A 144,179-nucleotide genomic window follows, 5' to 3' on the forward strand; every position below is an offset into this window, starting at 1 on the left:
AGGTAATGGAGCATTGTGATGACAATGGCTTGGAGCATTGTGATGACAAGGTTCAGGGAGCATTGTGCTGACAAGTGCATGGAGAATTGTGATGACAAGGGTCATGGAACATTCTGATGACAAGCTTGTGGAGTATTTTGATGACAATGGCATGGAGCATTGTGATGAAAACGGCATGGGGCCTTGTGATGAAAAAGGCATGGAGCCTTTTCGTGACAGGGTTCAAGGAGCATTCTGATGACAAGTGTCAGGGAGCATTGTGATGACATTTATATTGAGAATTGTGATGACAAAGGTCATGGAGCATTGTGATGAAAAGGGCATGGAGTATTGTGATGACAGGCATCATGGAGCGTTGGGATGACAAGTGTTATGGAACATGGTGATCACAAAGGTTTGGAGCATTGTGATGACAGAGGTCATGGATCATTTTGATTTCAAGGAGCATGGAGCATTGTGATGACAAGGGCATGAAGCAATGTGATCCCAAGGTTCATGGAGGATAGTGATGACAATGGTAATGGAGTATTGTGATGACAAGCGCATAGAGCATTGTAATGACAAGGTCATGTAGCATTTTGCTGACAAAGGCATGGACCATTGTGATGACATGTGTCATGGAGCACTGTGATGACAAGCGTCACGGAGCATTGTGAATACAGGGTTCATGGAGCATTGGGATGACAAGGGCATGGATCATTGTGATGACATGGGTCATGGAGCACTGGGCTGAAAATATTCATGGAGTGTTGTGATGACAGGGGTCATGGAGCATTGTGATGATATTGGCCATGGAGCATTGTGATCAGTAGGTCGTGGAGCATTGGGCTGAAAATGTACATGGATTATTGTGATGACAGTGGTCATGGAACATTGTGATGACAAGGGAATGGAGCATGGTGATGACAAGTTCCTGGAGCATTGTGATGAGAAGACCATGGAGACTTGTGATGACAAATCTCATGGAGCATTCTGATGAAAAGGGGCATGGAGCATTGTGATTACAGGGGCCTTGGAGCATTGTGATGACTAGGGTATGGAGCATTGTGATGAGAAGGCCATGAGGCATTCTGATGACATGCGTCATGGAGCTTTTTCTTGACAAGGGCATGGAGCATTGTGATTACAGGGATCTTGGAGCACTGTGATGAAAAGGGCATGGATTATTGTGATGAAAAAGGCATGGAGCCTTGTCATGACAGGGTTCAAGGAGCATACTGATGACAAGTGTCAGGGAGCATTGTGATGACAAGTGTATTGAACATTGTGATGACAAAGATCATGGAGCACTGTGATGAGAAGACCATGGATAATTGTGATGATGAGCATCATGGGATGTTGTGATGATAAGTGTTATAGAACATTGTGATCATACGGGTTTGGAGCATTATGATGACAGAGGTCATGGAGAATATTGATTTCATTGTGATGACAATAGCCTGAAGCATTATGATGATGGGCATGGTGCATTGTGATGCCAGGGTTCATGGAGCTTTGGGATGAAAAGGGTCATGGAGCATTTTGATGACAGAGGTTATGGAACATTGTGATGTCTGGGGTCATGGAATATTGTTATGATAAGGGGATGTAGCAGTGTGATGACAGGGTCATGGAACATTGTGATTACAGGGGTGAGGGAGTATTGTGATGACTAGTAATGGAACACTGTGATATCTCTGGTGAGAGAGCATTTTGATGAGAAGTGCATGGAGCATTGTGATTACAAATTTTATGGAACATTGCAATGACAAGGTTGTGGACCGTTGTGATGAAATGCGTGTGGCACATTGTGATGACAATGGTCATGGAGCATTGTTCTGACAAAGACATGGTGCATTTTGATGACAATTGTCACAGAGAATTGTGATGAAAAGTTCTTGGAGCATTGTGGTTACAAAGGTCACAGAGCCTTGGAATGACGCGGGCATGGACTATTGTGATGACAAACATTATGAAGCATTGTGATGACTGGAGTCATGGAGCACTGGGCTGAAAATGTTCATGGAGTGTTGTAATGACAGGGGTCATGGAGCATTGTGATGACTAGGGAATGGAACATTGTGATGACAAGATTCCCGGATCATTGTGTTGTCAGGTGTCATGGAGTGTTGTGATGACAGTGGTCATGGAGCATTGTGATGATATTGGCCATGGAGCATTGTGATGAGTAGGTCGTGGAGCACTGGGCTGAAAATGTTCATGGATTATTGTGAAGACAGGGGTCATGGAGCATTGTGATGACAAGGAAATGGAGCATGGTGATGACAAGGGCCTAGAGCATTGTGATGAGAAGACCATGGAGAATTGTGATGATAAGTCTCATGGAGCATTCTGATAAAAAGGGGCATGGATCATTGTGATTACAGGGGTCTTGGAGCATTGTGATGACAAGAGCATGGAACATTGTGATGAGAAGGCCATGAAGCATTCTGATGACATGCGTCATGGAGCTTTTTGATGACAAGGGCATGGAGCATTGTGATGACATTTGTCATGGAGCATTGTGATGACAACGGAATGGAGCATGGTGATGACAAGGTCCTGGAGCATTGTGATGAGAAGACCATGGAGACTTCTGATGAGAAGTCTCATGGAGCATTCTGATGAAAAGGGGCATGGAGCATTGTGATTACAGGTGTCTTGGAGCATTGTGATGACTAGGGCATGGAGCATTGTGATGAGAAGGCCATGGAGCATTCTGATGACATGCGTCATGGAGTTTTGTGATGACAAGGGCATGGGGCATTTGTGATTACAGGGATCTTGGAGCATTGTGATGAAAAGTGCATGGATCATTGTTATGAAAAAGGCATGGAGCCTTGTCATGATGGTTCAAGGAGCATACTGATGACAAGTGTCAGGGAGCATTGTGATGACAAGTGTATTGAGCATTGTGATGACAAAGATCATGGAGCATTCTGATGAGAAGACCATGGATAATTGTGATGATGAGCGTCATGGGGTGTTGTGATGATAAGTGTTATGGAACATTGTGATCACAAGGGTTTTGAGCATTATGATGACAGAGGTCATGGAGAATATTGATTTCATTTTGATGACAATAGCCTGAAGCATTATGATGATGGGCATGGTGCATTGTGATGACAGGGTTCATGGAGCATTGAGATGAAAAGGGGCATGGAGCATTGTGATTACAAGGGTCTTGGAGCATTGTGATGACAAGGGCATGGAGCACTGTGATGAGAAGTCCATGGAACTTTCTGATGACATGCGTCATGGAGCTTTGTGATGACAAGGGCATGGAGCATTGTGATTTCAGGGGTCTGGAGCATTGTGATGACAAGTTTCATGGAACCTTGTGATGACTAGGCCGTGGAACATTGTGATGGCAAGGGTCATGGTGCATTGTTATGACAGGTGTAATGGAGCATTTTGATGAGAAGGGCATGGAACATTGGTCTGAAATGTTTCATGGATTATTGTGATGAGAGTGGGCATGGAGCATTTTGATGAAAAGGGCACGGAACACTGTGATACATGGGTCATGCAGGATTGTAATGACAAGGGCATGGAGCATTGTGATGAGAAGGGCATCGAGCATTGTGATGACAAGTGTCATGGAGCTTTGTGATGACAAGGGCATGGAGCAATGTGATGAGAGGGTTCATGGAGCATTGTGATGACAATGACATGGAGCATTGTGATGCCAAGTGTCATGGAGCTTTGTGATGACAAGTCATGGAGCATTTTGATGACAAGGGCATGGTGCATTGTGCTGAGAAGTGCAGGGAGCATTTTGATGACCAGGTCATGCAGCAATTTGATAAAAAGTGTAAAGGAACATTTTGATGGCAGGGGTTATAGAACATTGTGATGTCAGGGGTCTTGGAGCTTTGGGATGAAAAGGTTCATAGAGCATTTTGATGACCGGGGTTATGGAACATTGTGATGTCAGGGGTCATGGAACATTGTGATGATAAGGGGAGGTAGCATTGTGATGACAGGGTCCTGGAACACTGTGATTACAGGGGTGAGGGAGTATTGTGATGACTAGAGATGGAACAGTGTGATATCTCTGGTGAGAGAGCATTTTGATGAGAAGTGCATGGACCATTGTGATTACAAGGTTTATGAAGCATAGCAATGACAAGGTTGTGGACCGTTGTGATGAAATGCACGTGGCACATTGTGATGACTATGGTGATTGAGCATTGTTCTGACAAAGACATGGAGCTTTGTGATGACAAGGGCATGGAGCATTGTGATTACATGGGTCATGGAGCATTTTGATGACAAGGGCGTGGAGCATTGTGATGAGAAGACCATGGATAATTGTGATGACGCGCGTCATGGAGCACAGTAATGACAAGGGTTATGGAGCATTGTGATGACAGTGGCCGTGGAGAAATGTGATGACAAGTGTCATGGAGCATTCTGATGACAAGCTTGTGGAGTATTGTGACGACAATGGCATGGAGCATTGTGATGAAAAGGGCATGGAGCATTGTGATGAAAAAGGCATGAAGCCATTTCATGAGAGGTTTCAAGGAGCATTCTGATGACAAGTGTCAGGGAACATTGTGATGACAAGTGTATTGAGAATTGTGATGAAAAAGATCATGGAGCATTTTGACGAAAAGTGCATAGAGTATTGTGATGACAGGCATCATGGAGAGTTGTGATGACAAGTGTTATGGAACATTGTGATCACAAGTGTTTGGAGCATTGTGATGATAGAAGTCATGGATCATTTTCTTTTCAAGGAGCATGGAGCATTGTGATGACAAGGGCATGAAGCAATGTGATCCCAAGGTTCATGGAGGATTGTGATGACAATGGTAAGGGAGTATTGTGATGGCCAGCAAATGGAGCATTTTGATGACAAGTTCATGTAGAATTTTGCTGACACAGGCATGGAACATTGTAATGATAAGGGTCATAGAGCACTGTGATGAGAAGCATCACGGATCATTGTGATTACAGGGGTCATGGAGCATTGGGATGGCAAGGGCATGGATCATTGTGATGACAAGTGTCATGGAGCATTGGGCTGAAAATGTTAATGGAGCATTGTGATGACTAGGGAGTGGAGCATTGTGATGACAAGAGTCCCGGATCACTGTGTTGTCAGGGGTCATGGAGCGTTGTAATGACAGTGGTCATGGAGCATTGTGATTATAGGGATCATGAAGCATTGTGATGAGAAGTTCCTGGAAAATTGGCCTGAAAATGTTCAGGAAGTATTGTGAGGACAGGGGTCATGGAGCATTGTGATGACAAGGGAATGGAGCACTGTGATGAAAAGTTCCTGGAGCATTGTGATGAGAAGACCATGGAGCCCCGTAATAAGAAGTCTCATGGAGCATTCTGATGAAAAGGGGCATGGAGTATTGTGATTACAGGGGTCTTGGAACATTGTGATGACAAGGGCATGGAGCATTGTGATTACTGGTGTCTTGGAGCATTGTGATGAAATTGGCATGGATCATTGTTATGAAAATGGTATGGAGCCTTGTCATGAAAGGGTTCCTGGAGCATACTGATGACAAGTGTCAGGGAACATTGTGATGACATGTGTATAGAGCATTGTGATGACAAATGTCATGGAGCACTGTGATGAGAAGACCATGGATAACTGTGATGATGAGCGTCATGGGGCGTTGTGATGATAAGTGTTATGGAACATTGTGATCACATGGATTTGGAGCATTGTGATGAGATAGATCATCGAATATTTTGATTTCATTGTGATGACAATAGCCTGAAGCATTATGATGATGGTCATGGTGCATTTTGATGACAGGGTTCATGGAGCATTGAGATGCAAAGGGGCATGGAGCTTTGTGATTAGAGGGTTCATGGAGCACTGTGATGACAATGGCATGGAGCATTTAGATGCCAATTGTCATGGAGCTTTGTGATGACAAAGGTCATGCAGCATTTTGATGACAAGGGCGTGGTACATTGTGATAAGAAGGGCAGGGAGCATTGTGATGACAGGGTCATGGAGCATTTTGATGAAAAGGATCATGGAGAATTATGACGACAGGGGTTATGGAACACTGTGATGTCAGGGGTCATTGAGCATTTTGAGGAAAAGTGTTATGGAGCATTTTGATGACAGGGGTTATGGAACATTGTGATGTCAGGGGTCATCGAACTTTGTGATGATATGTGCATGTAGCATTGCAAAGACAAAAGTCATGGAACATTGTGATGACAGGGGTGAGGGAGTATTGTGATGAATAGTGCTGTAACATTGTGATATCAGTGGTGAGAGAGCATTTTGATGAGAAGTGCATGGAGAATTGTGATGACAAGTTTTATGGAGCATTGTGGTGACAAGATTGTGGAGCACTGTGATGAGAAGCGCAGGGTGCATTGTGATGACATGGGTCATGGAGCATTGTGCTGACAAGCGCATGGAGCATTGTGATGACAAGGGTCATGGAGCATTGTGCTGAGAAAGGCATAGAGCATTGTGATGACAAGGGGCAAAGAGCATTGTGATGAAATGTTCATGGAGCATTCTGGTTAAATATGTCACAGAGACTGTTGATGACGAGGGCATGGACCATTGTGATGAAAAAGGTCATGAAGCATTGTGATAACAAGGACATGGAGCATTGTGATGACAAGGGAATGGAGCATTGGTCTAATAAGTTTCATGGATTATTGTGATGACTGTTGTAATGGCGCATTGTGATGACCAGGTCATGCAGTATTGTGAAGACAGGTGTCAGGGAGCATTGTGATGACATATGTAATGGCCCATTGTGATGACAATGGCATGGAGCACTGTGATGCCAAGTGTCATGGAGGATTCTGATGACAAAGGTAATGGAGCATTGTGATGACAATGGCTTGGAGCATTGTGATGACAAGTGTCAGGGAGCATTTTGCTGACAGGTGCATGGAGAATTGTGATGAAAACGGTCATGAAGTATTCTGATGACAAGCTTGTGGAGTATTTTGATGACAATGGCATGGAGCATTGTGATGAAAAAGGCATGGGGCATTGTGATGACAAGTGTATTGAGAATTGTGATGACAAATGTCATGGAGCATTGTGATGAATAGGGCATGGAGTATTGTGATGACAGGCATCATGGAGCGTTGTGATGACAAGTGTTATGAAACATTGTGATCACAAGGTTTTGGAGCATTGTGATGACAGAGGTCATGGATCATTTTGATTTCAAGGAGCATGGAGCATTGTGATGACAAGGGCATGATGCAATGTGATCCCAAGGTTCATGGAGGACTGTGATGACAATGGTAATGGAGTATTGTGATGACAACCGAATAGAGTATTGCAATGACAAGGTCAGGTAGCATTTTGCCGACAAATGCATGGAGCATTGTGATGACAGGGGTCATGGAGCACTGTGATGACAAGCGTCACAGAGCATTGTGAATACAGGGGTCATGGAGCATTGGGATGACAAGTGCATGGATCTTTGTGATGACAAGGGTCATGGAGCATTGGGCTGAAAATGTTCATGGAGTATTGTGATGACAGGGGTCATGGATCATTATGATGAGTAGGTCATAGAGCATTGGGCTGAAAATGTTCATGGAGTATTGTGATGACAGGGATCATGGAGTATTTTGATGACAAGTTCCTGGAGCACTTTGATGAGAAGACAATGGAGACTTGTGATGATAAGTCTCATGGAGCATTCTGATGAAAAGGGACATGGAGCATTGTGATTACAGGGGTCTTGGAGCATTGTGATGACAAGGGCATGGAGCATTGTGAGGAGAAGGCCATGGAGCATTCTGATGACATGCGTCATTGAGCTTTGTGATGACAAGGGCATGGAGCATTGTGATTACAGGGTTCTTGGAGCATTGTGATTAAAAGGGCATGGATCATTGTGATGAAAATGTCATGGAGACGTGTCATAACAGGGTTAATGGAGCATACTGATGACAAGTGTCAGGGAGCATTGTGATGACAAGTGTATTGAGCATTGTGATAACAAAGGTCATGGAGCATTGTGATGAGAAGACCATGGATAATTGTGATGATGATCGTCATAGGGTGTTGTGATGATAAGTGTTATGGAACATTGTGATCACAAGGGATTGGAGCATTGTGATGACAGAGGTCATGGAGCATATAGATTTCATTGTGATGACAATAGCCTGAAGCATTATCATGATGGGCATGATGAATTGTGATGACAGTGTTCATGGAGCATTGAGATGAAAAGGGGAATGGAGCATTGTGATTACAGGGTTCTTGGAGCAATGTGATGTCAAGGGCATGGAGCATTTTGATGAGAAGGACATGGAACATTCTGATGGCATGTGTCATGGAGCTTTGTGATGACAAGGGCATGGAGCATTGTGATTACAGGGGTCTTGGAGCATTGTGATGACAAGTGTCATGGAGCCTTGTGATGAAAATGCCGTGGAATATTGTGATGGCAGGGGTCATGGAGCATTGTTATGATAGGGATAATGGAGCATTGTGATGAGAAAACCATGGAGCACTGTGTTGACAAATCTCTTGGAGCACACTGATGAAAAGGGGCATGGAGCATTGTGATTACAGGGGTCTTGGAACATTGTGATGACATGGGTATGGAGCATTGTGCGGAGAAGGCGAAGGAACATTCTGAAGACATGCATCATTGAGATTTGTGATGACAAGGGCATGGAACATTGTGATTACAGGGGTCTTGGAGCATTGTGATGAAAAGGGCATGGATCATTGTGATGAAAAAGAAATGGAGCCTTGTCATGACAGGGTTCAAGGAGCATACAGACAACAAGTGTCAGGGAGCATTTTGATGACAAGTGTATTGAGCATTGTGATGACAAAGGTCATGGAGCATTGTGATGAGAAGACCATGGATAACTGTGATGACGAGCGTCATGGGGCATTGTGATGACAAGTGTTATGGAATATTGTGATCACAAGGGTTTGGATCATTGTTATGACAGAGGTCATGAAGAATTTTGATTTAATTGTGCTGACAATAGCCTGAATCATTATGATGATGGGCATGATGCACTGTGATGACAGGGTTCATGGAGCATTGAGATGAAAAGGGGCATGGATTATTGTGATTACAGGGGTCTTGGAGCATTGTGAAGACAAGTGTCATGGAGCCTTGTGATGACAAGGCCGTGGAACATTGTGATGGCAGGAGTCATGGAGCATTGTTATGACAGGGGTAATGGAGAATTGTGATGGCAAGGGCATGGAGCATTGTGATGAGAAGGCCATGGAGCATTCTGAGGACATGTGTCTTGGAGCTTTGTGATGACAAGGGCATGGAGCAATGTGATGAGAGGGTTCATGGAGCATTGTGATGACAATGACATGGAGCATTGTGATGCCAAGGGTCATGGATCATTCTGATGACAAAGGTCATGGAGGATTTTGATGACAAGGGCGTTGTGCATTGTGATGAGAAGGCAGGGAGCATTGTTATGACAGGGTCATGGAGCATTTTGATGCAAAGGGTCATGGAATATTTTGATGAGAGGGGTTATGGAACATTGTGATGCCAGGGGTCATCGAACATTGTGATGATATGTGCATGTAGCATTGTGATGACAGGAGTCAGGAAACATTATGATGACAGGGGTGAGGGAGTATTGTGACGAATAGTGATGTAACATTGTGATATCAGTGGTGTGAGAGCATTTTGATGAGAAGTGCATGGAGCATTGTGATAACAAGTTTTATGGAGCATTGTGATGACAATTTTGTGGAGCACTGTGATGACAAGTGCATGGTGCATTGTGATGACTTGTGTCATTGAGCATTGTGCTGACAAGCGCTTTGAGCATTGTGATGAAAAGGGTCATGGAGCATTGTGCTGAGAAAGGCATAGAGCATTGTGATGACAAGGGTCAAAGAGCATTGTGATGAAAAGTTCATGGAGCATTATGTTTAAAAAGGTCATAGAGGCTGTTGATGACGAGGGCATGGACCATTGTGTTGACAAAGGTCATGAAGCATTGTGATGACTGGAGTCACGGTGCATTGTGATGACAGGGGTCATGGAGCATTGTGATAACAAGGACATGGAGCATTTTGATGACAAGGGCATGGAGCATTGGTCTAATAAGTTTCATGGATTATTGCGATGACAGTTGGAATGGTGCATTGTGGTGAAAAGCCATGGAGTATTGTGATGACCAGGTCATGCAGTATTGTGAAGACAGCTGTCAGGGAGCATTGTGATGACATATGTAATGGCCCATTGTGATGACAATGGCATGGAGCATTGTGATGCCAAGTGTCATGGATGATTCTGATGACAAAGATAATGGAGCATTGTGATGACAATGGCTTGGAGCATTGTGATGACAAGGGTCAAGGAGCATTGTGCTGACCAGTGCATGGAGGATTGTGATGAGAAAGGTCATAGAGCAATCTGATGACAAACTTGTGGAGTATTTTGATGACAATGGCATGGAGCATTGTGATGAAAAAGGCATGGAGCCTTTTCATGACAGAGTTCAAGGAGCATTCTGATGACAAGTGTCAGGGAGCATTGTGATGACAAGTGTATTGAGAATTGTGATGACAAAGGTCATGGAGCATTGTGATGAAAAGGGCATGGAGTATTGTGATGACAGGCATCATGGAGCATTGTGATGACAAGTGATATGGAGCATTGTGATCACAAGGCTTTGGAGCATTGTGATGACAGATTTCATGGATCATTTTGATATCAAGGAGCATGGAGCATTGTGATGACAAGGGCATGAAGCAATGTGATCCCAAGGTTCATGGAGGATTGTGATGACAATGGTAATGGAGGATTGTGATGACAAGCGCATAGAGCATTGTAATGACAAGGTCATGTAGCATTTTGCTGACAAAGGCATGGACCATTGTGATGACATGTGTCATGGAGCACTGTAATGACAAGCGTCACGGAGGATTGTGAACACAGGGGTCATGGAGCATTGGTTTGAAAAGGGCATGCATCATTGTGATGACAAGTATCATGGAGCATTTGGCTGAAAATATTCATGGAGTATTGTGATGACAGGGGACATGGAGAATTGTGATGACAAAGGTCATGGAGAATTTTGATTTCATTGTGCTGACAATAGCCGGAAGCATTATGATGATGGGCATGATGCATTGTGATGACAGGGTTCATGGAGCATTGAGATGAAAAGGGGCATGGAGCATTGTGATTACAGGCGTCTTGAGCATTGTGATGAAAAGGGCATGGAGCATTGTGATGAGAAATCTTTGGAACATTCTGATGACATGTGTCATGGAGCTTTGTGATGACAAGGGCATGGAGCATTGTGATTACAGGGGTCTTGGAGCATTGTGATGACAAGTGTCATGGAGCCTTGTGATGACAAGGCCGTGGAACATTGTGATGGCAGGGGTCATGGAGCATTGTGATTACAAGGGCACGGAACACTGTGATACATGGGTCATGCAGGTTTTTAATGACTAGGGCATGGAGCATAGTGATGAGAAAGGCATCGAGCATTGTGATGACAAGTGTCATGGAGCTTTCTGATGACAAGGGCATGGAGCAATGTGATGAGAGGGTTCATGGAGCATTGTGATGACAATGACATGGAACATTGTGATGCCAAGTGTCATGGAGCTTTGTGATGACAAGTCATGGAGCATTTTGATGACAAGGGAATGGTTCATTGTGATGAGAAGTGCAGGGAGCATTTTCATGACCGGGTCATGCAGCAATTTGATAAAAAGTGTAATGGAACATTTTGATGGCATGGGTTATAGAACATTGTGATGTCAGGGGTCTTGGAGCTTTGGGATGAAAAGGGTCATGGAGCATTTTGATGACAGGGGTTATGGAACATTGTTATGTCAGGGGTCATGGAATATTGTGATGATAAGGGGAGGTAGCATTGTGATGACAGGGTCATGGAACATTGTGATTCCAGGGGTGAGGGAGTATTGTGATGACTAGTGATGGAACATTGTGATATCTATGGTGAGAGAGCATTTTGATGAGAAGTGCATGGACCACTGTGATAACAAAATTTATGGAGCATTGCAATGACAAGTTTGTGGACCATTGTGATGAAATGCGCGTGGCACATTGTGATGACAATGGTCATGGAGCATTGTTCTGACAAAGACATGGAGCATTGTGATGACAAGGGTCACAGAGAATTGTGATGAAATGTTCATGGAGCATTGTGGTTACAAAAGTCACAGAGCCTTGTGATGACGCGGGCATGGACCATTGTGATGACAAACGTTATGAAGCATTGTGATGACTGGAGTCATGGAGCATTGTGATGACAGGGGTCATGGAGCATTGTGAGGACAAGGGCATGGAGCATTGTGATGACAGGGGCATGGAGCATTGGTCTGACAAGTTTCATAGATTTTTGTGATGACAGTGGGCATGGTGCATTGTGATGACAAGGGCATGGAGCACTGTGATGACAAGGGCATGGAGTATTGTGAAGACAGGTGTCAGGGAGCATTGTGATGACATATATCATGGTCCATTGCGATGACAATGGCAGGGAGCATTGTGATGCCAAATGTAATGGAGGATTGTGATAACAAATATAATGGAGCATTGTGATGACTAGGGCTTGGAGCATTATGATGACAAGGGCCATTGAAAATTTTCATGACAAGGTCGTGAAGCATTGTGATGACAAGGTCCTGGAGCATTGTGATGACAAAACCATGGAGCCTTGTGATGACAAGTCTCATGGAGCATACTGATGAAAAGGGGCATGGAGCATTGTGATTACAGGGGTCTTGGACAAGGGCATGGAGCATTGTGAGGAGAAGACCAAGGAGCATTCTGATGGCATGCGTCATTGAGCTTTGTGATGACAAGGGCATGGAGCATTGTGATTATATGGGTCTTGGAGCATTGTGATGAAAAGGGCATGTATCATTGTGATGAAAAAGGCATGGAGCCTTGTCATGACAGATTTCAAGGAGCATACAGACAACAAGTGTCAGGGAGCATTTTGATAACAAGTGTATTGAGCATTGTGATGACAAAGGTCATGGAGCATTGTGATGAGAAGATCATGGATAATTGTGATGACGAGCATCATGGGGCATTGTGATGACAAGTGTTTTGGAATATTGTGATCACAAGGGTTTGGAGCATTGTTATGACAGAGGTCATGGAGCATTTTGATTTCATTGTGATGAAAATAGCATGAAGCATTATGATGATGGGCATGGTGCATTGTGATGACAGGGTTCATGGATCATTGAGATGTAAAGGGGCATAGAACATTGCAATAACAGGGTTCTTGGAGCATTGTGATGAGAAGGGGCATGGAGCCTTGTGATGACAAGGCCATGGAACATTGTGATGGCAGGGGTTATGGAGCATTGTTATTACAATGGTAATGGAGCATTGTGATGGCAAGGGCATGGAGCATTGTGATGAGAAGGACATGGAGCATTCTGATGACATGTGTCATGGAGCTTTGTGATGACAAGGGCATGGAGCAATGTAATGAGAGCGTTCATGGAGCATTGTGTTGACAATGACATGGAACATTGTAATGCCAAGAGTCATGGATCTGTGTGATGACAAAGGTCATGGAGCATTTTGATGGCAAGGGCATTGTGCATTGTGATGAGAAGGGCAGGGAGCATTTTGATGACAGGGTCATGGAACAATTTGATGAAATGGGTCATGGAACATTTTGATGACAGGGGTTATGGAACATTGTGATGTCAGGGGTCATGGAGCATTTTGATGAAAAGGATCATGGAGCAGTTTGATGACAGGTGTTATGAAACATTTTGATGTCAGTTGTCATCGAACACTGTGATGATAAGTGCACGTAGCATTGTGATGACAGGTGTCATGAAACATTGTGATGACGGGGTGAGGGAGTATTGTGACAAATAGTGATGTAGCATTGCGATATCAGTGGTGAGAGAGCATTTTGATGAGAAGTGCATGGAGCATTGTGATGACAATTTTATGGAGCACTGTGATGACAAGTTTGTGGAGCATTGTGATGACAAGTGCATGGTGTATTGTGATGACATGTGTCATGGAGCATTGTGCTGAGAAAGGCATACAGCATTTTGATGACAAGGGTCAAAGAGCATTGTGATGAAAATTTCATGAAGCATTGTGGTTAAAAAGGTCACAGAGACTGTTGATGACGAGGACATGGACAATTGTGATGACAAAGTTCATGAAGCATTGTGATGACTGGAGTCACAGAGCATTGTGATGACAGGGGTCATGGAGCATTGTGATAACAAGGGCATGGAGCATTGTGATGACAAGGGGATGGAACAGTGGTCTATTTAGTTTCATGGATTATTGTGATGACAGTTGGAATGGGGCATTGTGATGACAATGGCATGGAGCATTGTGATGCCAAGTGTCATGTAGGATTTGCTGACAAAGGTAATGGAGCATTGTGATGATAATGGCTTGGAGCATTGTGATGACAAGGGTCAGGGAGCATTGTGCTGACAAGTGCATGGAGATTTGTGATGACAAGTGTCATGGAACATTCTGATGACATGCTGGTGGAGTAGTTTGAAGACAATGGCATGGAGCATTGTGATGAAAACATCATGGGGCATTGTGATGAAAAAGGCATGGAGCCTTTTCGTGACAGGGTTCAAGGAGCATTCTGACGACAAGTGTCAGGGTGCATTGTGATGACAAGTGTATTGAGAATTGTGATGACAAAGGTCATGGAACATTGTGATGAAAAGGGCATGGAGTACTGTGATGACAGGCATCATGGAGCGCTGTGATGACAAGTGTTCTGGAACATTGTGATGACAAGGGATTTGAGCATTTTGATGACAGAGGTCATGAATCATTTTGATTTCAAGGAGCATGGAGCATTGTGATGACAAGGGCATGAAGTAATGTGACCCCAAGTTTCATGGAGGATTGTGATGACAATGGTAATGGAGTATTGTGATGACAAGCACACAGAGCATTGTAATGACAAGGTCATGTAGCATTTTGCTGACAAAGGCATGGTGCATTGTGATGAGTGTGGTCATGGAGCACTGTGATGACAAGCGTCACGGAGCATTGTGAATACAGGGGTCATGGAGCATTGGGATGACAAGGGCATGGATCATTGTGATGACAAGTGTCATGGAGCATTGGGCTGAAAATGTTCATGGAGTATTGTGATGACAGGAGTCATGGAGCATTGTGATGTCTAGGGAATGGATAATTGTGATGACAAGAATCCTGGATCATTGTATTGTCAGGTGTCATGGAGTATTGTGGTGACAGTGGTCATTTAGAATTCTGATGATATTGGACAAGGAGCATTGTGATTATAAGGTCATGGAGCATTTGGCTAAAAATATTCATGGAGTATTTTTATGACAATGGAATGTAGCATGGTGATGACAAAGTCCTGGAGCATTGTGATGAGAAGACCATGGAGACTTTTGATGATAAGCCTCATGGAGCTTTCTGTTGAAAAGTGGCATGGAGCATTGTGATTAGAGGGGTCTTGGAGCATTGTGATGACAAGGTCATGGATCATGGTGATGAGAAGGCCATGGAGCATTCTGATGACATGCGTCATGGAGCTTTGTGATGACAAGGGCATGGAGCATTGTGATTACAGGGGTCTTGGAGCATTGTGATGAAAAGGGCATGGATCATTGTGATGAAAATGGCATGGAGCCTTGTCATGACAGGGTTCAAGGAGCATACTGAAGACAAGTGTCAGGGAGCATTGTGATGACAAGTGTATTGAGCATTGTGATGACAAATATCATGGAGCATTGTGATTAGAAGACCATGGATAATTGTGATGATGAGCGTCATGGGGTGTTGTGATGATAAGTGTTATGGACCATTGTGATCACAAGGGTTCGGAGTATTGTGATGACAGAGGTCATGGAGCATTTTTATTTCATTGTGATGACAATAGCCTGAAGCATTATGATGATGGGCATGGTGCGTTGCGATGACAGTGTTCATGGAGCACTGAGATGAAAAGGGGCATGGAGTATTGTGATTAAAGGGATATTGGAGCATTGTGATGACAAAGGCATGGAGCATTGTGATGTGAAGGCCATGGAACATTCTGATGACATGCGTCAGGGAGCTTTGTGATGACAAAGGCATGGAGCATTGTGATTACAGGGGTCTTGAGCATTGTGATGAGAAGGGTCATGGAACCTTGTGATGACAAGGCCATGGAACATGGTGATGGCAGGGGTCATGGTGCATTGTTATCACAGGGGTAATGGAGCATTGTGATGGCAAGGGCATGGAGCATTGTGATGAGAAGGCCATGGAGCATTCTGATGACATGTGTCATGGAGCTTTGTGAAAACAAGGGCATGGATCAATGTGATGAGAGCGTTCATGGAGCACTGTGATGTCAATGACATGGAGCATTTTGATGCCAAGGGTCATGGATATTTGTGATGACAAAGGTCTTGAAGAATTTTGATGTCAAGGGCGTTGTTCATTGTGAAGAGAAGGGCAGGGAGAATTCTCATGAGAGGTTCATGGAGCAATTTGATGAAAAGGGTCATGGAACATTTTGATGACAGGGGTTATGGAACATTGTGATGTCATGGGTCATCGAACATTTTGATGATAAGTGCATGTAGCATTGTGATGACAGGAGTCATGGAACATTTTGATGACAGGGGTGAGGGTGTATTGTAACAAATAGTGATGTAGCATTGTGATACCAGTGGTGAGAGAGCATTTTGATGAGAAGTGCATGGAGCATTGTGATGACATGTGTCATGAAGCATTGTGCTGACAAGCGCATGGAACATTGTGATGACAAGGTTCAAAGAACATTGTGGTGAAAAGTTCATGGAGCATTATGGTTAAAAAGGTCACAGAGACTTTTGATGACGAGGGCATGGACCACTGTGATGACAAAGGTCATGAAGCATTGTGATGACTGGAGTCACGGAGCATTGTGATGACAGGGGTCATGGAGCATTGTGATAACAAGGGCATGGAGCATTGTGATGACAAGGGCATGGAACATTGGTCTAATATGTTTCATGGATTATTGTGATGACAGTTGGAATGGCACATTGTGATGACAAGGGCATGGAGCATTGTGATGACCAGGTCATGCAGTATAGTGAAGACAGTTGTCAGGGAGCATTGTGATGACATATGTAATGGCCCATTGTGATGACAATGGCTTGGAGCATTGTGATGACAAGTGTCAGGGACCATTGTGCTGACAAGTGCATGGAGAATTGTGATGACAAGGGTCATGGAGCATTCTGATGACAAGCTTGTGGAGTATTTTGATGACAATGGCATGGAGCATTGTGATGAAAATGGCATGGGGCATTGTGTTGAAAGAGGCATGGAGCCTTTTCGTGACAGGTTCAAGGAGCATTCTTCTGACAAGTGTCAGGGAGCATTGTGATGACAAGTGTATTGAGAATTGTGATGACAAATGTCATGGAGCATTGTGATGACAAGTCATGGAGCATTTTGATGACAAGGGCTTGGTGCATTGTGATGAGAAGGTCAGGGAGAATTTTGATGCCCGGGTCATGCAGCAATTTGATGAAAAGTATAATGGAACATTTTGATGGCAGGGGTTATAGAACATTGTGATGTCAGGGGTCTTGGAGCTTGGGATGAAACGGATCATGGAGGATTTTGATGGCAGGTGTCATGGAACATTGTGATGATAAGGGGATGTAGCAGTGTGATGACAGGGTCATGGATCATTGTGATTACAGGGGTGAGGGAGTATTGTGAAGACTAGTGATGGAAAACTGTGATATCTCTTCTGAGAGAGCATTTTTATGAGAAGTGCATGGAGCATTGTGATTACAAGGTTTATGGAGCATTGCTATGACAAAGTTGTGGACCGTTGTGATGAAATGCGTGTGGCATATTGTGAAGACAATGGTCATGGAGCATTGTGCTGACAAGCGAATGGAGCATTGTGATGACAAGTGTCATGGAGCATTGTGCTGAGAAAGGCATAGAGCATTGTGATGACAAGGGTCAAAGAGCATTGTGATGAAAAGTTCATGGAGCATTGTGGTTAAAAAGGTTACAGAGCCTGTTGATGACGAGGGCATGGACAATTGTGATGACAAAGGTCATGAAGCATTGTGATGACTGGAGTCACGGAGCATTGTGATGACAGGGTCATGCAGCATTGTGATAACAAGGGCATGGAGCATTGTGATAACAAGGGCATGGAGCATTGGTCTAATAACTTTCATGGATTATTGCGATGACAGTTGGAATGGTGCATTGTGATGACAAGGGCATGGAGCATTGTGATGACCTGGTCATGCAGTATTGTGAAGACAGGTGTCAGGGAGCATTGTGATGACATATGTAATGGCCCATTGGGATGACAATGGCATGGAGCATTGTGATGCCAAGTGTCATGGAGGATTCTGATGACAAAGGTAATGGAGCTTTGTGATGACAATGGCTTGGAGCATTGTGATGACAAGTGTCAGGGAGCATTGTGATGACAAGTGCATGGAGAATTGTGCTGACAAGGCTCATGGAGCATTCTGATGACAAGCTTGTGGAGTATTTTGAAGACAATGGCATGGAGCATTGTGATGAAAACGGCATGGGGCATTGTGATGAAAAAGCATGGCGCCTTTTCGTGACAGGGTTTAAGGAGCATTCTGATGACAAGTGTCAGGGAGCATTGTGATTACAAGTGTATTGAGAATTGTGATGACAAATGTCATGGAGCATTGTGATGAAAAGGGCATGGAGTATTGTGATGACAGGGATCATGGAGCGTTGTGATGACAAGTGTTATGGAACATTGTGATCACAAGGGTTTGGAGCATTATGAGGACAGAGGTCATGGAGAATATTCATTTCATTGTTATGACAATAGCCTGAAGCATTATGATGATGAGCATGGTACATTGTGATGATAGGGTTCATGGAGCATTGAGATGAAAAGAGGCATGGAGCATTGTGATTACAAGGGTCTTGGAACATTGTGATGACAAGGGCATTGAGTATTGTGATGAGAAGGCCATGGAACATTCTGATGACATGCGTCATGGAGCTTTGTGATGACAAGGGCATGGAGCATTGGGATTTCAGGGGTCTTGAGCATTGTGATGACAAGTGTCATGGAACCTTGTGATGACTAGGCCGTGGAACATTGTGATGACAAGGGTCATGGTGCATTGTTATGACAGGGGTAATGGAGCATTTTGATGAGAAGGGCATGGAACATTGGTCTGAAATGTTTCATGGATTATTGTGATGAGAGTGTGCATGGAGCATTGTGATGACAAGGGCACGGAACACTGTGATACATGGGTCATGCTGGATTGTAATGACAAGGACATGGAGCACTGTGATGAGAAGGGCATCGAGCATTGTGATGACAAGTGTCATGGAGCTTTGTGATGACAAGGGCATGGAGCCATGTGATGAGAGTGTTCATGGAGCATTGTGATGACAATGACATGGAGTATTGTGATTCCAAGGGTCATGGAGCTTTGTGATGACAAGTCATGGAGCATTTTGATGACAAGGGCATGGTGCATTGTGATGAGAAGGGCAGGGAGCATTTTGATGACCGGGTCATGCAGCAATATGATAAAAAGTGTAATGGAACACATTGATGGCAGTCGTTATAGAACATTGTGATGTCAGGGGTCTTGGAGCTTTGGGATGAAAAGGGTCATGGAGCATTTTGATGATAGGGGTTATAGAACACTGTGATGTCACGGGTCATGGAACATTGTGATGATAAGTGGATGTAGCATTCTGATGACAGGGTCATGGATCATTGTGATTACAGAGGTGAGGGAGTATTGTGATGCCTAGTGATGGAACATTGTGATATCTCTGGTGAGAGAGCATTTTGATGAGAAGTGCATGGACCATTGTGATTACAAGGTTTATGCAGCATTGCAATGACAAGGTTGTGGACCGTTGTGAAGACATGCGCGTGGCACATTGTGATGACAATGGTCATGGAGCATTGTTCTGACAAAGACATGGAACATTGTGATGCCAAGGGTCACAGAGAATTGTGATGAAAAGTTCATGGAGCATTGTGGTTACAAATGTCACAGAGCCTTGTGATGATGCGGGCATGGACCATTGTGATGACAAATGTTATGAAACATTGTGATGACTGGAGTCACAGAGCATTGTGATGACATATGTCATGGTCCATTGCGATGACAATGGCATCGAGAATTGTGATGCCAAAAGTAATGGAGGATTCTGATGACAAATATAATGGAGCATTGTGATGATTAGGGCTTGGAGCATTATGATGACAAGGGCCATTGAAAATTTTCATGACAAGGTCGTGAAGCATTGTGATGACAAGGTCCTGGAGCATTGTGATGACAAAACCATGGAGCCTTGTGATGACAAGTCTCATGGAGCATACTAATGAAAAGGGACATGGAGCATTGTGATTACAGGGGTCTTGGAACATTGTGATGAAAAGGGCATGGAGCATTGTGAGGAGAAGACCAAGGAACATTATGATGGCATGCGTCATTGAACTTTGTGAAGACAAGGGCATGGAGCATTGTGATTATATTGGTCTTGGAGCATTGTGATTAAAAGAGCATGGATCATTGTGATGAAAAAGGCATATAGCCTTGTCATGACAGGGTTCAAGGAGCATACAGACAACAAGTGTCAGGGAGCATTTTGATGACAAGTGTATTGAGCATTGAGATGACAAAGGTCATGGAGCATTGTTATGAGAAGACCATTGATAATTGTGATGACGAGCGTCATGGGGCATTGTGATGACAAGTGTTATGGAATATTGTGATCACAACTGTTTGGAGCATTGTTATGACAAAGTCATGGAGCATTTTGATTTCATTGTGATGACAATAGCAGGAAGCATTATGATGATGGGCATGGTGCATTGTGATGACAGGGCTCATGGATCATTGAGATTGAAAGGGGCATAGAGCATTGTGATTAGAGGGTTCTTGGAGCATTGTGATGAGAAGGGTCATGGAGCCTTCTGATGAAAAGGCCGTGGAACATCGTGATGGCAGGGGTCAAGGAGCATTGTTATGACAGGGGTAATGGAGCATTGTGATGGCAAGGGCATGGAGCATTGTGATGAGAAGGCCATGCAGCATTCTGAAGACATGTGTCATGGAGCTTTGTGAAGACAAGGGCGTGGAGAAATGTGATGAGAGGTTCATGGAGCATTGTGATGACAAAGACATGGAGCATTGTGATGACAAGGGTCATGGAGCATTCTGTGGAGAAGCTTGTGGAGTATTTTGATGACAATGGCATGGAGCATTGTGATGAAAACGGCATGGGGCATTGTGATTAAAAATACATGGAGCCTTTTCGTGACAGGGTTCAAGGAGCATTCTGATGACAAGTGTCAGGGAGCATTGTGATGACATTTATATTGATAATTGTGATGACAAAGGTCATGGAGCATTGTGATGAAAAGGGCATGGAGTATTGTGATGACAGGCATCATGGAGCGTTGTGATGACAAGTGTTATGGAACACTGTGATCACAAGGGTTTGGAGCATTTTGATGACAGAGGTCATGGATCATTTTGATTTCAAGGAGCATGGAGCATTATGATGAGAAGGGCATGAAGCAATGTGATCCCAAGGTTCATGGAGGATTGTGATGACAATGGAAATGGAGTATTGTGATGACAAGCGCATAGAGCATTGTAATGACAAGCTCATGCAGCATTTTGCTGACAAAGGCATGGAGCATTGTGATGACATGTGTCATGGAGCACTGTGATGACAAGCGTCACGGAGCATTGTGAAAACAGGGGTCATGGAGCATAGGGATGACAAGTACATGGATCATTGTGATGACAAGGGTCATGGATCATTGGGCTGAAAATGTTCATGGAGTATTGTGAAGACAGGGGCTAAGGAGCATTGTGATGACTAAGGAATGGAACATTGTGATGACAAGAGTGCCGAATCATTGTGTTGTCAGGTGTCATGGAGTGTTGTGATGACAGTGGTCATGGAGCATTGTGATGATATTGGCCAATGAGCATCGTGATGAGAAGACCTTGGGTAATTGTGATGTCGAGCATCATGGAGCACTGTAATGACAAGGGGCATGAAGCATTGTGATGACAGGTGTCAGGGAGCATTTTGATGACAGGGGTCATGGAGCATTGTGATGACAAGGGCATGGATCACTGTGATCACAAGTGCATGGAGCATTGTGATGACAAGTGCATGGAGCATTGCAATGTCAAGTGGATGGAGAATTTTGATGACAAGAGCATGTAACATTTTTCTGAGAAGTGTCATATAGCATTGTGATGACATGGACGTGGAGAATTGTGATGACACTTTAGAAAACACTCTAACGCTTGCTTAAGGGGAAAGAGAGGTGGGGAGATGCAGAAAACATAAGATTGATATTATCACAGATACCAGGTACTAAAACTCTACTACTTTTTTCTCTACTTGTGCTCCAGTTTTATATTCCAACTGCTTTACTATCAATCTCCCAACTTGGAAAGTCAGCCCCTATAACCTCCTGGTTCGCACAGTTGGCAAATTGTGCAGAGGATATAAGGGAAGAGAGAGAACCAATGAGAGAGTAGCTGTTAGGCATTTGGACGGGCACATGTCACTCTTATTTCCTGGGAGGAAGAAGAATTAACCAAAGTCTCAGCCACACACCGAAAACAAGTATAGGTTCTGAACCAAAATTTTGGACTTGCGTTCAGCTCACAAAAAACGAATTAAAAAGTGGAGCTCAGGGGCACAGCAATTCAAAAAATGGCAGAGTAATAAAGGGCAACTATCGTCCAACAATCTGTTGAGGGAAGGCAACGAGGAGGACTTGAAAGCAAGGGAGAAGAGCAGTAAAGAGATTTCAAGAGGTATGTTGGAATCGCCTTTAAAGCACAGGAAGAGGGGCACAACTTCGACAATGATGCACTTGGCCAAAAAGGGTGTATGCGTTTTCTCCTGAATATATTCAGGAGAAAACGCATACGCCCTTTTTGGCCAAGCAAGCAAGCGGGCAATGCAAATCTGCACTACAAAGAAGTAACACTTCCCACCGGTCAAAAGGGACATCCACAAAATGTGTAAAAACCAGAAAGGCAAGACAGGCCCTGGAGAACCGGAAGCCTTGTTATGCTGATGGGCGGCATGTAAATTGCCAACTGCCTCCCTGGAGGAGGCATTGTGTTCCCTAAAACAAGTAAACAACAGAGCTACAGAGCCAAGTGCACTTTCAGTCTAGGGAATATACCTTGGGAAAACTGAAAATCAATAAGACAGAACCACCCCAAAATTTAGGGCTGCACTACTTACAAGAACCTCATCTTGGGTACACCTTAAATATCCCAGGAAAGATAAAACTGGTTCAAAAATTTGTGGTACTTACGTATGATGGAATATCCCTCAGCCATGAAATCAATGTCATAAGACCAGTAGCAGCAAAATGAGTGGATTCAGGTACGATGATTCTAAGTGAAATAAGTCACACAGAAAAAGAAGCTTATCATAAGATATCAGTTATGAAGTTCCTGTAAACATGGCTACACATGAACTGAGTTAGGAAGGAGAACAGACTCGCACATTTAGAAAACACTCTTATGCCTGCTTATGGGGGAAGGAGAGGTGGGGTGACGCAACAAACCAGAGTTTGATATAAGCACAGGAACCGTTCCAAAAACCAACTATGGAATAGACAAGACCTACACCTTCCTCAGTGAAAGGGACTCAAAACCACATATTTCACGCAGAGGAATAGATCTGACTAGTAAGAATCTTAAAACCTATGTATTGATATGTCTCCGTAAGGGAATCAAATGTGTCTAGACTGGCACAAACATGGCAGCGAGAATCAGCTCAAACCCAGTATAAAAAGGAATTTCAAAAACAATACATGAAAACAGAGAAATTCTTTACAATTCCTTCAGGGTTTCTGATGCAACCTGGAATGACCCTATCTACAACTACAGCTGGATGTGGCATAAGGCTGGACATATGGGACTGAGAGGACTGATGAGATTGGGTGAGCAAATGCAGACCCTTTAAAGCAATAATGAATGGCACCCATTCCATGGGTCCCAGCTCTCAACGTTGAAGGGAATATTACTACAGCTCTAACATGTACGGGAAACCTAGAGAATGGACACACTGTGAATACGAAAGGTCTCTAAAACTCAACGAACAGTCCCTCTCCTGGTGCTCCGGTTTGACTTTCCAACTGCTTTACTATCAATCTCCCAACTTGGAGAAACAGCCCCTTTTACCTCCTGGTTCGCACAGGTTGCCAATTTGGCAGAGGGTGAAAGGGAAGAGGGAGAACCAATGAGAGAGTAGATGTTAGGCATGTAGACGGGAACATGTCATTCTTATTTCCTGGGAGGAAGAAGAATTAACCAAACTCTCAGCCACCCACCGGGAACCAGTATAGGTTCTGAACCAAAATAATGGACTTGCGTTCAGCTCACAAAAAACGAGTTAAAAAATGGAACTCAGGGACACAGCAATTCACACACTGGCAGAGTAATAAAGGAGAACTATCGCCCCAAAATCACTTGAGGGAAGGCAACGAGGCGGACTTGAAAGCGAGGCAGAAAAGCAGGAAACAGATTTCAAGAGGTACGTTGGAATCGCCTTTAAAGCACAGGAAGAGGGGCACAACTTCGACAGTGATGCACTTGGGCAAAATGGGCGTATGCGTTTTCTCCTGAATATATTCAGGAGAAAACGCATACGCCCTTTTTGGCCAAGCAAGCAAGCGGGCAATGCAAATCTGCACTACAAAGAAGAATTACTTCCCACAGGTCAAAAGGGACATCCACAAAATGGGTAAAAACCAGAAAGGCAAGATAGGGCCTGGAGAACAGGGAGCCTTGTTATGCTGATGGGCGGCATGTAAATTGCCAACTGCCTCTCTGGAGGAGTGCATTGTGTTCCCTAAAACAAGTAAACAACAGAGCTACAGAGCCAAGGGCACTTCCAGTCTAGGGTATATACCTTGCGAAAACTGAAAATAAATAAGACAGAGCCACCCCAAAATTTAGGGCCGCACTGCTTACAGGAACCTCAACCTGTGTACACCTGAAATATCCCAGGAAATATAAAAATGGTTCAAAAAATTGTGGTACTTACGTACGATGGAATATCCCTCAGCCATGAAATCAATGTCATAAGACCAGTAGCAGCAAAATGAGTGGATTCAGGTACGATGATTCTAAGTGAAATAAGTCACACAGAAAAAGAAACTTATCATAAGATATCACTTGTTTAAGATCCTGTAAACATGGCTACACATGAACTCAGTTTGGAAAAAGAAGAGAGTCTCATATTTAGAAAACACTATTATGCCTGCTTAATGGTGAAGGAGAGGTGGGGTGATTCATAAAACCAGAGTTAGATATAAGCACAGGTACCGTTCCAGAAACCAACTATGGAATAAACAAGACCTACACCTTCCTCAGTGAAAGGGACTCAAAATGCCATATTTCCCACAGAGGAATGTATCTGACTAGTAAGAATCTTAAAACCTATGTATTTATATGTCTCCGTAGGGGAATCAAGTGTATCTAGACTGACATAAACATGGCAGCGAGAATCATCTCAAACCCACTATAAAAAGGAATTTCAAAAACAAAACAAAAATCAGGGACATTCTTTACAATTCCTTCAGCGTCTCTGATGAAACCTGGAATGACCCTATCTACAACGACAGCTGGATGTGGCATAAGGCTGGACACATGGGACTGAGAGGATTGGTGAGATTGGGTGAGCAAATGCAGACCCTTTAAATCAATAATGCATGGCACCCATTCCATGGGTCCCAACTCCCCAGGTTGCAGGGAATATTACTACAGATATAACATGTACGGGAAACCTAGAGAATGGACACACTGTGAATACGAAAGGTCTCTAACACTCAACGAATAGTCCCTCTCCTGGCGCTCCGTTTTGACTTTCCAACTGCTTTACTATCAATCTCTCAACCTGGAGAGACAGCACCTTTAACCTCCTGTTTCGCACAGGTTGCCAATTACGCAGAGGATGAATGGGAAGTGGGAGAACCAATGAGAGAGTAGCTGTTAGGTATTTGGAAGGGCATATGTCACTCGTATTTCCCGGGAGGAAGAAGAATTGACAAAAGTCTCAGCCACCCATCCGGAACCAGTATAGGTCCTGAATCAAAATATTGTACTTGCGTTCAGCTTTGAAAAAACGAGTTAAAAAATGGAGCTCAGGGGCACAGCAATTCACAATGTGGCAGAGTAATAAAGGGCAACTATCATCCAAAATTCTGTTGAGGGAAGGCAACGAGGTGAATATGAAAGGGAGGCAGAATAGCAGGAAACACATTTCACGAGGTACTGTGGAATCACCTTTAAAGCACAGGAAGAGAGGCACAATTTCGACAAAGATGCACTTGGCCAAAAAGGGCGTATGCGTTTTCTCCTGAATATATTCAGGAGAAAACGCATACGCCCTTTTTGGCCAAGCAAGCAAGTGGGCAATGCAAGTCTCCACTACAAAGAATTATCACTTCCCACCGGTCAAAAGGGACATCCACAAAATGGGTAAAAACCAGTAAGGCAAGACAGGCACTGGAGAACAGGGAGCCTTTTTATGCTGATGGTCGGGATGTAAATTGCCAACTGCCTCACTGGAGGAGTGCATTGTGTTCCCTAAAACAAGTAAACAACAGAGCTACAGAGCCAAGGGCCCTTCCAGTCTAGGGGATATACCTGGGAAAAACTGAAAATCAAAAAGACAGAGCCACCGCAAAATTTAGGGCTGCACTGCTTACAAGAACCTCAACTTGGGTACACCTGAAATATCCCAGGAAATATAAAAATGGTTCAAAAAATTGTGGTACTTACGTACGATGGAATATCCCTCAGCCATGAAATCAATGTCATAATACCAGTAGCAGCAAAATGAGTGGATTCAGGTACGATGATTCTAAGTGAAATAAGTCACGCAGAAAAAGAAGCTTAAAATTGGATATCACTTATGAAGATACTGTAAACATGGCTACACATCAACTGAGTTACGAAAGAGAATAGAGTCTCACATTTAGAAAACACTCTTATGCCAGCTTAAGGGGGAAGGAGATGTGGGGGGAAGCATAAAACCAGAGTTTGATATAAGCACAGGTAGCGTTCCATAAAGCAGCTATGGAATAGACAAGACCTACAACTTCCTTAGTGAAAGGGACTCAAAACCCCATATTTCCTGCAGAGGAATAGATCTGACTAGTAAGAATCTTATAACCTATGTATTGATATGTCTCCATAAGGGAATCCAGTGTGTCTAGACTGGCATAAATATGGCAGCGAGAATCAGCTCAAACCCACTATAAAGAGGAATTTCTAAAACTAAACAATAAAACAGGGAAATTCTTTACAATTCCTTCAGGGTCTCTGATGAAACCTGGAATGACCCTATCTACAACAACAGCTGGATGTGGCATAAGGCTGGACACATTGGACTGAGAGGATTGGTGAGATTGGGTGAGCAAATGCAGACCCTTTAAAGCAATAATGCATGGCACCCTTTCCATGTGTCCCAACTCTTAAGGTTGAAGGGAATATTACTATAGCTATAACATGTATGGGAAACCTAGAGAATGGACACACGGTAAATACGAAAGTTTTCTAAAACTCAACGAATAGTCCCTCTCCTTGTGCGCCAGTTTGACTTTCCAACTGCTTTACTATCAATCTTCCAACTTGGAGAGACAACACCTTTAACCTCCTGGTTCGCACAGGTTGCCAGTTTGGCAGAGGATGAAAGGCAAGAGGGAGAACCAATGAGAGAGTAGCTGTTAGGCATTTGGACGGGCATATGTCACTCTTCTTTCCCTGGAGGAAGAAGAATTAACCAAAGTCTCAGCCACCCGCTGTGAACAAGTATAGTTCCTGAACCAAAATTTTGGACTTGCGTTCAGCTCACAAAAAACGAGTTAAAAAATGGTGCTCAGGGGCACAGCAATTCACAAACTGTCAGAGTAATAAAGGAGAACTATCGTCCAAAAAATCTGTTAAGGGAAGGCAACCAGGCGACCTTCAAAGCGAGGCAGAATAGCAGGAAACAGATTTCAAGAGGTTCGCTGGAATCACCTGTAAAGCACAGGAAGAGGGGCACAACTTCGACAATGATGCACTTGACTAAAAATGGCGTATGTGTTTTCTCCTGAATATATTCAGGAGAAAACGCATACGCCTTTTTTGGCCAAACAAGAAATTGGGCAATGCAAATCTGCACAGCAATGTAGTATCACTTCCCACCGGTCCAAAGGGACATCCACATAATGTGTAAAATCCAGAAATCCTAGAGAGGCCCTGGAGAACATGGAGCCTTGTTATGCTGATGGGCGGGATGTAAATTGCCACCTGTCTCTCTGGAGGAGTGCATTGTGTTCCCTAAAACAAGTAAACAACTGAGCTACAGAGCCAAGAGCTCTTCCAGTCTAGGGAATATACCTTGGGAAAACTGAAAATCAATAAGACAGAGCCACCCCAGAATTTAGGGCTGCACTGCTTACAAGAATCTCAAATTGAGTACTCTATGAATATGCCAGGGTAGATAAAAATGGTTCAAAAATCTGTGGTACTTATGTACGATGGATTATCCCTCAGCCATGAAATCAATATCATAATGCCAGTAACAGGAAAATGAGTGGATTCAGGTACGATAATTCTAAGTGAAATAAGTAACACAGAAAAACAAACTTATCATAAGATAGCACTTATGAATTTTCTGTAACATGGCTACACATGAACTGAGTTAGGAAAGGGAACAGCGTCTCACATTTAGAAAACACCCTTATGCCTGCTTAAGTAGGAAGGAGAGGTGGGGTGATGCATAAAATCAGAGTTTGATATTAGTACAAGTACCATTCCAAAATCAAAATACGGAACAGACAAGACCTACACCTTCATCAGTGAAAGGGACACAAAACCCAATATTCTGCGTAGAGGTATATATCTGACTAGTAAGAATCTTAAAACCTATGTATTGATATGTCACCATATGGGAATCAAGTGTGTCTAGACTGGCATAAACATGGCAGTGAGAATCACCTCAAACCCAGTATAAAAATGAATTTCAAATACAAAACAAAAAAAACAGGGAAATTCTTTACAATTCCTTCAGTGGCTCTGATGAAATCTGGAATGACCCTACCTACAACGAGAGCTGGATGTGGCATAAAGCTGGACACTTGAGACTGAGAGGTTTGGTGAGACTGGGTGAGCAAATGCAGACCCTTTAAAGCAATAATGTGTGGCACCCATTCTATGTGTCCCAACTCTCCATGTGTAAGGGAATATTACTACAGACATAACATTTACGGGAAACCTAGAGAATGGACACACTGTGAATACGAAAGGTTTCTAAAACTCAACTTATAGTCCCTCTCCTTGTGCTCCAGTTTGACCTTCCAACTGCTTTACTATCAATCTCCCAACTTTGAGCGATAGCCCGTAAAACCTCCTGGTTCGCACAGGTTGCCAATTTGGCAGAGGATGAAAGGGAAGAGGGAGAACCAATGAGAGAGTAGCTGTTAGGCATCTGGACAGGTTTATGTCACTTTAATTGCCCAGCAGGAAGTAGAATTAACCAATGTCTCAGCCACCCGCCGGGAACCCGTATAGGTTTTGAACCATAATTTTGGATTTGCGGTCAGCTCACAAAAACGAGTTGAAAAATGGAGCTCAGGTGCACAGCAATTTACAAACTGGCAGAGTAATAGAGGACAACTATCGTCAAAAAATCTTTTGAGGGAAGGCAGAGAGGCGTACATTAAAACGAGGCAGAATAGCAGGAAACAGATTTCAAGAGGTACGTTGGAGTCACCTTTCAAGCACAGGAAGAGGGGCACAACTTGGACAATGATGCACTTGGCCAAAAAGGGCGTATGCGTTTTCTCCTGAATATATTCAGGAGAAAATGCATACGCCCTTTTTTGGCCAAGCAAGCAAGCAGCAATGCAAATCTGCACTACAAAGAAGTATCCCTTCCCACCGGTCAAAAGGGACATCCGCAAAATGTGTAACAACCAGAAAGGAAAGACAGGCCCTGGAGATCAGGGAGCCTTGTTATGCTGATGGGCGAGATGTAAGTTGCCAACTTCCTCTCTGGCAGAGTGCATTGTGTTCCCTAAAACAAGTAAACAACAGAGCTACAGAGCCAAGGGCACTTCCAGTCTAGGGAATATACCTTGGGAAAACGGAAAATCAATAAGACAGAGCCACCGTAAAATTTAGCGCTGCACTGCTTACAAGAACCTCAACTTGGGTACACGTTAAGTATCCCAGGAAAGACAAAAATGGTTCAAGATATTGTGGTACTTACGTACGATGGAATATCCCTCAGCCATGAAATCAATGTCATAAGGCCAGTAGCAGCAAAAAGAGTTGATTCAGGTACGATGATTCTAAGTGAAATAAGTCACACAGAAAAAGAAACTTATCATAAGATATCACTTAGGAAGATCCTGTAAACATGGCTACACATGAACTGAGTTAGGAAAGATTACAGAGTAACTAATCTTATCATAAGTTATCACTCATAGCGGGAATGTACACATGACTACACATGAACTGAATGACAAACACAACAGAGTCACACATTTAGAAAACATCTTCTGCCTGCTTAATGGGAAAGCCGAGGTGGGGTGATGCATAAAACCACAGTTTTAAATTAGCACAGATACTGTTATATAAACCATGTATGTAATAGACAACACCTACTCCCGGCACAATGAACTGGACTCAACACCCCCTATTCATTGCAGAGGAATATGTCTGACTCTATGTATTTTAAAACATATGTATTCTCATGCCTCCATAAAGGAATCATGTGTGTGTATAACGGCATGAACACAGCACTGAAATTCAGTTAAACCCACTTATAAAAATAAATTTCAAAAGCAAAATGCAAAAACAGATAGAAAGTCTTAAAAATTACTTTCAGGGCCTGTGATGCAAGCTAGATTGACCACCTTTACACCCACAGCTGGATGAGACATAAGACTGGACACTTGTGGCTGACAAGATTGCTGAGGTTGTGTGAACAAAAGAACACCACTTAGAGCAATACTGTGTGCTACCCATTCTAGTGGTCCCAACTCTCCAGGTTTAAGGGAATCTTCCTCCAGTTAAAACATGCATGGGAAACCCAGTGGATGGTACACTGTGTAATTGGGAAAGTTTTCTAAAAGCTACCTCATTTTTCCTTTTGTCGTGCTCGGCTTCGCCATTCCATCTGCATTACTCAAAATCTCCCCACTTGGAGTGTCAGTGCCTTTACCCTCCCGTTATGCACAGTTTGCAAATTGTGCAGAGGATGAACAGGAAGAGGGGAAATAAATGAGAGATTAGCTGTAGGTGTTTGGATGGGCACATGTCACTCTAGTTTCCCATCAGGAAGAAGAATTAACCAAAGGCTCAGCCTGAAGCCCCGGAACCAGACTAGGGCCTAAAGCCATCCTGCGGTATTGCAGCCAGCTCACAAAGAGGCGAGTTGAAAAATGGAAATCAGGGGCACAGCAATTCACAAGCTTGCAGAGTTATAAAGGACAACTATCATCCAGAAATATATTGAGGAAAGGCAGTGAAGAGGATTTGAATGCAAGGCAGAATTGAAGGAAAGAGATTTCAAGAGGTAGATTGGAGTCGTCTTTAAAGCACATGAAAAGCGACAGAATTTCGACAATGTTGCCCTTGGCTGAAAAGGGATTATGTGTATTTTCTTGAATATCTTCGGGAAAAAATGCATATGCCCTTTTTGGCCAAGCAAGCCATCAGGCATTGCAAATCCACACTACATAGAAGTGTCCCTTACCTCCAGTCAAAAGGGCTATGCACAAATAGTGTAAAAACCGCAAATGCAGGACAGGCCATGGAGAAAAGGGAGCCTGGTTATGCCGATGGACAGGATGTAAATTGCCAGCAGCCTCTCTGGAGAACTGTATGTTGTTTTCTAAAACAGAGCTACAGAGCATAGCACACTTCCACTCATGGGCGTGTATTTTGGGAAATCTAAAAGTCCACAACACACAGCCAGCCCAAAGTTTAGGGTTGCTCTGTTTACAAGAACCTCGACTTCGGTATACTTTATATATCCCAGGAAAGGAAAAAAAAATGGATATAGGTGTTGTGGTACTTATATACAATGGAATGTCACTCAGACATAAAATCAATGTCATAAGGCCAATAGCAGCATAATGAGTGGCTTTAGGTACGATGATGCTAAGTGAAATGAGCCACAAAGAAAAAGAAACTTATTGTAATATATCACTTATAGAGGAAATGTAAACATGGCTACACATGAACTGAATTTCAAAAGAGAACAGAGTTACACATTACAAAACACACTTATGCCTCCTTAAGGGGAAAGGTGACGTGGGGTGATGTGTAAAAGCAGAGTTTGAAATTAGCACAGATCCCATTCCATATACCAAATATGTAATAGACAAGACCTACTCCTTTTTCAATGAACTGGACACAAAACACCCTATTCACTGAAGAGGAATATATCTGACTGGTAATAACCTTGAAACCTATGTATTTATATGTCTCCATAATGGAATCAAGTGTATGTAGATTGGCATAAACACAGATCAATGGAACAGGACAGAAAGCCAAGAGATAAACCTACATACCTATGGCTATCTCATCTATGACAAAGGAGCTAAGGATATACAATGGAGAAAATACAGTCTCTTCAGTAATTGGTGCTGGAAAAACTGGACCCCTACACATAAAAGAAGGAAATTAGAACACTCCATAACACCATACACAAAAATAGACTCTAAATTGATTAGAGATCTAAATATAAGACCAGACACTATAAAACACTTAGAGGAAACCATAGGCAGAACACTCTATGACATAAATCACAGCAAGATCCTTTTTGACCCACCTCCTAGAGAAATGGAAATAAAAACAGAAATCAACAAATGGGACCTAATGAAACTTAAAAGCTTTTACACAGTACAGGAAAACATAAACAAGATGCAAAAACAACCCTCAGAATGGGAGAAAATATTTTCAAATGAAGCAATTGATAAAGGATTAATCTCCAAATTTTACAAGCACCTCATGTAGCTCAATATCACAAAAACAAACAACCCAATCCAAAAACGGGCAGAAGACCTAATAGATATTTCTCCAAAGAAGATATACAGATTACCAAGAAACACATGAAAGGATGCTGAACATCACTAATCATTAGAGAAATGCAACTCAAAACTACCCTGAGGTATCACCTCACAGCAATCAGAGTGGCAATCATCAAAAAAATCTACAAAACAATAAATGCTGGAGAGGCCTTTATTGGAGGAAAGGGAACACACTTGCACTGTGGGTGGGAATGTAAATTGATATGAGCACTAGGGAGAACAGTACAGAGGTTCCTTTAAATAACTAACAATAGAAGTACCATACGACACAACAATCCAACTACTGGGCATTTGCCTTGCGAAAACCATAATTCAAAAAGAGTTATGTACAAAAATGTTCATTGCAGCTCTATTTGCATTAGCCAGGACATGGAAGCAACCTAAGTGTCCATCGACAGATGAATGGATAAAGAAGATCTGGCACATATATACAACCAAATATTACTCAACCATAAAAAGAAGCAAAACTGAGTTATTTGTACTGAGGTGGATGGACTTAGAATCTGTCCTACACAGTGAAGTAAGTCAGAAAGGGAAAAACAAATACTGTATGTTAACAGAGATATATGGAATCTAATGAAGAAAAAAAAAAGATTTTGAAGAACCTAGTGGCAGGACAGGATTAAGGACACAGACATAGAGAAAGGACTTGAGGACACCGGAAGGGGGATGGGTAAGCTGGGACAAAGTGAGAGAGTGGCGTGGACATAAATACATTACCAAATGTAACACCGATAGCTACTGAGAATCAGCCACATAGAACAGGGAGATCAGCTCGGTGCTTTGTGAGCACATAAAGGGGTGGGATATGGAGTGTGGGAGGGAGATGCAAGAGGGAGGGGATCTGGTGATATTTGTATATGTATAGCTGATTCACTTTGTTATACAGCAGAAACGAACACTCCATTGTAAAGCAATTATACTCCAATAAACGTGTAAAAGGAAAAAAAAAAAAAGAAAGCCCAGGGATAAACCTACACACCTATGGTCAACTAATCTATGACAAAGGAATCAAGACTATACAATGGAGATAAGACAGTCTCTTCAATCATTGGTGCTGGGAAATATGGAGAGCTACATGTAAAAGAATGAAATTAGAACACTCCCCAACACCATACATAAAAATATATTCAAAATGGATTAGAGACCTTAATGTAAGACCGGACAGTATAAAACTCTGAGAGGAAAACTTATGAAGGATACTCTAACGTAAATCACAGCAAGATCTTTTTTGATCCACCTCCTATAGTAATGAAATAAAAAAGAAAACTAAACAGATGGGACCTAATGAAACGTAAAAGCTTTTGCAAAGCAAAGGAAACTACAAACAAGACGAAAAGACAACCCTCAGAATGGCAGAAAATATTTGCAAACGAATCAATGGACAAATGATTAATCTCCAATATATATAAACAGCTCATGCAGCTCAATATTAATAAAACAAACAACCCAATACAAAAATGGAAGATCTAAATAGACATTTCTTCGAAGAAGACATAGAGATGGCCAGTACACACATGAAAATCTGCTGAACATCACTAATTATTAGAGAAATGGAAATCGAAACTACAATGAGGTATCACGTCACACCTGTTAGAATGGGCATCATCAGAAAATCTACAAACAACAAATGCTGGAGAGGGTGTGGAGAAAAGGAACCTTATTCCACTATTGTTGGGAATGTAAATAGATACAGTCTCTATGGAGAACAGTATGGAGGTTCTTTAAAAAACTAAAAATAGAATTACCATATAATCCAGCAATCTCACTACTGGGCATATACCCAGAGAAAACTATAAATCAAAAAGACACATTCACCACAATGTTCACTGCAGCACTATTTACAACAGACAGGTAATGAAAGCAACCTAAGTGCCCCCAGACAGATGAATGGATAAAGACGTGGTATATATATACAAAGGAATATTACTCAGCCATACATAGGAATGAAATTGGGTCATTTGTAGAGACCTTGATGGATCTAGAGACTGTCATACAGAGTGAAATAAGTCAGAAAGAGAAAAACAAATATTGTATATTAATGCATATATGTGGAACCTAGAAAAATGGTACAGATGAACCAGTTTGCAGGGCAGAGATAGAGACAGATGTAGAGAACAAACATATGGACACCAAGGAGGGAACGCCATGTGAGGGTGGTGATGGGATGAATTGGGAGACTGGGATTCACATGTGCACACTTATATGTATAAAATACATATCCAATAAGAACATGCTGTATAAAAGAAATAAATTTAAAAAATTAAAAATAAATAAATAACATTTAATAAAATAAAACAGAAAAAAAGTTTTTCCCTTCACATAGACATCTTTATATTAATGCATTATTTCCATGTTTATATCTCCAAATTAAAAAAAAAGAGGAATAAATAAAATCTAACTTGAACCAAAAAGAAAAAAAGAAAAAAAAAAACAGAACTCACCAGTTATACAGAGGAAAATCGTATCAGGGCACTTGCTCCAGTGGTAAAAAATTCTTAAGTTGGTCAGAGGTGGGAAATCGTCTCCCATGCACTCAGCAGAGCTCCCCACCACAAGGAGCATCCTCATTGCAAAGCTGAGGGACTGTGTCGAGGCGTCTGTGAGTAAATGTGAGCTGAGCTCCAGTCCTGCTGCAGCTGAACTCTTCCCACCCTTTCCAGGTAAAACACCTGAATATGTACAAGCACTTGCAAGCCTAGAGGAAGGGCTGTGGAGCCACACTAGTGAGAGCACACAGGCCGACTTGGTGCCTGCAGGCCAGCCAGGATGGTCGTGTCCCCAGATGCTCTTCTGGAATCTTTCCATTTCCCTGCCTGAGATACCCCTCCTGCCACGGCCCCCACTGCTTTTTTACTTCCTCACCTCTGCCTGGGGAGAAATTCCAGTGGCAGGTATGGGTGACACATCCTCTTCTTTAGCAGATGGCAGCCTGACAACTCCTGCAGAAAGTCCAGCAGAGCCCCACTCACACTGGGCCACCCACAAAGCCACGGCCCCTCACTCCCTCCCACCAACCCAGCCCCGACACTGCTGATGGGGCAGAGAATATGGCGTCAGGCACAGCTACAGGGGCTCTTGCTGACTGGAGAGGTGTTTATATTGACCTCAACCCAGGCACACCTTGGGGGGGGCTGGCAGGCAGTGTCAGGCTGCCCAAATCAGCCAATCCTCACCCCTCAGGGGCTCACAGTTGCAGAAAATGAACCTTGCTAAACGGGTCAGTCCCAAGGAACAGGTGTGGGCTCTTGAGAGTCAGGATAGACAAGGGGCTGCAGCTGCGGCTTGTTTTCTTATCATTTTATCTGGTCCATGAGTGGAAAACAACTTCAAGAAGACCCTATTCTAATGAGAGGAACCCAGGAGTCAGGGAGAGGAGTGATGGTGGGTGGAGACAGAGGCCTGGTGCCCTGGCTGCAGTGGAAGTGTCTGGAAGACCAGGCAGAGAGAGGCTGCACAGAGTGATAGCCAGGGTCACAGACCTGTCAGAGCTGCTGTTTGTTAGTTCAAGTCCTGCTCTGAGGTGTTCTGTGTCAGCTGTGAGTGACAGGTGAGCTGGGGGTTCTCTGCAAGGTGGGCTATGTGCACAGTTCCAGTGTGTCCAGCCCTGCTGGTGTACCTGCCCAGGGGAGTTCCGTATCCTGGGAAGGGCCTGACTATGAGAGCCCCATGGGCTGCTGGGTAGCTGCACAGGTGAGCTCCATACCCTGGGAGGGACTTGAACACGAGAGCCCCGTGGGCTGTGGGGTGCGGGATGCAGCCCACGTGAGCTCCATATCCTGGGATTGGCCTGACCACGAGAGCCCCATGGGCTGCTGGAGACCAGGTAAAGGAAATCAGGACAGTCAGTGAAGCCACCGAGGATCTACATCCAGTAGCTCCTATTTCCTACACCCTGCTGGAAATTCTACCATCCACCAGGCCAGGGCATTCTGTATTACACTTCAATGATGCCTTCTTCTGTATTCCATTCATCTCAGAGTCACAAGAATTTTTGGCTTGTGAGTGGCAGGACACAACATGCAACAAAACCAATAATGCTGGGCCGTCCTGCCCCAATGGTTCAAAAATCCCCACACCATCATTGGGGAAACGTCCTCTAAAGACCTAAACGTTCTACCTCTGTAAAAGGGAACCCTCCTTCAATATGCAGATGACATTCTGATCGCCAGGCCTACTAAAGACGCCTCTGAACTACCTAGCCAAGAAAGGATAGAAGGTGTCCAAGAAAAAGGCTCAAATATCCAAGGCTCAGGTGACATGCCTGGGTTTCATTCTCACAGATATTCGGAGAAACGCATCCCAGGATAGGGAAGAAGCCATTTGCAGCCTTACCTCTTCTAAAACTAGAAGACAGCTTAGGGGTTCCTGGGGAGGCCAAGGTTTTCTGCATCTGGATCCCTAACTACAGTCTAATAGCTGGGCCTCTACATGAAACACTGACATGAAAAGATGATGATCCTTTTGAATAGAATCCAGAAGCAGCCTTTCAAGAATGGAAAGAGCAGTCAATTCAGACCCTTGCCCAGGAACTCCCTAATTTAGCTAAACCCTTTGACCTTTACATACCCGGTCAAAGGTTAATCGCCCTTGGAGCCTTAGTGCAAAAACTGGGACCACTTGAAATGGAGCAACACAAGAATGCCCTTCAGGTATGATAAACTATGGTCACCAAGGGCTTTGCCCACCGACTCATCAGGCCAGGATACTGGGGTATCTAAAAAGCTGGAAATCAGCAGCCCACAAGGCCAGCTCCCTCCTAAGGGAAAAGGACCCCACGTGGTGATCCTAACCACCCATCATGCCCTGAAGTTGCAGGGGTCGCTCTGTGGACACACTGACCTCGAGTGAGGAGGCCCTCCAACTCCAACCTCCAGAGAGGCAAATGGGGGCAACGGGCCCCCAAGATGACTCGTGTGACCATCACTTGACCTGGAGTTTCTCTCAGAAAACAACAAGACTGTGTCCCGAAAGAGCAGACTACTGCTTGCAGGACTTACTGCACCCAGAGGGGAACTAATAAGCTTGGCGGGGGAAACGTATATCACGCTTTCACCATAGAAAACCCTACAGACACCGCGGTGATGGTGGCCAATATGACCGGCTGGACTGCTGGCTACTTCTAAAGGCCGTTGACTCAGTGGACGTCATGGTCCTGGATCACCACTGACCCTTGACTGTCTGGGAGTTGCACGGGCAGGGCTCTGACACATGGTGCTGTTTGTACATTAATTCAGGGACCTAATTAAAGAAAGCACAGACTACTGGTCAGAGCATCTAGGCTGGCAAAAACCGTCAGCCTAAGGTCGCCGAACAAATGTGGGGTGGGGTGAAACCTGCCACCTCAGCATCTCTGCGCATCTCTTTCCTGGACCCTTAAAGGTCATTAGAATCTATAACACTTCCAATGCTGGTGCTCAGGCAGACGAGAAGTGAGGCAGGAGGCCTTGGGACAATCAACCTCACCTGGAGGCTGGTGGGGAGACGTTTTGCCCCTCCCCCCAGGTATCAGGGCTCCCACCACAGCATGAAGCAGTTACAAAAGAGGGGTCTGCACCCTCAACACCCCAAGAATGAGGAACGGAACAAAAAGCAGAGGAGGTGTTCGTCTCCGGCAACGTTCATTAAAAATTCCTGGGAGATAAAAAGAGAATCTGGGCAATAAAATAAAGTCTTAGCTGTTTTGCCTTTGTGCTTTGTCTAATTTCATGTGCTCCTAGGGTTCCGCATGCAGAGGTCCCACACCCGGCACTTCAGACCCGATTTCCTAGTCCAGAATGGCTGGGTCGACACCTCAGCTAGCGGAGTCCCATGCAGACTCCACGGCATAGAGCCTGAGCTGCAGCCAACCCAGCCCTCGAGAGCTCCATCCCCTAACTCCCACTGACGCTGCCGGGATCCCTACACAGCAGCCCAGCCCACAGCCCGTGGGGGACTGCACGCTCTCACCTCTCCATTCTGTTTTCAAAATAATGTTTCATTTGCTTCTGAACCAAACTCAGTCTTGATCTGTTGGCTCCAATGACACTGGGCATGGGGACTCCTGTTGGGATCCACTCTGGAGGATCAGTAACAGAAATTGAGAACATTGTAACTTCAGTGAACAGATGTGTGAGCCAAACTGTAGTTAACATAGAGCAGTGTATAATGCTCGGGTAAAATAAGATGTTTCTAAGACTTACCTTTGATATTTCCATCACTTTACTATAAGCAAGTTCAGTGAAGACGTCTGTCTTATTTGTCAGGTCAACATTAGAGAAATGAAGTGATTTATTTCCATGGATGTACATCGAATACCCTTGGCTGAAGCTTCAATCTTGTTTTGATTGTTTTTCCATTGAAAAGGATACCTCTCTTTCAGCTCCCCCATTTCTGAGAAGTATAAAATCTTATAATTTATTATTACCAAAGGGGAAAGGTAGGAGAAGGGATAAATTAACAGTTTGGGATTAACACATACACACTGCTATGTATAAAATAGATCATCAACAAGGAATTACTGTATAGCACAGGGAACTACACTGAATATTTTGCAATAACCTATAAGGGGAAATAATCTGAAAAAGAATCGATATTTTTATTGACATCATCTATCAATGACAGATAAAATGTAACCTAAGCAAGGCCGATGGTGAAAGCTTCTGAACCTGAAGATTTCAATCATCTAAAGTTTGGGCTCTGCCTATTTCCCAAGGCCCTTAATGGACATACGTGTAGCCGTACCTTAAAAATTCCCCAGTTTGGGGTTCGGGGAGGCACTGATTTGGAAAAATCCCTGGTGTTCTCCTTCCATGCACGGGGCCCTTCCTACAGCTAAAACATGCCTGTCACACCTAGAGGATGGTACACCATTTGATCGGAAAGAGTTTGGAAAAGGCACCTCATCTCCTCATCGCCTGGTGCTCGGGTTCACCCCTCCAGCATCTTTCCTAACAATCTCCTCATTTGAGGATATTAGCACTGTCAACATGCTGTTGAACACATTTTGGAATTTGTCCAGAGGATGAAGCGGAAGGATGAGAAAAATTTAGAGACAAGTCTTAGGTGTTCGGACAGGCACATGCCACTCTAATTTCCAATCCAGAAGACAAATTCATCAAAGGCTAGAATTCCCCACGGAAACAGAATAGGGCTAGAGGAAATCCCGCTGTTTTGTGTCCAGTTTCCAAAAACACAAGTTGAAAAATGGAACTCAGGGGCACTAAAATTCATGAAACTGCAGAGTTGAAAATATCTATCGTTGAAAAATGTCTTGAGGTAAGTCACAGAAAAATATTGTAAGCAAGGGAGAGTGGCAGGAAACAGATTTGAAGAGGTAGAAAGGACTCCCCATTAAAGCACAAGAAAAGGGGCTGAACATCGCCAATGATGCAGTTGGCCCAAAAGGGCGTATGCATTTTTTTCTGAATATATTCAAGTAAAGGCCATACACACTTTTTATCCAACCAAACAGGTGGGCACTGGAAATCAATACTACAAAATGTATCACTTCACATCAGTCAGAAGGGCCATCCACATAAAGTGTAAACACCAGAAATGCAGGACAGGGCGAGGAGAAAAGGGAGCCCTGTGAGGCTGATAGTGGAAATGTAATTTGCCAACGGCCACTCTGGAGAAGTGTATTGTGTTTGCTAAAACATCTGAAAACTGAGCTACAGAGCATAGGGCACTTGCACTCATGGGCGTATACCTTGGGAAAAACAAAAAAATGACAGAAAACAGGCACCCCAACGTTTACCACCTCTCTGTTAAAAAGGGCCTCCACTTGGATATAACCTAAATGTCCCTGGAAGGATAAAATGGATAAAAGAGATGGGGTACTTATGTAGAGTGGAATATTACTCATCCAGAAATCAATGAAATAAGGCCAGTTGTAACAACTCTGGAGGAGTTACATACGATCATTCTAAGTGACACATGTCAGAAAGAAAAAGACACATATCATAAGATGTCACTTAAAGGTGGAATCAAAAATGGCTACACATGAAATAAACTACAAAACAGAAACATAATCAAATATGTAGAAAATAGACATAAGGCTGCTAAATGGGAAAGGTGGGGAATGGTGAGGTATTATCCAGGAGGTTGAAATTAGCAAAGATACCATTCCAAGTACCGAATTGAATAACTGGCAAGGCCTACACGGTACCTCAAAGAACTGCACTCAGTCCACTCAAGTCACTGGAAAATAATACATATGACTTGTAAGCATCTGAGAAAGAATTTATTGTTGTCTCACAGTACATGAATCAAGTGGATGTACAGCAGCAAAAAACAGAGCTTTGAAAATCAGCTGTAACCAATATAAAAATAAATTTAAAAATATTTATAAAAACAGTGAGACAGACAAAAATTTTTACAAATTTTGTTGAAGGGCTATGATGTAACATGGATTGAACACATGTAGACCCACAGCAGGATGATATATAAGGCTGGAAGCTATGCATGCTAAGAGATGTTAGAGAGGCTGGGTGAGGAAATGCAGGAAATTACTTTAAAATTACTTTTAAAGTAATACTGCCTGGTACCCATTCCATGGGTCCCAAATCTGCAGTTTCAAGGGAATCTTCTGACAGGGAAAACACGCCTGGGAAACCGAGATGAATGTACACTGTGTGCTCAGGAGAGGTGTCGAAAATGCACCTCATTTTTGATCTCCTGGTGCTGGGGTTCGCCATTCCAGCCACATTACTAACAACCTCCCCAATTGGAGAATCAGCACCTTTAACCCCCTGTTTCACACAGTTTGCAATTTTTGCAGAGGATAAATGGGAAGAGGAGGAACCAATGAGAGATTAGCTGTAGGAGTTTTGACAGGCACATGTCACTCTAATTTCCCATTAGGAAGAATAATTAACCAAAGGCTCAGCCTGCCTCCCCAGAACCAGAATAGGGCCGGAATCAATCCAATGGTTTGGCGGTCAGCTCACAAAAAAAGCGAGTTGCAAAATGGAGCTCAGAAGCAGACAATTCAAAGACCTGCAAAGATATAAATGATAACCAACGTCCAAAAATATATTCAGGTAAGGCAACGAAGAGGTTCTGAATGAGAGGCAGAATTCCAGGAAACATTTTTCAAAAGGTAGATTGTACTCACATTTAAAGCATATGAAAAGCAGCAGAATTTCTAAAATGATGCAGTTGGGCAAAAGGGTGTATGCGTTTTTTTCGTGAATATCTTCAGGAAAAAAAACACATACAGAGTTTTTGGTCAACCAAGAAAGAGGGAAATGCAAATCCGCACAATAAAGAAGTCTCAATTTCCACTGCTCAGAAAGGCCATCCAAAAAATGTTTACAAATCAAAAATGCAGGAGAGGCCATGGAAAACAGGGAGACTAGTCACGCTGATGGGTGGGGTATAAATATCCAAGAGCTACTCTGAAGAAGTGTATGCTGTTTCCTAAAACACCTAAAATACAAAGCCCCCGAGCAAAGGGGACTTCAACTCATGGACATATAACTTGGGAAGACTAAATATAAACAAGACACAGGCACCCCAAAGTTTAGGGCTGCTCTGCATACAAGAACCTCAACTTCGGTACACCTAAAGTATCCCAGGAAAAAGAGAAATGCATAAAGAACTTGTGGTAATTTTATACAACGGAATATCACTCAGACGTGAAATCAATGTCATAAGGCCAGTAGCAGCATAATGAGAGGATTTAGGTATGATGATTCTAAGGGAAATTAGTCACACAGAAAAAGAATCTTATCATAAGATATCACTTACAGAGGGAATGTCAACATCACAACACATGAACTGAATTAGGAAAGAGAGCAGTGTCTCACATTTAGAAAACACTCTTATGCCTCCTTAAGGGGAAAGGAGAGGTGGGGTGATGCATAAAACCAGAGTTTGATATTAGCACAGGTACCATTCCATAAACCAAATACAGAATAGACAAGACCTACACCTTCCTCAGTGAACGGGACTCAAAACCCCTATTCCCCACAGAGGAATATATCTGATTAGTAAGAATCTTAAAACCTATGTATTGATATGCCTCTGTAAGGGAATCAAGTGTGTCTAGACCAGCATAAACACATCAGGGAAAATCAGCTCAACCCCATTATAAAAATGAATTTCAAAAACAAAACAAAAAAACAGCGAAATTCTTACACAATTCCTTCAGGGGTTCTGATGAAACCTAGAATGACCCTATCTGCAAAGACAGCTGGATGAGACATAAGGCTGGACACTTGGGACTGAGAGGACTTGTGAGATTGGGAGAGAAAATGCAGACCCTTTAAAGTAGTAATGCATGCCACCATTCCATGGGTCCCAAATTTCCAGGTAGAAGGGAATATCACTACAGTTATAACATGTATGGGAAACCTAGAGAATGGACACCCTGTGATGGTGAAAGGTTTCTGAAAGTCTCCTACTTATTCCTCTCCTTGTGCTACAGTTTGGCATTCCAACAACTTTACTATCAATCTCCCAACTTAGGAGAGTCATCCCCTATAACCTCCTGGTTCGCACAGTTTGCTAATTGTGCAGAGGATGAAAGGGAAGAGGGAGAACCAATCAGAGAGTAGATGTAGGCATTTGGACCGACACATGTCACTCTAAATTCCCGTCAGGAAGAAGAATTAACCAAAGCCTCAGCCACCCACAGGGAACCAGTATAGCCACCCCTGGAACCAGTATAGGTCCTGAAGCAAAATTGTGGATTTGCGGTCAGCTCCCAATAATGGGATTTGAAAATTGGAGCTCAGGGGCAAAGCAAATCAAAAACCTGCAGAGTTATAAAGGACTACTCTCTTCCAAAAATCTGTTGAGGGAAGGTAACAAAGCGGACTTGAAAATGAGGCAGAATTGCACAAAACATATTTCAAGAGGTAAATTGGAATCGCCTTTAAAGCACAGGAAAGGCATCACAACTTCGAGAATGATGCATTTGGCCAAAAAGAGCGTATGACTTTTCTCCTGAATATATTCAAGAGAAAAGGCATAGGCCCTATTTGGCCAATCAAGCAAGCATGCAATGCAAATCCACAGTACAAAGAATTTTCACTTCCCACCGGTCCAAAAGGACATCCGAAAATCTGTAAAAACCAGAAAGGCAAGATAGAGATGACAAGGGCATAAAGCAATATGATCCCAAGGGTCATGGAGGATTGTGATGACAAGCGCATGGAGCATTGTGATGACAAGATTATGTATCATTTTGCTGTCAAAGGCATTGTGATGACAAGATTCATGGAGCACTGTGATGACAAGCGTCATGGAGCATTGTGATTACAGGGTTCATGGAGCATTGGGATGACAAGGGCATGGAGCATTTTGATGACAAGATTCCCGGATCATTGTGTTGGCAGGGTTCATGGAGCGTTGTGATAACAGTGGTCATGGAGCATTGTGATGACAGAGGTCATGGAGAATTGTGATGAGAACGTCATGGAGCATTGGGCTGAAAATGTTCATGGAGTATTGTGATGACAGCGGTCAAGGAGCATTGTGATGAAAAGGTACTGGAGCATTGTGATGAGAAGACCATGGAGCCATGTAATGACAAGTCTCTTGGAGCATGCTGATGAAAAGGGTCATGGAGCATTGTGATTACAGGGGTCTTGGAGCATTGTGATGACAAGGGCATGGAACATTGGGATGAGAATGTCATGGAGCGTTCTGATGACATGCATCATGGAGCTTTGTGATGACAAGGGCATGGAGCATTGTGATTACAGGGGTCTTGGAGCATTGTGATGACAAGGGCATTGAACATTGGGATGAGAATGTCATGGAGCGTTCTGATGACATGCATCATGGAGCTTTGTGATGACAAGGGCATGGAGCATTGTGATTACAGGGGTCTTGGAGCACTGTGAGGGAAAGGGCATGTAACATTGTGATGAAAAATGCATGGAGCCTTGTCATGACAGGGTTCAAGGAGCATACTGATGACAAGTGTCAGGGACCATTGTGATGACAAGGGTATTGACCATTGTGATGACAAATGTCATGGAGCATTGTGATTAGAAGACCATGGATACTTGTGATGATGAGCGTTATGGGGAGCTGTGATGATAAGTGTTAGGGAATATTGTGATCACAAGGATTTGGAGCATTGTGATGACAGAGGTCATAGAGCATTTTGATTTCATTGTGATGACAGTAGCATGAATCATGATGATGCACATTGGTGCATTGTGATGACAGCGTTCATGGAGCATTGAGATAAAAAGGGGCATGGAGAATTATGATTAGAGGAGTCTTGGATCATTGTGATGAAAAGGGCATGGAACATTGGTCTGAAATGTTTCATGGATTATTGTGATGAGAGGGGGCAAGGAGCATTGTGATAACAAGGGCACGGAACACTGTGATAACATGGTTCATGGAGGATTGTAATGAGAAGCACATGGAGCATTGTGAGAAGAATGGCATCGAGCATTGTGATGAAAAGCATCATGGATCCTGTGATGACAAGGGCTTGGAACAATGTGATGAGAGGTTTTTGGAGCATTGTGATGCCAAGGGTCATGGAGTTTTGTGATGACAAAGGTCATGGAGCCTTTTCATTACAAGGGTGTGGTGCATTCTCTTGTGAAGGGCAGGGAGCATTGTGATGACAGGGTCATGGAGCAATTTGATGAAAAGTGTCATGGAACATTTTGATGACAGGGGTTATGGAACATTGTGATGTCTGGAGTCATGGAACATTTTCATGACGGTGTTGTGGACCATTGTGATGACAGGGGAGTGGGTGTATTGTGATGACTAGTGAGGGAACATTTTGATATCATTCGTGAGAGAGCATTTTGATAAGAAGTGCATGGAGCATTGTGATGACAAGTTTTATGGAGCACTGTGATGACAAGATTGTGGAGCATTGTGATGACAAGCACATGGCGCATTGTGATGACATGGGTCATGGAGCGCTGTGCTGACAAAGGCATGGAGCATTGTGATGAAAAGGGTCAACGAGCATTGTGATGAAAATTTCATGGAGCATTTTGGTGACAAAGGTCACAGAGCCTTGTGATGACGAGGGCATGGACCATTGTGATGACAAAGGTCATGAAGCATTGTGATGACTGGAGTCAAGGAGCATTGTGATGACATGGGTCATAGAGCTTTGTGATGAAAAGGCAATGAGCATTGTGATGACAGAGGCATGGAGCATTGGCCTGACATGTTTCATGGATTATTGTGATGACAGTGGGCATGGTGCAATGTGATGACAAAGGCATGGAGCATTGTGATGAGAAGGTCATGGAGTATTTTGAAGACAGGTCTCAGCGAACATTGTGATGACATATGTCATGGTCCATTGCGATGACAATGGAATGGAACATTGTGATGCCAAGTGTCATGGAGGATTGTGATGACAAATGTAATGGAGCATTTTGATGACAAGGGCTTGGAGCATTGTGATGACAAAGGACATGGAGCATTGTGATGACAAGGGCAAGGAGCATTGTGATGACAAGGGCCATTGAGAATTTTGATGACAAGTTCATGAAGCATTGTGATGACAAGCACATGGAGCTTCCTATGACAGGTGTCATGGAGCACTGCGATGACAAGTGCATAGAGAATTGTGATGACAAATCATGTAACACGGTGATGAGAAGTGTCATGGAGCATAGTGATGCCAAGAACGAGGAGAATTGTGATGACAGGGGACATGGAGCATTGTGATGACCAGGGCATGGAGCATTGTGATGGCAAGACGGTGGAGCTTTGTGATGAGAAGACCATGGATAATTGTGATGATGAGCGTCATGGAGCACTGTAATGACAAGGGGAATGGAGCATTGTGATGAGATTGGCCATGGAGCATTGTGATGACAAGGGTCATGGAGCATTTTGATGACAAGGGCGTGGAGCATTGTGATGAGAAGACCATGGATAATTGTGATGGTGAGCGTCATGGAGCACAGTAATGACAAGGGGTATGGAGCGTTGTGATGACAGTGGCCATGGAGAGTTGTGATGACAAGTGTCATGGAGCATTCTGATGACAAGCTTGTGGAGTATTGTGACGACAATGGCATGGAGCATTGTGATGATAATGGCATGGGGCTTTGTGATGAAAAGACCATGGATAATTGTGATGATGAGCGTCAAGGTGTGTTGTGATGATAAGTGTTATGGAACATTGTGATCACCAGGGTTTGGAGAATTGTGATGACAGAGGTCATGGAGCATTTTGATTTCATTGTGATGACAATAGCCTGAAGCATTATGATGATGGGCATGGTCCATTGTGATGACAGGGTTAATGGAGCATTGAGATGAAAAGACGCATGGAGCATTTTGATTACAAGGGTCTTGGAGCATTGTGATGACAAGGGCATGGAGCATTTTGATGACAGGGCCATGGAACATTCTGATGACATGCGTCATGTAGCTTTTTGATGACAAGGGCATGGAGCATTTTGATTAGATGGGTCTTGGAGCATTGTGATGACAAGTGTCATGGAGCATAGTTATGACAGAGGTAAAGGAGCATTGTGATGAGAAGGGCATGGAGCATTGGTCTGAAATGTTTCATGGATTATTGTGATGAGAGTGGGCATAGAGCATTGTGATGATAAGGGCATGGAACACTGTGATACATGGGTCATGGGGGATTGTAATGACAAGGGCATGGGGCATTGTGATGAGAAGGGCATCGAGCATTGTGATTACAAGTGTCATGGAGCTTTGTGATGACAAGGACAAGGAGCAATGTGATGAGAGGGTTCATGGACCATTGTGATGACAATGACATGGAGCATTGTGATGCCAGGGGTCATGGAGATTTGTGATGACAAGGCCATGGAACATCGTGATGGATGGGGTCATGGAGAAATGTTATGACAGGGGTAATGGAGCATTGTGATGAGAAGGGCATGGAGCATTGTGATTACAAGTTTTATGGAGCATTGCAATGAGAAACTTGTGGACCGTTGTGATGAAAAGTGTGTGGCACATTGTGATGAAAAGGGTCATGGAGCATTTTTCTGACAAAGGCATGGAGCATTGTGATGACAAGGGTCACGGAGCATTGTGATGAAAAGTTCATGGAGCATTGTGGTTACAAAGGACACAGAGCCTTGTGATGACGCGGGCATGGAGCATTGTGATGACAAATGTTATGAAGCATTGTGATGACTGGAGTCACGGAGCATTGTGATGACAGGGGTCATGGAGCATTGTGATGACAAGGGCATGGAGCATTGTGATGACAGGGGCAAGGAGCATTGGTCTGACAAGTTTCATAGATTATTGTGATGAGAGTGGGCATGGTGCATTGTGATGAAAAGGGCATGGAGCATTGTGAAGACAAGGGCAAGGAGTATTGAGAAGACATGTGTCAGGGAGCATTGTGATGACATATATCATGGTCCCTTGCGATGACAATGGCATGGAGCATTGTGATGCCAAATGTAATGGAGGTTTGTGATGACAAATATAATGGAGCATTGTGATGACTACGGCTTGGAGCATTATGATTACAAGGGCCATTGAGAATTTTCATGACAATGTCGTGAAGCATTGTGATGACAAGGGCATGGAGCATTTTGATGAGAAGGACATGGAACATTCTGATGACATGTGTCATGGAGTTTTGTGATGACAAGGGCATGGAGCATTTGGATTACAGGGGTCTTGGAGCATTGTGATGACAAGTGTCATGGAGCCTTGTGATGACAAGGCCGTGGAACATTGTGATGGCAGGTGTCATGGAGCATTGTTATGACAGGGGTAAAGGAGCATTGTGATGAGAAGGGCATGGAGCATTGTGATTGCAAGGTTTATGGAGCATTGTGATGACAAATTTGTGGACCGTTGGGATGAAAAGCGTGTGGCACATTGTGATGACAAGGGTCATGGAGCATTTTTCTGACAAAGGCATGGAGCATTGTGATGACAAGGGTCACGGAGCATTGTGATGAAAAGTTCATGGAGCATTGTGGTTACAAAGGACACAGAGCCTTGTGATGACGCGGGCATGGAGCATTGTGATGACAAATGTTATGAAGCATTGTGATGACTGGAGTCACGGAGCATTGTGATGACAGGGGTCATGGAGCATTGTGATGACAAGGGCATGGAGCATTGTGATGACAGGGGCATGGAGCATTCGTCTGACAAGTTTCATAGATTATTGTGACGACAGTGGACATGGTGCATTGTGATGAAAAGGGCATGGATCATTGTGATGAGAAGGTCATGGAGTATTGTGAAGACAGGTGTCAGGGAGCATAGTGATGACATATGTCATGGTCCATTGCGATGACAATAGCAGTGAGCCTTGTGATGCCAAATGTAATGGAGGATTGTGATGACAAATATAATGGAGCACTGTGATGACAAGGCTTGGAGCATTATGATGACAAGGGCCATTGAGAATTTTCAGGACAAGTCATGAAGCATTGTGATGACAATGTCCTAGAGCTTTGTGATGAGAAAACCATGGAACCTTGTGATGACAAATCTCATGGAGCATACTGATCAAAATGGACATGGACCATTGTGATTACAGGCATCTTGGAACATTGTGATGACATGTGCATGGAGCATTGTGAGGAGAAGGCCAAGAGCATTCTGAAGACATGCGTCATTGAGCTTTGTGATGACAAGGGCATGGAGCATTGTGATTACATGGGTCTTGGAGCATTGTGATGAAAAGGGCATGGATCATTGTGATGAAAAAGTCATGGAGCCTTGTCATGACAGGGTTCAAGGAGCATACAGACAACAAGTGTCAGGGAGCATTTTGATGACAAGTGTATTGAGCATTGTGATGACAAAGGTCATGGAGCATTGTGATGAGAAGGCCATGGATAACTGTGATGACGAGCGTCATGGAGCATTGTGATGACAAGTGTTTGGGAATATTGTGATCACAAGCGTTTGGAGCATTGTTATGAGAGAGGTCATGGAGCATTTTGATTTCATTGTGATGAAAATAGCATGAAGCATTATGATGATGGGCATGGTGCATTGAGATGACAGGGTTCATGAATCATTGAGATGAAAAGGGGCATGGAGCATTGTGGTTACAGGGGTCTTGGAGCATTGTGATGAGAAGGGTCATGGAGCCTTGTGATGACAAGGCCATGGAACATCGTGATGGCACGGGTCATGTATCATGGTTATGACAGTGGTAATGGAGCATTGTGATGGCAGGGCAAGGAGCATTGTGATGAGAAGGCCATGGAGCATTCTGATGATATGTGTCATGGGGGTTTGTGATGACAAGGACATGGAGCAATGTGTTGAGAACCTTAATGGAGCATTGTGATGAAAATGACATGGAGCATTGTGATGACAAGGGTTATGGATCTTTGTGATGACAAAGGTCATGGAGCATTTTGATGACAAGGGCATTGTGCATTGTGATGAGAAGGGTAGGGAGCATTGTTATGACTGGGTCATGGAGCAATTTGATGAAAAGTGTCATGGAACATTTTGATGAGAGTGTTTATGGAACATTGTGATGCCAGGGGTCATCGAACATTGTGATGATAAGTGCATGTAGCATTGTGATGACAGGAGTCATGGCACATTTTGATGAGAGTGGTGAGGGAATATTGAGACGAATAGTGATGTAACATTGTGATATCAGTGGTGAGAGAGCATTTTGGTGAGAAGTCCATGGAGCACTGTGATGACAAGGTTCATAGAGCATTGTGATGACAAGATTGTGGAGCACTGTGATGACAAGCGCATGGTGCATTGGGATGACATGTGTCATGGAGCATTGTGCTGAGAAAGGCATAGAGCATTGTGATGACAAGGGTCAAAGAGCATTGTGATGAAAATTTCATGGAGCATTGTGGTTTAAAAGGTCACAGAGACTGTTGATGACGAGGTCATGGACCATTGTGATGACACAGGTCATGAAGCATTGTGATAACTGGAGTCACGGAGCATTGTGATGACAGGGGTCATGGAGCATTGTGGTAACAAGGGCATGGAGCATTGTGATGACAAGGGCATGGAGCATTGGTCTAATAAGTTTCATGGATTATTGCGATGACAGTTGGAATGGCGCATTGTGATGACAAGGGCATGGAGCATTGTGATGACCAGGTCATGCAGTATTTTGAAGACAGGTGTCAGGGAGCATTGTGATGACATATGTAATGGCCCATTGTGATGACAATGGCATGGAGCATTGTGATGCCAAGTGTCATGGAGGATTCTGACGACAAAGGTAATGGAGCATTGTGATGGCAGTGGATTGGAGCATTGTTATGACAAAGGTCAGGGAGCATTGTGCTGACAAGTGCATGGAGAATTGTGATGACAAGGGTCATGGAGCATTCTGATGACAAGCTTGTGGAGTATTTTGATGACAATGGCATGGAGCATTGTGATGAAAACTGCATGGGGCATTGTGATGAAAAAGGCATGGAGACTTTTCGTGACAGGGTTCAAGGAGCATTCTGATGACAAGTGTCAGGGAGCATTTTGATGACAAGTGTATTGAGAATTGTGATGACAAAGGTCATGGAGCATTGTGATGAAAAGGGCATGGAGTATTGTGATGACAGGCATCATGGAGCATTGTGATGACAAGTGTTATGGAACATTGTGATCACAAGTGTTTGAAGCATTGCGATGACAGAGGTCATGGATCATTTTGATTTCAAGGAGCATGGAGCATTGTGATGACAAGGGCATGAAGCAATGTGATCCCAAGGTTCATGGAGGATTGTGATGACAAGGGTAATGGAGTATTGTGATGATAAGCGCATAGAGCATTTTAATGACAAGGTCATGTACCATTTTGCTGACAAAGCCATGGAGCATTGTGATGACAAGTGTCATGGAGCACTGTGATGACAAGCGTCACGGAACATTGTGAATACAGCGGTCATGCAGCATTGGGATGACAAGGACATGGATCATTGTGATGACAAGGGTCATGGAGCATTGGGCTGAAAATGTTCATGGAGTATTGTGATGACAGGCGTCACTGAGCATTGTGATGACAGAGGTCATGGAGAATTTTGATTTCATTGTGCTGACAATAGCCAGAAGCATTATGATGATTGGCATGGTGCATTGTGATGACAGGGTTCATGGAGCATTGAAATGAAAAGGGGCATGGAGCATTGTGATTACAGGGGTCTTGAAGCATTGTGATGACAAGGGCATGGAGCATTGTGTGGAGAAGGACATGGAATATTCTGATGACATGTGTCATGGAGCTTTGTGATGACATGGGCATGGAGCATTGTGATTACAGGAGTCTTGGAGCATTGTGATGACAAGTGTCATGGAGCCTTGTGATGACAAGGCCGTGGAACATTGTGATGGCAGGAGTCATGGAGCATTGTTATGACAGGGAAATGGAGCATTGTGATGAGAAGGGCATGGAGCATTGTGATTACAAGTTTTATGGAGCATTGCGATGACAAATTTGTGGACCGTTGGGATGAAAAGTGTGTGGCACATTGTGATGACAAGGGTCATGGAGCATTTTTCTGACAAAGGCATGGAGCATTGTGATGACAAGGGTCACGGAGCATTGTGATGAAAAGTTCATGGAGCATTGTGGTTACAAAGGTAACAGAGCCTTGTGATGACACGGGTATCGACCATTGTGATGACAAATGTTATGAAGAATTGTGATGACTGTAGTCACGGAGCATTGTGATTACAGGGGTCTTGGAGCATTGTGATGACAAGGGCATGGTGCATTGTGAGGAGAAGGCCATGGAACATTCTGATTACATGCGTCATGGAGCTTTGTGATGAAAAGGGCATGGAGCATTGTGATTACAGGGGTCTTGGAGCATTGTGATGACAAGGGTCATGGAGCCTTGTGATGACTAGGCCGTGGAACATTGTGATGGCAGGGGTTATGGAGCATTGTTATGACAGAGGTAATGGAGCATTGTGATGAGAAGGGCATTGAGCATTGGTCTGAAATGTTTCATGGATTATTGTGATGAGAGTGGGCTTGGAGCATTGTGATGACAAGGGCACGGAACACTGTGATACATGGGTCATGGAGGATTGTAATGACAAGGGCATGGAGCATTGTGATGGGAAGTGCATCGAGCATTGTGATGACAAGTGTCATGGTGCTTTGTGATGACAAGGGCATGGAGCCATGTGATGAGAGGGTTCATGGAGCATTGTGATGACAATGACATGGAGCATTGTGATGCCAAGGGTCATGGAGCTTTGTGATGACAAAGGTCATGGAGCATTTTGATGACAAGGGTGTGGTGCATTGTGATGAGAAGGGCATGGAGCATTTTGATGACAGGGTCATGCAGCAATTTGATGAAAAGTGTAATGGAACATTTTGATGACAGGGGTTATAGAATATTGTGATGCCAGGGGTCATGGATCTTTAGGATGAAAAGTGTCATGGAGCATTTTGATGACAGGGGTTATGGAACATTGTTATGTCAGGGGTCATGGAACATTGTGCAGATAAGGGGATGTAGCATTGTGATGACAGGGGTCATGGAAAATTGTGGTAACAGGGGTGAGGGAGGATTGTGATGACTAGTGATGGAACATTGTGATATCTCATGTGAGAGAGCATTTGGATGAGAAGTTCATGGAGCATTGTGATTACAAGGTTTATGGAGCATAGCGATGACAAGGTTGTGGATCATTGTGATGAAAAGCGTATGGCACATTGTGATGACAAGGGTCATGAAACATTGTTCTGAGAAAGGCATGGAGCATTGTGATGACAAGGGTCACGGAGCATTGTGATGAAAAGTTCATGGAGCATTGTGGTTAAAATTGTCACAGAGCCTTGTGATGACGTGGGCATGGACCGTTGTGATGACAAACGTTATGAAGCATTGTGATGACTGGAGTCACGGGGCATTGTGATGACAGGGGTCATGGAGCATTGTGATGAGAAGGGCATGGAGCACTGTGATGACAGGGGCATGGAGCATTGGTCTGACAAGTTTCATAGATGATTGTGATGACAGTGGACATGGTGCATTGTGATGACAAGGGCATGGAGCATTGTGATGACAAGGTCATGAAGTATTGTGAAGACAGGTGTCAGGGAGCAGTGTGATGACATATGTCATGGTCCATTGTGATGACAATGGCATGGAGCATTGTGATGCCAAATGTAATGGAGGATTGTAATGACAAATATAATGAAGCATTGTGATGACTACGGCTTGGAGCATTATGATGACAAGGGCCATTGAGAATTTTCATAACAATGTCGTGAAGCATTGTGATGACAAGGTCCTGGAGCATTGTGATGAGAAAACCATGGAGCCTTGTGATGACAAGTCTCATGGAGGATACTGATGAAAAGGGGCATGGAGCATTCTGATTACAGGGGTCTTGGAACATTGTGATAACAAGGGCATGGAGCATTGTGATGACAAGGGCATGGAGCATTGGTCTAATAAGTTTCATGGATTATTGTGATGACAGTTGGAATGGCGCATTGTGATGACCAGGTCATGCAGTATTGTGAAAAGAGGTGTCACGGAGCATTGTGATGACATATGTATTAGCCCATTGTGATGACAATGGCATGGAGCATTGAGATGCCAAGTGTCATGGAGGATTCTGATGACAAAGGTAAAGGAGCATTGTGATGACAATGGCTTGGAGCATAGTGATGACCAGGTTCAGGGAGCATTGTGCTGACAAGTGCATGGAGAATTGTGATGACAAGGGTCATGGAGCATTCTGATGACAAGCTTGTGGAGTATTTTGATGACAATGGCATGGAGCATTGTGATGAAAACGGCATGGGGCTTTGTGATGAAAAAGGCAAGGAGCCTTTTCGTGACAGGGTTCAAGGAGCATTCTGACGACAAGTGTCTGGGAGCATTGTGATGACAAGTGTATTGAGTATTGTGATGACAAAGGTCATGGAGCATGGTGATGAAAAGGGCATGGAGTATTGTGATGACAGGCATCATGGAGCGTTGTGATGACAAGTGTTATGGAACATTGTGATCACAAGGGTTTGGAGCATTGCGATGACAGAGGTCATGGATCATTTTGATTTCAAGGAGCATGTAGCACTGTGATGACAAGGGCATGAAGCAATGTGATCGAAGGTTCATGGAGGATAGTGATGACAATGGTAATGGAGCATTGTGATGACAAGCGCATAGAGCATTGTAATGACAAGGTCATGTAGCATTTTGCTGACAAAGGCATATAGCATTGTGATGACAGGTGTCATGGAGCACTGTGATGACAAGCATCACGGAGCATTGTGAATACAGGGATCATGGAGCATTGGGATGAAAAGGCCATGGATCATTGTGATGACAAGAGTCATGGAGCATTGGGCTGAAAATGTTCAAGGAGTATTGTGAAGACAGGGGTCATGGAGCATGGTGATGACTAGGGAATGGAGCATTGTGATGACAAGAGTCCCGGATCATTGTGTTGTCAGGTGTCATGGAGTGTTGTCATGACAGTGATCATGGAGCATTGTGATGATATTGGTCTTGCAGCATTGTGATCAGAAGGTCATGGGGCATTTGGCTGAAAATATTCATGGAGTATTGTGATGACAGGGGTCATGTAGCATTGTGATGACAAGGGAATGGAGCATGATGATGACAAGTTCCTGGAGCATTGTAATGAGATGACCATGGAGACTTGTGATGACAAGTCTCATGGAGCATTCTGATGAAAAGGGGCATGGAGCATTGTGATTACAGGGGTCTTGGAGCATTGTGATGACAAGGGCATGGAGCATTGTGTGGAGAAGGCCATGGAACATTCTGATGACATGCGTCATGGAACTTTGTGATGACAAGTGCATGGAGCTTTGTGATTACAGGGGTCTTGGAGCATTGTGATGATAAGGGTCATGGAGCGTGTGATGACAAGGCCGTGGAATATTGTGATGGCATGGGTTATGGAGCATTGTTATGACAGAGGAAATGGAGCATTGTGATGAGAAGGGCATGGAGCATTGTGATGACCAGGTCATGCAGTATTGTGAAAAGGGGTGTCACGGAGCATTATGAGGACATATGTATTGGCCCATTGTCACGACAATGGCATGGAGCATTGTGATGCCAAGTGTCATCTATGATTCTGATGACAAAGGTAATGGAGCATTGTGATGACAATGGCTTGGAGCATAGTGATGACAAGGTTCAGGGAGCATTGTGCTGACAAGTGCATGGAGAATTGTGATGGCAAGGGTCATGGAGCATTCTGATGACAAGCTTGTGGAGTATTTTGATGACAATGGCATGGAGCATTGTGATGAAAAGGCATGGGGCTTTGTGATGAAAAAGGCATGGAGCCTTTTCGTGACAGGGTTCAAGGAGCATTCTGACGACAAGTGTCAGGGAGCATTGTGATGACAAGTGTATTGAGAATTGTGATGACAAAGGTCATGGAGCATTGTGATGAAAAGGGCATGGAGTATTTGGAGACAGGCATCATGGGGCGTTGTGATGACAAGTGTTATGGAACATTGTGATCACAAGGGTTTGGAGCATTGTGATGACAGAGGTCATGGATCATTTTGATTTCAATGAGCATGGAGCATTGTGATGACAAGGGCATGAAGCAATGTGATCCCAAGGTTCATGGAGGATTGTGATGACAATGGTAATGGAGTATTGTGATGACAAGCGCATAGAGCATTGTAATGACAAGGTCATGTAGCATTTTGCTGACAAAGGCATGGAACATTGTGATGACAAGTATCATGGAGCACTGTGATGACAAGCGTCACAGAGCATTGTGAATACAGGGGTCATGGAGCATTGGCATGACAAGGTCATGGATCATTGTGATGACAAGGGTCATGGAGCATTGGGCTGAAAATGTTCATGGAGTTTTGTGATGACAGGGGTCATGGAGAATTTTGATTTCATTGTGCTGACAATAGCCGGAAGCATTATGATGATTGGCATGATGCATTGTGATGACAGGGTTCATGGAGCATTGAGATGAAGAGAGGCATGGATCATTGTGATTACAGGGGTCTTGGAGCATTGTGATGACAAGGGCATGGAGCATTTTGATGAGAAGGACATGGAACATTCTGATGACATGTGTCATGGAGCTTTGTGATGACAAGGGCATCGAACATTGTGATGGCACTGGTCATGGAGCATTGTGATGAGAAGGGCATGGAGCATTGTGATTACAAGTTTTATGGAGCATTGCGATGACAAATTTTTGGACCGTTGGGATGAAAAGAACGTGGCACATTGTGATGACAAGGGTAATGGAGCATTTTTCTGACAAAGGCATGGAGCATTGTGATGACAAGGGTCACGGAGCATTGTGATGAAAAGTTCATGGAGCATTGTGGTTACAAAGGTAACAGAGACTTGTGATGACGTGTGTATCGACCACTGTGATGACAAATGTTATGAAGAATTGTGATGACTGGAGTCACGGAGCATTGTGATGACAGGGGTCATGGAGCATTGTGTTGAAAAGGGCATGGAGCATTGTGCTGAGAAAGGCATAGAGCATTGTGATGACATGTGTCATGGAGCACTGTGATGACAAGTTTCATGGACCATTGAGAATACAGGGGTCATGGAGCATTAGGATGACAAGGGCATGGATCATTGTGATGACAAGGGTCATGGAGAATTGGGCTGAAAATGTTCCGGGAGTATTGTGATGACAGGTGTCATGGGGCATTGTGATTACAGGGGTCTTGGAGCATTATGATGACAAATGTCCCGGATCATTGGGTTGTCAGGTGTCATGGAGTGTTGTGATGACAGTGGTCATGGAGCATTGTGATGAGAATGTCATGGAGCAGTGGGCAGAAAATGTTCATGGAGTATTGTGATGACAATGGAATGGTGCATGGTGATGACAAGTTCCTGGAGCATTGTGATGAGATGACCATGGAGACTTGTGATGACAAGTCTCATGGAGAATTCTGATGAAAAGGGGCATGGAGCATTGTGATTACAAGGGTCTTGGAGCATTGTGATGACAAGGGCATGGAGCATTGTGAGGAGAAGGCCATGGAACATTCTGATGACATGCGTCATGGAGCATTGTGAATACAGGGGTCATGGAGCATTGGGATGACAAGGGCAAGGATCATTGTGATGACAAGTGTCATGGAGCAATGGGCTGAAAATGTTCATGGAGTATTGTGAGGACAGGGGTCATGGAGAATTGTGATGACAGAGGTCATGCAGAATTTTGATTTCATTATGCTGACAATAGCCAGAAGCATTATGATGATTGGCATGATGCATTGTGATGACAGGGTTCATGGAGCATTGAGATTAAAAGGGGCATGGAGCATTGTGATTACAGGGGGCTTGGAGCATTGTGATGACAAGGGCATGGAGCATTTTGATGAGAAGGACATGGAACATTCTGATGACATGTGTCATGGAGCTTTGTGATGACAAGGGCATGGAGCATTGTGATTACAGGGATCGTGGAGCACTGTTATGACAAGTGTCATGGAGCCTTGTGATGACAAGGCCGTGGAACATTGTGATGGCTGGCGTCATGGAGCATTGTTATGACAGGGGTAATGGAGCATTGTGATGAGAAGGGCATGGAGCATTGTGATTACAAGGTTTATGGAGCATTGCGATGACAAATTTGTGGACCGTTGGGATGAAAAGCGTGTGGCACATTGTGATGACAAGGGTCATGGAGCATTTTTCTGACAAAGGCATGGAGCATTGTGATGACAAGGGTCACGGAACATTGTGATTAAAAGTTCATGGAGCATTGTGGTTACAAAGGTAACAGAGCCTTGTGATGACGCGAGTATCAACCATTGTGATGACAAATGTTATGAAGAATTGTGATGACTGGAGTCACGGAGCATTGTGAATACAGGGGTCATGGAGCATTGTGATGACAAGGGTAATGGAGAATTGGGCTGAAAATATTCCTGGAGTATTGTGATGACAGGGGTCATGGAGCATTGTGATTACAGGGGTCTTGGAGAATTGTGATGACAAGAGTCCTGGATCATTGTGTTGTCAGGTGTCATGGAGTGTTGTGATGACAGTGGTCATGGAGCATTGTGATGAGAAGGTCATGGAGCATTGGGCTGAAAATGTTCATGTAGTATTGTGATGACAGGGGTCAGGGAGCATTGTGATGACAACGGAATGGAGCATGGTGATGACAAGGTCCTGGAGCACTGTGATGAGATGACCATGGAGACTTGTGATGACAAGTCTCATGGAGCATTCTGATGAAAAGGGGCATGGAGCATTGTGATTACAGGGGTCTTGGAGCATTGTGATGACAACGGCATGGAGCATTGTGAGGAGAAGGCCATGGAACATTCTGTTGATATGCGTCATGGAGCTATGTGATGACAAGGGCATGGAGCCTTGGAATTACATGGGTCTTGGAGCATTGTGATGACAAGGGTCATGGAGCCTTGTGATGACAAGGGTCATGGAGCTTTGTGATGACAAAGATCATGGAGCATTTTGATGACAAGGGTGTGGTGCATTGTGATGAGAAGGGCAGGGAACATTTTGATGACAGGGTTATGCAGCAATTTGATGAAAAGTGTAATGGAACATTTTGATGACAGGGGTTATAGAACATTGTGATGCCAGGGGTCATGGACCTTTGGGATGAAAAGGGTCATGGAGCATTTTGATGACAGGGGTTATGGAACACTGTGATGTCAGGGGTCATGGAACATTGTGCAGATAAGGGGATGTAGCATTGTGATGACAGGGGTCATGGAACAATGTGATAACAGGGGTGAGGGAGGATTGTGATGACTAGTGATGGAACATTGTGATATCTCATGTGAGAGAGCATTTGGATGAGAAGTTCATGGAGCATTGTGATTACAAGGTTTATGGAGCATAGCGATGACAAGGTTGTGGATCATTGTGATGAAAAACACATGGCACATTGTGATGACAAGGGTCATGGAGCATTGTTCTGACAAAGGCATGGAGCATTGTGATGACAAGAGTCACGGAGCATGGTGATGAAAAGTTCATGGAGCATTGTGGTTAAAATTGTCACAGAGCCTTGTGATGACGTGGGCATGGACCGTTGTGATGACAAACGTTATGAAGCATTGTGATGACTGGAGTCACGGGGCATTGCGATGACAGGGTCATGGAGCATTGTGATGACAAGGGCATGGAGCACTGTGATGACAGTTGCATGGAGCATTGGTCTGACAATTTTCATAGATGATTGTGATGACAGTGAACATGGAGCATTGTGATGACAAGGGCATGGAGTATTGTGAAGACAGGTGTCAGGGAGCATTGTGATGACATATGTCATGGTCCATTGCGATGACAATGGCATGGAGCATTGTGATGCCAAATGTAATGGAGGATTGTAATGACAAATATAATGGAGCATTGTGATGACTACGGCTTGGAGCATTATGATGACAAGGGCCATTGAGAATTTTCATGACAATGTCGTGAAGCATTGTGATGACAAGGTCCTGGAGCATTGTGATGAGAAACCATGGAGCCTTGTGATGACAAGTCTCATGGAGCATACTGATGAAAAGGGGCATGGAGCATTCTGATTACAGGGGTCTTGGAACATTGTGATAACAAGGGCATGGAGCATTGTGATGACAAGGGCATGGAGCATTGGTCTAATAAGTTTCATGGATTATTGTGATGGCAGTTGGAATGGCGCATTGTGATGACAAGGGCATGGAGCATTGTGATGACCAGGTCATGCAGTATTATGAAGAGAGGTGTCAGGGAGCATTGTGATGACATATGTAATGGCCCATTGTGATGACAATGGCATGGAGCATTGTGATGCCAAGTGTCATGGAGGATTCTGATGACAAAGGTAATGGAGCATTGTGATGACAATGGCTTGGAGCATTGTGATGACAAGGGTCAGGGAGCATTTTGCTGACAAGTGCATTGAGAATTGTGATGACAAGGGTCATGGAGCATTGGGCTGAAAATATTCATTGAGTATTGTGATTACAGGGGTCATTGAGCATTGTGATGTCTAGGGAATGGAGCATTGTGATGACAAGAGTCCCAGATCATTGTGTTGTCAGGTGTCATGGAGTGTTGTGATGACAGTGGTCATGGATCATTGTGATGATATTGGTCTTGGAGCATTGTGATGTGAAGGTCATGGAGCATTGGGCTGAAAATGTTCATGGAGTATTGTAATATCAGGGGTCATGGAGCATTGTGATGACAAGGGAATGGGGCATGGTGATGACAAGTTCCTGGAGCATTGTGATGAGATGACCATGGAGACTTTTGATGACAAGTCTCATGGAGCATTCTGATGGAAAGGGGCATGGAGCATTGTGATTACAGGGGTCTTGGAGCATTGCGATTACAAGGGCATGGAGCATTCTGTGGAGAAGGCCATGGAACATTCTGATGACATGCGTCATGGAGCTTCGTGATGACAAGGGCATGGAGCTTTGTGATTACAGGGGTCTTGGAGCATTGTGATGATAAGGGTCATGGAGCCTTGTGATGACAAGGCCGTCGAACATTGTGATGGCAGTGCTCATGGAGCATTGTTATGACAGATGTAATGGGGCATTGTGATGAGAAGGGCATGGAGCATTGTGATGACCAGGTCATGCAGTATTGTGAAAAGAGGTGTCACGGAGCATTGTGAGGACATATGTATTGACCCATTGTGATGATAATGGCATGGAGCATTTTTATGCCAAGTGTCATGGAGGATTCTGATGACAAAGGTAATGGAGCATTCTGATGACAATGGCTTGGAGCATAGTGATGACAAGGTTCAGGGAGCATTGTGCTGACAAGTGCATGGAGAATTGTGATGACAAGGGTCATAGAGCATTCTGATGACAAGCTTGTGGAGTATTTTGATGACAATGGCATGGAGCATTGTGATGAAAACAGCAAGGGGCTTTGTGATGAAAAAGGCATGGAGCCTTTTCGTGACAGGGTTCAAGGAGCATTCTGATGACAAGTGTCAGGGAGCATTGTGATGACAAGTGTATTGAGAATTGTGATGACAAAGGTCATGGAGCATTGTGATGAAAAGGGCATGGAGTATTGTGATGACAGGCATCATGGATTGTTGTGATGAAAAGTGTTATGGATCATTGTGATCACATGGGCTTGGAGCATTGCGATGACAGAGGTCATGGATCATTTTGATTTCAATGAGCATGGAGCATTGTGATGACAAGGGCATGAAGCAATGTGATCCCAAGGTTCATGGAGGATAGTGATGACAATGGTAATGGAGTATTGTGATGACAAGCGCAGAGAGCATTGTAATGACAAGGTCATGTAGCATTTTGCTGACAAATGCATGGAGCATTGTAATGACAGGTGTCATGGAGCACTGTGATGACAAGCGTCACCGAGCATTGTGAATACAGGGGTCATGGAGCATTGGGATGACAAGGGCAAGTATCATTGTGATGACAAGTGTCATGGAGCATTGGGCTGAAAATGTTCATGGAGTATTGTGAGGACAGGGGTCATGGAGCATTGTGATGACAGAGGTCATGCAGAATTTTGATTTCATTGTGCTGACAATAGCCGGAAGCATTATGATGATTGGCATGATGCATTGTGATGTCAGGGTTCATGGAGCATTGAGATGAAAAGGGGCATGAAGCATTGTGATTACAGGGGTCTTGGAGCATTGTGATGACAAGGGCATGGAGAATTTTGATGAGAAGGACATGGATCATTGTGATGACAAGAGTCATGGAGAATTGGGCTGAAAATGTTCCTGGAGTATTGTGATGACAGGGGTCATGGAGCATTGTGATTACAGGGTTCTTGGAGCATTGTGATGACAAGAGTCCCGGATCATTGGGTTGTCAGGTGTCATGGATTGTTGTGATGACAGTGGTCATGGAGCATTGTGATGAGTAGGTCGTGGAGCATTGGGCTGAAAATGTTCATGGATTATTGTGATGACAGGGGTCATGGAGCATTGTGATGACAAGGGAATGGAGCATGGTGATGACAAGGTCCTGGAGCATTTTGATTAGATGACCATGGAGACTTGTGATGACAAGTCTCATGGAGCATTCTGATGAAAAGTGGCATGGAGCATTGTGATTACAGGGGTCTTGGAGCATTGTGATGACAAGGGCATGGAGCATTGTGTGGGGAAGGCCATGGAACATTCTGATGACATGCGTCATGGAGCTTTGTGATGACAAGGGCATGGAGCTTTGTGATTACAGGGGTCTTGGAGCATTGTGATGATAAGGGTCATGGAGCCTTGTGATGACAAGTCCGTCGAACATTGTGATGGCAGGCCTCATGGAGCATTGTTATGACAGATGTAATGGGGCATCGTGATGAGAAAGGCATGGAGCATTGTGATGACCCGGTCATGCAGTATTGTGAAAAGAGGTGTCACGGAGCATTGTGAGGACATATGTATTGGCCCATTGTGATGACAATGGCATGGAGCATTGTGATGCCAAGTGTCATGGAGGATTCTGATGACAAAGGTAATGGAGCATTGTGATGACAAGGTTCAGGGAACATTGTGCTGACAAGTGCATGGAGAATTGTGATGACAAGGGTCATGGAGCATTCTGATGACAAGCTTGTGGAGTATTTTGATGACAATGGCATGGAGCATTGTGATGAAAATTGAATGGGGTTTGTGATGAAATAGGCATGGAGCCTTTTCGTGACAGGGTTCAAGGAGCATTCTGACGACAAGTGTCAGGGAGCATTGTGATGACAAGTGTATTGAGAATTGTGATGACAAAGGTCATGGAGCATTGTGATGAAAAGGGCATGGAGTATTGTGATGACAGGCATCATGGAGCGTTGTGATGACAATTGTTATGGAACATTGTGATCACAAGGGTTTGGAGCACTGTGATGACAGAGGTCATGGATCATTTTGATTTCAAGGAGCATGGAGCATTGTGATGACAAGCGCACAGAGCATTGTAATGACAAGGTCATGTAGCATTTTGCTGAAAAAGGCATGGAGCATTGTGATGACATGTGTCATGGAGCACTGTGATGACAAGCGTCACGGAGCATTGTGAATACAGGGGTCATGGAGCATTGGGATAAAAAGGGCATGGATCATTTTGATGACAAGGGTCATGGAGCACTGGGCTGAAAATGTTCATGGAGTGTTGTGATGACAGGGGTCATGGAACATTGTGATGAATAGGGCATGGAGCATTGTGATGAGAAGGCCATGGAGGATTTTGATGACATGCGTCTTGGAGATTTGTGATGACAAGGGCATGGAGCATTGTGATTACAGGGATCTTGGAGCATTGTGATGAAATGGGCATGGATCATTGTGATGAAAATGGCATGGAGCCTTGTCATGACAGGGTTCAAGGAGCATACTGACGACAAGTGTCAGGGAGCATTGTGATGACAAGTGTATTGAGCATTGTGATGACAAAAGTCATGGAGCATTGTGATGAGAAGACCATGGATAATTGTGATGATGAGCGTCATGGGGTGTTGTGATGATAAGTCTTATGGAACATTGTGATCACAAGGGTTTAGAGCATTATGATGACAAAGTTCATGGAGAATATTGATTTCATTGTGATGACAATAGCCTGAAGCATTATGATGATGGGGATGGTGCATTGTGATGACAGAGTTCATGGAGCATTGAGATGAAAAGGGGCATGGAGCATTGTGATTACAAGGGTCTTGGAGCATTGTGATGACAAGGGCATGGAGCATTGTGATGAGAAGGCCATGGAACATTCTGATGACATGCATCATGGAGCTTTGTGATGACAAGGGCATGGAGCATGGTGATTTCAGGGGTCTTGAGCATTGTGATGACAAATGTCATGGAACCTTGTGATGACTAGGCCGTGGAAAATTGTGATGGCAGGGGTCATGGAGCATTGTTATGATAGGTGTAATGGAGCATTTTGATGAGAAGTGCATGGAACATTGGTCTCAAATGTTTCATGGATTATTGTGATGAGAGTGGGCATGGAGCATTGTGATGACTAGGGCACGGAACACTGTGATACATGGGTCATGCAGGATTGCAATGACAAGGGCATGGAGCATTGTGATGAGAAGGGCATCGAGCAATGTGATGACAAGTGTCATGGAGCTTTGTGATGACAAGGGAATGGAGCAATATGATGAGAGGGTTCATGGAACATTGTGATATCAATGACATGGTGCATTGTGATGCCAAGGGTCATGGAGATTTGTGATGACAAGTCATGGAGCATTTTGATGATAAGGGTGTGGTGCATTGTGATGAGAAAGGCAGGGAGCATTTTGATGACCGGGTCATGCAGCAATTTGATAAAAATTGTAATGGAACATTTTGATGGCAGGGGTTATAGAACATTGTGATGTCAGGGGTCTTGGAGCTTTGGGATGAAATGGGTCATGGAGCATTTTGATGACAGGGGTTATGGAACATTGTGATGTCAGGGGTCATGCAACATTGTGATGATAATGGGATGTACCAGTGTGATGACAGGGTCATGGAACATTTTGATTACAGGGGTGAGGGAGTATTGTGATGACTAGTGATGGAACATTGTGATATCTCTGGTGAGAGAGCATTTTGATGAGAAGTGCATGGAGCGTTGTGATGACAATGTTTATGGAGCATTGCAATGATAAGGTTGTGGACCGTTGTGATGAAATGTGTGTGGCACATTGTGAGGACAATGGTCATGGAGCATTGTTCTGACACAGAAAAGGAGCATTGTTATGACAAGTGTCACAGAGAATTGTGATGAAAATTTCATGAAGCATTGTGGTTACAAAGGTCACAGAGCCTTTTGATGATGCGGGCATGGACCATTGTGATGACAAACGTTATGAATCATTGAGATGACTGGCGTCACGGAGCATTGTGATGACAGGTGTCATGGAACATTGTGATGACTAGGGCATGGAGCCTTGTGTTGACAGTTGCATGGAGCATTGGTCTGACAAGTTTCATAGATTATTGTGATGACAGTGGGCATGGTGCATTGTGATGACAAGGGCATGGAGCATTGTGATGAGAAGGTCATTGAGTATTGTGAACACCTGTGTCAGGGAGCATTGTGATGACATGTGTCATGGTCCATTGCGATGACAATGGCATGGAGCATTGTGATGCCAAATGTAATGGAGGAATGTGATGACAAATATAATGGAGCAATGTGATGGTTAGGGCTTGGAGCATTATGATGACAAGGGCCATTGAAAATTTTCATGACAAGGTCGTGAAGCATTGTGATGACAAGGTCCTGGAACATTGTGATGACAAAACCATGGAGCCTTGTGATGACAAGTCTCATGGAGCATACTGATGTAAAGGGGCATGGAGCATTGTGATTACAGGGGTCTTGGAACACTGTGATGACAAGGGCATTGAGCATTGTGAGGAGAAGACCAAGGAGCATTCTGATGGCATGGGTCATTGAGCTTTGTGATGACAAGGGCATGGAGCATTGTTATTATATGGGTCTTGGAGCATTGTGATGAAAATGGCTTGGATCATTGTGATGAAAAAAGCATGGAGACTTGTCATGAAAGGGTTCAAGGAGCATAGAGACAACAAGTGTCAGGGAGCATTTGATGACAAGTGTATTGAGCATTGTGATGACGAAGTTCATGGAGCATTGTGATGAGAAGACCATGGATAATTGTGATGACGAGCATCATGGGGCATTGTGATGACAAGTGTTATGGAATATTGTGATCACAAGGGTTTGGAGCATTGTTATGACAGAGGTCATGGAGCATTTTGATTTCATTGTGATGACAATAGCATGAAGCATTATGATGATGGGCATGGTGCATTGTGATGACATGGTTCATGGATCATTGAGATGAAAAGGGGCATAGAGCATTGTGATTACAGTGTTCTTGGAGCATTGTGATGAGAAGGGTCATGGAGCCTTGTGATGACAAGGCCGTGGAACATCGTGATGGCAGGGGTCATGGAGCATTGTTATGACAGGGGTAATGGAGCATTGTGATGGCAAGGGCATGGAGCATTGTGATGAGAAGGCCATGGAGCATTCTGATGACATGTGTCATGGAGCTATGTGAAGACAAGGGCATGGAGCAATGTGATGAGAGCGTTCATGGAGCATTGTGATGACAATGACATGGAAAATTGTGATGCCAAGGGTCATGGATCTTTGTGATGACAAAGGTCATGGAGCATTTTGATTTCATTGTGATGACAATAGCATGAAGCATTATGATGATGGGCATGGTGCATTGTGATGACATGGTTCATGGATCATTGAGATGAAAAGGGGCATAGAGCATTGTGATTACAGTGTTCTTGGAGCATTGTGATGAGAAGGGTCATGGAGCCTTGTGATGACAAGGCCGTGGAACATCGTGATGGCAGGGGTCATGGAGCATTGTTATGACAGGGGTAATGGAGCATTGTGATGGTAAGGGCATGGAGCATTGTGATGAGAAGGCCATGGAGCATTCTGATGACATGTGTCATGGAGCTATGTGAAGACAAGGGCATGGAGCAATGTGATGAGAGCGTTCATGGAGCATTGTGATGACAATGACATGGAAAATTGTGATGCTAAGGGTCATGGATCTTTGTGATGACAAAGGTCATGGAGCATTTTGATGGCCAGGTCATTGTGCATTGTGATGAGTAGGGCAGGGAGCATTTTGATGACAGGGTCATGGAGCAATTTGATGAAAAGTGTCATGGAACATTTTGATGACAGGTGTTATGGAACATTGTGATGTCAGGGGTCATCGAACATTGTGATGATAAGTGCATGTAGCATTGAGCTGACAGGAGTTATGGAACATTGTGATGACAGGGGTGAGGGAGTATTGTGACAAATAGTGATGTAGCATTGTGATATCAGTGTTGAGAGAACATTTTGATGAGAAGTGCATGGAGCATTGTGATGACAAATTTTATGGAGCATTGTGATGACAAGATTGTGGAGCACTGTGATGACAATCGCATGGTGCACTGTGATGACATGTGTCATGGAGCATTGTGCTGACAAGCGCATGGAGCATTGTGATGACAAGGTTCATGGATCATTGTACTGAGAAAGGCATAGAGCATTGTGATGACAAGAGTCAAAGAGCATTGTGATGAAAAGTTCATGGAGCATTGTGGTTAAAATGGTCACAGAGACTGTTGATGACGAGGGCATGGACCATTGTGATGACAAATGTCATGAAGCATTGTGATGACTGGAGTAACGGAGCATTGTGTTGACAGGGGTCATGGAGAATTGTGATAACAAGGGCATGGAGCATTGTGATGACAAGGGCATGGAACATTGGTCTAATAAGTTTCATGGATTATTGCGATGACCGTCAGAATGGCGCATTGTGATGACAAGGGCATGGAGCATTGTGAAGACCAGGTCATGCAGTATTGTGAAGACAGGTGTCAGGGAGCATTGTGATGGCATATGTAATGGCCCATTGTGATGACAATGGCATGGAGCATTGTGATGCCAAGTGTCATGGAGGATTCTGATGACAAAGGTAATGGAGCATTGTGATGACAATGGCTTGGAGCATTGTGATGACAATGGTCAGGGAGCATTGTGCTGCCAAGTGCATGGAAAATTGTGATGACAAGGGTCATGGAGCATTCTGATGACAATCTTGTGGAGTATTTTGATGATAATGACATGGAGCATTGTGATGAAAACGGCATGGGGCATTGTGATGAAAAAGGCATAGAGGCTTTTCGTGACAGGGTTCAAGGAGCATTCTGCTGACAAGTGTCAGGGAGCATTGTGATGACAAGTGTATTGAGAATTGTGATGACAAAGGTCATGGAGCATTGTGATGAAAAGGGCATGGAGTATTGTGATGACAGGCATCATGGAGCTTTGTGATGACAAGTGTTATGGAACATTGTGAATCACAAGGGTTTGGAGCATTGTGATGACAGAGGTCAGGGATTATTTTGATTTCAAGGAGCATGGAGCATTTTGATGATAAGGGCATGAAGCAATGTGATCCCTAGGTCCATGGAGGATTGTGATGACAATGGAAATGGAGGATTGTGATGACAAGCGCATAGAGCATTGTAATGGCAAGGTCATGTAGCATTTTGCTGACAAAGGCATGGAGCATTGTGATGGCATGTGTCATGGAGCCCTGTGATGAAAAACGTCACGGAGCATTGTGATTACAGGGGTCATGGAGCATTGGGATGACAAGGGCATGGATCATTGTCATGAAGAGGGTCATGGAGCAATGGGCTGAAAATGTTCATGGAGTGTTCTGATGACAGGGGTCATGGAGCATTGTGATGACTAGGGAATGGAGCACTGTGATGACCAGAGTCCAGGATCATTGTGTTGTCAGGTGTCATATAGTGTTGTGATGACAGTGGTTAAGGAGCATTGTGATGATATTGGCCATGGAGCACTGTGATGAGAAGGTCGGGGAGCACTGGGCTGAAAATGTTCATGGATTATTGTGATGACAGGGGTCATGGAGCATTGTGATGACAAGGGAATGGAGCATGGTGATGACAAGGTCCTGGAGCATTGTGATGAGAAGACCATGTAGACTTGTGATGACACGTCTCATGGAGCATTCTGATAAAAAGGGGCATGGAGCATTGTGATTACAGGGGTCTTGGAGCATTGTGATGAGTAGGGCATGGAGCATTGTGATGAGAAGGCCAAGGACCAATCTGATGACATGCGTCATGGAGTTTTGTGATGACAAGGGCATGGAGCACTTGTGATTACTGGGATCTTGGAGCATTGTGATGAAAAGTGCATGGATCATTTTTATGAAAAAGGCATAGAGCCTTGTCATGACAGGGTTCAAGGAGCATACTGACGACAAGTGTCAGGGAGCATTGTGATGACAAGTGTATTGAGCATTGTGATGACAAAGATCATGGAGCATTCTGATGAGAAGACCATGGATAATTGTGATGATGAGTGTCATGGGGTGTTGTGATGATAAGGTTTATGGAACATTGTGATCACAAGGGTTTGGAGCATTATGATGACAGAGGTCATGGAGAATATTGATTTCATTGTGATGACAATAGTCTGAAGCATTATGATGATGGGCATGGTGCATTGTGATGACAGGGTTCATGGAGCATTGAGATGAAAACGGGCATGGAGCATTGTGATTACAAGGGTCTTGGAGCATTGTGATGACAAGGGCATGTTGCATTGTGATGAGAAGGCCATGGAACATTCTGATGACATGCGTCATGGAGCTTTGTGATGACAAGGGCATGGAGCATTGTGATTTCAGGGGTCTGGAGCATTGTGATGACAAGTGTCATGGAACCTTGTGATGACTAGGCCGTGGAACATTGTGATGGCAAGTGTCATGGTGCATTGTTATGAAAGGTGTAATGGAGCATTTTGATGAGAAGGGCATGGAACATTGGTCTGAAATGTTTCATGGATTATTTTGATAAGAGTGGGCTTGGAGCATTGTGATGACAAGGGCATGGAACACTGTGATACATGGGTCATGCAGGATTGTAATGACAACGGCATGGAGCATTGTGCTGGGAAGGGCATCAAGCATTTTGATGACAAGTGTCATGGAGCTTTGTGATGACACGGGCATGGAGCAATATGATGAGAGGGTTCATGGAGCATTGTGATGACAATGACTTGGAGCAATGTGATGCCAAGGGTCACAGAGAATTGTGATGAAAAGTTCATGTAGCATTGTGGTTACAAAAATCACAGAGCCTTGTGATGATGCGGGCATGGTCCATTGTGATGACAAACGTTATGGTGCATTGTGATGACAGGGGTCATGGAGCATTTTGATGACAAGTCATGGAGCATTTTGATGACAAGGGCGTGGTGCATTGTGATGAGAAGTGCAGGGAGCATTTTGATGACCAGGTCATGCAGCAGTTTGATAAAAATTGTAATGGAACATTTTGATGGCAGGGGTTATAGAACATTGTGATGTCAGGGGTCTTGGAGCTTTGGGATGAAAAGGGTCATGGAGTATTTTGATGACAGGGGTTATGGAACATTTTGATGTCAGCGGTCATGGAACATTGTGATGATAAGTGGATGTAGCATTGTGATGACAGGGTCCTGGAACATTGTGATTACAGGGGTGAGGGAGTATTGTGATGACTAGTGATGGAACATTGTGATATCTCTGGTGATAGAGAATTTTGATGAGAAGTGCATGGACCATTGTGATTACAAGGTTTATGGAGCATAGCAATGACAAGGTTGTGGACCGTTGTGATGAAATGCGCATGGCACATTGTGATGACAATGGTCATTGATCATTGTTCTGACAAAGACATGGAGCTTTGTGATGACAAGGGCATGGAGCATTGTGATTACATGGGTCTTGGAGCATTGTGATGAAAAGGACATGGATCATTGTGATGAAAATGGCATGGAGCCTTGTCATGACAGGGTTCAAGGAGCATATTGACGACAAGTGTCAGGGAGCATTGTGATGACAAGTGTATTTGAGAATTGTGATGACAAAGATCATGGAGCATTGTGATGAGAAGACCATGGATAATTGTTATGACGAGCGTCATGGGGCCCTGTGATGACAAGTGTTTTGGAATATTGTGATCACAAGGGTTTGGAGCATTTTTATGACAGAGGTCATGGAGCATTTTGATTTCATTGTGATGACAATAGCATGAAGCATTATGATGATGGGCATGGTGCATTGTGATGACAGGGTTCATGGATCATTGAGATGGAAAGGGGCATAGAGCATTGTGATTACAAGGTTCTTGGATCATTGTGATGAGAAGGGTCATGGAGCTTTGTGATGACAAGGCCATGGAACATCGTGATGGCCGGGGTCATGGAGCATTGTAACACAGGGTAATGGAGCATTGTGATGGCAAGGGCATGGAGCATTGTGATGAGAAGGCCATGGAGCATTCTGATGACATGTGCCATGGAGCTTTGTGAAGTCAAGGGCATGGAACAATGTGATGAGAGCGTTCATGGAGCTTTGTGATGACAATGACATGGAAAATTGTGATGCCAATGGTCATGGATCTTTGTGATGACAAAGGTCATGGAGCATTTTGATGGCAAGGGCGTTGTGCATTGTGATGAGAAAGGCAGGGAGCATTCTGATGACAGGGTCATGGAGCAATTTGATGAAAAGTGTCATGGAACGTTTTGATGACAGGTGTTATGGAACATTGTGATGTCAGGGGTCATCGAACATTGTGATGATAAGTGCATGTAGCATTGTGATGACAGGAGTCATGGAACATTGTGATGACAGGGATGAGGGAGTATTGTGACAAATAGTGATGTAGCATTGTGATATCAGTGGTGAGAGAGCATTTGGATGAGAAGTGCATGGAGCATTGTGATGACAAATTTTAAGGAGCATTGTGATGACAAGATTGTGGAGCACTGTGATGATAAGCGCATGGTGCATTGTGATGACATGTGTCATGGAGCATTGTGCTGACAAGTGCATGGAGCATTGTGATGACAAGTGTATTGAGCATTGTGATGACAAAGGTCATGGAGCATTGTGATGAAAAGGGCATGGAGTATTGTGATGACAGGCATCATGGAGCGTTGTGATGACAAGTGTTATGGAACACTGTGATCACAAGGGTTTGGAGCATTGTGATGACAGAGGTCATGGATCATTTTGATTTCAAGGAGCATGGAGCATTGTGATTACAAGGGCATGAAGCAATGTGATCCCAAGGTTCATGGAGGATTGTGATGACAATGGAAATGGAGTATTGTGATGACAAGCGCACAGAGCATTGTAATGACAAGGTCATGTAGCATTTTGATGACAAAGGCATGGAGCATTGTGATGACATGTGTCATGGAGCACTGTGATGACAAGCGTCACGGAGCATTGTGAATACAGGGGTCATGGAGCATTGGGATGACAAGGGCATGGATCATTGTGATGACAAGGGTCATGGCACACTGTGCTAAAAATGTTCATGGAGTGTTGTGATGACAGGGTCAGGGAGCATTGTGATGACTAAGGAATGGAGCATTGTGATGACAAGAGTCCCGGATCATTGTGTTGTCGGGTGTCATGGAGTGTTGTGATGACAGTGGTCATGGAGCATTGTGATGATATTGGCCATGGAGCATTGTGATGAGTAGGTCGTGGAGCATTGGGCTGAAAATGTTCATGGATTATTGTGATGACAGGGGTCATGGGGCATTGTGATGACAAGGGAATGGAGCATGGTGATGACAAGGTCCTGGAGCATTGTGATGGGAAGACCATGGAGACTTGTGATGATAAGTCTCATGGAGCATTCTGATGAAAAGTGGCATGGAGCATTGTGATTACAGGGGTCTTGGAGCATTTTGATCACTAGGGCATGGAACATTGTGATGAGAAGGCCATGGAGCATTCTGATGACATGCGTCATGGAGTTTTTTGATGACACGGGCATGGAGCATTGTGATTACAGGGGTCTTGGAACATTGTGATGAACAGGGCATGGAGCATTGTGAGGAGAAGGCCAAGGAGCATTCTGATGGCATGCGTCATTCAGCTTTGTGATGACAAGGGCATGGAGCATTGAGATTACATGGGTCTTGGATCATTGTGATGAAAAGGACATGGATCATTGTGATGAAAAAGGCATGGAGCTTTGTCATGACAGGATTCAAGGAGCATACAGACAACAAGTGTCAGAGAGCATTTTGATGACAAGTGTATTGAGCATTGTGATGACAAAGGTCATGGAGCATTGTGATGAGAAGACCATTGATAATTGTGATGACGAGTGTCATGGGGCATTGTGATGACAAGTGATATGGAATATTGTGATCACAAGTGTTTGGAGCAGTGTTATGACAGAGGTCATGGATCATTTTGATTTCATTGTGATGACAATAGCATGAAGCATTATGATGATGGGCATGGTGCTTTGTGATGACAGGGTTCATGGATCATTGGGATGAGAAGGGTCATGGAGCTTTTTGATGACAAGGCCATGGATAATCGTGATAGCAGGAGTCATGGAGCATTGTTATGACTGGGGTAATGGAGCATTGTGATGGCAAGGGCATGGAGCATTGTGATGAGAAGGCCATGGAGCATTCTGATGACATGTGTCATGGAGCTTTGTGAAGACAAGGGCATGGAGCATTGTGATGACAAGGGCATGGATCATTGGTCTAATAAGTTTCATGGATTATTGCGATAACATTTGGAATGGCGCATTGTGATGACAAGGGCATGGAGCATTGTGATGACCAGGTCATGCAGTATTGTGAAGACAGGTGTCAGGGAGCATTGTGATGACATATGTAATGGCCCATTGTGATGACAATGGCATGGAGCATTGTGATGTCAAGTGTCATGGAGGATTCTGATGACAAAGGTAATGGAGCATTGTGATGACAATGGCTTGGAGCATTATGATGACAATGGTCAGGGAGCATTGTGCTGACAAGTGCATGGAAAATTGTGATGACAAGTGTAATGGAGCATTCTGATGACAACCTTGTGGAGTATTTTGATGACAATGGCATGGAGCATTGTGATGAAAACGGCATGGGGCATTGTGATGAAAAGGCATGGAGCCTTTTCGTGACAGGTTTCAAGGAGCATTCTGATGACAAGTGTCAGTGAGCATTGTGATGACAAGTGTATTGAGAATTGTGATGACAAAGGTCATGGAGCATTGTGATGACAGGCATCATGGAGCATTGTGATGACAAGTGTTATGGAACACTGTGATCACAAGGGTTTGGAGCATTGTGATGACAGAGGTCATGGATCATTTTGATTTCAAGGAGCATGGAGCACTGTGATTACAAGGGCATGAAGCAATGTGATCCCAAGGTTCATGGAGGATTGTGATGACAATGGAAATGGAGTATTGTGATGACAAGCGCATAGAGCATTGTAATGACAAGGTCATGTAGCATTCTGCTGACAAAGGCATGGAGCATTGTGATGACATGTGTCATGGAGCACTGTGATGACAAGCGTCACGGAGCATTGTGAATACAGGGGTCATGGAGCATTGGGATGACAAGGGCATGGTTCATTGTGAAGACAAGGGTCATGGAGCACTGGGCTGAAAATGTTCATGGAGTGTTGTGATGACAGGGGTCATGGAGCATTGTGATGACTAGCGAATGGAGCATTGTGATGACAAGAGTCCCAGATCATTGTGTTGTCGGGTGTCATGGAGTGTTGTGATGACAGTGGTCATGGAGCATTGTGATGATATTGGCCATGGAGCATTGTGATGAGTAGGTCGTGGAGCATTGGGCTGAAAATGTTCATGGATTATTGTGATGACAGGGGTCATGGAGCATTGTGATGACAAGGGAATGGAGCATGGTGATGACAAGGTCCTGGAGCATTGTGATGAGAAGGCCATGGAGACTTGTGATGACAAGTCTCATGGAGCATTCTGATGCAAAGGGGCATGGAGCATTGTGATTACAAGGGTCTTGGAGCATTGTGATGACTAGGGCATGGAGCATTGTGATGAGAAGGCCATGAAGCATTCTGATGACATGCGTCATGGAGTTCTGTGATGACAAGGGCATGGAGCATTTGTGATTACAGGGATCTTGGAGCATTGTGATGAAAAGTGCACGGATCATTGTGATGAAAACGGCATGGAGCCTTGTCATGACAGTGTTCAAGGAGCATACTGACGACAAGTGTCAGGGAGCATTGTGATGACAAGTGTATTGAGCATTGTGATGACAAAGATCATGGAGCATTCTGATGAGAAGACCATGGATAATTGTGATGATGAGCGTCATGGGGTGTTGTGATGATAAGTTTTATGGAACATTGTGATCACAAGGGTTTGGAGCATTATGATGACAGAGGTCATGGAGAATACTGATTTCATTGTGATGACAATAGCCTGAAGCATTATGATGATGGGGATGGTGCATTGTGATGATAGGGTTCATGGAGCATTGAGATGAAAATGGGCATGGAGCATTGTGATTACAAGGGTCTTGGAGCATTGTGATGACAAGGGCATGGAGCATTGTGATGAGAAGGCCATGGAACATTCTGATGACATGCGTCATGGAGCTTTGTGATGACAAGGGCATGGAGCATTGCGATTTCAGGGGTCTTGAGCAATGTGATGACAAGTGTCATGGAATCCTGTAATGACTAGGCCGAGGAACATTGTGATGGCAAGGGTCATGGTGCATTATTATGACAGGTGTTATGGAGCATTTTGATGAGAAGGGCATGGAACATTGGTCTGAAATATTTCATGGATTATTGTGATGAGAGTGGGCATGGAGCATTGTGATGACAAGGGCACGGAACACATTGATACATGGGTCATGCAGGATTGTAATGACAAGGGCATGGAGCATTGTGATGAGAAGGGCATCGAGCATTGTGATGACAAGTGTCATGGAGCTTTGTGATGACAAGGGAATGGAGCAATATGATGAGAGGGTTCATGGAGCATTGTGATGACAATGACATGGAGCATTGTGATGCCAAGAGTCATGGATCTTTGTGATGACAAAGGTCATGGAGCATTTTGATGGCAAGGGCGTTGTGCATTGTGATGAGAAAGGCAGGGAGCATTCTGATGACAGGGTCATGGAGCAATTTGATGAAAATTGTCATGGAACGTTTTGATGACAGGTGTTATGGAACATTGTGATGTCAGGGGTCATCGAACATTGTGATGATAAGTGCATGTAGCATTGTGATGACAGGAGTCATGGAACCTTGTGATGACAGGGGTGAGGGAGTACTGTGACAAATAGTGATGTAGCATTGTGATATCAGTGGTGAGAGAGCATTTTGATGAGAAGTGCATGGAGCATTGTGATGACAAATTTTAAGGAGCATTGTGATGACAAGATTGTGGAGCACTGTGATGACAATCGCATGGTGCACTGTGATGACATGTGTCATGGAGCATTGTGCTGACAAGCGCATGGAGCATTGTGATGACAAGGGTCATGGATCATTCTGCTGAGAAAAGCATAGAGCATTGTGATGACAAGGTTCAAAGAACATTGTGATGAAAAGTTCATGGAGCACTGTGGTTAAAAAGGTCACAGAGACTGTTGATGATGAGGGCATGGACCATTGTGATGACAAAAGTCATGAAGCATTGTGATGACTGGAGTAACGGAGCATTGTGATGACAGGGGTCATGGACCTTTGTGATAACAAGGGCATGGAGCATTGTGATGACAAGGGCATGGATCATTGGTCTAATAAGTTTCATGGATTATTGCGATGACATTTGGAATGGCGCATTGTGATGACAAGGGCATGGAGCATTGTGATAACCAGGTCATGCAGTATTGTGAAGACAGGTGTCAGGGAGCATTGTGATGACATATGTAATGGCCCATTGTGATGACAATGGCATGGAGCATTGTGATGTCAAGTGTCATGGAGGATTCCGATGACAAAGGTAATGGAGCATTGTGATGACAATGGCTTGGAGCATTATTATGACAATGGTCAGGGAGCATTGTGCTGACAAGTGCATGGAAAATTGTGATGACAAGTGTAATGGAGCATTCTGATGACAAGCTTGTGGAGTATTTTGATGACAATGACATGGAACATTGTGATGCCAAGGGTCATGGAGCTTTGTGATGACAAGTCATGGAGCAGTTTGATGACAAGGGTGTGGTACATTGTGATGAGAAGGGCAGGGAGCATTTTGATGACCGGGTCATGCAGCAATTTGATAAAAAGTGTAATGGAACATTTTGATGGCAGGGGTTATAGAACATTGTGATGTCAGGGGTCTTGGAGCTTTGGGATGAAAAGGGTCATGGAGCATTTTGATGACAGGGGTTATGGAACCTTGTGATGTCAGCGGTCATGGGACATTGTGATGATAAGGGGATGTTGCATTGTGATGACAGTGTCATGGAACATTGTGATTACAGGGGTGAGGGAGTATTATGATGACTAGTGATGGAACATTGTGATATTTCTGGTGAGAGAGCATTTTGATGAGAAGTGCATGGAGCATTGTGATTACAAGGTTTATGGAGCATTACAATGAGAAGCTTGTGGACCGTTGTAATGAAATGTTCATGGCACATTGTGATGACAATTGTCATTGTGCATTGTTCTGACAAAGACATGGAGCATTGTGATGACAAGGGTCACAGAGAATTGTGATGAAATGTTCATGGAGCATTGTGGTTACAAAAGTCACAGAGCCTTGTGATGACGTGGGCATGGACCATTGTGATGACAAACGTTATGAAACATTGTGATGACTGGAGTCACGGAGCATTGTGATGACAGGGGTCATGGAACATTGTGATGACAAGGGCATGTAGCATTGTGATGACAGGGGCATTGAGCATTGGTCTGACAAGTTTCATAGATTATTGTGATGACAGTGGGCATGGTGCATTGTGATGACAAGGGCATGGAGCATTGTGATGAGAAGGTCATGGAGTATTGTGAAGACAGGTGTCAGGGAGCATTGTGAGGACATATGTCATGGTCCATTGCGATGGCAATGGCATGGAGCATTATGATGCCAAATGTAATGGAGAATTGTGATGACAAGTATAATAGAGCTTTGTGATGATTAGGGCTTTGAGCATTATGATGACAAGGGCCATTGAAAATTTTCATGACATCTTTTCCGACCACAATGCTATGAGACTAGACATCAATTACAGGAAAAGATCTGTAAAAAATACAAACACATGGAGGCTAAACAATACACTACTCAATACCGAAGTGATCACTGAAGAAATCAAAGAGGAAATTAAAAAATACCTAGAAACAAATGAGAATGGAGACACGACGACCCAAAACCTATGGGACGCAGCAAAAGCTGTTCTAAGGGGGAAGTTTATAGCAATACAATCTCACCTTAAGAAACAGGAAACATTTCGAGTAAACAACCTGACCCTGCACCTAAAGCAATTAGAGAAAGAAGAACAAAAGCCCCCAAAGCTAGCAGAAGGAAAGAAATCATAAAGATCAGATCAGAAGTAAATGAAAAAGAAATGAAGGAAACGATAGCAAAGATCAGCCAAACTAAAAGCTGGTTCTTTGAGAAGATAAACAAAATTGACAAACCATTAGCCAGACTCATCAAGAAAAGAAGGGAGAAGACTCAAATCAATAGAATTAGAAATGAAAAAGGAGAAGTAACAACTGACACTGCAGAAATACAAAAGATCATGAGAGATTACTATAAGCAACTCTATGCCAATAAAATGGACAACCAGGAAGAAATGGACAAATCCTTAGAAATGCACAACCTGCCAAGACTAACTCAGGAAGGAATAGAAAATATGAATAGACCAATCACAAGCACTGAAATTGAAACTGTGATTAAAAATCTTCCATCAAACAAAAGCCCAGGACCCGATGGCTTCACAGGCGAATTCTATCAAACATTTAGAGAAGAGCTAACACCCATCCTTCTCAAACTCTTCCAAACAATATCAGAGGAAGGAAGACTCCCAAACTCATTCTACGAGGCCACCATCACCTTGATACCAAAACCAGGCAAGGATGTCACAAAGAAAGAAAACTACAGGCCAATATCACTGATGAACATAGACGCAAAAATCCTCAACAAAATACTAGCAAACAGAATCCAACAGCACATTAAAAGGATCATACACCATGATCAAGTGGGATTTATTCCAGGAATGCAAGGATTCTTCAATATACGCAAATCAATCAATGTGATACACCATATTAACAAGTTGAAGGAGAAAAACCATATGATCATCTCAATAGATGCAGAGAAAGCTTTCGACAAAATTCAACACCCATTTATGATAAAAACCCTGCAGAAAGTAGGCATAGAGGGATCTTTCCTCAACATAATAAAGGCCATATATGACAAACCCACAGCCAACATTGTCCTCAATGGTGAAAAACTGAAACCATTTCCACTAAGATCAGGAACAAGACAAGGTTGCCCACTCTCACCACTCTTATTCAACCTAGTTTTGGAAGTTTTAGCCACAGCAATAAGAGAAGAAAAGGAAATAAAAGGAATCCAAATTGGAAAAGAAGAAGTAAAGCTGTCACTGTTTGCAGATGACATGATACTATACATAGAGAATCCTAAAGATGCTACCAGAAAACTACTAGAGCTAATCAATGAATTTGGTAAAGTAGCAGGATACAAAATTAATGTACAGAAATCTCTGGCATTCCTGTACACTAATGATGAAAAATCTGAAAATGAAATCAAGAAAACACTCCCATTTACCACTGCAACAAAAAGAATAAAATATCTAGGAATAAACCTACCTAAGGAGACAAAAGACCTGTATGCAGAAAATTATAAGACACTGATGAAAGAAATTAAAGATGATACAAATAGATGGAGAGATATACCATGCTCCTGGATTGGAAGAATCAATATTGTGAAAATGACTCTACTACCCAAAGCAATCTACAGATTCAATGCAATCCCTATCAAACTACCACTGGCATTTTTCACAGAACTCGAACAAAAAATTTCAAAATTTGTTTGGAAAAACAAAAGACCCCGAATAGCCAAAGCAATCTTGAGAATGAAAAACGGAGCTGGAGGAATCAAGCTCCCTGACTTCAGACTATACTACAAAGCTACAGTAATTAAGACAGTGTGGTACTGGCATAAAAACAGAAAGATAGATCAGTGGATCAGGATAGAAAGCCCAGAGATAAACCCACGCACATATGGCCAACTTATCTTTGATAAAGGAGGCAGGAATGTACAGTGGAGAAAGGACAGCCTCTTCAATAAGTGGTGCTGGGAAAACTGGACAGGGACATGTAAAAGTTTGAGGTTAGATCATTCCCTAACACCATACACAAAAATAAGCTCAAAATGGATTAAAGACTTAAATGTAAGGCCAGAAACTATCAAACTCTTAGAGGAAAACATAGGTAGAACACTCTATGACATAAATCACAGCAAGATCCTTTTGGACCCACCTCCTAGAGAAATGGAAATAAAAACACAGATAAACAAATGGGACCTAATGAAACTTCAAAGCTTTTGCACAGCAAAGGAAACCATAAACAAGACCAAAAGACAACCCTCAGAATGGGAGACAATATTTGCAAATGAAGCAACTGACAAAGGATTAATCTCCAAAATTTATAAACAGCTCATGCAGCTCAATAACAAAAAAACAAACAACCCAATCCAAAAATGGGCAGAAGACTTAAATAGGCATTTCTCCAAAGAAGATATACAGACTGCCAACAAACACATGAAAGAATGCTCAACATCATTAATCATTAGAGAAATGCAAATCAAAACTACAATGAGATATCATCTCACACCAGTCAGAATGGCCATCATCAAGAAATCTAGAAACAATAAATGCTGGAGAGGGTGTGGAGAAAAGGGAACACTCTTGCACTGCTGGTGGGAATGTGAATTGGTACAGCCACTATGGAGAACGGTATGGAGGTTCCTTAACAAACTACAAATAGAACTACCATATGAGGCAGCAATCCCACTACTGGGCATATACCCTGAGAAAACCATAATTCAAAAAGAGACATGTACCAAAATGTTCATCGCAGCTCTATTCACAATAGCCCGGAGCTGGAAACAACCTAAGTGTCCATCATCGGATGAATGGATAAAGAAGATGTGGCACATATATACAATGGAATATTACTCAGCCATAAAAAGAAATGAAACTGAGCTATTTGTAATGAGGTGGATAGACCTAGAGTCTGTCATACAGAGTGAAGTAAGTCAGAAAGAGAAAGACAAATACCGTATGCTAACACATATATACGGAATTAAAAAAAAATGTCATGAAGAACCTAGGGGTAAAACGGGAATAAAGACACAGACCTACTTGAGAATGGACTTGAGGATATGGGGAGGGGGAAGGGTAAGCTGTGACAAAGCGAAAGAGAGGCATGGACATATATACACTACCAAACGTAAGGTAGATAGATAGTGGGAAGCAGCCACATAGCACAGGGAGATCAGCTCGGTGCTTTGTGACCGCCTGGAGGGGTGGGATGGGGAGGGTGGGAGGGAGGGAGATGCATGAGGGAAGGGATGTGGGAACAGATGTATATGTATGACTGATTCACTTTGTTATAAAGCAGAAACTAATAAAAAAAATAATAAGATAAAAAAAAATAAGATAAATCACGTTGAATACTAAACTCCCAGATCTAGTTAACAAGAATAATAATCATCTGCAACTCACTAAATTCTTTCATTTTGGATTGTATATTATAGATGAAAGGTGTAAATTAAAAAAAAAAAAGAAAATTTTCATGACAAGGTCGAGAAGCATTGTGATGACAAAGCATGGAGCCTTGTGATGACAAGTCTCATGGAGCATACTGATGAAAAGGCGAATGGAGCATTGTGATTACCGGGGTCTTGGAACATTGTGATGACATGGGCATTGAGCATTGTGAGGAGAAGACCAAGGAGCATTCTGATGGCATGCGTCATTAAGCTTTGTGATGACAAGGGCATGGAGCATTGTGATTACATGGGATTTGGAGCATTGTGATGACAAGGGCATGGATCATTGTGATGAAAAAGGCATGGAACCTTGTCATGACAGGGTTCAAGTAGCATACAGACAACAAGTGTCAGGGAGCATTTTGATGACAAGTGTATTGAGCATTGTGATGACATAAGTCATGGAGCATTGTGATGAGAAGGCCATTGATAATTGTGATGACGAGCGTCATGGGGCATTGTGATGACAAGTGTTTTGGAATATTGTGATCACAAGGGTTTGGAACATTGTTATGACAGAGGTCATGGAACATTTTGATTTCATTGTGATGACAATAACAAGAAGCATTATGATGATGGGCATGGTGCATTGTGATGACAGGGTTCATGGAGCATTGAGATGAAATGGGGCATGGAGCATTTTGATTACAGGGGTCTTGGAGCATTGTTATGACAAGGGCATGGAGCACTGTGATGAGAAGACCATGGAACTTTTTCATGACATGCGTCATGGAGCTTTGTGATGACAAGGGCATGGAGCATTGTGATTACAGGGGCCTTCAGCATTGTGATGACAAGTGTCATGTAGCCTTTTGATTACTAGGCCGTGGAACATTGTTATGGCAGGGGTCATGGTGCATTGTTATGACAGGTGTAATGGAGCATTTTTATGAGAAGGGCATGGAACATTCGTCTGAAATGTTTCATGGATTATTGTGATGAGAGTGGGCATGGAGCATTGTGATGACAAGGGCACGGAACACTGTGATACATGGGTCATGCAGGATTGTAATGACAAGGGCATGGAGCATTGTGATGAGAAGGGCATCGAGCATTGTGATGACAAGTGTCATGGAGCTTTGTGATGAAAAAGGAATGGAGCAATATGATGAGAGGGTTCATGGAGCATTGTGATGACAATAACATGGAGCATTGTGATGCCAAGGGTCATGGAGCTTTGTGATGACAAGTCATGGAGCATTTTGATGAAAAGGGCACGGTGCATTGTGATGAGAAGTGCAGGGAGCATTTTGATGACCAAGTCATGCAGCAATTTGATAAAAAGTGTAATGGAACATTTTGATGGCAGGGGTTATAAAACATTGTGATGTCAGGGTTCTTGGAGCTTTTGGATGAAAAGGGTCATGGAGCATTTTGATGACATGGGTTATGGAACATTGTGATGTCAGCGGTCATGGAACATTGTGATGATAAGGGGATGTAGCATTGTGATGACAGGGTCCTGGAACGTTGTGATTACAGGGGTGAGGGAGTATTGTGATGACTAATGATGGAACATTGTGATATCTCTTGTGAGAGAGCATTTTGATGAGAAATGCATGGACCATTGTGATTACAAGGTTTATGGAGCATAGCAATGACAAGGTTGTGGACCGTTGTGATGAAATGCGCATGGCACATTGTGATGACAATGGTCATTGATCATTGTTCTGACAAAGACATGGAGCTTTGTGATGACAAGGGCATGGAGCATTGTGATTACATGGGTCTTGGAGCATTGTGATGAAAAGGGCATGGATCATTGTGATGAAAATGGCATGGAGCCTTGTCATGACAGGGTTCAAGGAGCATATTGACGACAAGTGTCAGGGAGCATTTTGATGACAAGTGTATTTGAGAATTGTGATGACAAATATCATGGAACATTGTGATGAGAAGACCATGGATAATTGTGATGACGAGCGTCATGGGGCATTGTGATGACAAGTGTTTTGGAATATTGTGATCACAAGGGTTTGGAGCATTATTATGACAGAGGTCATGGAGCATTTTGATTTCATTGTGATGACAATAGCATGAAGCATTATGATGATGGACATGGTGCATTGTGATGACAGGGCTCATGGATCATTGAGATTGAAAGGGGCATAGAGCATTGTGATTACAAGGTTCTTGGATCATTGTGATGAGAAGGGTCATGGAGCTTTGTGATGACAAGGCCATGGAACATCGTGATGGCAGGGGTCATGGAGCATTGTTAACACAGGGTAAGGGAGCATTGTGATGGCAAGGGCATGGAGCATTTTGATGAGAAGGCCATGGAGCATTCTGATGACATGTGTCATGGAGCTTTGTGAAGACAAGGGCATGGAGCAATGTGATGAGAGAGTTCATGGAGCACTCTGATGACAATAACATGGAGCATTGTGATGCCAAGTGTCATGGATCTTTGTGATGACAAAGGTCATGGAGCATTTTGATGGCAAGGGCGTTGTGCATTGTGATGAGAAAGGCAGGGAGCATTGTGATGACAGGGTCATTGAGCAATTTGATGAAAAGTGTCATGGAACATTTTGATGACAGGTGTTATGGAACACTGTGATGTCAGGGGTCATCGAACATTGTGATGATAAGTGCATGTAGCATTGTGATGACAGGAGTCATGGAACATTGTGATGACAGGGGTGAGGGGGTATTGTGACCAATAGTGCTGTAGCATTGTGATATCAGTGGTGAGAGAGCATTTTGATGAGAAGTGCATGGAGCATTGTGATGAGAAGTTTGTGGAGCACTGTGATGACAAGCGCATGGTGCATTGAGATGACATGTGTCATGAAGCATTGTGCTAACAAGCGCATGGAGCATTGTGATGACAAGGGTCATGGAGCATTGTGCTGAGAAAGGCATAGAGCATTTTGATGTCAAGGGTCAATGAGCATTGTGATGAAAACTTCATGGAGCATTGTCGTTAAATAAGTCACAGAGACTGTTGATGACGAGGACATGGACAACTGTGATGACAAATTTCATGAAGCATTGTGATGACTTCACTCATGGTGCATTGTGATGACAGGGGTCATGGAGCATTGTGATAACAAGGGCATGGAGCATTGGTCTAATAAGTTTCAAGGATTCTTGCGATGACAGTTGGAATGGCGCATTGTGATGACAAGGGAATGGAGCATTGTGATGACCAGGTCATGCAGTATTGTGAAGACAGCTGTCAGGGCGCATTGTGATGACATATGGAATTGCCCATTGTGATGACAATGGCATGGAGCATTGTGATGCCAAATGTCATGGAGGATTCTGATGACAAAGGTAATGGAGCATTGTGATGACAATGGCTTGGAGCATTGTGATGACAAGGGTCAGGGAGCATTGTGCTGACAAGTGCATGGAGATATGTGATGGCAAGTGTCATGGAACATTCTGATGACAAGCTTGTGGAGTATTTTGATGACAATGGCATGGAGCATTGTGATGAAAACGGCATGGGGCATTGTGATGAAAAAGGCATGGAGCCATTTCCTGACAGGGTTCAAGGAGCATTCTGAAGACAAGTGTCAGGGACCATTGTGATGACAAGTGTATTGAGAATTGTGATGACAAAGGTCATGGAGCATTGTGATGAAAAGTGCATGGATTATTGTGATGACAGGCATCATGGAGGATTGTGATGACAAGTGTTATGGAACATTGTGATCACAAGGAATTGGAGCATTGTGATGACAAGGACATGGGTCATTGTGATGACAAGGGTCATGGAACATTGGGCTGAAAATGTTCATGGAGTATTGTGATGACAGGTGTCATGGAGCATTGTGATGACTAGGGAATGGAACATTGTGATGACAAGAGTCACAAATCATTGTGTTGCCAGGTGTCATGGAGTGTTGTGATGACAGTGGTCATGGAGCATTGTGATGATATTGGCCAATGAGCATTGTGATGAGAAGACCTTGGGTAATTGTGATGTTGAGCATCATGGAGCACTGTAATGACATGGGGCATGAAGCATTGTGATAACAGGTGTCAGGGATCTTTGTGATGACAGGGGTCATGGAGCATTGTGATGACATGGGCATGGAGCTTTGTGATGACATGTGCATGGAGCATTGTGATGACAAGTGCATGGAGCATTGCAATGTCAAATGGATGGTGAATTGTGATGACAAGAGCATGTAACATTTTGATGAGAAGTGTCATGTAGCATTGTGATGACAAGGACGTGGAGAATTGTGATGACAAGGGACATGGAGCATTGTAATAACCAGGGCATGGTGCATTGTGATGACAGGGGTCATGGAGCATTATTATGAGAATGGCCATGGTGCATTCTGACATAAGATATCACTTATGAAGGGAATGTAAACATGGCTACATATGAACTGATTTAGGGAAGAGAAAAGAGTCTCAGATTTAGAAAACAATCTAACCCTTGCTTAAGGGGAAAGAGAGATGGGGAGATGCACAAAACATAAGATTGATATTAGCACAGGTACCGTTCCATAATCCAAAAACAGAAGAGACAAGCCCTACTCCTTCCTCAGTGAATGGAACTCAACATCCCTATTCCCCGCAGAGAAATATATCTGACTAGTAAGAATTTTAAAACCTATGTATAGATATGTCTCCGTAAGGGAACCAAGTGTGTCTAGAACGACATAAACATGGCAGGGAGAATCAGCTCAAACCCACTATAAAAATGAATTTCAAAACAAAACATAAAAACAGTAAAATTCTTACACAATACCTTCAGGGTTTCTGATGAAACCTGGAATGACTTTATCTACAATGACAGCTGGATGTGGCATAAGGCTGGTCACTTGGGACTGAGAGGATTGGTGAGATTGGGTGAAAAAATGCAGACCCTTTAAAGCAATAATGCCTGCCACCCATTCCATGGTTCCCAACACTCCAGGTAGAAGGGAATATCACTACAGTTATAACGTGTATGGGAACCTAGAGAATGGAAACCATCTGATGGTGAAAGGTTTCTAAAACTCTACTTGTACTCCAGTATGACATTGCAACGGCTTTACTATCAATCTCCCAACTTGGAAAGTCAGCCCCTATAACCTCCTGGTTCGCACAGTTGGCAAATTGTGCAGAGAATATAAGGGAAGAGAGAGAACCAATGAGAGAGTAGCTGTAGGCATTTGGACGGCCACATGTCTCTCTAATTTCCCGTCACAAAGAGGAATTAACCAAAGTCTCAGCCTGCCCACCAGAACCAGTATAAGTCCAGAAGCAAAAGTGTTGATTTGAGGTCAGCTCACAAAAACGCGAGTTGAAAAATGGAGCTCAGGGCCACAGCAATTCACTAACCTGCAGAGTTATAAAGGACTACTCGCCTCCAAAAATCTGTTGAGGGAAAGCCACGAGGCGGAAGGGAAAATGAGGAAGAATGGCATGAAACAGATTTCAAGAGGTACATTGGAATCGACTTTAAACACAGGAAAAGCATTACAACTTCGAAAATTATGGAAATGGCCATAAAGGGCATATGGGTTTTCACGTGAATATATTCGGGAGAAAACGCATAAGCCCTTTTTAGACAAGCAAGCAAGCGGGCAATGCAAATCGGCACTACTAAGAAGTATCACTTCCCACTGGTCAAAAGGGACATCCGCAAAATGTGTAAAAACCAGAAAGGCAAGACAGGCCCTGGAGAACAGGGAGCCTTGTTATGCTGATGGGCGGGATGTAAATGGCCAACTGCCTCTCTGGAGGAGTGCATTGTGTTCCCTAAAACAAGTAAACAACAGAGCTACAGAGCCAAGGGCACTTCCAGTCTAGGGAATATACCTTGGGAAAACTGAAAATAAATAAGACAGATCCACACCAAAATTCAGGGCTGCACTGCTAACAAAAACCTCAACTTGGGTACACCTTAAATATCCCAGGAAAGACAAAAATGGTTGAAGAAATTGTGGTACTTACGTATGATGGAATATCCCTCAGCCATGAAATCAATGTCATAAGGCCAGTAGCAGCAAAATGAGTGGATTCAGGTACGATAATTCTAAGTGAAATAAGTCACACAGAAAAAGAAACTTATCATAAGATATCACTTATGAAGATCCTGTAAACATGGCTACACAGGAACTGAGATAGGAAAGAGAAGAGACACTCACATTTAAAAAACACGCCTATGCCTGCTTAAGGGGGAAGGAGAGGTGGGGTGATGCATAAAATCAGAGTTTGATATTAGTACAGGTACCTTTCCAAAAACCAAATACGAAATAGACAAGACCTACAACTTCCTCAGTGAAAGGAACTCAACACCCCATATTCACCACAGAGTAATATATCTTACTAGTATGAATCTTAAAACCTATGTATTGATATGTCTCCGTAAGGGAATCAAGTGTGTCTAGACTGGCATAAACATGACAGTGAGAATCAGCTCAAACCCACTATTAAAAGAATTTCAAAAACGAAACAAAAAAACAGCGAAATTTCTTACAATTCCTTCAGGGTCTCTGATGAAACCTGGAATGACCCTATCTACAATGACAGCTGGATGTGGCATAAGGCTGGACACTTGGGACTGAGAGGATTGGTGAGATTGGGTGAGCAAATGCAGACCCTTTAAAGGAATAATGAGTGGCACCCATTCCATGGGTCCCAACTCTCCAGGTTGAAGGGAATATAACGACAGCTATAACATGTACGGGAAACCTAGAGAATGGACACACTGTGAATACGAAAGGTTTCTAAAACTCAATGAAGAGTCCCTCTCCTGGTGCTCCAGTTTGACTTTCCAACTGCTTTACTATCAATCTCCCAACTTGGAGAGACAGCCCCTTTAAGCTCCTGGTTCGCACAGGTTGCCAAATTGGCAGATGATGAAAGGGAAGAGGAAGAACCAATGGGAGAGTAGTTGTTAGGCATTTGGATGGTCACATGTCACTCTAATTGACCGGCAGGAAGAAGAATTAACCAAAGACTCTGCCACCCGCTGGGAACCAGTATAGTTCTTGAACCATATTTTGCACTTGCGGTCAGCTCACAAAAAACGAGTTCAAAAATGGGGCTCAGGGGCACAGCAATTCACAAACTGGCAGAGAAACACAGGACAACTATCGTCCAAATATCTGTTTAATGGAAGGCAATGAAGCTGACATGAAAGCGAGGCAGAATAGCAGGAAACAGATTTCAAGAGGTATGTTGGAATTGCCTTAAAATCACAGGAAGAGGGGCACAACTTCAACAATGATGCACTTGGCCAAAAAGGGTGTATGCCTTTTCTCCTGAATATATTCAGGGGAAAATGAATACGCCCTTTTTGGCCATCCTGCAAGCAGGCAATGCAAATATGCACTGCAAAGAATTATCACCTCCAACCAGTCAAAAGGGATATCCGCAAAATGTGTAAAAACCAGAAAGGCAAGACAGCCCCTGGAGAACTGGGTGCCTTGTTATGCTGATGGGTGTGACGTAAATTGCCAACTGCCTCTCTGGAGGAGTGCATTGTGTTCCCTAAAACAAGGAAACAACAGAGCTACAGAGCCAAGGGCACGTCCAGCCTAGGGAATATACCTTGGGAAAACTGAAAATCAATAAGACAGAGCCACCCCAAAATTTAGGGCTGCACTGCTTACAAGAACCTCAACTTGGGAACATCTTAAATATCCCAGGAAAGATAAAAATGGTTCAAGAAATTGGGGTACATATGTACGATGGAATATCCCTCAGCCATGAAATCAATGTCATAAGGCCAGTAGCAGCAAAATGAGTGGATTCAGGTACGATGATTCTAAGTGAAATAAGTCACACAGAAAAAGAAACTTATCATAAGATATCACGTATGAAGGTCCTGTAAACATGGCTACACATGAAATGAGTTACGAAAGAGAACAGAGTCTCACATTTAGAAAACACTCTTATGCCTGCTTAAGGGGCAAGGAGAGGTGGGGTGATGCATAAACCCAGAGTTTGATATTAGTACATGTACCTTTCCAAAAATCAAATACGGAATAGACAAGACCTACACCAACCTCAGTGAAAGGCACTCAAAACCCCACATTTCCTGCAGAGGAATATATCTGACTAGTAAGAATCTTATAACCTATTTATTGATATGTCTCCCTCAGGGAATCAAGTGCTTCTAGACTGGCATGAACATGGCAGTGAGAATCAGCTCAGACCCACTACGAAAAGGAATTTCAAACACACAAAAAAAACAGGAAATTCTTTACAATTTCTTTAGTGTCTCTGACAAAACCTGGAATGACCCTATCTACAATGATAGCTGGATGTGGCATAAGGCTGGACACTTCGGACTGAGAGGATTGGTGAGATTGGGTGAGCAAATGCAGACCCCTTAAAGCAATAATGTGCGGCATCCATTCCATGGGTCCCAACTCTCCAGGTTGAAGGAAATATTACTACAGCTATAACATGTATGGGAAACCTAGGGAAAGGACACACTGTGAATACGAAAGGTTTCTAAAACTCAACTAAGAGTCCCTCTCCTGATTCTCTCGTTTGACTTTCTAACTGCTTTACTATCAATCTCCCAACTTGGAGAGACAGCCCCTTTAACCTCCTGGTTCGCACAGGTTGCCAATTTGGCAGAGGATGAAAGGGAAGAGGGAGCACCAATGAGAGAGTAGCTGTTAGGCATTTGGATGGCCACATGTCACTCTAATTTCCCGACAGGAAGAAGAATTAACCAAATTCTCAGCCACCCACCGGGAACCAGTATAGGTCCTGAATCAAAAGTTTGGACTTGCGTTCAGCTCACAAAAAACGAGTTGGAAAATGGAGCTCAGGGGCACAACAATTCACAAACTGGCAGAGTAATAAAGGCCAACTATCGTCCAGAAATCTGTTGAGGGAAGGCAACGGGGCGGATTTGAAAGCGAGGTAGAATAGCAGAAAACTGATTTCAAGAGGTACGTTGGAATCGCCTGTAAAGCACAGGAAGAGGGGCACAATTTCGACAAGAATGCACTTGGCCAAAAAGGGCATATGCGTTTTCCCTGAATATATTCAGTAGAAAACGCATACGCCCTTTTTGGCCAAGCAAGCAAGCGGGCAATGCAAATCTGCACTACAAAGGAGAATCACTTCCCACCGGTCAAAAGGGACATCCAAAAAATGTGTAAAAACCAGAAAGGCAAGACAGGCCCTGGCGAAAAGGGAGCCTTGTTATTTTGATGGGCGGGATGTAAGTTGCCAACTGCCTCACTGGAGGAGTGCATTGTGTTCCCTAAAACAAGTAAACAACAGAGCTACAGAGCCAAGGGCCCTTCCAGCCTAGGGAATATACCTTGGGAAAACTGAAAACCAATAAGACAGAGCCACCCCCAAATTGAGGGCTGCACTGCTTACAAGAACCTCAACCTGGGTACACCTGAAATATCCCAGGAAATATAAAACTGGTTCAAAAATTTGTGGAACTTATGTACGATGGAATATCCCTCAGCCATGAAATCAATGTCATAAGACCAGTAGCAGCAAAATGAGTGGATTCAGGTACGATGATTCTAAGTGAAATAAGTCACACAGAAAAACAAACTTATCATAAGATATCACTTAGGAAGATCCTGTAAACATGGCTACACAAGAACTGAGTTAGGAAAGAGAACAGAGTCTCACATTTAAAAAACACTCTTATGCCTGCTTAAGGGGGAAGGAGAGGTGGGGTGATGCATCAAACCAGAGTCTGATATTAGCACATGTACCGTTCCAAAAACCAACTATGGAATAGACAAGACCTACATCATCCTCAGTGAAAGGGACTCAAAACCCCATATTTCCTGCAGAGGAATAGATCTGACTAGTAAGAATCTTAAAACCTATGTATTGATATGTCTCCATAAGGGAATCAAGAGTGTCTAGACTGGCATAAACTTGGCAGCGAGAATCAGCTCAAACCCAGTATAAAAAGGAATTTCAAAAACAAAACAAAGAAACAGGGAAATTCTTTACAATTCCTTCAGGGTCTCTGATGCAACCTGGAATGACCCTATCTACAATGACAGCTGGATGTGGCATAAGGCTGGACGCTTGGGACTGAGAGGATTGGTGAGATTGGGTGAGCAAATGCAGACCCTTTAAAGCAATAATACATGGCACCCTTTCCATGGGTCCCAACTCTCCAGGTTGAAGGGAATATTACTACAGCTATAACATGTATGGGAAACCTAGAGAATGGACACACTCTGAATACGAAAGGTTTCTAAAACTCAACGAAGAGTCCCTCTCCTGGTGTTCCGGTTTGACTTTCCAACTGCTTTACTGTCAATCTCCCAACTTGGAGAGACAGCCCCTTTAACCTCCTGGTTCGCACAGGTTGCCAATTTGGCAGAGGATGAAAGCGAAGAGGGAGAACCAATGAGAGAGTGGCTGTTAGGCATTTGGATGGGCACATGTCACTCTAATTTCCCGGCAGGAAGAAGAATTAACCAAAGTCTCAGCCACCCACCGGGAACCAGTAGAGGTCCTGAATCAAAAGTTTGGACTTGCGTTCAGTTCACAAAAAACGAGTTGAAAAATGGAGCTCAGGGGCACAGCAATTCACAAACTGGCAGAGTAATAAAGGCCAACTATCGTCCAAAAATCTGTTGAGGGAAGGCAACGAGGCAGACTTGAAAGCGAGGCAGAATAGCAGAAAACTGATTTCTAGAGGTACGTTGGAATCGCCTGTAAAGCACAGGAAGACGGGCACAATTTCGACAAGGAGGCACTTGGCCAAAAAGGGCGTATGCGTTTTCTCCTGAATATATTCAGGAGAAAATGCATACGCCCTTTTTGGCCAAGCAAGCAAGCGGGCAATGCATATCTGCACTACAAAGAAGTATCACTTCCCACCGGTCAAAAGGGACATCCACCAAATGTGTAAAAACCAGAAAGGCAAGACAGGCACTGGCGAACAGGGAGCATTGTTACGCTGATTGGCGGGATGTAAGTTGCCAAATGCCTCACTGGAGGAGTGCATTGTGTTCCCTCAAACAAGTAAACAACAGAGCTACAGAGCCAAGGTCCCTTCCAGTCTAGGGAATATTCTTTGGGAGAAATGAAAATCAATAAGCCAGGGCCACACTCAAATTTAGGGCGGCACTGCTTACAAGAACCTCAACCTGGGTACACCTGAAATATCCCAGGAAATATAAAAATGGTTCAAAAAATTGTGGAACTTATGTACGATGGAATATCCCTCAGCCATGAAATCAATGTCATAAGACCAGTAGCAGCAAAATGAGTGGATTCAGGTACGATGATTCTAAGTGAAATAAGTCACACAGAAAAAGAAACTTAGCATAAGATATCACTTAGGAAGATCCTGTAAACATGGCTACACATGAACACAGTTAGGAAAGAGAACAGAGTCTCACATTTAAAAAACACTCTTATGCCTGCTTAAGGGGGAAGGAGAGGTGGGGTGATGCAACAAACCAGAGTTTGATATAAGCACAGGTACCGTTCCAAAAACCAACTATGGAATAGACCAGACCTACACCTTCCTCAGTGAAAGGGACTCAAAACCCCATATTTCCCACAGAGGAATAGATCTGACTAGTAAGTATTTTAAAACCTAGGTATTGATGTGTCTCCTTAAGGCAATCAAGTGTGTCTAGACTGGCATAAACATGCAGCGAGAATCAGCTCAAACCCACTCTAAAAAGGAATTTCAAAAACAAAACAAAGAAACTGGGAAATTCTTACAATTCCTTCAGGGTCTCTGATGCAACCTGGAATGACCCTATCTACAATGACAGCTGGATGTGGCATGAGGCTGGACACTTGGGACTGAGAGGATTGGGGAGATTGGGTGAGCAAATGCAGACCCTTTAAAGCAATAATGCATGGCACCCATTCCATGGGTCCCAACTCTCCAGGTTGAAGGGAATATTAGTACAGCTATAACATGTACGGAAAACCTAGAGAATGGACACACTGTGAATACGAAAGGTTTCTAAAACTCAACGAAGAGTCCCTCTCCTGGTGCTACGGTTTGACTTTCCAACTGCTTTACTATCAACCTCCCAACATGGAGAGACAGACTCTTTAAGCTCCTGGTTCGCACAGGTTGCCAGTTTGGCAGAGGATGAAAGGGAAGAGGGCTAACCAATGAGAGAGTAGCTGTTAGGCATTTGGATGGCCACATGCCACTCCAATTTCCCGGCAGGAAGAAGAATTAACCAAAGTCTCAGCCACACACCGAGAACCAGTACAGGTCCTGAACCAAAAGTTTGGACTTATGTTCAGCTCACAAGAAACGAGTTGAAAAGTGGAGCTCAGGGGCACAGCAATTCACAAACTGGCAGAGAAGTAAAGGCCAACTATCGTCCAAAAATCTGTTGAGGGAAGGCAACGAGACAGACTTGAAAGCGAGGCAGAATAGTAGGAAACAGATTTCAGGAGGTACGTTGGAATAACCTGTAAAGCACAGGGAGAGGGGCACAACTTCGACAATGATGCACTTGGCCAAAAAGGGCGTATGCGTTTTCTCCTGAATATATTCAGGAGAAAACGCGTACGCCCTTTTTGGCCAAGCAAGCAAGCAGGCAATGCAAATCTGCACTACAAAGAAGTATCACTTCCCACCGGTCAAAAGGGACATCCACAAAATGTGTACAAACCAGAAAGGCAAGACAGGCCCTGGAGAACAGGGAGCCTTTTTATGCTGATGGGCGGGATGTAAGTTGCCAACTGCCTCACTGGAGGAGTGCATTGTGTTCCCTAAAACAAGTAAACAACAGAGCTACAGAGCCAAGGGCACTTCCAGTCTAGGGAATATACCTAGGGACAACTGAAAATCAATAAGACAGAGCCACCCCCAAATTGAGGGCTGCACTGCTTACAAGAACCTCAACTTGGGTACACCTTAAATATCCCAGGAAATATAAAAATGGTTCAAAAAATTGTGGAATTTACGTACGATGGAATATCCCTCAGCCGTGAAATCAATGTCATAAGACCAGTAGCAGCAAAATGAGTGGATTCAGGTACGATGATTCTAAGTGAAATAAGTCACACAGAAAAAGAAACTTAGCAGAAGATATCACTTAGGAAGATCCTGTAAACATGGCTACACATAAACAGAGTTAGGAAAAAGAACAGAGTCTCACATTTAGACAACACTCTTATGCCTGATAAAGGGGGAAGGAGAGGTGGGGGGATGCATCAAACCAGAGTTTGATATAAGCACAGGTACCGTTCCAAAAACCAACTATGGAATAGACAAGACCTACACCTTTCTCAGTGAAAGGGACTCAAAACCCCATATTTCCCGCAGAGGAATAGATCTGACTAGTAAGAATCTTAAAACCATTGTATTGATATGTCTCCATAAGGGAATCAAGTGTGTCTAGACTGGCATAAACATGGCAGCGAGAATCAGCTCAAACCCACTATAAAAAGGAATTTCAAAAACAAAACAAAGAAACAGGGAAATTCTTTACAATTCTTTCACGGTCTCTGATGCAACCTGGAATGACCCTATCTACAATGACAGCTGGATGTGGCATGAGGCTGGACACTTGGGACTGAGAGGATTGGTGAGATTGGGTGAGCAAATGCAGACGCTTTAAAGCAATAATGCCTGGCACCCATACCATGGGTCCCAACTCTCCAGGTTGAAGGGAATATTACTTCAGATATATCATGTACAGGAAACCTAGAGAATGGAAACACTGTGAATACGAAAGTTTTCTAAAACTCAACGAATAGTCCCTCTCCTGGTGCTCTGGTTTGACTTTCCAACTGCTTTCCTATCAATCTCCCAACTTGGAGAGACAGCCCCTTTAACCTCCTGGTTCGCACAGGTTGCCAATTTGGCAGAGGATGAAAGGGAAGAGGGAGAACCAATGAGAGAGTAGCTGTTAGGCATTTAGATGGGTACATGTCACTCTAATTTCCCGGCAGGAAGAAGAATGAACCAAAGTCTCAGCCACCCACCGGGAACCAGTATAGTTCCTGAACCAAAATTTTGGACTTGCGTTCAGCTCACAAAAAAACGAGTTGAAAAATGGAGCTCAGGGGCACAGCAACTCACAAACTGGCAGAGTAATAAAGGCCAACTCTCGTCCAAAAATCTGTTGAGGGAAGGCAACGAGGCGGACTTGAAAGCGACGCAGAATAGCAGGAAACAGATTTCAAGAGGTAAGTTGGGATCGCCCGTAAAGCACAGGAAGAGGGGCACAACTTCGACAATGATGCACTTGGCCAAAAAGGGCGTATGCGTTTTCTCCTGAATATATTCAGGAGAAAACGCATACGCCCTTTTTGGCCAAGCAAGCAAGCGGGCAATGCAAATCTGCACTACAAAGAAGTATCACTTCCCACCGGTCAAAAGGGACATCCACAAAATGTGTACAAACCAGAAAGGCAAGACAGGCCCTGGAGAACAGGGAGCCTTGTTATGCTGATAAGCGGGATGTAAGTTGCCAACTGCCTCACTGGAGGAGTGCATTGTGTTCCCTAAAACAAGTAAACAACAGAGCTACAGAGCCAAGGGCACTTCCAGTCTAGGGAATATACCTTGGGAAAACTGAAAATCAATAGGACAGAGCCACCCCCAAATTGAGGGCTGCACTGCTTACAAGAAACTCAACTTGGGTACACCTTAAATATCCCAGGAAATATAAAAATGGTTCAAATAATTGTGGAACTTACGTACAATGGAATATCCCTCAGCCGTGAAATCAATGTCATAAGACCAGTAGCAGCAAAATGAGTGGCTTCAGGTACGATGATTCTAAGTGAAATAAGTCACACAGAAAAAGAAACTTATCATAAGATATCACTTAGGAAGATCCTGTAAACATGGCTACACATGAACAGAGTTAAGAAAGAGAACAGAGTCTCACATTTAGACAACACTCTTATGCCTGCTTAAGGGGGAAGGAGAGGTGGGGGGATGCATCAAACCAGAGTTTGATATAAGCACAGGTACCGTTCCAAAAACCAACTATGGAATAGACAAGACCTACACCTTCCTCAGTGAAAGGGACTCAAAACCCCATATTTCCCGCAGAGGAATAGATCTGACTAGTAAGAATCTTAAAACCTATGTACTGATATGTCTCCATAAGGGAATCAAGTGTGTCTAGACTGGCATAAACATGGCAGTGAGAATCAGCTCAAACCCACTATAAAAAGGAATTTCAAAAACAAAACAAAGAAACAGGGAAATTCTTTACAATTCCTTCAGGGTCTCTGATGCAACCTGGAATGACCCTATCTACAATGACAGCTGGATGTGGCATGAGGCTGGACACTTGGGACTGAGAGGATTGGTGAGATTGGGAGAGCAAATGCAGACGCTTTAAAGCAATAATGCATGGCACCCATTCCATGGGTCCCAACTCTCCATGTTGAAGGGAATATTACTACAGCTATACCATGTACAGGAAACCTAGAGAATGGACACACTGTGAATACGAAAGGTTTCTAAAACTCAACGAATAGTCCCTCTCCTGGTGCTCCGGTTTGACATTCCAACTGCTTTCCTATCAATCTCGCAACATGGAGAGACAGCCCATTTAACCTCCTGGTTCGCACAGGTTGCCAATTTGGCAGAGGATGAAAGGGAAGAGGGAGAACCAATGAGAGAGTAGCTGTTAGGCATTTCGATGGGTACATGTCACTCTAATTTCCCGGCAGGAAGAAGAATGTACCAAAGTCACAGCCACCCACCGGGAACCAGTATATTTCCTGAACCAAAACTTTAGACTTGCGTTCAGCTCACAAAAAAACGAGTTGAAAAATGGAGCTCAGGGCACAGCAACTCACAAACTGGCAGAGTAATAAAGGCCACTCTCGTCCAAAAATCTGTTGAGGGAAGGCAACGAGGCGGACTTGAAAGCGACGCAGAATAGCAGGAAACAGATTTCAAGAGGTACGTTGGAATCGCCTGTAAAGCACAGGAAGAGGGGCACAACTTCGACAATGATGCACTTGGCCAAAAAGGGCGTATGCGTTTTCTCCTGAATATATTCAGGAGAAAACGCATACGCCCTTTTTGGCCAAGCAAGCAAGCGGGCAATGCAAATCTGCACTACAAAGAAGTATCACTTCCCACCGGTCAAAAGGGACATCCACAAAATGTGTACAAACCAGAAAGGCAAGACAGGACCTGGAGAACAGGGAGCCTTGTTATGCTGATGGGCGGGATGTAAGTTGCCAACTGCCTCACTGGAGGAGTGCATTGTGTTCCCTAAAACAAGTAAAGAACAGAGCTACAGAGCCAAGGGCACTTCCAGTCTAGGGAATATACCTTGGGAAAACTGAAAATCAATAAGACAGAGCCACCCCCAAATTGAGGGCTGCACTGCTTACAAGAACCTCAACTTGGGTACACCTTAAATATCCCAGGAAATATAAAAATGGTTCAAAAAATAGTAGAACTTACGTACGATGGAATATCCCTCAGCCGTGAAATCAATGTCATAAGACAAGTAGCAGCAAAATGAGTGGATTCAGGTACGATGATTCTAAGTGAAATAAGTCACACAGAAAAAGAAACTTAGCAGAAGATATCACTTAGGAAGATCCTGTAAACATGGCTACACATGAACAGAGTTAGGAAAGAGAACAGAGTCTCACATTTAGACAACACTCTTATGCCTGCTAAAGGGGGAAGGAGAGGTGGGGGGATGCATCAAACCAGAGTTTGATATAAGCACAGGTACCGTTCCAAAAACCAACTATTGAATAGACAAGACCTACACCTTCCTCAGTGAAAGGGACTCAAAACCCCATATTTCCCGCAGAGGAATAGATCTGACTAGTAAGAATCTTAAAACCTATGTATTGATATGTCTCCGTAAGGGAATCAAGTGTGTCTAGACTGGCATAAACATGGCAGCGAGAATCAGCTCAAACCCACTCTAAAAAGGAATTTCAAAAACAAAACAAAGAAACAGGGAAATTCTTTACAATTCCTTCAGGGTCTCTGATGCAACCTGGAATGACACTATCTACAATGACAGCTGGATGTGGCATGAAGCTGGACACTTGGGACTGAGAGGATTGGTGAGATTGGGTGAGCAAATGCAGACACTTTAAATCAATAATGCATGGCACCCATTCCATGGGTCCCAACACTCCAGGTTGAAGGGAATATTACGACAGCTATACCATGTACAGGAAACCTAGAGAATGGAAACACTGTGAATACGAAAGGTTTCTAAAACTGAACGAAGAGTCCCTCTCCTGGTGCTCCGGTTTGACTTTCCAACTGCTTTCCTATCAATCTCCCAACTTGGAGAGACAGCCCCTTTAACCTCCTGGTTCGCACAGGTTGCCAATTTGGCAGAGGATGAAAGGGAAGAGGGAGAACCAATGAGAGAGTAGCTGTTAGGCATTTGGATGGGTACATGTCACTCTAATTTCCCGGCAGGAAGAAGAATGAACCAAAGTCTCAGCCACCCACCGGGAACCAGTATAGGTCCTGAACCAAAATTTTGGACTTGCGTTCAGCTCACAAAAAAACGAGTTGAAAAATGGAGCTCAGGGGCACAGCAACTCACAAACTGGCAGAGTAATAAAGGCCAACTCTCATCCAAAAATCTGTTGAGGGAAGGCAACGAGGCGGACTTGAAAGCGAGGCAGAAAAGCAGGAAACAGATTTCAAGAGGTACGTTGGGATCGCCCGTAAAGCACAGGAAGAGGGGCACAACTTCGACAATGATGCACTTGTCCAAAAAGGGCGTGTGCGTTTTATCCTGAATATATTCAGGAGAAAACGCATACGCCCTTTTTGGCCAAGCAAGCAAGAGGGCAATGCGAATCTGCACTACAAAGAAGTATCACTTCCCACCGGTCAAAAGGGACATCCACAAAATGTGTACAAACCAGAAAGACAAGACAGGCCCTGGAGAACAGGGAGCCTTGTTATGCTGATGGGCGGGATGTAAGTTGCCAACTGCCTCACTGGAGGAGTGCATTGTGTTCCCTAAAACAAGTAAACAACAGAGCTACAGAGCCAAGGGCACTTCCAGTCTAGGGAATATACCTTGGGAAAACTGAAAATCAGTAAGACACAGCCACCCCCAAATTGAGGGCTGCACTGCTTACAAGAACCTCAACTTGGGTACACCTTAAATATCCCAGGAAATATAAAAATGGTTCAAAAAATTGTGGAACTTACGTACGATGGCATATCCCTCAGCCGTGAAATCAATGTCATAAGACCAGTAGCAGCAAAATGAGTGGATTCAGGTACGATGATTCTAAGTGAAATAAGTCACACAGAAAAAGAAACTTAGCAGAAGATATCACTTAGGAAGATCTTGTAAACATGGCTACACATGAACAGAGTTAGGAAAGAGAACAGAGTCTCACATTTAGAGAACACTCTTATGCCTGCTAAAGGGGGAAGGAGAGGTGGGGGGATGCATCAAAGCAGAGTTTGATATAAGCACAGGTACCGTTCCAAAAACCAACTATGGAATAGACAAGACCTACACCTTCCTCAGTGAAAGGGACTCAAAATCCCATATTTCCCGCAGAGGAATAGATCTGACTAGTAAGAATCTTAAAACCTATGTATTGATATGTCTCCGTAAGGGAATCATGTGTGTCTAGACTGGCATAAACATGGCAGCGAGAATCAGCTCAAACCCACTCTAAAAAGGAATTTCAAAAACAAAACAAAGAAACAGGGAAATTCTTTACAATTCCTTCAGGGTCTCTGATGCAACCTGGAATGACCCTATCTACAATGACAGCTGGATGTGGCATGAGGCTGAACGCTAGGGACTGAGAGGATTGGTGAGATTGGGTGAGCAAATGCAGACGCTTTAAAGCAATAATGCATGGCACCCATTCCATGGGCCCAACTCTCAAGTTTGAAGGGAATATTACTACAGCTATACCATGTACAGGAAACCTAGAGAATGGACACAGTGTGAATACGAATGGTTTCTAAAACTCAACGAATAGTCCCTCTCCTGGTGCTCCGGTTTGACTTTCCAACTGCTTTACTATCAATCTCCCAACTTGGAGAGACAGCCCCTTTAACCTCCTGGTTCGCACAGGTTGCCAATTTGGCAGAGGATGAAAGGGAAGAGGGAGAACCAATGAGAGAGTAGCTGTTAGGTATTTGGATGGGTACATGTCACTCTTATTTCCCGGCAGGAAGAAGAATGAACCAAAGTCTCAGCCACCCACCAGGAACCAGTATAGTTCCTGAACCAAAACTTTAGACTTGCGTTCAGCTCACAAAAAAACGAGTTGAAAAATGGAGCTCAGGGGCAGAGCAACTCACAAACTGGCAGAGTAATAAAGGCCAACTCTCGTCCAAAAATCTGTTGAGGGAAGGCAAACAGGCGGACTTGAAAGCGAGGCAGAAAAGCAGGAAACAGATTTCAAGAGGTACGTTGCGATCGCCCGTAAAGCACAGGAAGAGGGGCACAACTTCGACAATGATGCACTTGGCCAAAAAGGGCGTATGCGTTTTCTCCTGAATATATTCAGGAGAAAACGCATACGCCGTTTTTGGCCAAGCAAGCAAGCGGGCAATGCGCATCTGCACTACAAAGAAATATCACTTCCCACCGGTCAAAAGGGACATCCACAAAATGTGTACAAACCAGAAAGGCAAGACAGGCCCTGGAGAACAGGGAGCCTTGTTATGCTGATGGGCGGGATGTAAGTTGCCAACTGCCTCACTGGAGGAGTGCATTGTGTTCCCTAAAACAAGTAAAGAACAGAGCTACAGAGCCAAGGGCACTTCCAGTCTAGGGAATATACCTTGGGAAAACTGAAAATCAATAAGACAGAGCCACCCCCAAATTGAGGGCTGCACTGCTTACAAGAACCTCAACTTGGGTACACCTTAAATATCCCAGGAAATATAAAAATGGTTCAAAAAATAGTAGAACTTACGTACGATGGAATATCCCTCAGCCGTGAAATCAATGTCATAAGACAAGTAGCAGCAAAATGAGTGGATTCAGGTACGATGATTCTAAGTGAAATAAGTCACACAGAAAAAGAAACTTAGCAGAAGATATCACTTAGGAAGATCCTGTAATCATGGCTACACATGAACAGAGTTAGGAAAGAGAACAGAGTCTCACATTTAGACAACACTCTTATGCCTGCTAAAGGGGGAAGGAGAGGTGGGGGGATGCATCAAACCAGAGTTTGATATAAGCACAGGTACCGTTCCAAAAACCAACTATGGAATAGACAAGACCTACACCTTCCTCAGTGAAAGGGACTCAAAACCCCATATTTCCCGCAGAGGAATAGATCTGACTAGTAAGAATCTTAAAACCTATGTATTGATATGTCTCCGTAAGGGAATCAAGTGTGTCTAGACTGGCATAAACATGGCAGCGAGAATCAGCTCAAACCCACTATAAAAAGGAATTTCAAAAACAAAACAAAGAAACAGGGAAATTCTTTACAATTCCTTCAGGGTCTCTGATGCAACCTGGAATGACACTATCTACAATGACAGCTGGATGTGGCATGAAGCTGGACACTTGGGACTGAGAGGATTGGTGAGATTGGGTGAGCAAATGCAGACACTTTAAATCAATAATGCATGGCACCCATTCCATGGGTCCCAACACTCCAGGTTGAAGGGAATATTACGACAGCTATACCATGTACAGGAAACCTAGAGAATGGACACACTGTGAATACGAAAGGTTTCTAAAACTGAACGAAGAGTCCCTCTCCTGGTGCTCCGGTTTGACTTTCCAACTGCTTTCCTATCAATCTCCCAACTTGGAGAGACAGCCCCTTTAACCTCCTGGTTCGCACAGGTTGCCAATTTGGCAGAGGATGAAAGGGAAGAGGGAGAACCAATGAGAGAGTAGCTGTTAGGCATTTGGATGGGTACATGTCACTCTAATTTCCCGGCAGGAAGAAGAATGAACCAAAGTCTCAGCCACCCACCGGGAACCAGTATAGGTCCTGAACCAAAATTTTGGACTTGCGTTTAGCTCACAAAAAAACGAGTTGAAAAATGGAGCTCAGGGGCACAGCAACTCACAAACTGGCAGAGTAATAAAGGCCAACTCTCGTCCAAAAATCTGTTGAGGGAAGGCAACGAGGCGGACTTGAAAGCGAGGCAGAAAAGCAGGAAACAGATTTCAAGAGGTACGTTGGGATCGCCCGTAAAGCACAGGAAGAGGGGCACAACTTCGACAATGATGCACTTGTCCAAAAAGGGCGTGTGCGTTTTATCCTGAATATATTCAGGAGAAAACGCATACGCCCTTTTTGGCCAAGCAAGCAAGAGGGCAATGCGAATCTGCACTACAAAGAAGTATCACTTCCCACCGGTCAAAAGGGACATCCACAAAATGTGTAAAAACCAGAAAGGCAAGACAGGCCCTGGAGAACAGGGAGCCTTGTTATGCTGATGGGCGGGATGTAAGTTGCAAACTGCCTCACTGGAGGAGTGCATTGTGTTCCCTAAAACAAGTAAACAACAGAGCTACAGAGCCAAGGGCACTTCCAGTCTAGGGAATATACCTTGGGAAAACTGAAAATCAGTAAGACACAGCCACCCCCAAATTGAGGGCTGCACTGCTTACAAGAACCTCAACTTGGGTACACCTTAAATATCCCAGGAAATATAAAAATGGTTCAAAAAATTGTGGAACTTACGTACGATGGCATATCCCTCAGCCGTGAAATCAATGTCATAAGACCAGTAGCAGCAAAATGAGTGGATTCAGGTACGATGATTCTAAGTGAAATAAGTCACACAGAAAAAGAAACTTAGCAGAAGATATCACTTAGGAAGATCTTGTAAACATGGCTACACATGAACAGAGTTAGGAAAGAGAACAGAGTCTCACATTTAGAGAACACTCTTATGCCTGCTAAAGGGGGAAGGAGAGGTGGGGGGATGCATCAAAGCAGAGTTTGATATAAGCACAGGTACCGTTCCAAAAACCAACTATGGAATAGACAAGACCTACACCTTCCTCAGTGAAAGGGACTCAAAATCCCATATTTCCCGCAGAGGAATAGATCTGACTAGTAAGAATCTTAAAACCTATGTATTGATATGTCTCCGTAAGGGAATCATGTGTGTCTAGACTGGCATAAACATGGCAGCGAGAATCAGCTCAAACCCACTCTAAAAAGGAATTTCAAAAACAAAACAAAGAAACAGGGAAATTCTTTACAATTCCTTCAGGGTCTCTGATGCAACCTGGAATGACCCTATCTACAATGACAGCTGGATGTGGCATGAGGCTGAACGCTAGGGACTGAGAGGATTGGTGAGATTGGGTGAGCAAATGCAGACGCTTTAAAGCAATAATGCATGGCACCCATTCCATGGGCCCAACTCTCCAGTTTGAAGGGAATATTACTACAGCTATACCATGTACAGGAAACCTAGAGAATGGACACAGTGTGAATACGAATGGTTTCTAAAACTCAACGAATAGTCCCTCTCCTGGTGCTCCGGTTTGACTTTCCAACTGCTTTACTATCAATCTCCCAACTTGGAGAGACAGCCCCTTTAACCTCCTGGTTCGCACAGGTTGCCAATTTGGCAGAGGATGAAAGGGAAGAGGGAGAACCAATGAGAGAGTAGCTGTTAGGTATTTGGATGGGTACATGTCACTCTTATTTCCCGGCAGGAAGAAGAATGAACCAAAGTCTCAGCCACCCACCAGGAACCAGTATAGTTCCTGAACCAAAACTTTAGACTTGCGTTCAGCTCACAAAAAAACGAGTTGAAAAATGGAGCTCAGGGGCAGAGCAACTCACAAACTGGCAGAGTAATAAAGGCCAACTCTCGTCCAAAAATCTTTTGAGGGAAGGTAAACAGGCGGACTTGAAAGCGAGGCAGAAAAGCAGGAAACAGATTTCAAGAGGTACGTTGCGATCGCCCGTAAAGCACAGGAAGAGGGGCACAACTTCGACAATGATGCACTTGGCCAAATAGGGCGTATGCGTTTCTCCTGAATATATTCAGGAGAAAACGCATACGCCCTTTTTGGCCAAGCAAGCAAGCGGGCAATGCGAATCTGCACTACAAAGAAGTATCACTTCCCACCGGTCAAAAGGGACATCCACAAAATGTGTAAAAACCAGAAAGGCAAGACAGGCCCTGGAGAACAGGGAGCCTTGTTATGCTGATGGGCGGGATGTAAGTTGCCAACTGCCTCACTGGAGGAGTGCATTGTGTTCCCTAAAACAAGTAAACAACAGAGCTACAGAGCCAAGGGCACTTCCAGTCTAGGGAATATACCTTGGGAAAACTGAAAATCAATAAGACAGAGCCACCCCCAAATTGAGGGCTGCACTGCTTACAAGAACCTCAACTTGGGTACACCTTAAATATCCCAGGAAATATAAAAATGGTTCAAAAAATTGTGGAACTTACGTATGATGGAATATCCCTCAGCCGTGAAATCAATGTCATAAGACCAGTAGCAGCAAAATGAGTGGATTCAGGTACGATGATTCTAAGTGAAATAAGTCACACAGAAAAAGAAACTTAGCAGAAGATATCACTTAGGAAGATCCTGTAAACATGGCTACACATGAACAGAGTTAGGAAAGAGAACAGAGTCTCACATTTAGACAACACTCTTATGCCTGCTAAAGGGGGAAGGAGAGGTGGGGGGATGCATCAATGCAGAGTTTGATATAAGCACAGGTACCGTTCCAAAAACCAACTATGGAATAGACAAGACCTACACCTTCCTCAGTGAAAGGGACTCAAAACCCCATATTTCCCGCAGAGGAATAGATCTGACTAGTAAGAATCTTAAAACCTATGTATTGATATGTCTCCGTAAGGGAATCAAGTGTGTCTAGACTGGCATAAACATGGCAGCGAGAATCAGCTCAAACCCACTCTAAAAAGGAATTTCAAAAACAAAACAAAGAAACAGGGAAATTCTTAACAATTCCTTCAGGGTCTCTGATGCAACCTGGAATGACCCTATCTACAATGACAGCTGGATGTGGCATGAGGCTGGACGCTTGGGACTGTGAGGATTGGTGAGATTGGGTGAGCAAATGCAGACCCTTTAAAGCAATAATGCATGGCACCCATTCCATGGGTCCCAACTCTCCAGGTTGAAGGGAATATTACGACCGCTATACCATGTACGGGAAACCTAGAAAATGGACACACTGTGAATACGAAAGGTTTCTAAAACTCAACGAATAGTCCCTCTCCTGGTGCTCCGGTTTGACTTTCCAACTGCTTTACTATCAATCTCCCTAATTGGAGAGAAGGCCCCTTTAACCTCCTGGTTCGCACAGGTTGCCAATTTGGCAGAGGATGAAAGGGAAGAGGGAGAACCAATGAGAGAGTAGCTGTTAGGCATTTGGATGGGTACATGTCACTCTAATTTCCCGGCAGGAAGAAGAATGAACCAAAGTCTCAGCCACCCAGCGGGAACCAGTATAGGTCCTGAACCAAAATTTTGGACTTGCGTTCAGCTCACAAAAAAACGAGTTGAAAAATGGAGCTCAGGGGCACAGCAACTCACAAACTGGCAGAGTAATAAAGGCCAACTCTCGTCCAAAAATCTGTTGAGGGAAGGCAACAAGGCGGACTTGAAAGCGAGGCAGAAAAGCAGGAAGCAGATTTCAAGAGGTACGTTGGGATCGCCCGTAAAGCACAGGAAGAGGGGCACAACTTCGACAATGATGCACTTGGCCAAATAGGGCGTATGCGTTTCTCCTGAATATATTCAGGAGAAAACGCATACGCCCTTTTTGGCCAAGCAAGCAAGCGGGCAATGCGAATCTGCACTACAAAGAAGTATCACTTCCCACCGGTCAAAAGGGACATCCACAAAATGTGTAAAAACCAGAAAGGCAAGACAGGCCCTGGAGAACAGGGAGCCTTGTTATGCTGATGGGCGGGATGTAAGTTGCCAACTGCCTCACTGGAGGAGTGCATTGTGTTCCCTAAAACAAGTAAACAACAGAGCTACAGAGCCAAGGGCACTTCCAGTCTAGGGAATATACCTTGGGAAAACTGAAAATCAATAAGACAGAGCCACCCCCAAATTGAGGGCTGCACTGCTTACAAGAACCTCAACTTGGGTACACCTTAAATATCCCAGGAAATATAAAAATGCTTCAAAAAATTGTGGAACTTACGTACGATGGAATATCCCTCAGCCGTGAAATCAATGTCATAAGACCAGTAGCAGCAAAATGAGTGGATTCAGGTACGATGATTCTAAGTGAAATAAGTCACACAGAAAAAGAAACTTAGCAGAAGATATCACTTAGGAAGATCCTGTAAACATGGCTACACATGAACAGTGTTAGGAAAGAGAACAGAGTCTCACATTTAGACAACACTCTTATGCCTGCTAAAGGGGGAAGGAGAGGTGGGGGGATGCATCAAATCAGAGTTTGATATAAGCACAGGTACCGTTCCAAAAACCAACTATGGAATAGACAAGACCTACACCTTCCTCAGTGAAAGGGACTCAAAACCCCATATTTCCCGCAGAGGAATAGATCTGACTAGTAAGAATCTTAAAACCTATGTATTGATATGTCTCCGTAAGGGAATCAAGTGTGTCTAGACTGGCATAAACATGGCAGCGAGAATCAGCTCAAACCCACTCTAAAAAGGAATTTCAAAAACAAAACAAAGAAACAGGGAAATTCTTTACAATTCCTTCAGGGTCTCTGATGCAACCTGGAATGACCCTATCTACAATGATAGCTGGATGTGGCATGAGGCTGGACACTTGGGACTGAGAGGATTGGTGAGATTGGGTGAGCAAATGCAGACCCTTTAAAGCAATAATGCATGGCACCCATTCCATGGGTCCCAACTCTCGAGGTTGAAGGGAATATTACGACCGCTATACCATGTACGGGAAACCTAGAGAATGGACACACTGTGAATACGAAAGGTTTCTAAAACTCAACGAATAGTCCCTCTCCTGGTGCTCCGGTTTGACTTTCCAACTGCTTTACTATCAATCTCCCAAATTGGAGAGAAGGCCCCTTTAACCTCCTGGTTCGCACAGGTTGCCAATTTGGCAGAGGATGAAAGGGAAGAGGGAGAACCAATGAGAGAGTAGCTGTTAGGCATTTGGATGGGTACATGTCACTCTAATTTCCCGGCAGGAAGAAGAATGAACCAAAGTCTCAGCCACCCACCGGGAACCAGTATAGGTCCTGAACCAAAACTTTGGACTTGCGTTCAGCTCACAAAAAAACGAGTTGAAAAATGGAGCTCAGGGGCACAGCAACTCACAAACTGGCAGAGTAATAAAGGCCAACTCTCGTCCAAAAATCTGTTGAGGGAAGGCAACAAGGCGGACTTGAAAGCGAGGCAGAAAAGCAGGAAGCAGATTTCAAGAGGTACGTTGGGATCGCCCGTAAAGCACAGGAAGAGGGGCACAACTTCGACAATGATGCACTTGGCCAAATAGGGCGTATGCGTTTCTCCTGAATATATTCAGGAGAAAACGCATACGCCCTTTTTGGCCAAGCAAGCAAGCGGGCAATGCGAATCTGCACTACAAAGAAGTATCACTTCCCACCGGTCAAAAGGGACATCCACAAAATGTGTACAAACCAGAAAGGCAAGACAGGCCCTGGAGAACAGGGAGCCTTGTTATGCTGATGGGCGGGATGTAAGTTGCCAACTGCCTCACTGGAGGAGTGCATTGTGTTCCCTAAAACAAGTAAACAACAGAGCTACAGAGCCAAGGGCACTTCCAGTCTAGGGAATATACCTTGGGAAAACTGAAAATCAATAAGACAGAGCCACCCCCAAATTGAGGGCTGCACTGCTTACAAGAACCTCAACTTGGGTACACCTTAAATATCCCAGGAAATATAAAAATGCTTCAAAAAATTGTGGAACTTATGTACGATGGAATATCCCTCAGCCGTGAAATCAATGTCATAAGACCAGTAGCAGCAAAATGAGTGGATTCAGGTACGATGATTCTAAGTGAAATAAGTCACACAGAAAAAGAAACTTAGCAGAAGATATCACTTAGGAAGATCCTGTAAACATGGCTACACATGAACAGTGTTAGGAAAGAGAACAGAGTCTCACATTTAGACAACACTCTTATGCCTGCTAAAGGGGGAAGGAGAGGTGGGGGGATGCATCAAATCAGAGTTTGATATAAGCACAGGTACCGTTCCAAAAACCAACTATGGAATAGACAAGACCTACACCTTCCTCAGTGAAAGGGACTCAAAACCCCATATTTCCCGCAGAGGAATAGATCTGACTAGTAAGAATCTTAAAACCTATGTATTGATATGTCTCCGTAAGGGAATCAAGTGTGTCTAGACTGGCATAAACATGGCAGCGAGAATCAGCTCAAACCCACTCTAAAAAGGAATTTCAAAAACAAAACAAAGAAACAGGGAAATTCTTTACAATTCCTTCAGGGTCTCTGATGCAACCTGGAATGACCCTATCTACAATGATAGCTGGATGTGGCATGAGGCTGGACACTTGGGACTGAGAGGATTGGTGAGATTGGGTGAGCAAATGCAGACCCTTTAAAGCAATAATGCATGGCACCCATTCCATGGGTCCCAACTCTCGAGGTTGAAGGGAATATTACGACCGCTATACCATGTACGGGAAACCTAGAGAATGGACACACTGTGAATACGAAAGGTTTCTAAAACTCAACGAATAGTCCCTCTCCTGGTGCTCCGGTTTGACTTTCCAACTGCTTTACTATCAATCTCCCAAATTGGAGAGAAGGCCCCTTTAACCTCCTGGTTCGCACAGGTTGCCAATTTGGCAGAGGATGAAAGGGAAGAGGGAGAACCAATGAGAGAGTAGCTGTTAGGCATTTGGATGGGTACATGTCACTCTAATTTCCCGGCAGGAAGAAGAATGAACCAAAGTCTCAGCCACCCACCGGGAACCAGTATAGGTCCTGAACCAAAACTTTGGACTTGCGTTCAGCTCACAAAAAAACGAGTTGAAAAATGGAGCTCAGGGGCACAGCAACTCACAAACTGGCAGAGTAATAAAGGCCAACTCTCGTCCAAAAATCTGTTGAGGGAAGGCAACGAGGCGGACTTGAAAGCGAGGCAGAAAAGCAGGAAGCAGATTTCAAGAGGTACGTTGGGATCGCCCGTAAAGCACAGGAAGAGGGGCACAACTTCGACAATGATGCACTTGGCCAAAAAGGGTGTATGCGTTTTCTCCTGAATATATTCAGGAGAAAACGCATACGCCCTTTTTGGCCAAGCAAGCAAGCGGGCAATGCAAATCTGCACTACAAAGAAGTAACACTTCCCACCGGTCAAAAGGGACATCCACAAAATGTGTACAAACCAGAAAGGCAAGACAGGCCCTGGAGAACAGGGAGCCTTGTTATGCTGATGGGCGGGATGTAAGTTGCCAACTGCCTCACTGGAGGAGTGCATTGTGTTCCCTAAAACAAGTAAACAACAGAGCTACAGAGCCAAGGGCACTTCCAGTCTAGGGAATATACCTTGGGAAAACTGAAAATCAATAAGACAGAGCCACCCCCAAATTGAGGGCTGCACTGCTTACAAGAACCTCAACTTGGGTACACCTTAAATATCCCAGGAAATATAAAAATGCTTCAAAAAATTGTGGAACTTACGTACGATGGAATATCCCTCAGCCGTGAAATCAATGTCATAAGACCAGTAGCAGCAAAATGAGTGGATTCAGGTACGATGATTCTAAGTGAAATCAGTCACACAGAAAAAGAAACTTAGCAGAAGATATCACTTAGGAAGATCCTGTAAACATGGCTACACATGAACACAGTTAGGAAAGAGAACAGAGTCTCACATTTAGACAACACTCTTATGCCTGCTAAAGGGGGAAGGAGAGGTGGGGGGATGCATCAAATCAGAGTTTGATATAAGCACAGGTACCGTTCCAAAAACCAACTATGGAATAGACAAGACCTACACCTTCCTCAGTGAAAGGGACTCAAAACCCCATATTTCCCGCAGAGGAATAGATCTGACTAGTAAGAATCTTAAAACCTATGTATTGATATGTCTCCGTAAGGGAATCAAGTGTGTCTAGACTGGCATAAACATGGCAGCGAGAATCAGCTCAAACCCACTCTAAAAAGGAATTTCAAAAACAAAACAAAGAAACAGGGAAATTCTTTACAATTCCTTCAGGGTCTCTGATGCAACCTGGAATGACCCTATCTACAATGATAGCTGGATGTGGCATGAGGCTGGACACTTGGGACTGAGAGGATTGGTGAGATTGGGTGAGCAAATTCAGACCCTTTAAAGCAATAATGCATGGCACCCATTCCATGGGTCCCAACTCTCCAGGTTGAAGGGAATATTACGACAGCTATACCATGTACGGGAAACCTAGAGAATGGACACACTGTGAATACGAAAGGTTTCTAAAACTCAACGAATAGTCCCTCTCCTGGTGCTCCGGTTTGACTTTCCAACTGCTTTACTATCAATCTCCCAAATTGGAGAGACAGCCACTTTAACCTCCTGGTTCGCACAGGTTGCCAATTTGGCAGAGGATGAAAGGGAAGAGGGAGAACCAATGAGAGAGTAGCTGTTAGGCATTTGGATGGGTACATGTCACTCTAATTTCCCGGCAGGAAGAAGAATGAACCAAAGTCTCAGCCACCCACCGGGAACCAGTATAGGTCCTGAACCAAAACTTTGGACTTCCGTTCAGCTCACAAAAAAACGAGTTGAAAAATGGAGCTCAGGGGCACAGCAACTCACAAACTGGCAGAGTAATAAAGGCCAACTCTCGTCCAAAAATCTGTTGAGGGAAAGCAACGAGGCGGACTTGAAAGCGAGGCAGAAAAGCAGGAAGCAGATTTCAAGAGGTACGTTGGGATCGCCCGTAAAGCACAGGAAGAGGGGAACAACTTCGACAATGATGCACTTGGCCAAATAGGGCGTATGCGTTTTCTCCTGAATATATTCAGGAGAAAACGCATACGCCCTTTTTGGCCAAGCAAGCAAGCGGGCAATGCAAATCGGCACTACAAAGAAGTATCACTTCCCACCGGTCAAAAGGGACATCCACAAAATGTGTACAAACCAGAAAGACAAGACAGGCCCTGGAGAACAGGGAGCCTTGTTATGCTGATGGGCGGGATGTAAGTTGCCAACTGCCTCACTGGAGGAGTGCATTGTGTTCCCTAAAACAAGTAAACAACAGAGCTACAGAGCCAAGGGCACTTCCAGTCTAGGGAATATACCTTGGGAAAACTGAAAATCAATAAGACAGAGCCACCCCCAAATTGAGGGCTGCACTGCTTACAAGAACCTCAACTTGGGTACACCTTAAATATCCCAGGAAATATAAAAATGGTTCAAAAAATTGTGGAACTTACGTATGATGGAATATCCCTCAGCCGTGAAATCAATGTCATAAGACCAGTAGCAGCAAAATGAGTGGATTCAGGTACGATGATTCTAAGTGAAATAAGTCACACAGAAAAAGAAACTTAGCAGAAGATATCACTTAGGAAGATCCTGTAAACATGGCTACACATGAACAGAGTTAGGAAAGAGAACAGAGTCTCACATTTAGACAACACTCTTATGCCTGCTAAAGGGGGAAGGAGAGGTGGGAGGATGCATCAATGCAGAGTTTGATATAAGCACAAGTACCGTTCCAAAAACCAACTATGGAATAGACAAGACCTACACCTTCCTCAGTGAAAGGGACTCAAAACCCCATATTTCCCGCAGAGGAATAGATCTGACTAGTAAGAATCTTAAAACCTATGTATTGATATGTCTCCGTAAGGGAATCAAGTGTGTCTAGACTGGCATAAACATGGCAGCGAGAATCAGCTCAAACCCACTCTAAAAAGGAATTTCAAAAACAAAACAAAGAAACAGGGAAATTCTTAACAATTCCTTCAGGGTCTCTGATGCAACCTGGAATGACCCTATCTACAATGACAGCTGGATGTGGCATAAGGCTGGACGCTTGGGACTGTGAGGATTGGTGAGATTGGGTGAGCAAATGCAGACCCTTTAAAGCAATAATGCATGGCACCCATTCCATGGGTCCCAACTCTCCAGGTTGAAGGGAATATTACGACCGCTATACCATGTACGGGAAACCTAGAAAATGGACACACTGTGAATACGAAAGGTTTCTAAAACTCAACGAATAGTCCCTCTCCTGGTGCTCCGGTTTGACTTTCCAACTGCTTTACTATCAATCTCCCTAATTGGAGAGAAGGCCCCTTTAACCTCCTGGTTCGCACAGGTTGCCAATTTGGCAGAGGATGAAAGGGAAGAGGGAGAACCAATGAGAGAGTAGCTGTTAGGCATTTCATGGGCACATGTCACTCTAATTTCCCGGCAGGAAGAAGAATTAACCAAAGTCTCAGCCACCCACTGGGAACCAGTATAGGTCCTGAACCAAAAGTTTGGACTTGCGTTCAGCTCACAAAAAACGACTTGAAAAATGGAGCTCAGGGGCACACCAATTCACAAACTGGCAGAGTAATCAAGACCAACTATCGTCCAAAAATCTGTTGAGGGAAGGCAACGAGGCGGACTTGAAAGCGAGGCAGAATAGCAGGAAACAGATTTCAAGAGGTACGTTGGAATCGCCTGTAAAGCACAGGAAGAGGGGCACAACTTCGACAATGATGCACTTGGCCAAAAAGGGCATATGCGTTTTCTCCTGAATATATTCAGGAGAAAACGCATACGCCCTTTTTGGCCAAGCAAGCAAGCGGGCAATGCAAACCTGCACTACAAAGAAGTATCACTTCCCACCGGTCAAAAGGGACATCCACAAAATGTGTAAAAACCAGAAAGGCAAGATAGGCCCTGGAGAACAGGGAGCCTTGTTATGCTGATGGGCCGGATGTAAGTTGCCAACTGCCTCACTGGAAGAGTGCATTGTGTTCCCAAAAACAAGTAAACAACAGAGCTACAGAGCCAAGGGCACTTCCAGTCTAGGGAATATACCTTGGGAAAACTGAAAATCCATAAGACAGAGCCACCCCCAAATTGAGGGCTGCACTGCTTACAGGAACCTCAACCTGGGTACACCTGAAATATCCCAGGAAATATAAAAATGGTTCCAAACATTGTGGAACTTACGTACGATGGAATATCCCTCAGCCATGAAATCAATGTCATAAGACCAGTAGCAGCAAAATGAGTGGATTCAGGTACGATGATTCTAAGTGAAAGAAGTCACACAGGAAAAGAAACTTATCATAAGATATCACTTAGGAAGATCCTGTAAACATGGCTACACATGAACTGAGTTAGGAAAGAGAACAGAGTCTCACATTTAGAAAACACTCTTATGCCTGCTTAAGGGGGAAGGAGAGGTGGGGTGATGCATCAAACCAGAGTTTGATATAAGCACAGGTACCGTTCCAAAAACCAACTATGGAATAGACAAGACCTACACCTTCCTCAGTGAAAGGGACTCAAAACCCCATATTTCCCGCAGAGGAATAGATCTGACTAGTAAGAATCTTAAAACCTATGTATTGATATGTCTCCATAAGGGAATCAAGTGTGTCTAGACTGGCATAAACAGGGCAGCGAGAATCAGCTCAAACCCACTCTAAAAAGGAATTTCAAATACAGAACAAAGAAACAGGGAAATTCTTTACAATTCCTTCAGGGTCTCTGATGCAACCTGGAATGACCCTATCTACAATGACAGCTGGATGTGGCATAAGGCTGGACACTTGGGACTGAGAGGATTGGTGAGATTGGGTGAGCAAATGCAGACCCTTTAAAGCAATAATGCATGGCACCCATTCCATGGGTCCCAGCTCTCCAGGTTGAAGGGAATATTACTACAGCTATACCATGTACGGGAAACCTAGAGAATGGACACACTGTGAATACGAAAGGTTTCTAAAACTCAACGAAGAGCCCCTCTCCTGATGCTCCGGTTTCACTTTCCAACTGCTTTCCTATCAATCTCCCAACTTGGAGAGACAGCCCCTTTAAGTTCCTGGTTCGCACAGGTTGCCAATTTGGCAGAGGATGAAAGGGAAGAGGGAGAACCAATGAGAGAGTAGCTGTTAGGCATTTGGATGGGCACATGTCACTCTAATTTCCCGGCAGGAAGAAGAATTAACCAAAGTCTCAGCCACCCACCGGGAACCAGTATAGGTCCTGAACCAAAAGTTTGGACTTGCGTTCACAAAAAACGAGTTGAAAAATGGAGCTCAGGGGCACAGCAATTCACAAACTGGCAGAGTAATCAAGGCCAACTATCGTCCAAAAATCTGTTGAGGGAAGGCAACGAGGCGGACTTGAAAGCGAGGCAGAATAGCAGGAAACAGATCTCAAGAGGTACGTTGGAATCGCCTGTAAAGCACAGGAAGAGGGGCACAACTTCGACAATGATGCACTTGGCCAAAAAGGGCGTATGCGTTTTCTCCTGAATATATTCAGGAGAAAACGCATACGCCCTTTTTGGCCAAGCAAGCAAGCGGGCAATGCAAATCTGCACTACAAAGAAGTATCACTTCCCACCGGTCAAAAGGGACATCCACAAAATGTGTAAAAACCAGAAAAGCAAGACAGGCCCTGGAGAACAGGGAGCCTTGTTATGCTGATGGGCCGGATGTAAGTTGCCAACTGCCTCACTGGAGGAGTGCATTGTGTTCCCTAAAACAAGTAAACAACAGAGCTACAGAGCCAAGGGCACTTCCAGTCTAGGGAATATACCTTGGGAAAACTGAAAATCAATAAGACAGAGCCACCCCCAAATTGAGGGCTGCACTGCTTACAAGAACCTCAACTTAGGTACACCGGAAATATCCCAGGAAATATAAAAATGGTTCAAAAATATGTGGAACTTACGTACGATGGAATATCCCTCAGCCGTGAAATCAATGTCATAAGACCAGTAGCAGCAAAATGAGTGGATTCAGGTACGATGATTCTAAGTGAAATAAGTCACACAGAAAAAGAAACTTAGCATAAGATATCACTTAGGAAGATCCTGTAAACATGGCTACACATGAACAGAGTTAGGAAAGAGAACAGAGTCTCACATTTAGAGACCACTCTTATGCCTGCTAAAGGGGGAAGGAGAGGTGGGGGGATGCATCAAAGCAGAGTTTGATATAAGCACAGGTACCTTTCCAAAAACCAACTATGGAATAGACAAGACCTACACCTTCCTCAGTGAAAGGGACTCAAAACCCCATATTTCCCACAGAGGAATAAATCTGACTAGTAAGTATCTTAAAACCTATGTATTGATATGTCTCCATAAGGGAATCAAGTGTGTCTAGACTGGCATAAACATGGCAGCGAGAATCAGCTCAAACCCACTCTAAAAAGGAATTTCAAAAACAAAACAAAGAAACAGGGAAATTCTTTACAATTCCTTCAGGGTCTCTGATGCAACCTGGAATGACCCTATCTACAATGACAGCTGGATGTGGCATGAGGCTGGACACTTGGGACTGAGAGGATTGGTGAGATTGGGTGAGCAAATGCAGACCCTTTAAAGCAATAATGCATGGCACCCATTCCATGGGTCCCAACTCTCCAGGTTGAAGGGAATATTACGACAGCTATACCATGTACGGGAAACCTAGAGAATGGACACACTGTGAATACGAAAGGTTTCTAAAACTTAACGAATAGTCCCACTTCTGGTGCTCCGGTTTGACTTTCCAACTGCTTTACTATCAATCTCCCAACTTGGAGAGACAGCCCCTTTAACCTCCTGGTTCGCACAGGTTGCCAATTTGGCAGAGGATGAAAGGGAAGAGGGAGAACCAATGAGAGAGTAGCTGTTAGGCATTTGGATGGGTACATGTCACTCTAATTTCCTGGCAGGAAGAAGAATGAACCAAAGTCTCAGCCACCCACCGGGAACCAGTATAGGTCCTGAACCAAAATTTTGGACTTGCGTTCAGCTCACAAAAAAATGAGTTGAAAAATGGAGCTCAGGGGCACAGCAACTCACAAACTGGCAGAGTAATAAAGGCCAACTCTCGTCCAAAAATCTGTTGAGGGAAGGCAAACAGGCGGACTTGAAAGCGAGGCAGAAAAGCAGGAAAGAGATTTCAAGAGGTACGTTGGGATCGCCCGTAAAGCACAGGAAGAGGGGCACAACTTCCACAATGATGCACTTGGCCAAAAAGGGCGTATGCGTTTTCTCCTGAATATATTCAGGAGAATATAATTTTGGCCAAGCAAGCAAGCGGGCAATGCAAATCTGCACTACAAAGAAGTATCACTTCCCACCGGTCAAAAGGGACATCCACAAAATGTGTACAAACCAGAAAGGCAAGACAGGCCCTGGAGAACAGGGAGCCTTGTTATGCTGATGGGTGGGATGTAAGTTGCCAACTGCCTCACTGGAGGAGTGCATTGTGTTCCCTAAAACAAGTAAACAACAGAGCTACAGAGCCAAGGGCACTTCCAGTCTAGGGAATATACCTTGGGAAAACTGAAAATCAATAAGACAGAGCCACCCCCAAATTGAGGGCTGCACTGCTTACAAGAACCTCAACTTAGGTACACCTGAAATATCCCAGGAAATATAAAAATGGTTCAAAAATTTGTGGAACTTAGGTACGATGGAATATCCCTCAGCCGTGAAATCAATGTCATAAGACCAGTAGCAGCAAAATGAGTGGATTCAGGTACGATGATTCTAAGTGAAATAAGTCACACAGAAAAAGAAACTTAGCATAAGATATCACTTAGGAAGATCCTGTAAACATGGCTACACATGAACAGAGTTAGGAAAGAGAACAGAGTCTCACATTTAGAGAACACTCTTATGCCTGCTAAAGGGGGAAGGAGAGGTGGGGGGATGCATCAAAGCAGAGTTTGATATAAGCACAGGTACCTTTCCAAAAACCAACTATGGAATAGACAAGACCTACACCTTCCTCAGTGAAAGGGACTCAAAACCCCATATTTCCCGCAGAGGAATAGATCTGACTAGTAAGAATCTTAAAACCTATGTACTGATATGTCTCCGTAAGGGAATCAAGTTTGTCTAGACTGGCATAAACATGGCAGCGAGAATCAGCTCAAACCCACTCTAAAAAGGAATTTCAAAAACAAAACAAAGAAACAGGGAAATTCTTTACAATTCCTTCAGGGTCTCTGATGCAACCTGGAATTACCCTATCTACAATGACAGCTGGATGTGGCATGAGGCTGGACACTTGGGACTGAGAGGATTGCTGAGATTGGGTGAGCAAATGCAGACCCTTTAAAGCAATAATGCATGGCACCCATTCCATGGGTCCCAACTCTCCAGGTTGAAGGGAATATTACGACAGCTATACCATGTACGGGAAACCTAGAGAATGGACACACTGTGAATACGAAAGGTTTCTAAAACTCAACGAATAGTCCCTCTCCTGGTGCTCCGGTTTGACTTTCCAACTGCTTTACTGTCAATCTCCCAACTTGGAGAGACAGCCCCTTTAACCTCCTGGATCGCACAGGTTGCCAATTTGGCAGAGGATGAAAGGGAAGAGGGAGAACCAATGAGAGAGTAGCTGTTAGGCATTTGGATGGGTACATGTCACTCTAATTTCCCGGCAGGAAGAAGAATGAACCAAAGTCTCAGCCACCCACCGGGAACCAGTATAGGTCCTGAACCAAAACTTTGGACTTCCGTTCAGCTCACAAAAAAACGAGTTGAAAAATGGAGCTCAGGGGCACAGCAACTCACAAACTGGCAGAGTAATAAAGGCCAACTCTCGTCCAAAAATCTGTTGAGGGAAGGCAAACAGGCGGACTTGAAAGCGAGGCAGAAAAGCAGGAAACAGATTTCAAGAGGTACGTTGGGATCGCCCATAAAGCACAGGAAGAGGGGCACAACTTCGACAATGATGCACTTGGCCACAAAGGGCGTATGCGTTTTCCCCTGAATATATTCAGGAGAAAACGCATACGCCCTTTTTGGCCAAGCAAGCAAGCGGGCAATGCAAATCTGCACTACAAAGAAGTATCACTTCCCACCGGTCAAAAGGGACATCCGCAAAATGTGTACAAACCAGAAAGGCAAGACAGGCCCTGGAGAACAGGGAGCCTTGTTATGCTGATGGGCGGGATGTAAGTTGCCAACTGCCTCACTGGAGGAGTGCATTGTGTTCCCTAAAACAAGTAAACAACAGAGCTACAGAGCCAAGGGCACTTCCAGTCTAGGGAATATACCTTGGGAAAACTGAAAATCAAAAAGACAGAGCCACCCCCAAATTGAGGGCTGCACTGCTTACAAGAACCTCAACTTGGGTACACCTTAAATATCCCAGGAAATATAAAAATGGTTCAAAAAATTGTGGAACTAACGTACGATGGAATATCCCTCAGCCGTGAAATCAATGTCATAAGACCAGTAGCAGCAAAATGAGTGGATTCAGGTACGATGATTCTAAGTGAAATAAGTCACACAGAAAAAGAAACTTAGCAGAAGATATCACTTAGGAAGATCCTGTAAACATGGCTACACATGAACAGAGTTAGGAAAGAGAACAGAGTCTCACATTTAGAGACCACTCTTATGCCTACTAAAGGGGGAAGGAGAGGTGGGGTGATGCATCAAAGCAGAGTTTGATATAAGCACAGGTACCTTTCCAAAAACCAACTATGGAATAGACAAGACCTACACCTTCCTCAGTGAAAGGGACTCAAAACCCCATATTTCCCGCAGAGGAATAGATCTGACTAGTAAGAATCTTAAAACCTATGTATTGATATGTCTCCGTAAGGGAATCAAGTGTGTCTAGACTGGCATAAACATGGCAGCGAGAATCAGCTCAAACCCACTCTAAAAAGGAATTTCAAAAACAAAACAAAGAAACAGGGAAATTCTTTACAATTCCTTCAGGGTCTCTGATGCAACCTGGAATGACCCTATCTACAATGACAGCTGGATGTGGCATGAGGCTGGACACTTGGGACTGAGAGGATTGGTGAGATTGGGTGAGCAAATGCAGACCCTTTAAAGCAATAATGCATGGCACCCATTCCATGGGTCCCAACTCTCCAGGTTGAAGGGAATATTACGACAGCTATACCATGTACGGGAAACCTAGAGAATGGACACACTGTGAATACGAAAGGTTTCTAAAACTTAACGAATAGTCCCACTCCTGGTGCTCCGGTTTGACTTTCCAACTGCTTTACTATCAATCTCCCAACTTGGAGAGACAGCCCCTTTAACCTCCTGGTTCGCACAGGTTGCCAATTTGGCAGAGGATGAAAGGGAAGAGGGAGAACCAATGAGAGAGTAGCTGTTAGGCATTTGGATGGGTACATGTCACTCTAATTTCCCGGCAGGAAGAAGAATGAACCAAAGTCTCAGCCACCCACAGGGAACCAGTATAGGTCCTGAACCAAAATTTTGGACTTGCGTTCAGCTCACAAAAAAACGAGTTGAAAAATGGGGCTCAGGGGCACAGCAACTCACAAACTGGCAGAGTAATAAAGGCCAACTCTCGTCCAAAAATCTGTTGAGGGAAGGCAAACAGGCGGACTTGAAAGCGAGGCAGAAAAGCAGGAAACAGATTTCAAGAGGTACGTTGGGATCGCCCGTAAAGCACAGGAAGAGGGGCACAACTTCGACAATGATGCACTTGGCCAAAAAGGGCGTATGCGTTTTCTCCTGAATATATTCAGGAGAATATATTTTTGGCCAAGCAAGCAAGCGGGCAATGCAAATCTGCACTACAAAGAAGTATCACTTCCCACCGGTCAAAAGGGACATCCGCAAAATGTGTACAAACCAGAAAGGCAAGACAGGCCCTGGAGAACAGGGAGCCTTGTTATGCTGATGGGCGGGATGTAAGTTGCCAACTGCCTCACTGGAGGAGTGCATTGTGTTCCCTAAAACAAGTAAACAACAGAGCTACAGAGCCAAGGGCACTTCCAGTCTAGGGAATATACCTTGGGAAAACTGAAAATCAATAAGACAGAGCCACCCCCAAATTGAGGGCTGCACTGCTTACAAGAACCTCAACTTGGGTACACCTTAAATATCCCAGGAAATATAAAAATGGTTCAAAAAATTGTGGAACTTACGTACGATGGAATATCCCTCAGCCGTGAAATCAATGTCATAAGACCAGTAGCAGCAAAATGAGTGGATTCAGGTACGATGATTCTAAGTGAAATAAGTCACACAGAAAAAGAAACTTAGCATAAGATATCACTTAGGAAGATCCTGTAAACATGGCTACACATGAACAGAGTTAGGAAAGAGAACAGAGTCTCACATTTAGAGACCACTCTTATGCCTGCTAAAGGGGGAAGGAGAGGTGGGGGGATGCATCAAAGCAGAGTTTGATATAAGCACAGGTACCTTTTCAAAAACCAACTATGGAATAGACAAGACCTACACCTTCCTCAGTGAAAGGGACTCAAAACCCCATATTTCCCGCAGAGGAATAGATCTGACTAGTAAGAATCTTAAAACCTAGGTACTGATATGTCTCCGTAAGGGAATCAAGTGTGTCTAGACTGGCATAAACATGGCAGCGAGAATCAGCTCAAACCCACTCTAAAAAGGAATTTCAAAAACAAAACAAAGAAACAGGGAAATTCTTTACAATTCCTTCAGGGTCTCTGATGCAACCTGGAATGACCCTATCTACAATGACAGCTGGATGTGGCATGAGGCTGGACACTTGGGACTGAGAGGATTGCTGAGATTGGGTGAGCAAATGCAGACCCTTTAAAGCAATAATGCATGGCACCCATTCCATGGGTCCCAACTCTCCAGGTTGAAGGGAATATTACGACAGCTATACCATGTACGGGAAACCTAGAGAATGGACACACTGTGAATACGAAAGGTTTCTAAAACTCAACGAATAGTCCCTCTCCTGGTGCTCCGGTTTGACTTTCCAACTGCTTTACTATCAATCTCCCAACTTGGAGAGACAGCCCCTTTAACCTCCTGGTTCGCACAGGTTGCCAATTTGGCAGAGGATGAAAGGGAAGAGGGAGAACCAATGAGAGAGTAGCTGTTAGGCATTTGGATGGGTACATGTCACTCTAATTTCCCGGCAGGAAGAAGAATGAACCAAAGTCTCAGCCACCCACCGGGAACCAGTATAGGTCCTGAACCAAAATTTTGGACTTGCGTTCAGCTCACAAAAAAACGAGTTGAAAAATGGAGCTCAGGGGCACAGCAACTCACAAACTGGCAGAGTAATAAAGGCCAACTCTCGTCCAAAAATCTGTTGAGGGAAGGCAAACAGGCGGACTTGAAAGCGAGGCAGAAAAGCAGGAAACAGATTTCAAGAGGTACGTTGGGATCGCCCGTAAAGCACAGGAAGAGGGGCACAACTTCGACAATGATGCACTTGGCCAAAAAGGGCGTATGCGTTTTCTCCTGAATATATTCAGGAGAATATATTTTTGGCCAAGCAAGCAAGCGGGCAATGCAAATCTGCACTACAAAGAAGTATCACTTCCCACCGGTCAAAAGGGACATCCGCAAAATGTGTACAAACCAGAAAGGCAAGACAGGCCCTGGAGAACAGGGAGCCTTGTTATGCTGATGGGCGGGATGTAAGTTGCCAACTGCCTCACTGGAGGAGTGCATTGTGTTCCCTAAAACAAGTAAACAACAGAGCTACAGAGCCAAGGGCACTTCCAGTCTAGGGAATATACCTTGGGAAAAATGAAAATCCATAAGACAGAGCCACCCCCAAATTGAGGGCTGCACTGCTTACAAGAACCTCAACTTAGGTACACCTAAAATATCCCAGGAAATATAAAAATGGTTCAAAAAATTGTGGAACTTACGTACGATGGAATATCCCTCAGCCATGAAATCAATGTCATAAGACCAGTAGCAGCAAAATGAGTGGATTCAGGTACGATGATTCTAAGTGAAATAAGTCACACAGAAAAAGAAACTTAGCATAAGATATCACTTAGGAAGATCCTGTAAACATGGCTACACATGAACAGAGTTAGGAAAGAGAACAGAGTCTCACATTTAGAGACCACTCTTATGCCTGCTAAAGGGGGAAGGATAGGTGGGGGGATGCATCAAAGCAGAGTTTGATATAAGCACAGGTACCGTTCCAAAAACCAACTATGGAATAGACAAGACCTACACCTTCCTCAGTGAAAGGGACTCAAAACCCCATATTTCCCGCAGAGGAATAGATCTGACTAGTAAGAATCTTAAAACCTATGTATTGATATGTCTCCGTAAGGGAATCAAGTGTGTCTAGACTGGCATAAACATGGCAGCGAGAATCAGCTCAAACCCACTCTAAAAAGGAATTTCAAAAACAAAACAAAGAAACAGGGAAATTCTTTACAATTCCTTCAGGGTCTCTGATGCAACCTGGAATGACCCCATCTACAATGACAGCTGGATGTGGCATGAGGCTGGACACTTGGGACTGAGAGGATTGCTGAGATTGGGTGAGCAAATGCAGACCCTTTAAAGCAATAATGCATGGCACCCATTCCATGGGTCCCAACTCTCCAGGTTGAAGGGAATATTACGACAGCTATACCATGTACGGGAAACCTAGAGAATGGACACACTGTGAATACGAAAGGTTTCTAAAACTCAACGAATAGTCCCTCTCCTGGTGCTCCGGTTTGACTTTCCAACTGCTTTACTATCAATCTCCCAACTTGGAGAGACAGCCCCTTTAACCTCCTGGTTCGCACAGGTTGCCAATTTGGCAGAGGATGAAAGGGAAGAGGGAGAACCAATGAGAGAGTAGCTGTTAGGCATTTGGATGGGTACATGTCACTCTAATTTCCCGGCAGGAAGAAGAATGAACCAAAGTCTCAGCCACCCACCGGGAACCAGTATAGGTCCTGAACCAAAATTTTGGACTTGCGTTCAGCTCACAAAAAAACGAGTTGAAAAATGGAGCTCAGGGGCACAGCAACTCACAAACTGGCAGAGTAATAAAGGCCAACTCTCGTCCAAAAATCTGTTGAGGGAAGGCAAACAGGCGGACTTGAAAGCGAGGCAGAAAAGCAGGAAACAGATTTCAAGAGGTACGTTGGGATCGCCCGTAAAGCACAGGAAGAGGGGCACAACTTCGACAATGATGCACTTGGCCAAAAAGGGCGTATGCGTTTTCTCCTGAATATATTCAGGAGAATATATTTTTGGCCAAGCAAGCAAGCGGGCAATGCAAATCTGCACTACAAAGAAGTATCACTTCCCACCGGTCAAAAGGGACATCCGCAAAATGTGTACAAACCAGAAAGGCAAGACAGGCCCTGGAGAACAGGGAGCCTTGTTATGCTGATGGGCGGGATGTAAGTTGCCAACTGCCTCACTGGAGGAGTGCATTGTGTTCCCTAAAACAAGTAAACAACAGAGCTACAGAGCCAAGGGCACTTCCAGTCTAGGGAATATACCTTGGGAAAACTGAAAATCAATAAGACAGAGCCACCCCCAAATTGAGGGCTGCACTGCTTACAAGAACCTCAACTTGGGTACACCTTAAATATCCCAGGAAATATAAAAATGGTTCAAAAAATTGTGGAACTTACGTACGATGGAATATCCCTCAGCCGTGAAATCAATGTCATAAGACCAGTAGCAGCAAAATGAGTGGATTCAGGTACGATGATTCTAAGTGAAATAAGTCACACAGAAAAAGAAACTTAGCATAAGATATCACTTAGGAAGATCCTGTAAACATGGCTACACATGAACAGAGTTAGGAAAGAGAACAGAGTCTCACATTTAGAGACCACTCTTATGCCTGCTAAAGGGGGAAGGATAGGTGGGGGGATGCATAAAACCTGAGTTTGATATAAGCACAGGTACCGTTCCAAAAACCAACTATGGAATAGACAAGACCTACACCTTCCTCAGTGAAAGGGACTCAAAACCCCATATTTCCCGCAGAGGAATAGATCTGACTAGTAAGAATCTTAAAACCTATGTATTGATATGTCTCCGTAAGGGAATCAAGTGTGTCTAGACTGGCATAAACATGGCAGCGAGAATCAGCTCAAACCCACTCTAAAAAGGAATTTCAAAAACAAAACAAAGAAACAGGGAAATTCTTTACAATTCCTTCAGGGTCTCTGATGCAACCTGGAATGACCCTATCTACAATGACAGCTGGATGTGGCATGAGGCTGGACACTTGGGACTGAGAGGATTGGTGAGATTGGGTGAGCAAATGCAGACCCTTTAAAGCAATAATGCATGGCACCCATTCCATGGGTCCCAACTCTCCAGGTTGAAGGGAATATTACGACAGCTATACCATGTACGGGAAACCTAGAGAATGGACACACTGTGAATACGAAAGGTTTCTAAAACTTAACGAATAGTCCCACTCCTGGTGCTCCGGTTTGACTTTCCAACTGCTTTACTGTCAATCTCCCAACTTGGAGAGACAGCCCCTTTAACCTCCTGGTTCGCACAGGTTGCTAATTTGGCAGAGGATGAAAGGGAAGAGGGAGAACCAATGAGAGAGTAGCTGTTAGGCATTTGGATGGGTACATGTCACTCTAATTTCCCGGCAGGAAGAAGAATGAACCAAAGTCTCAGCCACCCACAGGGAACCAGTATAGGTCCTGAACCAAAATTTTGGACTTGCGTTCAGCTCACAAAAAAACGAGTTGAAAAATGGAGCTCAGGGGCACAGCAACTCACAAACTGGCAGAGTAATAAAGGCCAACTCTCGTCCAAAAATCTGTTGAGGGAAGGCAAACAGGCGGACTTGAAAGCGAGGCAGAAAAGCAGGAAACAGATTTCAAGAGGTACGCTGGGATCGCCCGTAAAGCACAGGAAGAGGGGCACAACTTCCACAATGATGCACTTGGCCAAAAAGGGCGTATGCGTTTTCTCCTGAATATATTCAGGAGAATATAATTTTGGCCAAGCAAGCAAGCGGGCAATGCAAATCTGCACTACAAAGAAGTATCACTTCCCACCGGTCAAAAGGGATATCCACAAAATGTGTACAAACCAGAAAGGCAAGACAGGCCCTGGAGAACAGGGAGCCTTGTTATGCTGATGGGCGGGATGTAAGTTGCCAACTGCCTCACTGGAGGAGTGCATTGTGTTCCCTAAAACAAGTAAACAACAGAGCTACAGAGCCAAGGGCACTTCCAGTCTAGGGAATATACCTTGGGAAAACTGAAAATCAATAAGACAGAGCCACCCCCAAATTGAGGGCTGCACTGCTTACAAGAACCTCAACTTAGGTACACCTGAAATATCCCAGGAAATATAAAAATGGTTCAAAAATATGTGGAACTTACGTACGATGGAATATCCCTCAGCCGTGAAATCAATGTCATAAGACCAGTAGCAGCAAAATGAGTGGATTCAGGTACGATGATTCTAAGTGAAATAAGTCACACAGAAAAAGAAACTTAGCATAAGATATCACTTAGGAAGATCCTGTAAACATGGCTACACATGAACAGAGTTAGGAAAGAGAACAGAGTCTCACATTTAGAGACCACTCTTATGCCTGCTAAAGGGGGAAGGAGAGGTGGGGGGATGCATCAAAGCAGAGTTTGATATAAGCACAGGTACCTTTCCAAAAACCAACTATGGAATAGACAAGACCTACACCTTCCTCAGTGAAAGGGACTCAAAACCCCATATTTCCCACAGAGGAATAGATCTGACTAGTAAGAAACTTAAAACCTATGTATTGATATGTCTCCATAAGGGAATCAAGTGTGTCTAGACTGGCATAAACATGGCAGCGAGAATCAGCTCAAACCCACTCTAAAAAGGAATTTCAAAAACAAAACAAAGAAACAGGGAAATTCTTTACAATTCCTTCAGGGTCTCTGATGCAACCTGGAATGACCCTATCTACAATGACAGCTGCATGTGGCATGAGGCTGGACACTTGGGACAGAGAGGATTGGTGAGATTGGGTGAGCAAATGCAGACCCTTTAAAGCAATAATGCATGGCACCCATTCCATGGGTCCCAACTCTCCAGGTTGAAGGGAATATTACGACAGCTATACCATGTACAGGAAACCTAGAGAATGGACACACTGTGAATACGAAAGGTTTCTAAAACTTAACGAATAGTCCCACTCCTGGTGCTCCGGTTTGACTTTCCAACTGCTTTACAATCAATCTCCCAACTTGGAGAGACAGCCCCTTTAACCTCCTGGTTCGCACAGGTTGCCAATTTGGCAGAGGATGAAAGGGAAGAGGGAGAACCAATGAGAGACTAGCTGTTAGGCATTTGGATGGGTACATGTCACTCTAATTTCCTGGCAGGAAGAAGAATGAACCAAAGTCTCAGCCACCCACCGGGAACCAGTATAGGTCCTGAACCAAAATTTTGGACTTGCGTTCAGCTCACAAAAAAATGAGTTGAAAAATGGAGTTCAGGGGCACAGCAACTCACAAACTGGCAGAGTAATAAAGGCCAACTCTCGTCCAAAAATCTGTTGAGGGAAGGCAAACAGGCGGACTTGAAAGCGAGGCAGAAAAGCAGGAAACAGATTTCAAGAGGTACGTTGGGATTGCCCGTAAAGCACAGGAAGAGGGGCACAACTTCGACAATGATGCACTTGGCCAAAAAGGGCGTATGCGTTTTCTCCTGAATATATTCAGGAGAAAACGCATACGCCCTTTTTGGCCAAGCAAGCAAGCGGGCAATGTGAATCTGCACTACAAAGAAATATCACTTCCCACCAGTCAAAAGGGACATCCACAAAATGTGTACAAACCAGAAAGGCAAGACAGGCCCTGGAGAACAGAGAGCCTTGTTATGCTGATGGCCGGGATGTAAGTTGCCAACCTCCTCACTGGAGGAGTGCATTGTGTTCCCTAAAACAAGTAAACAACAGAGCTACAGAGCCAAGGGCACTTCCAGTCTAGGGAATATACCTTGGGAAAACTGAAAATCCATAAGACAGAGCCACCCCCAAATTGAGGGCTGCACTGCTTACAAGAACCTCAACTTGGGTACACCTTAAATATTCCAGGAAATATAAATATGGTTCAAAAAATTGTGGAACTTAGGTACGATGGAATATCCCTCAGCCGTGAAATCAATGTCATAAGACCAGTAGCAGCAAAATGAGTGGATTCAGGTACGATGATTCTAAGTGAAATAAGTCACACAGAAAAAGAAACTTAGCATAAGATATCACTTAGGAAGATCCTGTAAACATGGCTACACATGAACAGAGTTAGGAAAGAGAACAGAGTCTCACATTTAGAGAACACTCTTATGCCTGCTAAAGGGGGAAGGAGAGGTGGGGGGATGCATCAAAGCAGAGTTTGATATAAGCACAGGTACCTTTCCAAAAACCAACTATGGAATAGACAAGACCTACACCTTCCTCAGTGAAAGGGACTCAAAACCCCATATTTCCCGCAGAGGAATAGATCTGACTAGTAAGAATCTTAAAACCTATGTACTGATATGTCTCCGTAAGGGAATCAAGTGTGTCTAGACTGGCATAAACATGGCAGCGAGAATCAGCTCAAACCCACTCTAAAAAGGAATTTCAAAAACAAAACAAAGAAACAGGGAAATTCTTTACAATTCCTTCAGGGTCTCTGATGCAACCTGGAATGACCCTATCTACAATGACAGCTGGATGTGGCATGAGGCTGGACACTTGGGACTGAGAGGATTGCTGAGATTGGGTGAGCAAATGCAGACCCTTTAAAGCAATAATGCATGGCACCCATTCCATGGGTCCCAACTCTCCAGGTTGAAGGGAATATTACGACAGCTATACCATGTACGGGAAACCTAGAGAATGGACACACTGTGAATACGAAAGGTTTCTAAAACTCAACGAATAGTCCCTCTCCTGGTGCTCCGGTTTGACTTTCCAACTGCTTTACTATCAATCTCCCAACTTGGAGAGACAGCCCCTTTAACCTCCTGGTTCGCACAGGTTGCCAATTTGGCAGAGGATGAAAGGGAAGAGGGAGAACCAATGAGAGAGTAGCTGTTAGGCATTTGGATGGGTACATGTCACTCTAATTTCCCGGCAGGAAGAAGAATGAACCAAAGTCTCAGCCACCCACCGGGAACCAGTATAGGTCCTGAACCAAAATTTTGGACTTGCGTTCAGCTCACAAAAAAACGAGTTGAAAAATGGAGCTCAGGGGCACAGCAACTCACAAACTGGCAGAGTAATAAAGGCCAACTCTCGTCCAAAAATCTGTTGAGGGAAGGCAAACAGGCGGACTTGAAAGCGAGGCAGAAAAGCAGGAAACAGATTTCAAGAGGTACGTTGGGATCGCCCGTAAAGCACAGGAAGAGGGGCACAACTTCGACAATGATGCACTTGGCCAAAAAGGGCGTATGCGTTTTCTCCTGAATATATTCAGGAGAATATATTTTTGGCCAAGCAAGCAAGCGGGCAATGCAAATCTGCACTACAAAGAAGTATCACTTCCCACCGGTCAAAAGGGACATCCGCAAAATGTGTACAAACCAGAAAGGCAAGACAGGCCCTGGAGAACAGGGAGCCTTGTTATGCTGATGGGCGGGATGTAAGTTGCCAACTGCCTCACTGGAGGAGTGCATTGTGTTCCCTAAAACAAGTAAACAACAGAGCTACAGAGCCAAGGGCACTTCCAGTCTAGGGAATATACCTTGGGAAAAATGAAAATCCATAAGACAGAGCCACCCCCAAATTGAGGGCTGCACTGCTTACAAGAACCTCAACTTAGGTACACCTAAAATATCCCAGGAAATATAAAAATGGTTCAAAAAATTGTGGAACTTACGTACGATGGAATATCCCTCAGCCATGAAATCAATGTCATAAGACCAGTAGCAGCAAAATGAGTGGATTCAGGTACGATGATTCTAAGTGAAATAAGTCACACAGAAAAAGAAACTTAGCATAAGATATCACTTAGGAAGATCCTGTAAACATGGCTACACATGAACAGAGTTAGGAAAGAGAACAGAGTCTCACATTTAGAGAACACTCTTATGCCTGCTAAAGGGGGAAGGAGAGGTGGGGGGATGCATCAAAGCAGAGTTTGATATAAGCACAGGTACCGTTCCAAAAACCAACTATGGAATAGACAAGACCTACACCTTCCTCAGTGAAAGGGACTCAAAACCCCATATTTCCCACAGAGGAATAGATCTGACTAGTAAGAATCTTAAAACCTATGTATTGATATGTCTCCGTAAGGGAATCAAGTGTGTCTAGACTGGCATAAACATGGCAGCGAGAATCAGCTCAAACCCACTCTAAAAAGGAATTTCAAAAACAAAACAAAGAAACAGGGAAATTCTTTACAATTCCTTCAGGGTCTCTGATGCAACCTGGAATGACCCTATCTACAATGACAGCTGGATGTGGCATGAGGCTGGACGCTTGGGACTGAGAGGATTGGTGAGATTGGGTGAGCAAATGCAGACCCTTTAAAGCAATAATGCATGGCACCCATTCCATGGGTCCCAACTCTCCAGGTTGAAGGGAATATTACGACAGCTATACCATGTACGGGAAACCTAGAGAATGGACACACTGTGAATACGAAAGGTTTCTAAAACTCAACGAAGAGTCCCTCTCCTGGTGCTCCGGTTTGACTTTCCAACTGCTTTACTATCAATCTCCCAACTTGGAGAGACAGCCCCTTTAACCTCCTGGTTCGCACAGGTTGCCAATTTGGCAGAGGATGAAAGGGAAGAGGGAGAACCAATGAGAGAGTAGCTGTTAGGCATTTGGATGGGTACATGTCACTCTAATTTCCCGGCAGGAAGAAGAATGAACCAAAGTCTCAGCCACCCACCGGGAACCAGTATAGGTCCTGAACCAAAATTTTGGACTTGCGTTCAGCTCACAAAAAAACGAGTTGAAAAATGGAGCTCAGGGGCACAGCAACTCACAAACTGGCAGAGTAATAAAGGCCAACTCTCGTCCAAAAATCTGTTGAGGGAAGGCAAACAGGCGGACTTGAAAGCGAGGCAGAAAAGCAGGAAACAGATTTCAAGAGGTACGTTGGGATCGCCCGTAAAGCACAGGAAGAGGGGCACAACTTCGACAATGATGCACTTGGCCAAAAAGGGCGTATGCGTTTTCTCCTGAATATATTCAGGAGAATATATTTTTGGCCAAGCAAGCAAGCGGGCAATGCAAATCTGCACTACAAAGAAGTATCACTTCCCACCGGTCAAAAGGGACATCCGCAAAATGTGTACAAACCAGAAAGGCAAGACAGGCCCTGGAGAACAGGGAGCCTTGTTATGCTGATGGGCGGGATGTAAGTTGCCAACTGCCTCACTGGAGGAGTGCATTGTGTTCCCTAAAACAAGTAAACAACAGAGCTACAGAGCCAAGGGCACTTCCAGTCTAGGGAATATACCTTGGGAAAACTGAAAATCAATAAGACAGAGCCACCCCCAAATTGAGGGCTGCACTGCTTACAAGAACCTCAACTTGGGTACACCTTAAATATCCCAGGAAATATAAAAATGGTTCAAAAAATTGTGGAACTTACGTACGATGGAATATCCCTCAGCCGTGAAATCAATGTCATAAGACCAGTAGCAGCAAAATGAGTGGATTCAGGTACGATGATTCTAAGTGAAATAAGTCACACAGAAAAAGAAACTTAGCATAAGATATCACTTAGGAAGATCCTGTAAACATGGCTACACATGAACAGAGTTAGGAAAGAGAACAGAGTCTCACATTTAGAGACCACTCTTATGCCTGCTAAAGGGGGAAGGAGAGGTGGGGGGATGCATCAAAGCAGAGTTTGATATAAGCACAGGTACCTTTCCAAAAACCAACTATGGAATAGACAAGACCTACACCTTCCTCAGTGAAAGGGACTCAAAACCCCATATTTCCCGCAGAGGAATAGATCTGACTAGTAAGAATCTTAAAACCTATGTATTGATATGTCTCCATAAGGGAATCAAGTGTGTCTAGACTGGCATAAACATGGCAGCGAGAATCAGCTCAAACCCACTCTAAAAAGGAATTTCAAAAACAAAACAAAGAAACAGGGAAATTCTTTACAATTCCTTCAGGGTCTCTGATGCAACCTGGAATGACCCTATCTACAATGACAGCTGGATGTGGCATGAGGCTGGACACTTGGGACAGAGAGGATTGGTGAGATTGGGTGAGCAAATGCAGACCCTTTAAAGCAATAATGCATGGCACCCATTCCATGGGTCCCAACTCTCCAGGTTGAAGGGAATATTACGACAGCTATACCATGTACGGGAAACCTAGAGAATGGACACACTGTGAATACGAAAGTTTTCTAAAACTTAACGAATAGTCCCACTCCTGGTGCTCCGGTTTGACTTTCCAACTGCTTTACTATCAATCTCCCAACTTGGAGAGACAGACCCTTTAACCTCCTGGTTTGCACAGGTTGCCAATTTGGCAGAGGATGAAAGGGAAGAGGGAGAACCAATGAGAGAGTAGCTGTTAGGCATTTGGATGGGTACATGTCACTCTAATTTCCTGGCAGGAAGAAGAATGAACCAAAGTCTCAGCCACCCACCGCGAACCAGTATAGGTCCTGAACCAAAATTTTGGACTTGCGTTCAGCTCACAAAAAAACGAGTTGAAAAATGGAGCTCAGGGGCACAGCAACTCACAAACTGGCAGAGTAATAAAGGCCAACTCTCGTCCAAAAATCTGTTGAGGGAAGGCAAACAGGCGGACTTGAAAGCGAGGCAGAAAAGCAGGAAACAGATTTCAAGAGGTACGTTGGGATCGCCCGTAAAGCAGAGGAAGAGGGGCACAACATCGACAATGATGCACTTGGCCAAAAAGGGCGTATGCGTTTTCTCCTGAATATATTCAGGAGAAAACGCATACGCCCTTTTTGGCCAAGCAAGCAAGCGGGCAATGCGAATCTGCACTACAAAGAAGTATCACTTCCCACCAGTCAAAAGGGACATCCACAAAATGTGTACAAACCAGAAAGGCAAGACAGGTCCTGGAGAACAGAGAGCCTTGTTATGCTGATGGCCGGGATGTAAGTTGCCAACCTCCTCACTGGAGGAGTGCATTGTGTTCCCTAAAACAAGTAAACAACAGAGCTACAGAGCCAAGGGCACTTCCAGTCTAGGGAATATACCTTGGGAAAACTGAAAATCCATAAGACAGAGCCACCCCCAAATTGAGGGCTGCACTGCTTACAAGAACCTCAACTTGGGTACACCTTAAATATTCCAGGAAATATAAAAATGGTTCAAAAAATTGTGGAACTTAGGTACGATGGAATATCCCTCAGCCGTGAAATCAATGTCATAAGACCAGTAGCAGCAAAATGAGTGGATTCAGGTACGATGATTCTAAGTGAAATAAGTCACACAGAAAAAGAAACTTAGCAGAAGATATCACTTAGGAAGATCCTGTAAACATGGCTACACATGAACAGAGTTAGGAAAGAGAACAGAGTCTCACATTTAGAGAACACTCTTATGCCTGCTAAAGGGGGAAGGAGAGGTGGGGGGATGCATCAAAGCAGAGTTTGATATAAGCACAGGTACCTTTCCAAAAACCAACTATGGAATAGACAAGACCTACACCTTCCTCAGTGAAAGGGACTCAAAACCCCATATTTCCCGCAGAGGAATAGATCTGACTCGTAAGAATCTTAAAATCTATGTACTGATATGTCTCCATAAGGGAATCAAGTGTGTCTAGACTGGCATAAACATGGCAGCGAGAATCAGCTCAAACCGACTCTAAAAAGGAATTTCAAAAACAAAACAAAGAAACAGGGAAATTCTTTACAATTCCTTCAGGGTCTCTGATGCAACCTGGAATTACCCTATCTACAATGACAGCTGGATGTGGCATGAGGCTGGACACTTGGGACTGAGAGGATTGCTGAGATTGGGTGAGCAAATGCAGACCCTTTAAAGCAATAATGCATGGCACCCATTCCATGGGTCCAAACTCTCCAGGTTGAAGGGAATATTACGACAGCTATACCATGTACGGGAAACCTAGAGAATGGACACAGTGTGAATACGAAAGGTTTCTAAAACTTAACGAATAGTCCCACTCCTGGTGCTCCGGTTTGACTTTCCAACTGCTTTACTGTCAATCTCCCAACTTGGAGAGACAGCCCCTTTAACCTCCTGGTTCGCACAGGTTGCTAATTTGGCAGAGGATGAAAGGGAAGAGGGAGAACCAATGAGAGAGTAGCTGTTAGGCATTTGGATGGGTACATGTCACTCTAATTTCCCGGCAGGAAGAAGAATGAACCAAAGTCTCAGCCACCCACAGGGAACCAGTATAGGTCCTGAACCAAAATTTTGAACTTGCGTTCAGCTCACAAAAAACGAGTTGAAAAATGGAGCTCAGGGGCACAGCAACTCACAAACTGGCAGAGTAATAAAGGCCAACTCTCGTCCAAAAATCTGTTGAGGGAAGGCAAACAGGCGGACTTGAAAGCGAGGCAGAAAAGCAGGAAACAGATTTCAAGAGGTACGGTGGGATCGCCCGTAAAGCACAGGAAGAGGGGCACAACTTCCACAATGATGCACTTGGCCAAAAAGGGCGTATGCGTTTTCTCCTGAATATATTCAGGAGAATATAATTTTGGCCAAGCAAGCAAGCGGGCAATGCAAATCTGCACTACAAAGAAGTATCACTTCCCACCGGTCAAAAGGGACATCCACAAAATGTGTACAAACCAGAAAGGCAAGACAGGCCCTGGAGAACAGGGAGCCTTGTTATGCTGATGGGCGGGATGTAAGTTGCCAACTGCCTCACTGGAGGAGTGCATTGTGTTCCCTAAAACAAGTAAACAACAGAGCTACAGAGCCAAGGGCACTTCCAGTCTAGGGAATATACCTTGGGAAAACTGAAAATCCAAAAGACAGAGCCACCCCCAAATTGAGGGCTGCACTGCTTACAAGAACCTCAACTTAGGTACACCTGAAATATCCCAGGAAATATAAAAATGGTTCAAAAATTTGTGGAACTTACGTACGATGGAATATCCCTCAGCCGTGAAATCAATGTCATAAGACCAGTAGCAGCAAATGAGTGGATTCAGGTACGATGATTCTAAGTGAAATAAGTCACACAAAAAAAGAAACTTAGCATAAGATATCACTTAGGAAGATCCTGTAAACATGGCTACACATGAACAGAGTTAGGAAAGAGAACAGAGTCTCACATTTAGAGACCACTCTTATGCCTGCTAAAGGGGGAAGGAGAGGTGGGGGAATGCATCAAAGCAGAGTTTGATATAAGCACAGGTACCTTTCCAAAAACCAACTATGGAATAGACAAGACCTACACCTTCCTCAGTGAAAGGGACTCAAAACCCCATATTTCCCACAGAGGAATAGATCTGACTAGTAAGAATCTTAAAACCTATGTATTGATATGTCTCCATAAGGGAATCAAGTGTGTCTAGACTGGCATAAACATGGCAGCGAGAATCAGCTCAAACCCACTCTAAAAAGGAATTTCAAAAACAAAACAAAGAAACAGGGAAATTCTTTACAATTCCTTCAGGGTCTCTGATGCAACCTGGAATGACCCTATCTACAATGACAGCTGGATGTGGCATGAGGCTGGACACTTGGGACAGAGAGGATTGGTGAGATTGGGTGAGCAAATGCAGACCCTTTAAAGCAATAATGCATGGCACCCATTCCATGGGTCCCAACTCTCCAGGTTGAAGGGAATATTACGACAGCTATACCATGTACGGGAAACCTAGAGAATGGACACACTGTGAATACGAAAGGTTTCTAAAACTTAACGAATAGTCCCACTCCTGGTGCTCCGGTTTGACTTTCCAACTGCTTTACTATCAATCTCCCAACTTGGAGAGACAGCCCCTTTAACCTCCTGGTTCGCACAGGTTGCCAATTTGGCAGAGGATGAAAGGGAAGAGGGAGAACCAATGAGAGAGTAGCTGTTAGGCATTTGGATGGGTACATGTCACTCTAATTTCCTGGCAGGAAGAAGAATGAACCAAAGTCTCAGCCACCCACCGGGAACCAGTATAGGTCCTGAACCAAAATTTTGGACTTGCGTTCAGCTCACAAAAAAACGAGTTGAAAAATGGAGCTCAGGGGCACAGCAACTCACAAACTGGCAGAGTAATAAAGGCCAACTCTCGTCCAAAAATCTGTTGAGGGAAGGCAAACAGGCGGACTTGAAAGCGAGGCAGAAAAGCAGGAAACAGATTTCAAGAGGTACGTTGGGATCGCCCGTAAAGCAGAGGAAGAGGGGCACAACATCGACAATGATGCACTTGGCCAAAAAGGGCGTATGCGTTTTCTCCTGAATATATTCAGGAGAAAACGCATACGCCCTTTTTGGCCAAGCAAGCAAGCGGGCAATGCGAATCTGCACTACAAAGAAGTATCACTTCCCACCAGTCAAAAGGGACATCCACAAAATGTGTACAAACCAGAAAGGCAAGACAGGTCCTGGAGAACAGAGAGCCTTGTTATGCTGATGGCCGGGATGTAAGTTGCCAACCTCCTCACTGGAGGAGTGCATTGTGTTCCCTAAAACAAGTAAACAACAGAGCTACAGAGCCAAGGGCACTTCCAGTCTAGGGAATATACCTTGGGAAAACTGAAAATCCATAAGACAGAGCCACCCCCAAATTGAGGGCTGCACTGCTTACAAGAACCTCAACTTGGGTACACCTTAAATATTCCAGGAAATATAAAAATGGTTCAAAAAATTGTGGAACTTAGGTACGATGGAATATCCCTCAGCCGTGAAATCAATGTCATAAGACCAGTAGCAGCAAAATGAGTGGATTCAGGTACGATGATTCTAAGTGAAATAAGTCACACAGAAAAAGAAACTTAGCATAAGATATCACTTAGGAAGATCCTGTAAACATGGCTACACATGAACAGAGTTAGGAAAGAGAACAGAGTCTCACATTTAGAGAACACTCTTATGCCTGCTAAAGGGGGAAGGAGAGGTGGGGGGATGCATCAAAGCAGAGTTTGATATAAGCACAGGTACCTTTCCAAAAACCAACTATGGAATAGACAAGACCTACACCTTCCTCAGTGAAAGGGACTCAAAACCCCATATTTCCCGCAGAGGAATAGATCTGACCCGTAAGAATCTTAAAATCTATGTACTGATATGTCTCCATAAGGGAATCAAGTGTGTCTAGACTGGCATAAACATGGCAGCGAGAATCAGCTCAAACCGACTCTAAAAAGGAATTTCAAAAACAAAACAAAGAAACAGGGAAATTCTTTACAATTCCTTCAGGGTCTCTGATGCAACCTGGAATTACCCTATCTACAATGACAGCTGGATGTGGCATGAGGCTGGACACTTGGGACTGAGAGGATTGGTGAGATTGGGTGAGCAAATGCAGACCCTTTAAAGCAATAATGCATGGCACCCATTCCATGGGTCCCAACTCTCCAGGTTGAAGGGAATATTACGACAGCTATACCATGTACAGGAAACCTAGAGAATGGACACAGTGTGAATACGAAAGGTTTCTAAACTCAACGAATAGTCCCTCTCCTGGTGCTCCGGTTTGACTTTCCAACTGCTTTACTGTCAATCTCCCAACTTGGGGAGACAGCCCCTTTAACCTCCTGGTTCGCACAGGTTGCCAATTTGGCAGAGGATTAAAGGGAAGAGGGAAAACCAATGAGAGAGTAGCTGGTAGGCATTTGGATGGGTACATGTCACTCTAATTTCCCGGCAGGAAGAAGAATGAACCAAAGTCTCAGCCACCCAGCGGGAACCAGTATAGTTCCTGAACCAAAATTTTGGACTTGCGTTCAGCTCACAAAAAAACGAGTTGAAAAATGGAGCTCAGGGGCACAGCAACTCACAAACTGGCAGAGTAATAAAGGCCAACTCTCGTCCAAATTCTGCTGAGGGAAGGCAAACAGGCGGACTTGAAAGCGAGGCAGAAAAGCAGGAAACAGATTTCAAGAGGTACGTTGGGATCGCCCGTAAAGCACAGGAAGAGGGGCACAACTTCGACAATGATGCACTTGGCCAAAAAGGGCGTATGCGTTTTCTCCTGAATATATTCAGGAGAAAACGCATACGCCCTTTTTGGCCAAGCAAGCAAGCGGGCAATGCAAATCTGCACTACAAAGAAGTATCACTTCCCACCGGTCAAAAGGGACATCCACAAAATGTGTACAAACCAGAAAGGCAAGACAGGCCCTGGAGAACAGGGAGCCTTGTTATGCTGATGGGCGGGATGTAAGTTGCCAACTGCCTCACTGGAGGAGTGCATTGTGTTCCCTAAAACAAGTAAACAACAGAGCTACAGAGCCAAGGGCACTTCGAGTCTAGGGAATATACCTTGGGAAAACTGAAAATCAATAAGACAGAGCCACCCCCAAATTGAGGGCTGCACTGCTTACAAGAACCTCAACTTGGGTACACCTTAAATATCCCAGGAAATATAAAAATGGTTCAAAAAATTGTGGAACTTACGTACGATGGAATATCCCTCAGCCGTGAAATCAATGTCATAAGACCAGTAGCAGCAAAATGAGTGGATTCAGGTACGATGATTCTAAGTGAAATAAGTCACACAGAAAAAGAAACTTAGCATAAGATATCACTTAGGAAGATCCTGTAAACATGGCTACACATGAACAGAGTTAGGAAAGAGAACAGAGTCTCACATTTAGACAACACTCTTATTCCTGCTTAAGGGGGAAGGAGAGGTGGGGGGATGCATCAAACCAGAGTTTGATATAAGCACAGGTACCGTTCCAAAAACCAACTATGGAATAGACAAGACCTACACCTTCCTCAGTGAAAGGGACTCAAAACCCCATATTTCCCGCAGAGGAATAGATCTGACTAGTAAGAATCTTAAAACCTATGTATTGATATGTCTCCGTAAGGGAATCATGTGTGTCTAGACTGGCATAAACATGGCAGTGAGAATCAGCACAAACCCACTCTAAAAAGGAATTTCAAAAACAAAACAAAGAAACAGGGAAATTCTTAACAATTCCTTCAGGGTCTCTGATGCAACCTGGAATGACCCTATCTACAATGACAGCTGGATGTGGCATGAGGCTGGACGCTTGGGACTGAGAGGATTGGTGAGATTGGGTGAGCAAATGCAGACCCTTTAAAGCAATAATGCATGGCACGCATTCCATGGGTCCCAACTCTCCAGGTTGAAGGGAATATTACGACAGCTATACCATGTACAGGAAACCTAGAGAATGGACACAGTGTGAATACGAAAGGTTTCTAAACTCAACGAATAGTCCCTCTCCTGGTGCTCCGGTTTGACTTTCCAACTGCTTTACTGTCAATCTCCCAACTTGGAGAGACAGCCCCTTTAATCTCCTGGTTCGCAAGGGTTGCCAATTTGGCAGAGGATGAAAGGGAAGAGGGAGAACCAATGAGAGAGTAGCTGGTAGGCATTTGGATGGGTACATGTCACTCTAATTTCCCGGCAGGAAGAAGAATGAACCAAAGTCTCAGCCACCCACCGGGAACCAGTATAGGTCCTGAACCAAAATTTTGGACTTCCGTTCAGCTCACAAAAAAACGAGTTGAAAAATGGAGCTCAGGGGCACAGCAACTCACAAACTGGCAGAGTAATAAAGGCCAACTCTCGTCCAAAAATCTGTTGAGGGAAGGCAACGAGGCGGACTTGAAAGCGAGGCAGGAAAGCAGGAAGCAGATTTCAAGAGGTACGTTGGGATCGCCCGTAAAGCACAGGAAGAGGGGCACAACTTCGACAATGATGCACTTGGCCAAATAGGGCGTATGCATTTTCTCCTGAATATATTCAGGAGAAAACGCATACGCCCTTTTTGGCCAAGCAAGCAAGCGGGCAATGCAAATCTGCACTACAAAGAAGTATCACTTCCCACCGGTCAAAAGGGACATCCACAAAATGTGTACAAACCAGAAAGGCAAGACAGGCCCTGGAGAACAGGGAGCCTTGTTATGCTGATGGGCGGGATGTAAGTTGCCAACTGCCTCACTGGAGGAGTGCATTGTGTTCCCTAAAACAAGTAAACAACAGAGCTACAGAGCCAAGGGCACTTCCAGTCTAGGGAATATACCTTGGGAAAACTGAAAATCCAAAAGACAGAGCCACCCCCAAATTGAGGGCTGCACTGCTTACAAGAACCTCAACTTAGGTACACCTTAAATATCCCAGGAAATATAAAAATGGTTCAAAAAATTGTGGAACGTACGTACGATGGAATATCCCTCAGCCGTGAAATCAATGTCATAAGACCAGTAGCAGCAAAATGAGTGGATTCAGGTACGATGATTCTAAGTGAAATAAGTCACACAGAAAAAGAAACTTAGCAGAAGATATCACTTAGGAAGATCCTGTAAACATGGCTACACATGAACAGAGTTAGGAAAGAGAACAGAGTCTCACATTTAGAGAACACTCTTATGCCTGCTAAAGGGGGAAGGAGAGGTGGGCGGATGCATCAAAGCAGAGTTTGATATAAGCACAGGTACCTTTCCAAAAACCAACTATGGAATAGACAAGACCTACACCTTCCTCAGTGAAAGGGACTCAAAACCCCATATTTCCCGCAGAGGAATAGATCTGACTAGTAAGAATCTTAAAACCTATGTATTGATATGTCTCCGTAAGGGAATCAAGTGTGTCTAGACGGGCATAAACATGGCAGCGAGAATCAGCTCAAACCCACTCTAAAAAGGAATTTCAAAAACAAAACAAAGAAACAGGGAAATTCTTTACAATTCCTTCAGGGTCTCTGATGCAACCTGGAATGACCCTATCTACAATGACAGCTGGATGTGGCATGAGGCTGGACGCTTGGGACTGAGAGGATTGGTGAGATTGGGTGAGCAAATGCAGACCCTTTAAAGCAATAATGCATGGCACCCATTCCATGGGTCCCAACTCTCCAGGTTGAAGGGAATATTACGACAGCTATACCATGTACAGGAAACCTAGAGAATGGACACAGTGTGAATACGAAAGGTTTCTAAACTCAACGAATAGTCCCTCTCCTGGTGCTCCGGTTTGACTTTCCAACTGCTTTACTGTCAATCTCCCAACTTGGGGAGACAGCCCCTTTAACCTCCTGGTTCGCACAGGTTGCCAATTTGGCAGAGGATGAAAGGGAAGAGGGAGAACCAATGAGAGAGTAGCTGGTAGGCATTTGGATGGGTACATGTCACTCTAATTTCCCGGCAGGAAGAAGAATGAACGAAAGTCTCAGCCACCCAGCGGGAACCAGTATAGTTCCTGAACCAAAATTTTGGACTTGCATTCAGCTCACAAAAAAACGAGTTGAAAAATGGAGCTCAGGGGCACAGCAACTCACAAACTGGCAGAGTAATAAAGGCCAACTCTCGTCCAAATTCTGCTGAGGGAAGGCAAACAGGCGGACTTGAAAGCGAGGCAGAAAAGCAGGAAACAGATTTCAAGAGGTACGTTGGGATCGCCCGTAAAGCACAGGAAGAGGGGCACAACTTCGACAATGATGCACTTGGCCAAAAAGGGCGTATGCGTTTTCTCCTGAATATATTCAGGAGAAAACGCATACGCCCTTTTTGGCCAAGCAAGCAAGCGGGCAATGCAAATCTGCACTACAAAGAAGTATCACTTCCCACCGGTCAAAAGGGACATCCACAAAATGTGTACAAACCAGAAAGGCAAGACAGGCCCTGGAGAACAGGGAGCCTTGTTATGCTGATGGGCGGGATGTAAGTTGCCAACTGCCTCACTGGAGGAGTGCATTGTGTTCCCTAAAACAAGTAAACAACAGAGCTACAGAGCCAAGGGCACTTCCAGTCTAGGGAATATACCTTGGGAAAACTGAAAATCAATAAGACAGAGCCACCCCCAAATTGAGGGCTGCACTGCTTACAAGAACCTCAACTTGGGTACACCTTAAATATCCCAGGAAATATAAAAAAGGTTCAAAAAATTGTGGAACTTACGTACGATGGAATATCCCTCAGCCGTGAAATCAATGTCATAAGACCAGTAGCAGCAAAATGAGTGGATTCAGGTACGATGATTCTAAGTGAAATAAGTCACACAGAAAAAGAAACTTAGCATAAGATATCACTTAGGAAGATCCTGTAAACATGGCTACACATGAACAGAGTTAGGAAAGAGAACAGAGTCTCACATTTAGACAACACTCTTATGCCTGCTTAAGGGGGAAGGAGAGGTGGGGGGATGCATCAAACCAGAGTTTGATATAAGCACAGGTACCGTTCCAAAAACCAACTATGGAATAGACAAGACCTACACCTTCCTCAGTGAAAGGGACTCAAAACCCCATATTTCCCGCAGAGGAATAGATCTGACTCGTAAGAATCTTAAAACCTATGTATTGATATGTCTCCGTAAGGGAATCATGTGTGTCTAGACTGGCATAAACATGGCAGTGAGAATCAGCACAAACCCACTCTAAAAAGGAATTTCAAAAACAAAACAAAGAAACAGGGAAATTCTTAACAATTCCTTCAGGGTCTCTGATGCAACCTGGAATGACCCTATCTACAATGACAGCTGGATGTGGCATGAGGCTGGACGCTTGGGACTGAGAGGATTGGTGAGATTGGGTGAGCAAATGCAGACCCTTTAAAGCAATAATGCATGTCACGCATTCCATGGGTCCCAACTCTCCAGGTTGAAGGGAATATTACGACAGCTATACCATGTACAGGAAACCTAGAGAATGGACACAGTGTGAATACGAAAGGTTTCTAAACTCAACGAATAGTCCCTCTCCTGGTGCTCCGGTTTGACTTTCCAACTGCTTTACTGTCAATCTCCCAACTTGGAGAGACAGCCCCTTTAATCTCCTGGTTCGCAAGGGTTGCCAATTTGGCAGAGGATGAAAGGGAAGAGGGAGAACCAATGAGAGAGTAGCTGGTAGGCATTTGGATGGGTACATGTCACTCTAATTTCCCGGCAGGAAGAAGAATGAACCAAAGTCTCAGCCACCCACCGGGAACCAGTATAGGTCCTGAACCAAAATTTTGGACTTCCGTTCAGCTCACAAAAAAACGAGTTGAAAAATGGAGCTCAGGGGCACAGCAACTCACAAACTGGCAGAGTAATAAAGGCCAACTCTCGTCCAAAAATCTGTTGAGGGAAGGCAACGAGGCGGACTTGAAAGCGAGGCAGGAAAGCAGGAAGCAGATTTCAAGAGGTACGTTGGGATCGCCCGTAAAGCACAGGAAGAGGGGCACAACTTCGACAATGATGCACTTGGCCAAATAGGGCGTATGCATTTTCTCCTGAATATATTCAGGAGAAAACGCATACGCCCTTTTTGGCCAAGCAAGCAAGCGGGCAATGCAAATCTGCACTACAAAGAAGTATCACTTCCCACCGGTCAAAAGGGACATCCACAAAATGTGTACAAACCAGAAAGGCAAGACAGGCCCTGGAGAACAGGGAGCCTTGTTATGCTGATGGGCGGGATGTAAGTTGCCAACTGCCTCACTGGAGGAGTGCATTGTGTTCCCTAAAACAAGTAAACAACAGAGCTACAGAGCCAAGGGCACTTCCAGTCTAGGGAATATACCTTGGGAAAACTGAAAATCCAAAAGACAGAGCCACCCCCAAATTGAGGGCTGCACTGCTTACAAGAACCTCAACTTAGGTACACCTTAAATATCCCAGGAAATATAAAAATGGTTCAAAAAATTGTGGAACGTACGTACGATGGAATATCCCTCAGCCGTGAAATCAATGTCATAAGACCAGTAGCAGCAAAATGAGTGGATTCAGGTACGATGATTCTAAGTGAAATAAGTCACACAGAAAAAGAAACTTAGCAGAAGATATCACTTAGGAAGATCCTGTAAACATGGCTACACATGAACAGAGTTAGGAAAGAGAACAGAGTCTCACATTTAGAGAACACTCTTATGCCTGCTAAAGGGGGAAGGAGAGGTGGGCGGATGCATCAAAGCAGAGTTTGATATAAGCACAGGTACCTTTCCAAAAACCAACTATGGAATAGACAAGACCTACACCTTCCTCAGTGAAAGGGACTCAAAACCCCATATTTCCCGCAGAGGAATAGATCTGACTAGTAAGAATCTTAAAACCTATGTATTGATATGTCTCCGTAAGGGAATCAAGTGTGTCTAGACGGGCATAAACATGGCAGCGAGAATCAGCTCAAACCCACTCTAAAAAGGAATTTCAAAAACAAAACAAAGAAACAGGGAAATTCTTTA

Source organism: Mesoplodon mirus (genome assembly GCF_964341445.2).
Source record: "Mesoplodon mirus genome assembly, chromosome: 9".
In the NCBI taxonomy this organism is placed as follows: domain Eukaryota; kingdom Metazoa; phylum Chordata; class Mammalia; order Artiodactyla; family Ziphiidae; genus Mesoplodon; species Mesoplodon mirus.